The following is a 117507-nucleotide window of genomic DNA, read 5'->3' as shown; positions in this document are numbered from 1 at the left end:
ACTGAGATTTCAGAAATTCTTTGCAGCTATTGCCACTGATACATTATTAAGGCACAATGTGTTCCAGGAGTGTTTTGTTAAGCCACGTTGTTAATATTGTAGATGGATTAAAGGATGCATCTGATGTCATTTCATTTTTTTGCCTTGATTATTTGTGAACATCCTGACGGTTTAGTAATAGAAAGTCTAGTCTAGACAGCAGCTGCAAAACGCACACACACACACGCACACGCACACGCACACACGCGGCCTGATTGAGGAAGTAGTCAATGCTCATCAGAATTCATCACCCACTTAGCACGGTGACATATCCCAGGAAGGCAGGAATTCTATAGCCTGCTTTCTCCATATCCATTTTTCCAGAGACTTCTTACTAAACACATCAACTGAAGAAATATTACAGTAGTGTGGAAGGTCATGCTCTGTCTACTCATAGCATCAGGCTAGAAAATTCCCTGATGGCGGTAAAAGAAACATAAATAAAGACGAGAGGTTCATGAATTGTCTCTCTTCTGGAACGTGAGTGCAGCTGTCCCTTGGTGAGGAATTTGACTTCTCTGCTGCTGGGATGCTGCAAACAAAGAAGGATTACTGGGTGTCACTGGGCACTAAGTTTAAAGCAGACAGTAAACATTGATGAACCAGAGACATAAACCCATCCGAATTTTTTATAGCTTATGACTTTGGAAAGAAAAGTGTGGGTCATAAGGAAACCAGATTATTTTCAGATTTATTCAAAAATTTACTGTTCCAGTCATGCCCTGGGGTCAGTGAAGACTTGGCTATATTTCCTATGCATATTCCAGAAGAAACCATGGCAGTGGTCTGGATGTTACGATAGCCTTAGGGCAGTACAATAGCTTCAACCTTCAAAGAAAGATTCCATTTTGTTCAGACGATTGCACTTATTAAGACAGAGGCTGAAACACATTTTGGCAGACTTTACAACCACAAAAATAGGGTGCAGGCTAACCGATTAAGTAATGAGATGATTTTATCAAAACATCTCAGGTCCTCCACCTTCTGCCCACGATTTTCCAACGCAGAGGAAAATAAAATGTCTACCTGGATGAAAGACTAACAGTCCTAGGTGGGCGAGGGTCCTTATTTCTTGAAGACGGGGCTTCTGCTGAGGAAGGCACCCCTGTCTTCCTCCAAGTTACCACAGTGCGTGGGGCTCTGCTACTGGTTTGCAGCCAGTATTGCCGATATCGCTTCGGTAGAACTGTATGGATTATACATCATGCATTTACTTCTTCATTTACAGCAAACAATGTTCGAGCAGCCTTTCTGGAGATATAGCTAAATGAGCAAAATGCAGACAAGCTCAGTCCAAATAGGGATCTAGGTTTACAGCCAGACACACTCTAATTCACTGCGATGGACAAGTACAAAGATGCAGAGAGACTGTGCAGACTAATGGTGCCCTCGGGGCTGGGAAGAGGTGTGATCAGGCAAAGTTTCAGAGAGTCATCTGGGCTGGGTCTTGAACAATGGCGAAAATTCTTTAGACTTCTGGGAGAGCACCACCAGCCCTTACTGCGGCCCCTCCCACCAGGCAAAGCTGCCCCATCTTTGTGTTCTTCTGTTTCTTAATCCCAGGAAGATGGCAACAGGTCATCCAGAGGCATTGTCACCCTTGATACTCATTTTACCTCTTCTCAGTGGAAGTACCCTCTTGGAATGGAGGCACGGATGTGATGACTGCAGATGACGTCACTGAAAGATGCTGAGCGTGCCCACAGCCCCAGGAATGCCCGCCGGCCACAGGTGAGAGCACAGCCGTTGGTGCCGGGGTCTGCCTGGTTCGCACCCCTGTACCTAAAGAGAATCCGAGAGGCTAGCAACCTTTCAGAGACCAAACAGGCCAAATAGCAACTCCTCATTTTTGTACAGGATTTGTGGTTAAGTAGACCTCACAGAATGTTAGAACAGGACCCGCCTAACAGGTCTGTAAGTTTCCCAGGGTTTACTGATAAAACACAGAGCCACCCCCCACAAAACTATCTTCTAGAAAACTCTGCATTTTTAGTTTTTGTGGATTTAAATATTAGTCCCTGTAATTTATTAAGACCCCTACCTTCTGGGTAGTAGGTATGGCTGGCTTTTGTGGGTCACCTAGACTCTTTGGGCCCATGCAGAGGGTTTACCTGATGGAATCTTTGGTCAATTGACATGTATGAAACAAAGTACGGGGGAACTGATGGGAGGCAGGGGAGAGGGCGGGGATGGGACGGGGACTCGGGAACTCGGTCCTCAGGGTTCTGCGTTTACTGTTCCCCCGACCTGCGATGCTCTTCTCCCAGGTCTCTTCAAGGCTGGCTCCTTCCCATCGTTGTCCTCACCTTAGACGCACCTCCTCACAAGAGCCTTCCCTGACCACCAGCACTCTCCTTATATCCAGAAAGTATGCTTTTCCCATCACCCTATTTCAAACATATTATCATTTTATTCTGATCTTGATGTTTCCGGGTTCTGTTACTTTCGGTCTGTGTCTCCCATTAGACTATGGACTCCTCGGGGCAGGCAGATCACGCCTTCACTCCTGGACACACGGTGTCTGGCCCACAGTCGGGACCCAGTGGATCCTTGAGTCATGGCATCACTTCAAGGAAGCAGGCAGGGGGCCTGGGGAGGAGGAGCTTCAGGCCCCCACAGCTCGCCTTGAGGGTAAGGACGTTCCCCATAAATGAATTTCTACCCCAGAGCTAACTCAGTCACTCACTGCTCCTTGCTCTGAAGAAAGATTCCGTAACTAGTAACCACGAGCAGCAAAGTGAGGCTCTGTTCTGACGGTCGGACTCTGCGAAGCGGAAGTGAAGCTGTCTTAGCCCCCATTTCACCTCCGCAGGGTGGCTGCTGCTTGGAGGCCGAGACTTGTATTTTTGCAGAACATTGGAAGGTGACTTGAATTTGCCCAGTGCAGTGTAAATATGAAATTGCTCTCTACCAAATCCAAGAGATGGGAGGATTATTATAATTTAAGAACCACGATAAAGTAAAATGAACATGGCCTTCAAGGGCTGTGACAGAAGTTATTTTAGAGAGAACACCACCGGGAGTGACGAAGGTTAGACGTCAATTCTGTGAGAAGCACAATTTTTGAAACCCCGAAGCCAATACTTATCTATTAACACACACGTTGCCAAAGGGAATGAAATGAGAGTTAAAGGGGTTTCCCTTTAAGAAAACGCAAGTCTCATTTTACTCTGGAACATGAGAGCTTCCACAAAGTTTCTTTTTATCACTCTCCTCTTTGGGGTGAGCACTCAGCTCCTATTCAGATAAATGAGAGTAATATACATCCGTCCAAAGGAGGTATGCATCTCTGCGCATCACCATTCCAGACAACCCGCTTCTAAATGGCGTCTTTTGAATGTTCACTTACGGATGAAATTTGGCATGTGCGGGAGAGGGGAGTACTGTAATGTATTCAGCTGATTCTTCAGCTTGGCAGTGATGAAGTGAACTGAAACTAATTCAGGGCTCTACTTTACATGTTTGGCAAATGAGCTGATATGCAGATTCTTCCCAAACAGATGTGTCTGCCAGTTACCCCCGGCGCAGCTCCAGAAGCTGAGGTTCACTGAGCTGGTGCTCCAATTAGCGAGAGCATCATAACCAGTACGTAATTATTCTGGAACCTGTTGAGTTTTCATCTGCTATCGATGTCATTTCATGTAAGCCCAGTTCAGGCTGAACTTGCCGTGAACTCTATGGTTTAAAATGGAGATCTCAGGTTGTCACAACTTTTGTGTTTGCCACGTGCTTTTGAGGTAGTGGTCAGGAAATTGTCTTTGAGATTGTCACACTCTGTATTCCAATGGTCTCTCTGATTGATTATAAAGCTTTATTGGCAATGCAATCATCATTATGTACAGTCCTCTCCAGTAATGCCGTAGTAAATTGCTTCCAATGAAAAATGTGCATCCTGAAAGAGAAGTGATGGTAGCTTGCACTATCCTCAGTCTATCCAGGCAGCTAGCCAGTCATTTACAGTGCATTAGGCACCAGGCTGGGGGTACAGAGGTGTTAAGATGTGGTTTCTGTGATTGTGGAACTCAGATTGGGAGAGGAAGTTGAGTAATCCAAACAAACTCACAGCCCAGTGCCCCACTGTAGGCATTGGAGTGGAAGGATGGACTGGTTGTTATGAGATCACTGAAGATTTAGCAACCGATTTTGCCTGGAGAAGTCCAGGAAGGCTTCCCAGAGGAAGGGGTATTTGAGCGGAGTCTTGAAAGGTGAAAAAAAGTTTTCCAGGAAAAAGAAGAATGGAGAGAAAGGGGGAACTTCAAGTTAAAGAGACACATGGACTCATGAAAGGGAGGGATATGTCTTAGAAATAATGAGAATTCAATGTAGCGAGGATCAGAAATTAAGGGGAAAAAGGACTAGAGCAAAGAGTCCCAAACTTATTGTTTTATTGCAACCTTTGTTTCTCAGTAATTTTTTTTGGGCACACCTGAAACCAAAAGAAATTTTTAAACATTTCATTTATCGAGTAGTTGGGTTCAAATAACACTTAACATGCAACAAAAGAAGCGCATACTTTTATTTCATTCTTTAATAATCGCAGTTACACATTTGAGGGATGTGTGCATCAGTTGGCCACTCCCTAACTTCTCAAATCTTGGAATCAGATTGAACACAGCCCCCCGCTCCCTGTTCCACAATGATTTTCACGCAGTGCTTTCCTTTTCTCAGAGCTACCGCCAAAATCCCAGCTCCACAGAGATATTACTCCAACAGAATGTGTCACTGTCTACTGTTGAAACTGTAACCTATCTCTAACTAGTAGTACCTAGTTTTGAGTACCCTAAACGTGAAAAGTTCAGAAATTCCTGCAGCGCCCCGCCAATTTTCTTGTGGTACCCAAAGGCATCTCAGCACTGAGTTTGGGAACCACTAGGCTGGTGAAAAGGTTGAAGTCAAACCATGAAAGACCTTATAGAACAGGAAACCTTTCTGAAGTACAAATGTGACACAACCATGAAAATGAAGATGTAATCAACCAACACCTTTGAACTCAGTTTCTAAAGGAGATTTGAAAATAAGTAGATGAGACAGGCAAATAACATTTTCTCTTCACATTCCTGATGCATAATGAAGTAAATAGAGATTCTTTAATTTCTCTCAATTTGAAACAGAGCAGCGCCCTATGGTCCTTCCCCTCCACCCCCCATGTCCTCAGTCTGCCTTTGTCTGTGGAAAAACCTTATATCCACACAGTAGAATATTATTCAGCCATTAAAAGGAGTGAAGGATTGGGACTTCCCTGGTGGTGCAGTGGTTAAGAATCCTCCTGCCAGTGCAGGGGGCACGGGTTCAATCCCTGGTCCGGGAAGATCCCACCTGCCGCAGAGCAACTAAGCCCATGCGCCACAACTACTGAGTCTGCACTCTAGAGCCCGTGAGCCACAACTACTGAGCCCACATGCCACAACTACTGAAGCCCGTGTGCCTAGAGGCCGGGCTCCGCAACAAGAGAAGCCACTGCAGTGAGAAGCCCACGCACTGCAATGAAGAGTAGCTCCCGCTCGCCACAACTAGAGAAAGCCCGGACCCATCAATGAAGACCCAGCGCAGGCAAAAAATAAAAAATAAAATAAAATAAAAATAAAAGGAATGAAGGATTGAGACATGGAAGAACCTTGAGAACACTGTGCTGACTGAAAGAAGCCAAACACAGAAGCTCACATGTTGTGCGATTCTACTTTTTTAAAATGCCCATAAGAGACACATCACACGAGTCCATAGCGACAGAAATGGTTGCCAGGGGCCAAAGGGAGGGAGGAGAGGGGAGTGAGGACCAGTGGGCATGGGGTTTCTTTCTAAGGTGATGACAGTATTCCAGGATCAGATGCAGTAGTGGTGATGACTGCACAACTCTGAGAATATACTAAAAACCACTGAACTGTATACTTTTAAAAGAGTGAATTTTATGGTATGTGAATTATATCTCAAGGGGAAAAAATCAGAGAAGGCATCACTTGCGGAGATCCATCCCTATTCCAGCCCTTCAAAATCAGGATTCCCTCCTGTCTCCTCGGGGCCACGTGGGTGTGATGTTAACTATCCCTCTTGGACAGGACAGCGGCTGCCCCCAAGTTTCCTGGGGCTCGTCTCCTGGGGGCCATCAGGAGGGGCATTTTCTGAATCAGCAAACTGTGTCCCCACTACAGCGCCCTCCCGCTCCTGCCGTGTCCCGCTGCGCCTTCCTGCATCTCCTCCTGGGTGTCGTCACGCTCAGCTCACCTGAGCTCCACGAGGTGAAGGAGTAGCCATACAGCCGTGGAGAATCTCCTCTGTTATTTAGCCGGCAGAGTCCTGACTTTGACATTGCTCTGCAGTTATGTGCGATGTCACACTTGGAGGAACTGGGTGAAGGCGTGGGAGACCCGGCAAGGGCAAACCTGATCGGGCCTGTTTCAAAAGGCAATTCCAGGAAATGTCAAAAGAAGGAGCTTGGTATCCAGCAGAGTTTTAACAAGTCATGCTAAACCACGAGGATGGCGAAAATCCTCCAGCCATGTGCCTCCACTCCCACCTGCAGTCACTATTTACTGTCCAATAACCCGAGAATGAGGACTCTTCCTCTTACTTCCACTTACTTGTAATATTTCAGGAAAGTTCCATGATATGTTTAGGTCTTTACTGCACCATCTGGGGAGAAGAGATAACAAGGTTTTTATTGGGTAGTCTTTGTAAAGCATTTTGTTTTTTCAGCGTAGAGTAAGTATATTGAAGAAAGAAAAACTGAGTAATAACTACAAGGTCAGGGCACATGGAACCCCCGGCCGGTGGCAGTGACTCGTGCAGAAGCAGAATCACGAACAATCTTCACCAGCCTGCTTCCTCTCGCGCATGTGCAGAAGTGCCCACGCTCTAGCTCCCGGGAGGACCCTTCCACGTGGTTTGGGTACCTTTGTACTATGTCCTGTGCAAGATGATCTCCTGGGTTACTGGGGAAAAAACACTACAACTTCGTTTATTTCTTTTTATGCTTCTGTTTATTTTATTTTTTGTTAATGTTTGTTTTACCCTTAAACTTGGGTTTCCATTCCATTTCTGCCATAGAATTTTATTCAAATTTAATATATTTTTATGTTTGAAAGACTTTTTATTGATTACCCTCAAGGAATCAAAGTTACAATTTGGAGTTGGTTGTTTATTTCCTATGAATCTAAAGTTCGAAATGTTTTAAAATGTGTGGATTGAATTATCAGTCAAATGATGAGTAAGACGCCACTGAGTAGATAGAGTATATGGTCAAATATATTATATGAAAAGTAAAAGAAAAATTGGAAATGTTCATCCGAACAGATTTTGCACAGTTTTTTTTTTTTTTCTGATGCATTCCTTTATCCTTAGGTGATGACAAGGTGTTGCTAAAATGACACAGGTCACAGCATTAATTCTACCCTGACTTTTCTCTTTTATTGATGAAAATACTGAAAATTCCTTACTCACCTAAGTAAGTAGATGGGAATGAAGACATTTGGGGATACAATGTCACTCAACTGCTGAATTCTCCCCGAGTTCTATTTCCCCAAGTTAGCATAGTTATGTATCCTCAAAATGTATTTTTAAATGATCTGTCAGCTGACAACCAAGTTCTCCTTCAATTTCGTTGGAAGCCAAGAATTGGAAACCACCTGACTTAAAAAGGAATAGCTACCCACTTGCTAGAGTTGATCAGTTTCTTAGACCCACATCAATATTTCAAAGGATCCCTTTGCATGAAGGTGTTAACACTTCAGAGCAATATGCTGTAAGGGAATTCGCTGGCGGTCCAGTGGTTAGGACTCTTTCTTGCTGAGAGCCCAGGTTCAATCCCTGGTCGGGGAACTAAGATCCCACAAGCTGCATGGTTTGGCCAAAAAAAAGAAAAAGGCTCAGAGCAGTATGCTGTAGTAAGATTTGGGATGGGCGCGAGGTACCCCTTCCTTCTGTTAAGCAGGAAAGGGGTCAGTATGAAAGGGGTGGTGGGAAAGAAGAAGCAGAGAAACACCTGGACCACAGGGGGCTTCTCAGGCACATCAATTGTCCTGCATGTTGACACTCTTAAAGTGGGTTACCTTAAAGCTCTCCATGCTCGAATAACGTGGATGCCTTTTGTACTCCCTTATCTCCAATGCCCACTTCCGGGTTGTGCAGCCACTGGGTGGGGAGAAGGGAGAGGTGCTGAGCCGCGAGCCTGGCACCTGATGGGAAAAGTGGCCACCAAGCAGTGTCCTGAGCAAGGCAACCCAAGGACACGTAGGGGCTGGAGCGCCCAATGACCAGCGCTAAGTGGTTTGAGATTCTGCCCGTAAATAATCTGTCTCCCCACACCTTCCTAGAATCTGCCGCACACAAGTGCATCACAAGAGAGGGCTTGTGGAAATCAGCCAAAGCCACAGACTTCCACTTTGGGTCAGCACAGCACAGACAGAAGTGAGAACAGTCCAAAAGGAGAGACGGTGGAAGTTCCAGAACCCACGAAGCAGGAACTTTGGGCCAGAATAGAGCATGGGAACAAAAGTCTCCAGGAATCCAAGGAGAACTCAGGGAAGACATTGGGTTTTATCCAGGATGTGAGACAAGAGTTTGTATTCATCTTCTTTGAGCTCAGAAAACAGGACCACCTCAGCTGAAAGCTGAGTTAGGCTGAGCAAATTAACACCTGGAGCAAAGTGGCGAGAAGCCAGCCAAAGTCCTGTAACCTCTGGGTTCTCACCGGTACCTGAACCAAGCGTTTGACTATAAGATGTGCTCAACTTCCTGCTCTGCCACTTACCCTCTGGTGACCTGGGGATGTCATCACCCTCTCTGTGGCTCTCTGTCTTTATCTGTAATAGTTATATCGTGCTCCTTCATTCCTTGTGAAGGTTAAGTGACGTCGCGTCTATAGCGTATAGCTCGCAATCGCTGTTTTTGTTACTATTATTACTGACCATTGGTTCTATTCCTGTATCCTCTGCTAAAATAGCTTATGTCCAGATTTTCTTTACAGACCTTCCAGAATTCACTACTCACTCAGCAAATTTTTATGAAATATCTTTTATGTGCAGAGCACTGAAAACAAAAATTTAATTTATTATTGAATTTATATCTTCATTCCTAAAGAATTTAAAGAATCAAAAAATATATTGCACAATTAAAAGATTTTGCCCCAAAGATTAAAAAATCTTGGTGAAGGAAGAATTGGTGTCACATAATGAGATTAAAGACAAGAAAAGTTAACAATTATATGTGTCATAATGGCCTGCAATTAGTTATTAAAAGTGGGCCACACACTTAATGCTGAATTGCCTAGTTACCAAAGCAAAACCAAAAACATAAGCAGTTAGGGAATTCCCTGGCGGTCCAGTGGTTAGGACTCCGTGCTTTCACTGCGAGGGCCCGGGTTCAATCCCTGGTCAGGGAACCAAAATCCCACATGCTGCATGGCTTGGCCAAAAAAAAAAAAAGAGCAGTTACAGCACTGACATTGCCCGTGAAATGGACTGAATGTTATGTACGTAAGAGGCTACAGCTGTCAGTAGCAGCAAGACCTAAGGAAAATGACCCTGGGTGACACTGAGCGACCTCCTATGCATTGAGGACACAGAAGACACATCCTGAGGAACATTCCTACAAAAGCCACAGCAATATTGCATTTCTATCTGATGATTAAAATTAAAAAGAAGCTGAGACTTCTGAGACCCAATGGCATATAAGAGGTGGGTGAATGCTGACCAAAGAGGGGAATTACAAGTTCCAGTGGCTCCCTCTCCAGTCAGGGGCCCGTCCACACAGACGCCGGAGACCAGAGAGGGGCCGCTATACAGCTGTGGCTTCTCAGAAAATTGGATTCTTTCTCTACACGACTGCTTCTTCCAAGGTCTCTGAGGGCCTAACACCACAGCACCATGTCGTATAAAGATTCTGTGGTCTGGCTTGGTCTGGGTAGATTAGAACGTGGAGAGGATGGGTCCACCCAGAGCATAGCCCTGCTCAGTTCATTGCAGGGGACTGTGTCGCAGGCCAGAGGTTCGGACTGCAGAAGATCACGGGGGCCAGGCCTCAGTGATTCTCTGCTGCTGGCCCATGGACCAGACTTTGTGAAACACAAATCTACGTGGGATGGATGAAATATACATCCTTCAGAGATTCCCTCTTTCTGCCCGAAACGAAGCTACAAAGAGAAGTAGGTTGTGATCAAGGGTATATCTTCTAACAAGAGTCCAGGACACACATTCTTGCTGCAAGATTTTAAAAGAGCTATATCTTTTTAATAGACTTGAATCATCTTATAAAAATTAAGAACATAATCAGACTTATGTCAGACTAGAAGACGGGCAAGGAGGAATATTCCCCAGTTAGGGCCAACATGTCTTCAAAACAGAATTCTGTGTCTGCTTCCAGGATGGGTGCCAAAATTCCACACTGGAGGACGTTATTAATGTCATTTTGGTCTGGAAAAAATATAAGGCACTTATAAACTTCTCACCTTTGCCATTTACATTAAACAAACAAACCCTCAATGAGGCACCTGTGAAATAATTAATTTTAAACAGTGTCTTAGAAAACCTCCAGGGCAAAATTGGTTGGAAAATGTACCCTGAGCATCTAAGTGAGTTGATCCAGCTACGCAAAATTTTGACAATTAAATTTTGAGGGCATTTCCCATAAATGTTGATCGAAAAGATTTTAGAGTAGTTGGTTTTAAACCATTCTTCCTCACTACTTATAGAGCAAAACCACTCCTGAGACTACTTCTACTTGTGACTATAAACCGGTATCTTCAGCAAATAGGACCAGAGGGGTACAATCATAATGCATCTGAAACCAGCTCAAATCGCGAATGTACATTTTTTTATAAGGGGTGTAAAAGGAAAGCAAAATATATCCCTCTTTTAAACTATTCATACTCATCTAACTTCTCAGCAGACTGTCTTTGCTGTTGATTTTGAATCTCACCATAGTATTAATTACAAGTTATGTGTACGCGTCAGTGACCAGGATACATGGTCAGGTCACATGACTTATTCTGACTAGTTCCTGTCCAAAGTCAAAGGCAGCAGAGATTGTGAACCATCTAGTCCCTCACCTATTTCTCCATAACAGCAGTCAACAGTGAAATAAGGGCTTCCCTGGTGGCGCAGTGGTTGAGAGTCCGCCTGCCGATGCAGGGGACACGGGTTCATGCCCCGGTCCAGGAAGATCCCACGTGCCGCGGAGCGGCTGGGCCCGTGAGCCATGGCCGCTGAGTCTGCACGTCCGGAGCCTGTGCTCCGCAACGGGAGAGGCCACAACAGTGAGAGGCCCGCGTACCGCAAAAAAAACAACAACAAAAAAAACCAGTGAAATTAGTTCTCAAAGGCCACTTACTAGCCTGAGAAAAGAAACTAGCCATTGTCAGGAACCGCTGCTATCATTAGCTGGAATGTTCCAAGTGGGTCAGTAATTTGGGGGAGTAAAGACTTTTCCTGCTTAAACACGGGACAGACCAGTGCATTCTTAAGTGGAATCACCTGAAAGAGAAGGGCCAGAAAGTTGGGGTCCTGGATCCTCTCCACTGCTCCGGCCACAATAGCTCTTATCGTTCCTGTTTTCTTTGGCTAGTCTTCCACAGATTCGTCTAGGGAAAGAAGTTGTAAAGGTTTTAAAGAAAACAGAAGAATTCTCCTGAGTCCAACCAGAGAGGAAATTCCAACAGAGCTATTATGAATAAACAAAATAACCAGCAATTATAATAGACCTTGAGGAATTCAGGTGGCAGGAAGTATGCATCAGGTGTTTAATTAACTTTGGTGTCTAATTAACTATACAAATGAGGAAGTCTTATCAGACCAAACAAAGGAGGTGTAGGCAAAGTTCAGCGCACTTTGTGCTGTGGGTTATAGAACTAGAACAAGGAAGGCCCGCTAAGTGTCAATAAAAGTCACTCACAAAATTTATAAACAGTTATCGTTGTCCATCATTTTGCCATCAATCCGTTTCAGATGCCCAAACATAGAGCCTCTCACATGGAAATGATTATGCATGGTTTGGGAGAAGTGACAGATTTAAAAAGAATCTGTGATTGGCCTCTTCCAAATTCTATTTATTAGGACAACTCAAAACCTGGTCAGTTTGGGGCTTTGATGTGTTTATATATTTTCCAGTTAACAGAGTCCTTGTCAATCCAAAAGTGTGGACGGGGGAGATTGACAGTTTCCCCCACCATTAAATTGATAAAGCCAATTTAATTTGTCCACAATTTGTTTAAAAGAAAGAAGAGAAACTTAGAGTAGCAGAGGCTTTGATTCAAGATCTTCAAACAGGAAGAACTCAGCAATAAAATTGGAAAGTCTTACTTCACCTCCCTCTCCTCAAGCCCTAATCTCACTGCTTACATTTACGGAACAGAGAGCTAGCTGATGGGACAAAATCGACCACTGAGGCCAAGCCAGAGGTCCCAGAGCTGGGAATAAGTAGGAAGAGGCTGACCATTCCATCTTCGACACTAGTTTCAGGGTGGAAATCAGATTTACCCTGTGCAATCATACAGATTCACACTCCTTTTTCCAAAGAACTATTGAAGAAAAATAATCTAGTCACTTGAAATAGTTTTATATTTTTATAATAAAAGGAATCATGATAGACTAATAAAACCCTATAAGGTGTATACTATCTTACCTATGAGAAAACTTAGGCCCCAAAAAGGATTAAAAATTGGCTTTGGGGCTTCCCTGGTGGTGCAGTGGTTGAGAGTCCGCCTGCCGATGCAGGGGACACGGGTTCGTGCCCCGGTCCGGGAAGATCCCACATGCCGCGGAGCGGCTGGGCCCGTGAGCCATGGCTGCTGAGCCTGCACGTCCGGAGCCTATGCTCCGCAACGGGAGAGGCCACAACGGTGAGAGGCCCGCGTATTGCAAAAAAAAAAAAAAAAAAAAAAATTGGCTGTGAATTTTAGAGTGAGGAAGTATCTTTGAAATGAGTGTGTCTGCTTAATTCAGAAATTTCAGCTACAGCATCACCAACTGATGATTATTTATTCTGTTTGAATACTTTCTGTGATTCAGGAAAATTCACTCCACTTTTGAACAACGCTCATTATTAAAAAGAGCTTCCTCGTTTAAAGGTAAAATCCACTTCTCCAAGAATTTCTCAGTGGGTGTTAGTTCTGTGCCTGTGTCTGCACAGAATAAATTCAGCTCTTTTGCTACAGAACCCTGAACATTTTGCAGGGGTTGGTTTCGGATGAGGGCTTCTACCCCATTCTAATTCTGGTCGTCCTTTTACAGATATACTCCAATGCATAAGGAGCTCTCTCAAAAGGTAATGACGCCGATGGACATGTAAGTGTACGGTGATACAAAAGTGTACAGTGTGGAACTATCACATCCTTTGACTTGGACACTAACACTGATTGTCCTGAACCCTATATTTATGTTGTACCATGTTACATCCTACAATCTCTTTTTTATATGAACCATATTAGAGCTATCAACATGCAATTTACTTCTAATAGAGTTCATTTCATTTATTCGATTCAACTTTCTCTTGTTTGTATTAGTGTAAATGTTAAGTGTCAAGATATTTTTAAAACATAATATTACCATCTAACACATAAGTGTGTCCGAACTACACCATGCCTGCGGCCGTCACTTCACCATCAATCTGAGATTTTCCTCCTTGTCAAAAATGCAGATTTCTAAGTAAGACACACTGCAGATCTTCTGAGGCTCAGAACCTACAGGGAAGCAGGGAGGGAAAAGTGCAGGACTCAGCCATGGGCAATAAAGGATGGAGTTCAAACTGTCTCCTTTTCCATCTCTTCTGAGTAACTTCCCTAAAATTTGGAAAAGTGGAAAATGATAGCCGGAATAACCACCGTGATCATCCTCACTTTAGACCCTACCCCTTATGCTACTGGGCATCGTCAGAGAGAAACGTAGGGCTGGACCACATGCTCATTGAAAGAGCATGACGTCCGGGGCAGCCTCTGGTATTTCTTGTCTGACTCCATCACCTCCCACCTAAAATCCTGGAGGCACTGAGACTCCAGTGAATATGCTGTCAATATTTATTTTTCTTCCTAAACGGATAAACCCAGAGATCTGGGGTGAGGGATGCTCATTGGAAAGTCCTCACAAGTTTCCCCTTCCCTCCCTGCTACGTCAAGTCCACGAGACCGAACTGGCAGCAGGATGATTCAAATTGTGAAAGTTATTGAGATGCTCTCCCACGATTTTGAGGAGGGGTGGGGCAGAGAAGATAAAGGGTGTAAATGTATTTTTTCTCTTTCTTTTTAAATTGAAGTAGAGTTGATTTACAAGATTGTGTACGTTTCAGGTGTACAGCAAAGTGATTCAGTTTTATATGCATATATAAAATATAAATGTATATTATATACATATATATTCGTACTATTTTCCATTAGAGGTTATTACAAGATATTGACGTAAATGCATTTTTACTAAGTCAACTTCTTTGCTTTTTCAGAGCCAAGGTAGGTGTCACACCAGGAACCGACGTTGCATCTTTGCACGGCAGCTAAGCATACAGCTTTGCACTCACACAGGCTGGATTCGGATTCCACCCTGTCCACTAGTTGTGCAACCTCGGGGCAAGCTACTCGTCTCTTGGCATCTCCATTTCCATATCTGAGGAGCTGGAACAACTATTGTACCCTCCTCAGAGGGCAATGTGAGGGCTCCATGAACTCAGGTGTCTTAAAGCACTTAGCAAAGTGTCCGGCATACAAAGTGTCCCCGCACCTTGGAAGGGGTGAAGAAGACCTCCGCGGCCTGCCCTGGGGGCACCGAGGGCACAGAATGCTCTCTGTTCAGGTGCATGAGGGCCAGGAAGCCACAATGATATGGCCCTCTGCCACCTCTCTTTCATGGCCCGATCCCCAAAAACTTCTTGTGAGAATAATGGCTACCTTGAGATCTGCAGTAAAAGAAATTCGAGAGGTTCGTGAGCTCTGTCAGCTGTGCTCCACAACACACGTGATCCGGTGTTCAGTGTAGCAGGTGCTCAAAATGTCACCAGCCAGGGGGCATAACTTCATGCTGGTCTATTAACCATGTCTTTTGTTTTCTGTATTCTGATGCTTTGGGGACCTTGCCTACCTGGACAGATGACCCCTCCCAGGGTAGCTAGTTCCTAGAGTTAACAAACCACTTGCCTGCCAGTGTACTTGAGAAAGAGAATTTGCAGGTCTTTATCCAGCACCACGTAACACAGACATAGGACCTGTGGACACAAATCTCTCTGTCACACGAGAGCTCTGCTCTCAAGCCAGAAAAGAGGCTTGAATGTTGCCAGGGATTATGACCTTCAAAAAGATGTTTCAATTCTCTGACTTTCAGCTCCTTCAGCTGCAAAATAAGAATGATAATGTCTTCTCTGCAAGATTGTTGTGAAAATTAACAAAAAGGAATATAAAACACTTGGCCATAGCAGGTGTTTTATTGTTATTTTTATCCTAATTGTTGTTCATCTCTCTTTGCCCCGTTTCCGTATCAGGAAACAACACGTGGATTATTAATTTAGCACCGATAGATACAGTGGTTAGAGCACCCTGCACATCGGACACGGATACTCTGGTCTCTCTTGCAGATTAGCATATCGGCCTGCACACCGGACTTGTGAGTTTGGTTAGTTAAGACAGTCTCGTCTGTTCTGAAACACTAGTAAAACTGAGCTTTACATATATGTAAAATTGAGGATGGGGCGCTGGGACACCAGCCTATGGTACTGCCTCTGGGGACGCATTTCCTAAGTGGTGGCCACTAGGCCACCCATCACACTGCCCTATCCTAGTCCTCCAACTGCGGTCAAGGGTTGGAGCTAAAGCCATGTGTTCTCATCCCCCACTGAATCCAGAGATTGGAATGGCTTTAAAGCAGCTATGAAGACTGTGCGCTAGGATACAAAACAAAATATGCTCATAATTAATGCAAAGAGAAAAAAATCTCAGCAGAAAAATAGAAACCATTAAAAAGAACAAAATCAAAATTCTATGACTGAAAAGTTTAATATTTGAAATTAAAAATTCATTGGATGAGCTTAAGAGCAGACTGGGAATGTCAGAATTTTTAAAAAAGATAAAAATAGAAAATTTCCAGTATGAAAAACAGAGGGAAAAAAATGTATATTTTTAAAAGTGAACAGAACCTCAGGGAACTATGAGATCCCCAGGTGAAAGCAGGTCATCAATACTAGTTGTCAATCAGTTAACCAACTGTCCCAAAGATTAAATTATCCCTCATTCACTTATATACAAAAACTCTGAATAACTTTATTAAATATAACACATACAGCCCACAAATTTCCAATAAGACTAAGAAATTGGGTTCTAACGGCAAAATGAGCTTGATAATGCTTTAACTTTTCCATGGGAAAAGTTAAATTCTTTAACTTTTCCATGGGAAAGTTAAAGAATATATCATTTCCTGGAAATACGTGAAGCTTAAGAACTAAAACCTCCTAAAAGAAAAGGACTTAAAATTCCCCTTGATGTAAAAGAAAAATTGAATTAGAAAAACAGACTTGACCTTTTGATAGAGGCCCACATTTAAAAGTCTTGGACACCACAGTGGATTCTGGGTCCTGACCAAGCATCAGTTGCTTGACAACCAAATCCTGCAGCCTCAGCTAGTCTGAGGAGGTAGTCTTTTCCTCTCAGGGCTCATAAATCTCTCTACAACTCTAGGAAGGCAACTCCGGAAAAATATGTGAAATCAATCGATCAATCCATGACGTAACCACATTTGCAGCTGGTATTAGCAAGTATCATCAGTTTGGTAATTATCACTATTCTTCTGTGCATTTTTTTTTTCTGCTTCTTAAGGTATTTGAAGCATTGGATGGGTGAAATCCATGATTTTATTGAATGTTTAGAAGAGTATAATTAAATGTTTGCAATCAATGCTTAAGCATTTGGATAATTTAATTTGTTAAATGTGTAAGTTTTGATTTATTCATCTTAAGCAGCATGTAAATACTTAGAAGAATATCAATCATTTATGTTTAATGTTTGAAGGACGCTTCAATAAATCATAATGTTAATAAAATGGACATTAAATAAAATATAAATAGGTGTTAGCGTTATTTACTGTTTGAAGTGCTTTTCATTCATTGAGAAGAATCCAGCCAACAATTTTTTATCAAGTTCTGTAGCAAATGTGAATAAAACCTAGAAGGAAATAGATATTTTATGCATATTTCCATGATATTGTATTGCATGCTACTCAAATTCCAACTTAAGAGATTTCTAGCTTTAGTATCGTAAGTTCCAGTTTCAACGGATCAGATTCAATCCCGTTCTGACAAAAGAATAATACGCTGTTATCTCAACAGCAAGAAGAACAGCTCAAGGAAGAAGGTCATTTCTGCATTCCTGGCTGAGATTCATGCCCCACAAGAAACACGTGTGACGTTCTATCGCTTTACTTTTGAGTGCCGGTGTCTAAGCGTCCCTGCCAGGCCGGCAAGGGGCTCCCACACAAGGGAATGGGGAGCGACTGCTTCAAGGGGCACAGGGTTTCCTTTTGGGGTAATGAAATGTTCTCGGAACTAGATAGAGGTGATGGCTGTACAACACTGTGAACGTACTAAAGGCCGTTTAATTGGACACTTTGAAAGAGCTAATAGTTCCATTTGTGTTATGAGAACATTCAATTAAGACAAAAGAACAGTGGAATGGGGGAAAAAGGAATAAGTCACTGCTGGATGAGAAAGAGAGGTTTTGAGAGGACAAAAAGAAAAGTGATGTGGTTACAGGGGTAAACTGAAGGGTCAGGCCTGCTGCATGCTGTCTCACACTGAGCTGAGGGGATGTAAGAGTCACATATAACTTCAAGATCCTCCCAAATGCTTCTCAATTTAATTTTGGACGCTTGGACACCACTGTGGTGTCCAAGACTTTGAAATGTGAGCCTCTGTCAAACGGCCAAGTCTGTTCTTATAATTCAAGTTTTCTTTTACATCAAGGGGATTTTAAGTCCATGTCGTTTAGGAGGTTTTAGTTCTTAAGCTTCACGTATTTCCAGGAAATGATATACTCTTCAACTTCCCCATGGTCTGCGTTATCAAGCTCATTTTGCCATTATGACCCACTTGCTTAGTATTATTGGAAACTCATGGGTTGTATGCATTATATTTTAAAAAGTTATTCAGAAAATCAAAGCAGCCAATAACTTAGCGTGTATCAACGTCAAGGGTAGACTGTTAAAAAATTGTAGTCAGCAGGACGTCACCTTAGCCTTTATCAGAGGCAGGTCACTGGTTACTTCCTCAACATGGGACCGAAACCTAGTGGCATCCAACGCTAAAGTGAAATTTTCTAGCTCAGAATTTGATCAGTGCTTCCCCTATAGAGTAATCAAAGTGACTAAACAAGAAGTAGAACTTTTACCTAACAGATGGGCAAAATTTTAAGATTACTAAGAGCTGGTATTGGTAACGTGTGGAGGAACATAGTCTCACGCCAAGGTCCCAGGAGTGTAAATGAGATCAGCTTCCCTAGGGGGTAATTTGGCAATATGTAATCAGATTTTTAATATGCACACCCTTTACCCAGGCATCTTACCTCTGTGAATTTATCCTAAGGAAAGAGCTAGAGAGGCATACAAAGTTATATGCAGAAATATGTTCATCATGGTGTTATTCGTAAGAGTGAAACAATGAAAGCATGCTTTCTCAGTTCTCAACAGGGAACTTGTTAAATAAATTATGGTCTAGCCACTCAATGGCTGTTGCCATGGCAGATTTAAAAATAATCTTGAGGATCAATATTCTTTATGAAGGAAAATACGATATGTTACGCTTAATAAGAAAGATTACAAAACATTGTGATATAATCACATTTTTATATGCATAGAAAAAATATGGAAAGGCACACATCAAAATGTTAACAAGATTTCTCTCTGGGTGGTGGTAACTGTCATTTTTACTTTACACCTTTTTGTATTTTCTGGATTTATTTCTATTAATGTGCTATTTTCATTATAAGAAAAAATAAAGTTATGTTGATTTTGAGCAGCAGTCTAGTAAAGGAAAACTAAAAGTGAAAAATTTTAGAAACAAACAAGAAAAATCTCCAGGGCAAAGATACCGATTGGCTCGGCTAACATTGGAGTCCAAGCTTAACCAATGGGCTTAGGTTCCCACCTGTGAATCAGGACTCTTCTTGATTCATCCTGAGCCAGCCGGCCACCCAGTTCTTGTATAATTATGCAAGTTCAGTGAGTTTATCAACACCCTGAAGGCAATTCTTAGGCCTCTAGGTTTAGACCAGGAGTTCTAATCGTGGCTACACACTGGAAACACTTAGATTAACAGGGTGGGTCTGTTGGGAGATGCACAACATCTCAGACCTTGGAATCAAACTGGACACTGCTGTCCTCATTTCCTGTTCACAGGAAAACCACTGGGTCTTGTGTGGTATTTGCTTTCTATTTCAACCACTCTGGAAAACACCTTTGCAAAGGTAGAATGCCATAGAAGGTAAGTGGTGTGATCCAATGTTGAAATTGTGAACCATTTTAAGCTAGTGATTCATGCGGTGTCTGAAAGATGTCCAGTGTCTCTGTGCCTTGAGCGTGGTACCCGTGCGTCTGCTGTAGCATCTCAGCACGTGGAGCAGTTGGGGGAGGGTGTCTTAGCTGAGGCGACTTCTTTAACTTCACCTCCACCTTCAGCCGACTCTTCCCATGACCACACTTGTCCTTGTCATAGCCTGGAATATCTTTACCTTTTACCCTCACGTTCCACTCTTTCATACCCTGATCTGCTTTTATCCATCACACACTCTCTCTCCTAATTCCTACTTTTACTTCATGAAGCTCTCAGAGTTCTTCACTTTTCTGTTTTCTACCTGTCTATCAACCTCTTTCTGCTTAAGCATTTCCCTGTTTAGCCTATCATTCCACTTCTCTGCTTAAGACCCCACCCTGCCGAACATGAAAAGCTCCACGTACCACACACTACTAGATATAAGATAGATAACCAAAAAAGGACCTGCCGTACAGCACAGAGAACTCTACTCAATATTCTGTGATAACCTATATGAGAAAAAGAATCTGAAAAAGAACGAATATATGCATATGTATAACTGAATCACTTGGCTGTACACCTGAAACTAACACAACCTTGTAAATCAACTATACTCCAATAAAATTAGAAAACAAAACAAAACTCCATGTAAGTTGGGATCTGTGGTCTCCAACATCATCAAGATTCTAAACCTGAAGACCCTTTGCATAATCTTAGTGGCTATCCCAAAATGCTTCCAAACTTTCCCCTCATTTTTGGAAAGTCCCACTACGTTGCCTTCTGTCTTGTAATTAGCAGCTCCATGAACTTTACCAAGAAAATAAGAATCATAACCCTCATGCTAGAACTCACCCAGCTTCCTACCACACTCCCACAAATATCCCCCGTTGACCCAGGCATCTCCTCTGATGGTCAGGAGCTTCCCTTCCTCCTGTCAAGGCGAATCCCCCCACCTCTGCCCAGGTCCTCCTCCGTTTGTCCCTGCAGATACGCTCTCCCCTCTTCCCCAGCTGCACTCCGCTACTGGGCGGCGGCGGGGGGAACCACTCCCCTGCCCTCCGGCTTCTCCTGGAGTTTTGGCCAACAGGCCTGTGCAGAAGGCTGGAGAGGGAGAGGAGGGGAAGGTCGGCTGATACAGCCCCCTGGGCCCCTCCAGGCTGAGCCCTGAGTTGACAGTGGCCGTCTGTGTCTGTCAAGCCACAGCTGCTCCTGGGCGGCCCTGGCTTAGAGCTGGGACAGGTGGTCTCTAGCCACAGGTGGTCTCCAGCCCAGGAGTGCTCTCCTGGTCTCCCTTACCCCTCCCCCACCACGGTAACTAGGCCCTTCGTTCGTCTCACTTGCATCACCACTTTTGACAGTGTCATCTGTTTCCTGTTGGGTCCCTGGTGGGATACAGATGCAACTTTTATACATCTTTACGGCAACTCTTTCTAGAAAATGTCATTCTCTGGCTAGTGATAATGCTGATAACAAACTAATAATAATATAGCAACAACTACGGCTTACTGAGCGGTCGTGACGCTCTCGACACCACGGCAACAGTGAGACACATGCGATCTTATTCAGTCCTCACACTGAAACTGCTGCTGTCTGTTCCCAATCCCCTTTCACGGTGTAGAGAGCTGAGGTTTACAGGGGATAAGCAACCCTCCCACGGTCACACAGGGAAGGGGCAGGCTGGAACTGAGCCCAGGGCCATGAGGGACTCACCTGCACACATTCCTCACCATCAGTCCAGACGGGCTGGACTTGACCTCCCCCAAGCTGGAAGAGACCAGGAGAAGGTCCCATGTGGTTTGTGATGTCGCGCTGATGATTTCTATGATTTTCAGGTTTTAAATTTGCTTCTTGAATCCCGTGGCTTAAGAGGAATGCAAGCCAGCTGGCTCTGGAGTTGCAGCTTGTTCCTGCAGAGCTGGAGGGCAGTGGGGACGAAAGCTTTGTGGCTGTGAGCAGGGATGAGCCAAAGGACGAAGCCCATGAAATAAGTGTGCACACACGCCTCTCGCTTCTCGTTCCATCCGGAGAAGGACATTTGCACGTCACCGAGGACTTGCTTTTAGTTTAAGCCCTGCTCTGCCCCAGCATGAAAAAACTCCCGGCACTTTCTGTGAGGTGTTTCCCTAATGAAGGGACTGAGTTCCTCTCAGTTGGCAGCAGTGTCCGCTTTGATTCCAAGGTTTGAGATGTTGTGCATCACCCAACAGACCCAGAAACTCCACGAGTAAGTAATTGTGTTATTTAAGAATACGTTAAAATTGTTTTTTTTTCTTTCAAATTTATGTGTAGTACTTTTTTCAAATGGCTAAATTGTTCAGGTTTGAACACCTATGAAGTTGTTTAGATCTAACAATTTAGTGAGTGGAATTGTTAGGTACTACTCTTGGCCTGGGTGCCCCATACAAGATTTACTGGGATGCTAGGAATCTGTGACCTGAGAAAGTTTGCAAACCTCAATGCTAATATGTTTTCAGCTACATCTAAAAGAAAATCCTGTTCTTTTCCAAACTCCACGTGCAAAAGAATAACGTTGGACCTGCATCTTACACCATGTGCAAAAATGGATGAACTCAAGTTGGATTAAAGACCTAAAGGTAAGAACTAAAACTATAAAACCTTTAGAAGAAAACATAGGAGAAAACTTCATTTGGACATGGATTTGGCAATGATTTCTTGGATATGACACCAAAAGTACAGGCAACAAAAGAAAAAAAGTAAATTGAACTTTTTCAAAATTAAAACTTTTGTCCATTAAAGGCCACTGTCAAAAGAGTGAAAAGGCAGCCCACAGAAAGGAGAAAATATTTGCAAATCATACATCTGATAAAGGATTCATATCTAGAATGTATAAAGAACTCCTAAACCTGAACAACAAAAAAATTCAATTCAAAAATGAGCAAAGGGGGCTTCCCTGGTGGCGCAGTGGTTGAGAGTCCGCCTGCCGATGCAGGGGACACGGGTTCGTGCCCCGGTCCGGGAAGATCCCATGTGCCGTGGAGCGGCTGGGCCCGTGAGCCATGGCCGCTGAGCCTGCGCGTCCGGAGCCTGTGCTCTGCAACGGGAGAGGCCACAACAGTGAGAGGCCCGCGTACCGCAAAAAAAAAAAAAAAAAAAAAAAAAAAAAATGAGCAAAGGACTTGGCAGATGTTTCTCCAAAGAAGACAGGCAAAAGGCCAATAAGCACATGACAAGACGCTCAGCATCACTAACCATTCAGGAAATGAAAATCAAAACCACAACGGGACACCACTTCACACCCATTAAATGCCCACTATCAAAAAACCAGACACAATTATTGGCAAGGATTTGGAAACACTGGAGCCCTTGGGCACAGCCAGTGAGGATGTAAAATGGTGCAACTGCTATGGGAAACTGTAGCAGCTCCTCAAAAAATGAAGTCCAAAGCGCGTCACGTACCAACCCCTGAACAAATTTCTGGCAGAGGGAAGGGGCTTCGCTAGACTGATCAGCAACTTTTAGGTGCCTTGTGGGGAAGGTGGTCACCCAAACCAAAGTGTGGCCCTTCAGCAAGGAAGAAACAGGAATGCTGTTTCAGATGGACAGTGGACCTCCAGCGTCAAAGCCAGTGCAACGTAGAATGCTGAATGATCCATTCAAACGGATGTCGCAGGGGATCCAGGGGCACAGTGGGGTAGTGTGGGGAGATGGTTGATTACATCAGGAGGTTAGTAGGTGGCAGCAGCAGAGACACGTGAATGCTGCTGAAGCAGAAGATTATGAAAAGATGCTTCTGTTTTTGTTTATGTTTGGTTAAAATGGGCAAATAGTGGTCTCCAAGTGGTAACAGGCATGACAATGCAAAGTGCATAAAGAATCTTGTCACCCACCTTTTTCATAAAAACTAACATCACCCATGTTAGTAAGAAAGAAAGATGAGAGAATGAATACATGCTCAAATGTGACCCGAGTGGAGGAGGGAAAGGAAAGTTCTTTCAGGAGAAAATGGATGGAATGTGTCTTTTATGTAGTATTATCTTAAAAAAAAAAAATCTCTCTGGGCTTCACTACCTCCCTGTCCAGCCTATTATAGTACCTCATCACCTCGAGGCTCAAGAAACTTAATCAATACCACACTCGCCTAAATTTAACGCCAATTATTCTTTTTCAGTCTTTAACGCACACAAAATACACTGTTCTTTTCCAAAAGTTATCCCACACAGGTCTCACAAAATCCATTTAATTGTATCCTGGAACACTTAAAAGAAACCTCTTTGTAGCATTTCATGATGGTAGTACCAATCGATGAAAATGAACAATTCCTAGATTCGATTTGCAGGAAACTCAATGCAATACATTTCACAGAGAGGACTTGTTTGCTGTCTCCATTCTAGGGTTAGTGCAGTCCTGAACATTGATCTTTAGGGTATCAAGTTATTTTGATTAATCAATAGAGCTAACTATTTTTGAACTGATTCTAATATTCTAGCTAGTAGAACTTGGGATGTCAATACAATGGTGAGTTTTTACAAATCGATTAAATTGCTTTTTTATGTGAAGTCAGTCACATGACTTCTTTTATCCCAAGAAAATATTTTAGTCTTCTCATACACTTTGTTCATTTATTCAGTAACTGTTTATAATGTGGTAAGTATTCTTCAAGGAACCGAGGGCACAGCTCTCAGTGCTATGACTCTTAATTTGCTGATTCTTAATATTAACAATATATGACTCCTGGTCAGGGGTGGGGGTGGGGGGCGCCGGGGGTGGCTAAAGAGCTTCAGGGTGGGAGCTGGTTACCAGAAAAACTAACTGTGTGATTAGAGGGTTACAACTTTCAGCCCCATGCTCAACGTCCAGGGAACAGAGACGGGTTAGAGATGTAGTTCAACCACCACTGGTGATCACTGCAAGGTTTGCGAAGGCTTCTGGGTTGGTGAACACTTGGACATGCTGGGCAGGCAGTGCACCCAGAGGGGGCGTGGAAGCTCTGCGCCCCACACCCTGTAGCTTGCCCTCTTCCATTTGGCTGTTCCTGGGTTGAATCTTTGATAATAAAATTTTTAGTACAGCATTTTCCTGAGTTCTGAGTTGTTCTATGGAATTATGCCACCTGAGGGGATGTCATGGGAACCTCCAACTCTGTAGTAGGCCAGGCGGAAGTGGGAGTGGCCTGGGGGCCCCACTGGCAGCTGGCATCTGAAGTAGGAGCAGTCTTGTGGGACTGAGCCCTTAGCCTATAGGGTCTGTGTTGACTCCAGTACTGTCAGACTTGAATGGAATTGGAGGACACCCAGCTGACGTCAGAGAACTGGCGTTGGAACTATGTCATTTGGTGTCAGGAAAGAGCTCAGATATTTATGTTAAGTGAAATAAGCCAGACACAAAAAGACAGATACTGTGATTCCATTTATATAAGGTACTTAGAGTGGGCAAATTCATAGAAACAGGAAGTCGAATAGAGTTTACCAGGAAACGAGGGAGAGGTGAATGGACAGTTATTGTTTAATGGGTGCAGAGTTTCTGCTTGGGATGGTGAAAAAGCTCTGCAAATGGACAGTGGTGATGGCTCCACCATATTGTGAATGTACTTAATGCCAGCGAATTGTACACTTAAAAAGGGTTAAGATTGTAAATCGTGGTATGTACATCTGCCCAATAAAAAAGTAACAAAAATATATTTTAAAAATAGGAATCATATACATAAATACAAAAACACACGCAAGTTAACCCTGTAAATGTCTGTTATTTCAATGGTTCATAAAATGTCAAAGGGTCTCATATTTAAATCACTTAAGAGTATATATGCATTATCCTTTAAACAAAATATGAACCTCAGATGACAGGTTGAGTGTTTGGGGTGTGTGTGTGGGGGGGTGGAAATTGGGAAGTTTCTTCTTACAATAGGATGCCAACTCATAAACGTAGAATAATAGAATAATAATAATAGGGTTTCACACGTTGAAACCCTCAGAGTAAGAATTTATCCCGGCAATACTCAGTTCAAAGATGCTAAAACTAGTGGGTGAAAGTTTGATGAGGAACAGATATTTACATATTATCTCCATAAACGTATTCATTACGAAGGAAATAATAACTTTACAGGGAAGAAACCTGGTGGGAGCCACTTTAACCAAGTGATCAAGTTACTATGATTACTAATGACACAAACCAACATTCTATGCCTCCTGATATGACTCACTGGAAAGAGCACAGCATCATTTATGTAGCATTTCTGGAATAATGCATAACCTGAATCAAATCATGACGGAACATCAGGGAAAAACAGATTGAAGAGATGGCTACAGAACAGATAGTCTGTCTTCTCCAAAAATGTCAGTATCATTAAAGACAAAGTAGGGCTGGGGAATCCTCCCAGATGAAAGGTGATTAAACACGTAGGAAAACTAAATGCAGTGTGTGGTCCTGCTATGAACCGTGCATCAGGAGGAGAAATTGATGCAAAGGATGTTATTGAGACAACTGGTGAAATTTGAATCCGGTCATTAGATCAGATAATACTATTATCTCAATGACAAATTTCCTGATTTTGATCATTGCTCTGTGGTTCCGTAAATGGACGGCCACATAGGAAGGGGCACGGTATCTGCATTTACCATCAGACAATTCAGGAGAAAACTTTATAGATATATATGTGGGGAGGGAGGAAAGAGAGGACAGAGAGAAAGAGAGAGAGAGAGAGAGAGAGAGAGAGAGAGAACGTATGAAGATAATAAAACAAATGTGCCATAACAGTTGGGGAATCTGGGTGAAAGTATATGGAGTACTGTGCACAATAATTGCAACTTTTTGGTAGATTTGTAATTGTTTCAAAATGAAAGTTTTTTTGAAAGGGTATGAAAGATTTCCCATAAAAGTGGACCAAGTTCATGCTTCTGGAGGGAGTCCCTGGCTTTCATCAGGTTCTGACTTGAGGACTCATGTTTCAAAAAGCATGAAAAACACCCCCTCCTTGAAAACCACAATTTGAAAAGATATGCACTTCCCAGTGTTCACTATTTACAATAAGAAATGGAAGCGACCTAAGTGTCCATCAGCAGATGAATGGATAAAGAAGATGTGGTACCTATACACAATGGAATATTACTCAGCCATAAAAAAGGATGAAATAATGCCACTTGTGCAACATGGATGGACCTAGAAGTTACCATACTAAGTGAAGTAAGTCAGACAGAGAAAGACAAATATCATATAATACCACTTATATGTGGAATCTAAAAAACTGATACAAATGAATTTATTTACAAAACAGAAACAGACTCACAGACATAGAAAACAAATGTATGGTTACCAAAGGGGAAATGTTGGGGGGCAGGGATAAATTAGGAGGTTGGGATTAAAATATGCACACTACAATATGTAAAACAGATAATCAACAAGGACCTACTGTATAGCACAGGGAACTCTACTCAGTACTCTGTAATGACCTGTATGGGAAAAGCATCTAAAAAACAGTGGCTATATGTATATGTATAACTGATTCACTTTGCTGTATACCTGAAACTAACACAACATTGTAAATCAACTATACTCCAATATAAAACAAAAAAATTTTTAAGTGTAAGACAAAATGGTAAACTAAAAACAAAACAAAAACAAAGAAAAACCCCAACACCTCCTCCTTTCTATTATTACTTATGTCTCTATATTTAGTCACATTCCCTCATTCTTCTAAATGGCATTTAAATTCAAATAGCAAAGATAGAGATCTTGCATCAAACAAGACAGAAAGCCTTCCTGTTAATCTGAGTATCAAAGAAGAAAAAAAGGTTTTAAGTAATGCAGTAAAACTTAAATACTGTAAAAAATAATGGCTTTTGCTACATTAGCAATGAATGTTTCTTTCTACAGTTTTTAAAACTCAATAGTTTCCAAAAAATATTATTCTCGTTCATAGTATGATCATTTATTTCTTCGTTCCGGAAATATTTATCAATTTTAAACAAACACTGCTCACTGCTAGAGAGGGAAAAAAAGCTGCAAATATCATTGGTTGACTCTTTTCGTTGAAACTGGAATTAAAAGATATTTAATACATTGGAAAGTCAGGTTTATTCATTGTGGCTGAGATTGATGAATATGATTGTAGGTGAGGAATACATAAATAGTAAAACAAAAAAATCAGTTTAAACTAAGAAAATGTCACATATGTAATCTCACAAGAATACGAACTTCAGTTCAGCTTCTTTTATTTTTATGCTGCTTAATTTTATATACATTACACGTATCATACATACATACTTGTTATACAAAAATTTATACAAAAATCCAAGTAATTTAATATCTTAAAAAGGGAGAGGGACATACTGCTTTTGATTCCTGGTACTATCGTGTTTAAATACTTTTAAATTCAGATTTCAAGGAGACAACAAATCGAAAGCCATTAATTTTTCAGAAAGACATGTTCACATAAATTCATTATTCAAGTATATTTTTATTGAAACAATAAACCATCTGACTGGTTGCAAAGTCAAGCTGAATAAGCCATGATGTTGAGCAAAAGCAGAGCTTTCTCTCTGTGCTTTCATCAGCCTAGAATCAGCGTCTAACATATGAGATGCAGGGCACAACCGTGATTTCTATCCTGACAGTATTAAATGCCATATCATAGGGCTGAGAATGCACACCCTGTACGGCTTGTCTACAGTCTCATTAAAAATATAATACTACAGGGAGCTTCCCTGGTGGCGCAGCGGCTGAGAGTCTGCCTGCCTATGCAGGGGACACAGGTTCGTGCCCGGGTCCGGGAGGATCCCACATGTCACGGAGCGGCTGGGCCCGTGAGCCATGGCCGCTGAGCCTGCACGTCCGGAGCCTGTGCTCCACAACGGGAGAGGCCACAGCAGTGAGAGGCCCACGTACCGCAAAAAAAAAAAAAAAAAAAAAAAAAAAAAAAAAAAATATATATATATATATATATATATATAATACTAGAAAGAATAATAACAATAATTAGAAATTTTACTTTCCCTAATTTCTTTTTTACTCAACTTGAAAAACAGTACATCATGTTCATTGTCCTTGGCAACTTGACATCATACCTGAAGGAGTAATTTAAACATCCTATGGACAAAATACATAAACTTCTAAAAGATGTTGGTATTGTTTAATTCAGTTATAATTTTGTTCTACAGTTATCAATCACAGCAAATATAAAGAATTTAAAACAATATTCCTCACCAAAGTATTAACATGTTTTTAAAAATTGAATTGTTGAGGCATAAAAACATTATGTGATTTGCCCAAGGTCATGAGAGGAATGAGGGGCAGAGGAAAGAGCATTTTTTTCCCTAACTGAAGTGTCTGTACTAAACCCTAGGTTATGCCACCTTGCAAAACTAGCTCAGTGCAAGAGATACAGAAACTAGATGCATTATTTAGGAATGTTTGTTTAACCTCCATTGCTGTTATTAATAAACTTAACTTTAAGAATCTATGTTTATGATACATTATTAGGAAATTATAAAAAGAACCATGATCAGTTTCTGAATAATTAGGCATGTAACGAGTTACTGTTTAAATCTGACACAATGGATTGCAGAAACAAAATTGACAATACAATGTTAAACGAGTTCAGTGAAAGATGCTTATTAACATGATTTTTTAAAAAATACTAATTACAGAACCCACAAAATTTTGAAGACAGTCCTACAGACATAGACGTATTGATATAAATGTATTAAAGAGTCTTCTAGTTGATCTTTTGTTTGTTATGAAAACGTTCTAGCAAAGCACTCATAATGTTTCCGGGTATTCTTTGGTGCTTATCAATCAAAGCTTGAACAGCATCCTTCGTCTATCAAGAAAACAAAAGAAAGGCCGTTATTCTTTTAGTTCTCAATGTAGATATGTAGTTAGGAAGGATTTTAATATACTATTACTTATGAGAAGTCTTCCCTAACTTAGCACCCATCACTACTCAGAATAAATGATTTCCTTCTCAGCATGCCCACAGCATATTTCTTTTTTTTTTAAGGTAATACTGTTTATTTAACTTCAAAACCCTTTCAGCATTCTAAACATACAAAAAAGTAACAGAACGTTGCAAATTGTGTTTAGTACAGAAGGTTCTTGAACTTTCACTGATGCAGTGGTTCTTCCCTGTGCATAGCATATTTCTTATACTTACTTTATTACACTTGAATTACAGATACTGTCTGCATGGCAACTTTCTACACCAGGTTGTAAGCTCCTTAAAATACATCTTAGCATTTCTCCAGCACTGAGCACAGCAATGCCTTGCACATAATAAACACTAAAAAGAACTGAAGGGAAAAAAATCAGAAGAAAAATGTAGTAGGAAATTTTCTGGTAGGCAAACGGAAGTTTTCACTCCTTTTCACCCATTAATAAACTTTTATGTATTTGTCTTTCATGACCATACACACCAATCACATCAGGCAATGCGACAGGAAAAAGTGAGGAAAACTATGAACGAGCAGATGTGCTTTAGTCCTTTACCCCAATTTCTAGAAAATTTAACAGGAATTTAAATTAAGTCATAGCAATGGAAAAGTCAATTAGGATATATCATGAAATCTAAAACTATTTGTTCCCATTAAATTCATGACAAATTTCAACAATTTTTAATTTATTGTTTTAAATTTATTTTATTGAAGTATAGTTGATTTACAATAACAATTTTTACTTTAAATCAGCTTGTGGCTCTCTAAAAAAACTTTTTCTGCGTGCACATAGTACAGGTAGGCACACCCGTACACACTTCTTTTCAGATGCTAAGCTTTATTAAGCCTTCTTTTTACAAATCTGGGACCTTCATTTATTTTTAAATATAATTAAGAAACCCTAGCCCAAAGATGTCTTTTAAAAATATGCCTCTCTAATGCACAAGTTTTCACATCTGCGAGATGAGAACAATTTCATACGCTTACGATAAGGATTACATGAAACTGAAGCCATGTCTTCAGGCACTGAGCACAGCGACTGACACACAGGTTGTGTTCTGTGCCGTATATTTTTAAAATTTTATTCATTCACTCAGAAAATACTAGATGCTTTGGAAGCTATAACGTTAGTGAAACAAGTCTCTAATCTCAAGGAGCTCACAATAAGCATAATCAAGGACAAAGTAGTTAGAATGTAAGCTCATTTGTGAGCTGTATCATCTGAGACGTGAAAAGAACACATCTGAAGTTCATCGGTGGCCGGTGACCAGGGAAGTTTGCGTGGACGGGGTACTGTTTGGTCTCGGTCTCCCCCGGCCTGTGAGATTTCAATAGCAGTGAAGAAAGCAGCAAGAGCGAAAAGACCACAAGAAAACAGTTAAGCGACGGAGAGCTGGCATTTCGGGTATGTGTTCATTTGCTGGGCAGTATAAGGCTTTACAGGTAGGTTTCAATTAAATCACGAAGGGAGTTAAATACCAAGTGAAAAAGTAGAGACTTTGTTTGGTATGAATTGATGTATCAAGGAAGAACTTCTGGGTGGAGAAGTATGAGGTCTGTGCATTAAGAAAATGCAGCTCTCGCAAAGATCACTAATGACCCCCCTGTGTCACTAAATCCCACGGACATTCTTTTCATCTGACGTGACCATTGATCCTGCTTCTGGAACTCACACCCCTGGAGGAAAAGCTGGGTTTTCAGGACGCTCCCTTTGCAGATTTACACTCCCCAAAGCAAGCACTGACTATTCCCCCAGGGCTCAGGAAGCTTTCCACAGCGTAAATTACCATCCATTTGCTGCCGACTCCCAGATGTATATCTCCAGCCGCCCAGCCTCAGATAGGAGTGTTCAATATGACTTCCCTTGAATGTTTTAAAGGCACCTCAAACTCAACACGCTTCAGCAAACGGCCATGAATCCAGCCCAGTAACCCAAACCTGGGAATCATCCTTAACAATTCCTGCTTCTCATTCACTGAGAGTAAGAATCCGTCGGTGGCATCCGTTAGCTCACCTCCCAGTACCACTCAAATCTACACACTTCTCCCCAAGTTCCTTCCACCTTAATAGGACACGTATGTTATATATACCTGTACATATAAATAAATCTGTACTTAACGTATGTGTGGATGTGTGTATGCAGAATGCAGAGAGAGACAGAGACAGATGGAAACAACAGATTTCTTTAAGACTGAGAGAACTTTAAGGCCGTATCCCAAGTGCCCTCTTCAGCATGAGTACAGGTATTTTAATTTAGATTTAGTGTCTACAAAATGAATCATCTCCACAATCAAATGCCTGAACAGTCTAGCTCCCATTTCTTAAATGAGGTTTCATTTCTACCTTAATTTAGATGTTGGTAATTTTGAATTTGCGATAATCCAGGGATCATTATGCTACAGTTTATGCTTATATTGTAAACAATGGAGATTGGAAATTCATGCAACGTATCCACAAAAGGAAAATTTCAAGTATTCTTTATTTCGAGTTTACTTCAGTTCAGCAATGACAACTTACCATCAGAAATACGGATATGACAACTATATATTTAAGGAAATTCCCTCAAGAAATTTTACTAAACTATGCTTTCGTAGACAACTTCTGTTACTTTAAATACTGATAACAAAGTACATAAAGTAACTGGAGACAGTGACTGAGGTATTTCAATGATTCAGGAAGGCCTCTTCTTTTTACCAGTTTGAATTGGTAAATATATATTTTAACGTCTAAAATATCTAACTCTACCAGTGCCATGAATATATTTCTCACTCATGAAAAATCAAGTCCCAGGAATTTAATGATCAGTAATATATTCTCCTTAACTGAGAAAAATAAGGGAACAGGATTCACTTAATTTTAGACCTGGACGAAACCTCTGAGATATCCATTTTAATCTCCCCATTCTACAGTTGAGGACTCTGAGACTCAGGGAGGAACATACCATTTACCCAACCTGACTCTGCTGCCTGGTGGGAGAGTTAGGGTTAGGACTCAGATCCCTAAACTTCCAGGCCAGTTTCTCTTCCCTCTCTCTCCATTACCTTGTATCTTAACCATAAAAATGGACGGTATTTGTAAAAAAGTATTCCTAACTTGCTCTGACCCAATTAAATCCTAATAGTTAGGCGGGAAAAACCTTTTTAAAGAACAAAACAGAGTTCAGCTCTGTGCTAAAGGAGAATGCATTTGTCAGGGAGCTGCGGAGATGTGGTACAGGAACAATAAAGTGTGTGGGCAGAAGCAACATGACAGGGTGAGGGCTGAGCCCTGGTGTCATCTGAAGTCACCACCGTGAGGCATCACCTGGGGATGGGAGAAGTGCTGTGCACAGAGCCTGCCCGGACTGGGAAACCAGTGTGGGAGGGGTTTCCTTTCAGGAAAAGGATTGCTACACTCTCTGAGTTAACTCACCTAACCAGTTAGTAGAACACCTAGCAGGAGGTACGTTTTCTCAGAATGAAGCTCACAGACAAGGAACATAAGGTATCATCAATGTTACCTTTGTCAAGCTTCCTACATACCCGCTGCTTGATGTGAACAGTCTCATCTGATGTGACATTCTAGCTGCCGCGGCTGGGCATCCTTTCCTAAGTGCCAGACCTTGCTGAGCCCTGGGCATTACAGGTGCTCGTCTGCTCGGCCTCTTCTGGGCCATCCCTGTGGAAAGGATCCTGTCCCGCCCCGTTAACGCCCAGTGTGGCTGTGTGCCTGCCTTGGCCAGTGTCACTGCGGGTGAACGGCTACTTCCAATGGCCTCTCCTAAACAAAATCCCTAGTCTGCTATTCACGGGCCGAAAAATAGAGTTTCCACTTACTTTTCCAGTTTCCTCTCAACCAAATGCTCGCTACCCACTCAGCTAGTGATTCCCCCAGTTTATTCCAGAGCTGTTATTAGCTGCTATTCCAGGAAAAACCAGGAGCTGGTTTTGGTCAGATGAGACTGGGCAAAGCTCTTTGAAACAAAGTTCAATAGACCTCTTTATCGCGGGGCTTCTTAGAACCTTCACAGTGTTCACGTGCTTTGCGAAATTCCCGAAGGCGAATTTATTAGGCACCCTTCCCAACCTCACTCTCCTAGTCCTATCAGGCTGCTCTACACTGTTGGTGTGTGCAGTCAACTTTCCTACCACTGTTCCTCTGTTGGAACTCTTCCCTCCTGCCCCAAGTCCGCATGTCCAAGTCCCGTCCGTCTTTCAAGACCTACCACAAATGCCCTCAATTCTAGGAAGCGTCTCCTATTTTTTCCCTCACAAAGCAGTCTCCTTCCCTTTTGAGCTTCTCCTGGTCTCACTCAGACTCGGCCTCCCTACTGCTTCTAGTGATCTTTCTAAAAGCAAACCTACTACATCAGTCATCTGCTTTCAGTAGCTACCCCTGGCTTTCAAGAAACAAAATCAAGGATGTGCCTTCGTGGTCCAGACACTCCTATGTTTCCAGCCTCATTGTCTATACTCTCTATCCCTTTAGCTACCCCAGACCACCCTCAACTCCCTGAAGACTTTACGCCAGTTCGTGCTGCCATCCTTTCATACGCTGTTTCCTCTACCTCTCTACTCTTCACCCAGCGAATCCCTTTTCGCCTTTCAAAACTGAATTCAAGCATCACTTCCTTCAAGGAGGCATCCCTGGTTTAATTTAGATGTTTTTCCTTTGTGTTTCCATAATACCCTAAAACAGCAGGTCTCAACCAGGGGAGATTTTGTCTCCCTGGGGATAATGGCAACGTCTAGAGATGTTTTTTTATTGTCACAGTGAGTGAGGGATAGCAATGAGATGCTACCAGTATCTAGTGAGTAAACACCCTACGGTGCACAGAACAACCGCACAACAAAATACCAATAGTGCCCAGGTTGAGAAATCGTGCCGCAAGCACACCATTGTGCTAACGCGTCACCTTAAAAGCATCGATTTAGTTATTTACCTGCCACACTGGGCCACAGGTTCCTAGAGTAACAGCAGTAGCCAGCAGTCATGGAACACCTGCTAGAGGGCAGACACTGCTCTCAATGATGGATGTCCTCAATCGCATGTGACCCCCAGGGGTAACTCTGTGAGTGGGCTCTGTTCTCTCCCCTGCTCCCCTGCCCGAGCAAACACACAGTGGCACTAGAACAATCTGACTTCACAACCCACACTCTTAAACACGATTCCATGTTCCTCCCGAGGTATTTCTACCAGACAAAAGCAATTTCTTTTCATGGAGGTCAAAGCTTTCTTCTTCTGAATATCACTTAACGAAACCTTTTAATTAACGGTGCCAAGAACTTTAACCTCAACACAATTGGCATTTTAGAAAGAACGGTTCTTTGCTGGGGGCGGGGCGGGTGTCCTGTGCACTATAGAATGTTTACCAGCCTCCCTGGCCTCTACCCACTGGACGCCAACAGCGTGACCTCCTCCCAAGTCTCATCCGTGGTGACAATAAAAATGTCTCCAGACGTTGCCAGATGTCCCCTGGGGGGAACATCACCACTGATCCAGGACATGCTTGTAGAATTATTTAATTTTTAAAATAAAACCTGAAAGTACAAATGTGTCCTAAAACTAAGAAAGAAAGAATAATTTACCTTTTCAGCTAGTTCTTCTGCCGTGATCTTTGGATCGTACGGAATAGGGTCACCTAAATAGGTGCGTAACTTCACTGGAAAACCTCCATACATTGGGGCAAACGGATAACGGAACTTCTCATACAGCCACCTAAATAACCCTGTTGTAAAGAAAACAAAATCATTTTAATTGGCTAAATATTCTGAGCATGTAACTGTAAACTTTCAAATTAATTATGTAAGACTTAGAGGATGGAGGCAAACAGGATCACCTCCTGGCAATTAATACAATACTTTTTTAAAAGATGAGCTTTTCATTGATCGTAGCAAATGTACCACACTAATGCAAGATGTGAATAACGGAAGAAACTGGGGAGTGGTGAGGTTTATGGCTACTCTCTATGCCTTCTGCTCAATTTTTCTGTAAACCTAAAAATGCTCAAAAAAATAAGGTCTATTAATTAGGGGGGAAAGATGAGCTTTTAAAAGTGTAAGAATTTAAAAAGGCAAACTAATTACTATTATTGAAAAACACAGCATAAAGATTGCAACAAAAAGCTAGAAGCTAAAAAGTCCAAAGACTCACAAATACGTGACTTACACAAACAAAAGAAAAAATGAAAGCATAAAATAAATTCAAGTAAACGTGAGACTAAAATGCACCAATAATCTAAGTAAAGGCTAAAAACATTACTGTAAACTAGGAAAAAGAATTGTTAATGCTAATGACCAACCATGAAATTTAGCAAGATTAAAAGTGGTAATAATGTAACATAAACTGACAGACTAAGACTAAGTTTAAAAAAAAAGAATCCAAAACATGACAAGCAACATGGAATACATAGTTAAGAATTGCACTGAGGGCCTCCCTGGCAGCGCAGTGGTTGAGAGTCCGCCTGCCGATGCAGGGGACGCGGGTTCGTGCCCCGGTCTGGGAAGATCCCACGTGCCGCAGAGCGGCTGGGCCCGTGAGCCATGGCCACTGAGCCTGCACGTCCGGAGCCTGTGCTCCACAGCAGGAGAGGCCACAGCAGTGAGAGGCCCGCGTACCGCAAAAAAAAAAAAAAAAAAAAAGAATTGTACTGAAAGTTTAAAACACTTTATATATGGAAACACAGAATATACCATAAGACCCAAAGTAATACTCAAAAAGATATACCACTACACACCAACTTTTGAGATATTCAACTTTTAAAGTAAAAAAAGCAGTCAAAAAGAACTTTTTTTTTTTTTTTGCGGTACGCGGGTCTCTCACTGCTGTGGCCTCCTCTGTTGCAGAGCACAGGCTCCGGACGCGCAGGCGCAGCGGCCATGGCTCACGGGCCCAGCCGCTCCGCGGCATGTGGGATCCTCCCGGACCGGGGCACGAACCCGCGTCCCCTGCATCAGCAGGCGGACTCTCAACCACTGCGCCACCAGGGAAACCCAGTCAAAAACAATTTTAAAACCACTTTACAATTAAAGAAACAAAATTAGGAATAATTTCTGGTATGCAACTTAAATTCTAAAGAAATGATCTGAGAGAAAATTAGAAGGATTAATTACACAACAAAAGTTAAACATCACATCAATTTGCCTTTCCATTCCAAATTTGAAGAAAAAGAACTAAAAAAACCCATAATGGAATATCAAGAATATACCAACACAGACATAAAAGGAACAACAGAAGTTTAAGGTTTTCAGGATGGGATTTGTATGTGGGTGGGAACACTAACAATATAGCACTAGGGATAAAACATAATCAATCAAATATAATATATAAACCATAGGGTACAAAGCAAACTATAAAACTAAAAAAAAAAAAAGAGAGACTTTGCAAAGAGAAAGCACATTGAATTGTTATCACTCTTATAACTAGGTTCAAAGCTTACTTTGTTATCAATACATTAAAAGTAGGCAAAAAGAACTTTTCAATGTAAATCTATCATGGTTCAAAAAAAAACAAGAGGTAACCGAAATAAATTAAAGCAAATGATATCTCCTTAGGTTGTTAATCTTAATTCAATATTTTCTTGTCTAAGAAACTACTGTATAGCACAGGGAACTCTACTTAACACTCTGTAATGACCTATATGGGAAAAGAATCTAAAACAGAGTGGCTATGTGTATATGTATAACTGATTCACTTTGCTGTACACCTGAAACTAACACAACATTGTAAAATCAACTATACTCCAATAGAAATTAATTTCTTAAAATTTAAGGATTTATGCAAACATATATATATATACTTTTTTCAAGATAAATAGACTTTCAAATTCCGCCCCCCCCCAATTTTTTTTATTGCCATCCATTTTTACAGCTGTCACTTCTTCAGGAATGAGTTAGGAAGATAGTCTTTATTTACAAATAAGTACATTTGTTTTAAACCTCAACAACATGGTTTAACACAGTAAATTAGAAAATTCACTCTGTAATTTTAAAAAGCCCATGATAAATAAGCTTCAGTATATACGTGAGACTCTTAACAAAAATCTAACATCTAGAACCACCATTACTTAGAACCAGTTATCATTTAGAGTTTAAAGAGAAAAACATCTAAATAGTACATGCATTTTCTAAAGCAATAATTCAAAAAGTTTTCCTGTAGTGTTCAAAAGCCCAAATATTTAAAATATTACATTCTAAATATTACATTACAATTAGCAAAAACATATGAATCAGAACTTACTTGTTCCTCCGAGGGATCTAAATCCTTCTCGAATATTTTGTGTAAACATAGGAATAATGGGCTAAAGAGAGAATTTGAATTAAAAAGTAAATACGTTAATCCATTTGATGTCTCTAATGCAAACTTTTGAGGGCCTGTTTAAGTCACAAAACCAAGGCATTTTAAAAATAAAGGTATACTGTTATCACCAGTGTGATTTATCAGACTAAAATTAACATGATCATTTGTAGAAAAATATAAATTGAAAACACTACCTTCTAGTGGTAATACATAATATTTCATTTACCGACTTTCCTATCATTCCACATGAACTCTTGAAACTCAAAATTAAGATTAAAGTGATCATTAATTTCATTAAGTAAAATGAGTGTGATAATTAAACTGGTTTCAGTGGGCTACTGAAGAAAAAGTTTCAAAACAAATTCTCTCTATGGAGAAACTTACATATGTTCAAATGACAAGTTTTAGCAAGATGCTGTCATGGAATTAGTGAAACACCATGTTTTTGTGAGCTTATTAAATCTAATAATGTTCAACATCAATGAAAAGTAAGTATAATACTCAACACCAAAAAAAAGTAAAAAAAAGGAAAAACATATACATAAAAGAATCCTTTCTATCATTATTTTGGAGGATGTCTGCTCAAAAGTTCATGGTTTTTATTTTTCCATGAACATTATTGGTTAAATATGATTTTTTAAAAATGGAGAGCTTATCTAAATGTCATGAAACAACGGATAAAGTAGCAAAGGATCATGCAAGGAAGTTACGCCACGGCGAAACTGAAGTAGATAAAAAATTGAATAAAACACTTTAAAAGGTACACAAAATATACTGAATTAAATGATGTTTTAGAATAGATAAAACTGGAAGGGGGGGCGAGGATCATTTTACTTACAGTCTACTATCAGCATTTGTTAATACAGAATTACTTGCCTGAGTGGGCAGGGTTTGAAACATTTAAATAAGCTGACATTTAAAAAGCCGTTCCTTTTCAGCTTTGGAAACCAGTGAAATCTGGTGGACCAAAGGGAAGAGCCTACAGACACAGCTTTCTTCATAAAACATACTCCCTTTCAATCACCTAACTGACCATTTAGTTTTTATCACTCTCCCCTCCCTAGAAGCAAGACCCCCCATAGCAGAGACTTGGTTTCGTTCACTGCTGGAAACACCTAGAACAGTGCCTGGAATAAAGCAGGTACTAAAAGACAGTGTGACAGGTGAACTAAAGAAGGAATGAATCAACAGGACAGAGAGAAAATGCTTCTAAGGAATTAGCTTGTATTCTCTGAATACAAAGGGTAGGAAACAGGCAGCAGCAATTTTAAAACCAGAAAAGCCGGGTAAAGAAGCAGCAGTCCGATGAATAATTTAAAATCTGATGGAGTTAATTCATAAAGCTAACACCTAAGACAAAGTAGACTGACTCTTTTGTAAAAAAATTCAGATTATGATTTTCCTAAAACCACCACTAGTTTTGTAGAATAAAGTGATGGTTGGAATCCTAATGTTTTAAATACTTCTACTATGTCTTTAGAGTTGAGAACTTAAGATGCCCAGGAAGGAACAGAAAGCTTTCAGCTCATATATACACCACTTTGCCTTCTCTGATCAGTGCTGCTAGGTTTTTGTCTACTGACTGGCATGAACCCCGAAGTTAGTATTGAAGGCTGCACTTTATAAAGACTCTTCAGGTATATATATATCATCCTTTAAATGGCTAACTCTCCAGAAGCTGGGCATTTCTAGAAGATACTAAACCGGAGAAGGCTTACCCTACAAACTCAGTATTCCAGGCTATACCCTGGTTTCTAAATTTACATTCAAGCTTGCAGCCTTACAGCTGCAAGCATTACCTTATTACAACTTCACACTGTAGTTCGTTCCTTTGTTTGCGCACACTTTGTATAACAAGGTAGTTGCATAAGTAACCTAGAATCACATTGATCACATGTATACATGTATCTCTGTACGTGTATGTACACGTGTGTGAAGAGGTAGAGAATGTGTATTTTGTTAAAACTATTCTTGGGGAATAGAGCGTGGCCTTGGAGTCTTAACTTTGCCACAAAAATTTAAGTGGGAACCACTGGACAGGTCACTAAACCTGTTTCTTCATGTATGAAATGACAATAATAATAATGATCCCATCTCAAGGTTTTTATAGATTGAGATAATACATATAAACAATTTTATTGAAACGAATGCTATTTTCTTTTACATCTGTTATTTGTTTTCCAATTAGAGTAAATGGGCTCATTTTTTTTCCCCAAATTATTTAGCTACGAAATTACCTAAAAATTCTTAGCAGTCAGAATTCTCAGGAATTCACAAAATAAGAGTGATTTAGATTATATCAAAAAGCCTGTAACTTGCAGACGAGCCTTAAATATTTTCTGCCAATATTTTGTGAATTTCTGTTGATGACCTAGATTTTCACTTGAATTTCCATTCCTTTGTTTCAATTTAAATGTGGTTAGTCTTGTAACAACAGTCGTAGCTTTTTATTCAAAGTTTATGATAATTCTGTGAGACCTAAGAAGGGCTTTTTCAAATAAGCTGCTGGTACCATTTACAACTGTATCCTCATGTGACTGAAAGGCTTCCCTCGCGGATCTGCAAGGCCCTCTAATCTTGGGGTTGGCGGACTCACTGTGCAGTGTACCAGCTGCCTGCAGTCCTGAACTGTAAGCTCTGCTTCTGACTTGCTGTGTGACAGCGTCCCTCCATCCCTTCATCTCTGTGTGCCTGAGTTTCCTCATCTGTAACACTGGAATAATTACATATGTCACCTACTTACTGTACAGGGGTACCAACATAAAGCCTTTAAAAGTGCTAAGAAAGGTTAGGGTGGTACAAGATTTATCAGTGATGCAGTGCTATTTTGTAAATCAGCAACGTTAAAGATTTTTGTTTATTAACTTGTAAAAGGCTGTTTATTAAATTTTCTCAAGTTTTGTATGAAAAACCTTAAATTATCTAGGTTATCGGGGGGGTTTTTTTGGCTGTGTTGGGTCTTCGTTGCTGCACATGGGCTTTCTCTAGTTGCAGCGAGCGGGGGCTACTCTTCGTTGTGGTGCGTGGGCTTCTCATTGCAGGTTTTCTCTTGTGGAACACGGGCTCTAGGCACATGGGCTTCAGTAGTTGTGGCACGTGGGCCCAGCAGTTATGGCTCACGGGCTCTACAGCGCAGGCTCAGTAGTTGTGGCACATGGGCTTAGTTGTTCAGCGGCATGTGGGATCTTCCTGGACCAGGGCTAGAACCCGTGTCCCCTTTATTGGCAGGTGGATTCTTAACCACTCTGCTACCAGGGAAGCTCTATCTAGGTTATCTTAATTAATTATCTAGAAACTCAGGGATTGATAAACGGGCTTCTTTCTCTATATAATTTTTTCTTTCAAGACTTCTTCCAGGCAATGGTCCTTAAAACTGTAACTTAAGGATGAGGAATTAGAATTCCATGATCAATCTGTGTGATTCCAAATCTATTTTTGTCACTTTTACCTTAAACCTTGGAAGAAATAATTCTCTCAAAATACAAACCTGAAGATTGAACTATCTTTAAGTTTTTAGCTGTTATCATTGCTTTAATGTACATTTACACTGATTATCCTTAATTTCGGAACAACTGTGCATATATCATCTTATATTCTACGTTATTCATAAAGTCTAAGGTTTTGTTTTCTACCTTAGTACATAAGACTTTCTGGAAAATAAAATGGGCTATAAATTAATTTTCTGTATCATTAATACTATTAACATAGACTTAAATTCAAAAGACTCCTTTCTTGTAGTATTTAAAAAATCAATTCAACAAATGCAGAGAGCCTACTAAGTGCTAGTCATTGTACTAGGAATTCAGAATATAAAAAGTGGCTTTGTCCTAAGGGAGTTTATAATCTACTATAGGACAGTAGTGTTTAAATTTTTATGTTGTCCATCATTAAACACTTGGACAAGTACATTAACTTATACCAAGATCACATTGTTAAAGCACTATAACTTACTTCTAGGAATTACATATACAAATATGTACAGAGAATAGAGCTCAATGTATATTATTTTATTGTAACTCTGCAATTAAAAAATAAAGGGAAAATGTCCATTCTTCTTCAAATGTTGCTTTTGGGTTAGAAGGAGTCATCCATAATCCTTTCCTTTTTAATCAAAAGCCTGTATCTGCAAGATGGACAGGCAAGCTAAGGGTGCAGACTGGTGTCTATATGACAGCAGTGGAAACACACACACAAAACAGAAATGTGAAAGCATTAGCAGCAGTCCCTAACTAATTGGCCTGGAAAAAGAAAACCACCTTGTCAAGTGCTATGATTTCTTTTTCTGATAGACAATCTATAATGAAAACAAACAGAAAACAAAGAAGAAACATTCCATAAGTAATAAATGTTTCATAGGATAAAGTACAATACAGAGACCAAAAAGCTTAGATATACTTTCCAAAGCAAAAAACCAAGATGACATTCAGATTTTCCAGTTTACTAAGTAGAATAATTACAGTGAATCCCAGAGGAACACTTAATTTTATTGACAAATTCGTTCTTTTAAAAAGATCTAAATTACACCAATATCTCTTTCTCATCTTTATTCATACTATTAGAGAGCTGATCACATTTACTGATGAAAAATGGTAGGAACCATATATTATTTGGGCTCTCTTGTTATACAAATTGGTCACAAATGCAAGAATTACAATGAAACCAACCAACAGCCATCACTGAAACGTGCCAACTCAGTTGAACCAAAGGATTAAAATACACAGAGTTGGATTGATAATACTTATGAAAAAAAGTATAAGTGAAGGAATACAAAAAATTTCATAAATCTGATTAAAAGAAGCTGGATTTTGAAGCATAAAATAAAGCTTTGCTAGATATTTGCAAATTTCCAGATTGAATTTTTTTATAAAGATGGCTTCCCATGCACAAGGAATATTTCTCTATTGTTATCTTAGAGTTACAGACACTAATTTTTAAAGCAGTTCAATGACAGTATCTAAATTCTGATATACTCTTAAGCTATTTAAGCATTTATTTTAAAGACACAGCTTTCCTTTAATAATCAGTTTTATACAACTCACCACTTTTGCATCAATTGCAACCTGAGCGAAGCCTTTACGATTACCCCACACGATGTTGTAGGTCTCATCGCTAATCAGGGCTTCTCGAACACCACCTGGTGAGATAGCTAACAAGTGACCACTCCGCAGAATTTCAACACATTTTTCTCTTGGTCCATGTATAGCACAAAATACATCAAGTAATAAACTAAACCCTGTAAGAAACATTAGCATGAAGATATATCTTAAGTACTTCTTGTCCAATTCTTCAAGAGCAAAAATCTTCACAACCTACATAATGTACTATCTATACTTAAATCAGTAAATTCTTTTTTTTTACTTTTTTTTAAACCAACAACAACTCTTAAGGTTAACATAAGATTAATATTGCTGGTAAATTAATAGCTATGTCTCACTGATTACTTTCTCAGTGATCACCTACTACTCTGGCTACATATTCAAATTCTTAATTAAAACTCATGGGACTTCCCTGGTGGTCCAGTGGTTAAGACTCCATGCTTCCACTGCAGGGGGCACAGGTTCGATCCCTTGTTGGGGAACTAAGATCCCACATGCCGTGCTGTGTGGCGGCCAAAAAAAAAAAAAACACCTGGGAAAATAGGGATTCTTATTCCCATTTTACAAATGAGGAAAGTTGACTCAGAGAGTTAAGAAGCTTGCTCCAAGTCACACACCTAGCAAAGGGCAGGGCAGAGATTCCGGTCCAGGTATGTCTAGTCCAAAGCTCCTTCCACTGCATCTCATGGCCAAACACTGTCTACAGTATTTATTAGAGCAATCAGAAAGGACATCCCATCATCAATCACACATCTAATCTTCCATTAACCCTATAAGAAAGAGAATCACTCAAGAGAATGTGAGTCTGACTGCTCTAGCTCTACCAAAATTGGCAAGTCACAGTTAAAGCTATTGAAATTAAAAGTTAGATACTGCTAATTCCACCATAAAATTTTTTTTAAATCAACAATAACAGCAATATCATTAAGAGTTTTTAATAAAGTGAGTGGTTGGCTCAGAAACAATTAATTCCAGTCTTAATATTATACAGTTTTTCAAATTATAGCTATTTATGGATGAAAGAAATAATCCTATCAGTAATTAAATATTTTAACCAAATCCTAAACTGGAAATTTAGAGGACTGGTGTTTGTATACATTATCCCTTGAGACTGGGAAATATGGGGATGGAGAGTGAAAACTGTGCAGAATAACCCAACTTCTCACAGGTTTAAGGATCTGAAGCAAGATTATCAATATTATTGAGAAGAAATAATTCTCATCCTATACTATGTTAAAAGTTCACTGATTTCACTAGATGTATTCTCATGATAAATGAATAAACAGGGGAGGTTTAATAAATTACAAGATCATAAAGGGGGAAATTTTTAAGTCAAATGCTAAATAAAAATATTCACATTTATTACTTATAAAAAGAAAAAAAAGTAAGCAACATAATGTTCCATAAGAGAAAACTAGTTAAGTAAATATTTTAGTCATATATTTAAAATGTTATTTATAAAACATGGGAAAATGTTAATGCTACATTAAGTTTTTTAAAAAAGAACAAAACAGTTTGCATAACGTGAAGATGTGCAAATTAAAAATGAAGCAAAATAGGGCTTCCCTGGTGGCGCAGTGGTTGAGAATCTGCCTGCCAATGCAGGGGACACGGGTTCGAGCCCCAGTCCGGGAAGATTCCACATGCCGCGGAGCAACTAGGCCCGTGAGCCACAACTACTGAGCCTGCGCGTCTGGAGCTTGTGCTCCGCAACAAGAGAGGCTGCGATAGTGAGAGGCCCGCGCACCGCGATGAAGACTGGCCCCCGCTCGCCGCAACTAGAGAAAGTCCTCGCACAGAAACGAAGACCCAACACAGCCAAAAATACATGAATGAATTAATTTTTTAAAAAATGAACAAAATAAATCAAAATGATAACTGGATATATGTTAGGAGGGTAAGACCATATAATGATGTTTTTCTTTCCTGTAGTTTCCAAGCTTATTATAAAGTGATCATATTACTGTCCAAAGAAATACATTTTATAGCCAATTTAGTTTATACACAAAGTACAAATGGCTTTTTAGTGGCCCAAGGATGCTGGAAACATTAACCATGTCTATGAAAGGCACTAAGAGAACTGTTATTTCATTCACTGTCTGGTGTTTATCTGGTTGACGGTTGGCTTTTGCTTTTACAATTCCAGAGAACATACCATAAACTTTCTTGGCTTGTTTCTGCTGACTTCCTGACAGAAGAAAATAAGATTTAATCTTAATGAGTTTACTTTAGAATGATATTTTTTAAAACTCTTATCATGTTTGAAACCATTCAGTTTATTAATCTTTTTAAAGAGGTACGAAGCCTTTATGAATATGAATATTTAAAAAAAAGTGGTCCTCAGTCTTAAGAGTTATAATTCTACCAAGCAAGTCAAGTATGATAAAAGACATAATAGGCTCTTTAGGTTAGGATTTCTGAGGCAATATTATATGATTATATAAAGACAAAATATATCCTGGCTAATTTTTTTTAACTTTGATTTGCTATCAAACTGACAGTAATCAAACACTAATTACTATAAAATTAAACTCCCAGATCAATATCTCATAGAAAAATTCACCATATGAAAAATCAACTACCTTCTATACCAAAATACAAATTAATTGTTTGGAAAAAGTTACAATTTCTTTTATGATTTAACTTCAAAAAATAATGACTACCTGTTAATAGAGAAAGAAATTAGATAACATTTTTGGCCATAATGTTTTTATATTTAGGTATATTACCTAAAACAGATACTAAACTCAAAGACATACAGACTGTCACATAGTTTGATCATGTTAATTAAACATTTTTATATCACCAGCTACAGTGAAAGTTTACCTGGAATTTTAAAAACAAAGTGATCAGCTACTACTCGGCAAGTTCTGCCTTTATGGATAAAAATTTTAGCCATGAAGTAGTAAAAATCGATGGGAATAGCTCCATGATAAAAAATGATCAGTGCTGGCCCTTCTGGTATTTTTTCCATCCCATGAACTTCATAACCTGTTAGAAAGACAAAATACAGATACTTAAAATGTATTTAATATTAGTTTATTTATACTAAAGGATGGTTACTAACTCAGACACTCAGTCTTTCTTTCGGGAGCACAAGCCCCCCTGTTTCCATCCACTTTCCCCTTCCCTCCCTCCCTGAATATATCGGTCCTACAGTGGTTGGGTGGGCCGGCGTGCAGTAGGTGCCTAGGTGGAGGGTGGCCTGCGGTGGGTGCTGGAGCCCAGGCAGGGCGAGGAGGGCATCCGTACAGGGTGGCCCGGGATGGCGAGTCAAAACCCAAACGGTCACGAGAGCCCACACACAGGAGAAGAGTCTAGAAAGGGTGCTGGGGCCTGGGCGGGCAAAGGAGGGGAGCCATGTGGCATGAGGATGGGGGTCAGAGCCCGAGTGGAGCAGGGTGGTGTCCCTGAGTGGCAGGGGACGGTGGCAGTGATGGGAGACTGATTACATCCAGGGGGACTGATCAAATCAGTTTACATATTAAGGATAATGTCAGCCTGGTTTCTCACTGTTGGAGAAGGTTAACAGTCGCAAATACAGAAAAGGAGAAAACTAAAATCAACTCTGCAGCCGTAAGAGAACCTCACTCCCACCCTAAGGAGAAGCAGCAGCACGTTAGAAAGCTGAAGTCGCTCTCTCAGCCGCGTGGGAGGGAGGGCGGGCAGGTGCCACAAAGTGGGAGAGAAGAAAACAACCAAAATGTTAACAAACACTTAAAGACCGAATGTGGGCGAGCGCTAGGTGTTGGATCCCCGGCAACCCAGAGACAAACAAGAGTCTGCACCCACTCCCCAGCCTCACGCAGGCCTCAGCGCATATGCACGAGAAAACCAGGGGCAGGGCAGGCCAGAGACTCACGGGAGACCCTGCTAAAGATTCAGAGAACAAAATCCCCCTCGCTTCCCGGAAGCTTCTCTTGTAAAAGCAAAACCTGGCCCAGGGAGAAGCGCAGGAAAGCCTTCCACCGCTTCTAAGAACAGGTACTTGCCAAAGGTACCTGACGCGGGCAGGGACAGAGTTCCACTCCCCCCCTCCCACTACTGAAGGAATAAACTACTTGGTAATATTTCAAATGGGCTCAAGAGAATGTTTTTAAAAACTAAATTTAATGATATTTCAAGATTCTGTATGTGTCTATACTTTTAACATTTCTTCCCAATTACCGAATTCTAATTCAAATAATTCAATTTACTTAGAACAGTCACTGAAGTTGTCTGACGTTATCCAAAGGATCGATTGTCCCATCAGATAAATTTTCCAAGAAATAAAGAATACTTCTTTCAGGGATTCTATACAGCATATTCCTGAGGTTCTCTCGTGTTTTCCAGAATACTTTTTTTTTTAAAAAAAAGAATTGAGAAATAATTGTTACTTAATACCAGGTCACCTGATTGAAAGTAGAAAAATTCAATGAATCAATTCATTATTGACAAAAACTAGAGTTTACCATCGTGCCACTAAACATTAAGCCCCAATATTCAACTGTGTCACTCGTAAAGCGTGGATGTGGTCATACAGCCCCTCGCTATAAAAGCACCGGCAGATAATCACTCTGGTCAATGTCAAGGCCTTTTAGGTCCCAATTACCGATCAAGTGATGTCAGATTCTTTCGGTGTCACGTGGACTCAGGGCGCCTCCCTCCTCTGTGCTGCTCACGTGACCGTCTCTAAAGGAGCACTTCCTGTCCCATGTTTCCCTGTCGAGCAAAAGCAGAAATCCTGGGGCACGTTACCTGCTCCTCGCTCAGACTCTGTATTCCCCTGGTCACCAGCTTCTGTGCGTTTTACCTCCAAAAACTCTTAAATCTATCACTCCCTCTTCCCAGTGTTGGTTTTGAAGTGTGGCCCCGTCCTCTCCTGCCTACAGAACCCCAGTCCTGGGGATCTGAGAACGCAATCGGGACCGCAGCTATCGCCACCGTCCGTCCATCCGCTGTCCAGGGACGGGGAGCCTCCGTGTGCACACTTTATGCACATTTCGAGCGGTCTCGGCCCCTTCAATGTAAACAGCCCTACCCTTGTGGCGATTGCGGTTCTCTTATTGGATGCCAAGAGATGCGCATTTATTTACCTCCCCTGCTCTGTCCCCTGAGCCTCTCCAGATTCTTTGGCGAGGATCTGAAGGTCAGGGGAGCTCAGGTAGCCTCATCTATCTCCATAGCAATTCTTTATTATGTAAATGAGTTACTGCCCACTGGCTTTAGACATCAGCATCTTGAATCCAGATAAGGATGATCTTCTCCTAAGAGAGAGATCCTTTCTAAATTTGTCACCAATAATCCATTTTCAAGGCTATACGCCTACACACTACGGTAAAATAACAATACCATCCTTTTGAGTCTTCCTCCGGAAAGCACACAGAGGCAAACTACCTACAAAATAAAGTCAAACTCCTGAGCATAGCATTCAAGAGCCTTGAAAGCCTAATTTGTCTACTTCTCCAGGTTCATCCTTCCGCATACATCTCACCCATGAATGATTCATCTTCTGGTCCTGAATACACCCTGCCTTTTATTCAGTACTGAGGTGTGTGCATGTTTTAACCTAGGTAGTTTCCTATTAGGACTATAGCAATGAATCTCAGTTTTTCCATTCAACAACATATCTTGGACATCTATTTGATATACACATGTAGCGATTTTTTTTAATGATTTTTTTAATGGCTGTAAAGGATTCCATAATGAATTCCTATCACAGTTCATTTAGCCATTTTCCTATTTAGGGACCACTGGATTGTTTCCAATTTTTCAAATATTGGTTGCAATGAACCTTCATTTATATGCATCCTTGTGCACTGAATGTGTGAATTTATCACTAGACTGGATGCTAAGACAGGTAACTGTTGATCATATGGTACACGCCCATTTTAAATGATAACAGAAACTACCAAATCATCCTCCTGACTCGCTACACTACGGTACTTTCTCACATGCACCGAGTGAGAGTTCCCATCTCCACATTCTCATCCTTTAATGTCAACAAACTTTAATTATTTGCCAATCCTCTGAGTAAAAACGCTATCTCAGTGCAGTTTTAATGTGCACTTTCCGAATTACTAGTGGGCTTATGAATCTGTTATAATTATTGGCATTTATATTTAGACCATTTTTAGACCACATGCTTAGACCACTTTTAAGTTGGATTTCTTTTCTTACTAATTTATTATTTTCTAAGCCATGTTGTAAATGACTTGTGGTGATCTGCCCCATCTTTTGATGTGTCTTTTAGTTCTGTCTTTTTTGAACAGTTTTTGTTTTTTTGCATCTTCTTTAAGACCTTCCGTAGTTGGAGATCATCAAATATTTTCCTATATCTTTTCCTGCTGATCTGGAATACCACTTTTATCATTTACTAAATTCACATTTCTGACTTTTTAATCTGTTTGATCTGTTTGTGATGATCCTTTCCCTGTACCAACGCTGTAATTTTAATCATTATAAATGTTAATGGTTTTGATATGCTAGGGGAAAACTTCCTCTTTTGTTTTTTCAAATTTGTCTTGGTTATTCTTGTTTGCCCTTTTATATGAATTTTAGACGTTTGATGAAAACGTGTTAGAAGTCTACTGAATTGGTGAAGGAACTGGGAGTGTGGGCTGTAGAGCAACATCTCTACTACGCTGAGACTCTCTATCCACTTCACCTTTTCTGAATTCCATTTGTTTCTCCAGTTTCTCCATAAAGTTTTTACGTGTTTTTTGGTTAGATCTAGTCTCAAGTAGCATTTTTCCTTTCCATTTTAAAAATGATTATTGGTGGTATATGAGTAGTTACTAATTTTGTGTTTATCACACGCCCATTTCCCTTGCTAACTGATCTTATTAGTACTGATAGGTGGATTCACTTGGCTTTCAGGCATCTCTTCTCTTCTCGTCTCTGTACTTATTTCTAGGAGCTCCAGGACAATGTTAAATAGCAGTGGTGAGAGCCTCCTTGTTCTGGTCCCTACTTATGGGACTCGCTTTAATACTTCTCCACTTCTCCAATGTGGATCATCTTTGTTGAAGATTCCTGGTACATTCCCTTTATTGAAGTAGTACCTTTTAGTCTTCGCTTCCTAGGATTTTTTTTATTATAACTATTGAATTTTATAAAATTACATTCTATGAGACTGACGTGCAAATCTCCTTTTTGTGTTCTCCTTCGTTTCAATAGCAAAGTTCTGCTAGCTTTGCAAAATAAACTGTGTAGCTCCACATTTTTCCCTACACTCTCAAACACAGATGGGCATTATCTGTTCCTTAAAAGTTCAGTATAACTTGCTCTCGGCCCTTTGTGAAGGGAGGAGGATACAGACTTTGACCACTGTTCCAATTTATTTCATGATTACTGGTCTGTTCTGTTTCTCTCTCCTTCTTGAACCAATTTTGATCATTTCTCTTTTCCTGCAAAACTGTCTATTTAATTTTTAAACAAAATGGTGTGAAATAGTTACTCAATTTCTTTCCCACTCATTCTTCAAAGCCTTGTTCAAAAGTTACTTTCTCCATGAATAGTGCTTTCACTTTTGTCCCATAGAAACAAGAATGAACATTTATTGAGCATTCACCTGACAGGCACTGTATTGGATCCATGATAACTATCTCATTTGGTCCTCACAGAATCCCTGCACTGATGAGAAAACCTAAGTAAGAAAAGCCCATGTAACTTACTCGAGGTCACACAGTGGTACGGCCAGGACGCAAGCCCACATGCGTCTGACTCCACGACCTGTGCCCTTCCCCACACCACACCTCCTACTAGAGGTGTGCCCGTGCTAACCTGCACCTGTGATTTTCAAATGCTGGTTGCCATCACTCATTGAGTTATGCAATCACTTTAGTCAGTTATAGTCAGCATTTTTCTTTTTAAATAAGAGAGAGTAGAATAGAAAATAGAGCAGATCGCATGAAGACAGTATATACACTTTTGATGAAATAGTATATACCTGTATGTATATACTGGGTGGCAAAATGCATTTCTTCCTAGCAATAAGAATCAAAACTCTGATAGCCTAAAAATATACCTTGAAAATACTAGGAATCTTGAACATAGTAGGTGTGTGAAGTTGAACTTAATAGTGACCAAGAAACAAGTGATGTATTTTAGTGCTTTCCAAATTATTGGAGAAAGATGCTCTGTAATGGTGATAGCTAACATTTGTTGAACTTTTATTATGTAATAAAAATTATTCTAAGTACTTTACATCAAGGCCCAGTGAATCCTTCCAACAACCCATTTTACAGAAGAGGGAAATGAAGTCCAGAAAAGTTAAGTATCTTGTTTGAAGAGAAGGGTTATTTACATAGTCTTAAAGGAGTTCTCCCAAGACATCTATCAATTACAAAGTAAAAAATAGCAACTTTGTGGTGGAGAAACCTAACAGACACCTCCTTAACCACGTGATCAAAGTCACCATCACCAATAATAAAACATGTCAACATCATGAACCTCGGATACAATGTGCTGAGAAGGACCCACCATCAGAGGGATTCTTATCAAAAATGCACAACTTCAATCAATTTACGGAAAACATCAGCTCTAAATTAAGAGACAGTCTACAAAATCACTGAGCAGTACTCTTCAGAAGTCTGAAGGTCATAAAAGACTAAAAAACCCTCAGAGATTGGAGGAGACGTGACAACCAAATGCAGGATGGGATCCTGGTAAAAGGACACTGGCAGGGAAACTGGTAAGATGTGAATAAAATCTGCAGTTTGGTTGATAGTATTATACCACTGTTAATCTGATAACTATACAAACGGTTACGTAAGACGTTAACATCAGGGGAAGCTGAGTGAAAAACAGGAACTCTGCACTATGTTTGCAACTTTTCTGTAATTCTAAATTTTTTTAAAATGAAGTTTAAAAAAATCCTAATTGTTGCAAAAGGAAGGGAGGAGGAGGAAGAGGGAGAAGGGAGGGGAGAAGAAATCAGGTAACCTGTCCAAGGTCCCCCCGCGGTGACTGGCAGGGCCTCGTTCGAACTCAGGAGTCGGACCCCGGAGTCCTTCCCTGGGGGAAAGACAGAGGAGGGGAAAGGAAACTCTTACCCAACTGAAGGACAGCGGGGATGTTCTCCTGAAATCCCAATTTAATTTTCCCATAAAAAACTCTACTACATATGGTTTAATTTATAGGACGCTTTTACTGAATAAAATATGTCCATTTCTTTAAAAATTAATAGTAAAATGTGAAGTAAAAAAGTCGAAGTTTTTATAGTTTAAAGGCTGTGAGCAACTTGAGGGCAGGGGCTTCACCGACAGACTACCTAAAATGCAGGTATCTAAGAAATACCAAACTCATGTTTCTTGATGTAGGAGAATCAGATTTTTTTGAAAAATGATAAAGCACTTACATAATATACACTAGAGGGTAAAATTTAACTTCAAAACAGGAAACACTGGATAGATTCTTATACAAAGATACTTACAGTAAACCAGTTATAAACAAACAACAGCTCAATAGGTAAGTCAATTAGTTATAGGATTTACAGAGTCCATATAGTCATTATAAGTCATGTAAGGAGGCTCAGTGACATGAAAATACTAGTCTGCCACACACATAAAAAACAATAAACACACAGAATTCAACTGCATGGTAAATTTTAGGTGACTATTATTTTCTTCTTTATTTTTACTCGCCACATTTTCTAAAATGAACATTTTTATTAGTTAAAAAATTCCTCTGAAGACTCTTTACAAAGCATAAATTAAAACTGATTTGACATCAATACGAAATCCAAATACGCACACAGACGCCTCTGTGCGTCACCAAGGAGCAGAGTGAGGAAAATCATTTTAGAGAGCATCACTTATCTTACTAAAATACGTTAAATTATTATAAATAAAACACTAAAACATGGTAAGAACTATATATTTTACTTCCTCTGAGCCATAGGTGCATATTTTTAAATACCTCAGGAAAATAAATAATAAATACCTCAAAATTATATATGCTCCTACAAAATAAGTTTAACACTTGAATTTATCCACATTAAATCCTGTCTCCCGAAACAGAAAAAAATTCAAATTCCTTACAACATATATTACCCTGAAGTATAGAGGGTTATAAGTGGGAGGGGGACATCGTTTCCCGAGTACTGTAAACGAGGCCACTGAATTTCTGTCTCACTGCTTTAAAGACAGTGAACGAGAGCAGTCCACATAGGCACGGTCTCTGGTCACGGAATGCTGAAACAGCATCCCACCTCCGGTGAACAACCACGAGCAGGTGTGAGAGTTGTACGGACTGGCAAGGGCATTCGTATTCATGGGTAAATACTAAGAATTCAACACATCGACGGCATGTGGTTCCTGTTTGCAAAGCTGCTGTCTGTCGACCGCTACACTCTGACCCTGAGCCCAACCAGGGACGAGCCTGCGGCACAGCACAGATCAGAGGAGCACAGGCCTGGAACCAGGAGTCAGAGGCTGCATCCTGGCCCTTCTCCCTGGTGTCCTGGCGTGCCTCGGGCACCTAACAACCTCGCTGTTCTTCAGTTTCCTTATGGGAAAACTGTAAAATGGAGATAACACGTGGACTCTCTCTACAGCATTATAAGAATTATAAGAACTGATGCACGTTAAGCATTTGACTGTAATGGACAGTCAAGTGCTCAAAAAGATTTGCAGGCATATGTAGGATTAAAATGACAACATGTCAGCTGAATAAGTCACACAGCAAACGGAAAACGGGTACATTTTGGTATATATATTATATCTAATTTAATGTTATTACTATTTAATATTATTTTTCATTTTTTAAAAATCTCTACACTGGGGAAGTCAAACTAATTTTGAACAAAATGGAAGTAAACGCAAAATAAAGCAATTTCAAAACAGTTTTCTATAGTTTTAATTCATCTCTTACTCTCTTAGATTCTTAACTATTAATTTTTTATTTGAGCTTAGAGTAATAGTCTACATTATTACGTGGTTCTTTGTTTAATGGAAACTAGTGTGCTCAGAAAAGATCATTTTAAGAAAGACATATATATGCACAATGCATGCAAACAGGTAACAGGAAATAGTAACTATCCCTTCCATTATATTTTTCAATATTTCCTCAATCAACAAAATGAAAGGGTAACACGGTTTCAGCGCCACCCACACGAAAAGGAGCCCAAAACTCAAAGTAATCTCGCTTACCGTGCCAGACGGCCGCATGTCCATCCCACAGCGTTGCCACCGTCTTCCTGGCACCGTCCCATAAATTATGAGAGTAAGCTTCTTTTAATACATTCTTCCTCTTATAAATGTGTAAGAAAATAATAGTAAGGTAGAGAAGAAAGATAGTAAAGTAAGGAAGTATTAAAAGTATGAGTGGTGTAAAAACCCACAAGAGATAGTTTGCAAAATTCCAGTAGTCCTCCAGTTGCTCCACACCAAACCATTCTTCAAGTACGTGGATCAGACAAGTCATGGAGGGCATGGAATCCTGTCCTGTCCCACAGGTTTGATTTTTGTCTATCATTTTTCTTTAGGTGAAAATGACAAATTCAGTCTCTTTCTTCGACATCATGGCAGGTCTTTAATTTAGCCACTAAAAGGGAAAAAATAATCCAAAGTTATTCTCTTCACAGCTGAAATGTTAAATGTTTTAGCCTACATGAATACTGTGTAGTCCTTTCTTAATACCAAAAATGAGTAGATTGTTAACAAGTTAACTTTGTTGCAGATTTAAATGTGAAAATGGGTTTCATTTGTGAAGTGTTGGGTTTAGCTATTGAAATAACTCACAAGCTACAATTACAAGAGGAAAATAAAGCTGATGAATGAAATTTCAGATTGATCTTAATAATTTGACTTATATCTTAATGGATCATACTGAACGTTTGTATCTTAAACTAGGTTATGTTGAGATAACTATTCTTCATAGAAGAAAACATCAATATCTGATTCAATAAAAGTAACCTAATTCTTAGGAAATGATGACATACATTTTTAGATATTACCTTTTCCAAGCAAGTTTATAGAAAAGCTCTCTGTTCCTCTGACATTATACAATAATACAAATTTGTCAGTGTCATTTTTATCTTATAGTCACTAAAATTTCTCTTGTATCTTAAATGATTGAAAGAATACAGCATGGGGCTTCCCTGGTGGCGCAGTGGTTGAGAGTCCGCCTGCCGATGCAGGGGACACGGGTTCGTGCCCCGGTCCGGGAAGATCCCACATGCCGCGGAGCGGCTGGGCCCGTGAGCCATGGCCGCTGAGCCTGCGCATCCGGAGCCTGTGCTCCGCAACGGGAGAGGCCACAACTGTAAGAGGCCCACGTAGCGCAAAAAAAAAAAAAAAAAAAAAAATACAGCATGCAATTATTCTATGTCATTCTCTAAACCATTCACTTAACTTACCAGAAATTAGATAAATATCTTGTCCCAAGCTTCAATGTCTGTATTCTGGAAAACACAGTATATAAAAGGAAGAAAAATGATTTAAAAAAAGATAATCATTAATACCCAGAGATAGAATTTCCATAAAATAAATGGCAAGACACTTTCACCAATGTGTGACAATTATGCTTACAGCCCTATACTAGTGTATCACAATTAAAAATTATACTCACACTACCAGTGCTTTTAGTGAGGACACCTCTATACGCTGTTTTAGTTCCACACTATAAAGCCCCACCTGAGACACTTTTTAAATTCACAGCTCTAGAAACTTCGCTTCTTCAGAGAAAAAGTATGAAGTTAAGATGTGTAACAGACTCTGTCTCTTTTTAGTCATTGCCAGATAACGAGCTGATGGGCAGACGTGATATTCGATGGTGCGGTTGCATCAGCCTCATGATCATGTCCTCCTACAGAAGATTTCCTGCTTCCATCACTATTTTCTCTGCTTCTGGTTCTACCCTTAGAGATATTTTATCATTATTCCATACCATATAAACTTAATGAAAATCATCTCAAGTCCTTTGAGGATGAGGCAGGAAATGAAAAAATGAAAGAAAGGGATAGAGGGAGAGGGAGAGACAGATGTACAAGAGCAATTACATGTTGTCTTGAAGCCAAGATTATCTTGCTGATAACTAGCATGTTAGCAGGGCACAGAATTGACTTGTTCTTCCAGCGTTAGAGGATTTAGTCCAGTTTCCTTGTAACCAATAGCATTTATCTGTGAGAAACCTGGGCCTGTTACGGTAACAGAAGGTGGACACAGCACACATTAAGCCCACAAGCTGTGTTTTATTTACATCACATTTTAATCAATCCATCTAAAGAGGCAAACTGCTAAAATTTACCAGTGTTTGATCATTTAGCGTGCAACAGAGCAAAACTTACTACTTTTTAAAATGAGAGCTTTCCTCACAAGGATGGTTATATTCAAAAAAAAAAAAAGGAAAATAACAAGTGTTGTTGATAATATGGAGAAATTAGAACCTTCATACATTGCTGGTGGGAATATAAAATGGTGCAGTCACCATGGAAATCAGTCCTCAAAAAGCTAAACACAGAGTTACCATTTGACCCAGTAATTCTAGTCCTAGGTATACACCCAAGAGAACTGAAAACATATATTCACACAGATATCTGCATACAAGTGTTGACAGCAGCATTATTCATAATAGCCAAGAAATGGACAACCCAAATGCCCATCCACGGATGGATAAAAATATGCTATACCCAGAAAACAGAATATTATTCAGGCACAAAAAGAAATGAGGTACTAGTTCATACTGCAATATGCATGAACCCTGAAAACATTATACTAAGTAAAAAAAAGTCAGATACTGAAGGCCACACCTTGTATGATTCCATTTACATGAAATACCAGCACAGGCTAATCCACACAGACAGAAAGGTTAGTGGCTGCCAGAGGCTGGGGCAGGGGGCAATGAGAAGTGACTCCCAATGGAAACAGAGGTGCCTTCTGGGGATAATGAAAATGTTCCGGAATTGGATGGTAGTGATGGTTGTACGACCTTGTGAATATACTAAAAACCACTGAGTTGCACATTTTTAAATGGTGAATATTACGATGAATTACATATCAACAGAAAGAGCTTTCAAATAGTAATACATTAAAATTTATGATAGCCTCTCAAATATGTTAAAAGAAGCTCTTCCCAGGCCTGAAAACCAATCATTTTGGTGATTTGACCCTTACTGCTTAATACAATTGTCCCAATAATCTAGTCTCAGGACTTCCCTGGCGGTCCAGTGGTTAAGACTTCGCCTTCTAAAGCAGGGGGTGCAGGTTCAATCCCTGGTCAGGGAGCTAAGATCCCACATGCCTGGCAGCCAAAACACCAAAACATAAAACAGAAGCAATATTGTTACAAATTCAATAAAGACTTTAAAAATGGTCCACGTCAAAAAAATCTTAAAAAAAAAATCTAGTTTCATTTCCAATTTTTAATAGGATTGTAAAATCTTGTGATTTTAAAACCTTCTTTAGTACCTCGCCCCACCCAAATTGGTAAAAGAACTATACCTCTTGTCCATAGTTATGTTCTGATTTATTACACACACTTAACACACACAGTAGAGGGGAGAGGGACAGTGCGAAGGCAGACACCCAGGGACAGGGGCTATGCGGACCACTCACAAGATCCTGCCGTCTGCTAACAGCGTCCAAGTGCTGCACGCAAGGACCTCCTCCAAAAATGATCAACCCAGATTTTGATTTAAAACCTTCCAGAACAGAAAACTCAAAAGGTGCCCTTTCCACCATCAGAACCGTTCATCGAAATGCTAAAAAGACCTTCCTTACACTTACTTCCCTGGAATTTTCCCCATAGACCTAGTTCTGTACCATTGAAACTCTTCCATTAGACAACCTCTTAAGTTTTAGGACAGCTATCACAAAGCTACAAAATCCTCTTTTCTAGTCAGAATCCTTATTAGTCCTTTCATCCACTCCTGGGACCTGGTTCCGTAACCTTTCACCACTCGGGTCACGCCCTGTGACTGACTCTGCTTATCCAATATGGAGCGGAGCAGGTAGAGTAACCCACCTGGGCCTGGGTTTGCTAAGATCTATAAAACTGGGATAACAGTAGAACTTAGATATACTACATTAGCTGATGGAGACGCCATGGAGACAACATCCCGCACGCAAGGGGGTAAGGAGAAGGCTGCTACGTTATACAGCGTGGTCTCGGAAGGTTTCTCTAAAAGGATGTTTGAGCAAAGACCTGAGGACGTGAGGAAGCAAACCGTGCGGGCATTTGGAAGAGAATTCCAGCTGAAAGAACGGTGAGTACAAAGGATGTGCACTTGGAGGGGTCAGCAAAGCAGTTGGGTTGAGGAAGAGGGATGGGGCGGGGCGGGGGGTGGGGCAGTCAGAAGTGGGGAGCACTGCAGAACTCTGTGGGCCAGCTTTCACCTAAGTGAGATGGAAAAGGCACCAGAAGGGTGGGTTCTAAATGACTGCTGTGTTGAGAATACATTGCACAGGGAGCAAACAGGAAGTTATTGCAGTCACTGAGATGAGTGATGAACAGGTGTGCCAGCGTGCGGGCTGTAAGACATGATCAGCTTCTGGATGTATTTTGAGGATAAAGCCAACAGGATATGCTGGTGAATGCATGTAGAACGTGAGCGAGAGAAGTCCGGTATGGCCTCACGGTGTCCAGGCAACATGGGTTTGTATCCTGGGAGGCTCTGCCACTTACTGTGTGACCCAGACAAGTTACGTAACATCAGTTTCTCCCTCTATAAAATGAGAATAACAACAGTACCTTCCTAATGAGACTGTCGTGAAAAAAGCTCAGAAGAGTGCCTCCCACCATAAAGGCACTAAACAAGTGTTACTCTCATCATCATCATCATCGTTAGCCTGCTTGTGAGAGGATGGACTTGCCAGAGAACAGGTTTAGACACCCCAGGAATTCCTGGCCATCAGGAATTCAGGTCTGAACACGTTAAGATTCTACTGGACATCCACGTGGAGATGGTCAGAAGGCAGCTGGACACAAGCAGAGTTTAGCAGGAAGGTCAGGGCTAAAGAAATATACCCGAGATTCGGTGACATATAGACCAGTATTGAAAACCGTACAACTAAAGAAGGTCCCTTTAGGGAGTGAATATAAAATAAAAAAGTTTCCAAGACTGAGCCTTGGGGCATTCAACATTTTAGAAGCTGGGAAGCCAATGAGGAACCAGCATTCTCCTTCCAGGCGTGGCATCTTGGATGTCAAGGTAAGAAAGTGTTTCAGGAAAGGAGTCCTCAGCTGTTTCATGTGACACTTGGAGGTCTAGTAAGATAAAGATCATTGATCCTTGGATTTTACAACACAGAGGCACTGACAAGCCCTGATAAGACCGGTTTTGATAGAGTGGGGATAAAAGTCAGGTGGAGAAAGTTCAAGAAAGAATGGGAGGGAATGAATTGGAAATAGCAAATATGGACAACTCTTCAGAGAATTACTGTTGCAAAAAGGAACAGAAAAACAGGTGGGTATCCAGAAAGGAATGTGGATCAAGTTTGTTGTCTTACGATGAACAAAAATACGGCAGCTTTTAACACCAGTGATGATGTATCGATGAGAGAACAAGGAATGGATGACGCAAGGGAGATTACTGTTGAGGCCTAGGCCAGAGGGGATAGAATACAGTGGATAAAAAAGAAGATGCCCCAAAAAGACTTACATCACTCGGTTTTTAATTCATTTACTCAATAAATATTTATCAAACAAGTATGTAGTTTGTGTTCGGCACTATTCTAAACACGGGGGATATGTCACTAAATAGATGGTTATGAGAAAACATATGTAAAAGCAGTTAGAATACTATGCCTAGCACACACTAGCCACCTAACCAATGCTGGCTAACTAAATACAGATGGATGTAAACTATTTTCATCCAAATTTTGGACAAAAATGTGGACCAAGACAGTGTCCTAAAATCTGTCACTAGAGAACTATCAAAGGAATTTAAATAACAAGCTTTTGAATTGATAAAATACTTACTTATGATAAAATGGGAAAATGGTCTTAGAACTCAATGAATACAACCTCTTAATTTTGTGGAAAAGTTAAAAATAGAAAGCCAAGTTGACTTACCCAGTTACTAAATTAATTCAGTGAAAAACCAAGAGCCAAAATTAAAACCCAGTCCTCCTACTTCCTACTCTGATTTTCATTATACTTCAAGTCTCTCTCTCTCTCTCTAACAGAAAGGCTGAAAATATTAAGATTGCAATTTCTATCTTCCCTCTACTTCTGCCTGGCTCTTCTTCCCCTCCAATTTACCATAGGCTGTATGTGACTCTCTACCACTGTATTTTAATCCAATAAAAACTATAATTCTTAAAAGATGTTTTGGGGGAGATATAATATTTTAGTTACCAAAATTCTAGGTTATTTCCTAACCCCTCCCCCCCAAAAAATCTCCAGTGAAACAGTCCTATGCATCACATATTTTCCCATCTGGAATTCACGTAACTTGTAAGAAAAAGTTGACAAGCTGAAATATCAGCATGTTGATATTGATGGCAAGGAACATTTACAATAACTAACTTTATAGATGTTTAAAATCAGAATATTTCAAAAACTAATAAAACAGGATTTTTTTGTTTTGTTTTCTACAAAAACTTAAGGAAATAAATCTATTCCTTTTTTTTTTTAACCATTACTGGTACTTTTAGCACCATGTATGGCAGCAGATTCATTTCTTACTTTTAGTATTTGAGCCACATTGAGGATGTGCTGAAAATGCCAATTACAAGAAATACTCACTGAAATCCAAATTAATTTTCCATTTTCCTTTGTGCAGATTTAATAATGGTTCAACAGGGCTTTTGTACTCCGTTTTAGTGAGTACACTCTACTTCAAACCATCAATAAAAATGAAGTTTAATATTTCAGTTATGATATCTGGCAAACTCAACCATTTTATCTCTAAAGCAGTATCTTTTGGATTTCAAGCTTCGAACTCTAGGTTCTGAGATGAATTACCTTTCAAGGTGGTTTTTTATGTTGTTGTTGTTTTTTTTTTTCAATCCTAGAATGTCCTTCGACTCCTAGCTAGAATCTTCCACTCTGTTTCATAATTATTGTTCCACCCTTATTTTCTTAACTATCCTCATCCCCAAATGTTAACACAACCATACTGGTGTAACTGTGCAGCAGTCTTATCTTTCTGAGTCACTAACATGAGTAAGGCAGCAGCAAGGATGCGGGAATAAACATTTCATTTGAACATGAACCTTCTACTTCCACTCACCAGTAAATGCGGCCAAAATATTAGGGGCCATTCTAAACGTCTGGATTTTATCTTAGCTCTTACATATTCTAAAGGAATGCCAAACCAACTCCAGCATCCATCGCACAAGCAAAGTCCTAAGTGCCCCGACAACCTTCAAGTTTGAACGTGCTTCAAGAGGAAACTGCCTGGGCGATCTCAACCAATGCCACGCACCAAACACTGATTGCTGTTTTCAAATCCAGCAGCGCTGCTCCCGTTTTCGACATCCTGGTTTGTGCACATGTATCCTTCGTATATCATCAGCAGCTGGAGGGCTGAGCCCTGTTTCACAGGCTGCAGACTCCGGAGACCGAAACAGTGCCAGGCGCCTCCAGAGTATGGACCTACCCGGACTATGACCAGCACAGGTGAGAGGTTGGATACCCACTTCGGTCCTTCCAGCAGTCCGAGGAAGCAGGTCCTACGAATCATCCCTATTTACAGATGCTCACAGCGAGGCCCAGGAGGGTTCCGTGGCCCGCCCGGGTCACACAGGTGGTATAAAGGGGCATCGACCAGGACCCCCGCCGGGACTGAAGGGTGTGGACGCGACCCCCTCCCCACGACCACCTTCGGCTTCACACAGTGGGCTCCATTCGCCTCCCTATCAGAGCGGCCCCGGGAAGCCCAGGGACCTGCAGGGACGGGGGAAGGCACCTGGCCCCGACCCAAGTGCAGGCCGCACCCGCCGAACTGCAGTGTTTGGGGCTCGAGGGGAGATGCGGGCCGAGGTGAATGGGCTCGCTGTGACCCAGGCAGGGCCTTCCCTCCCGGCCACTCTGGGGCCCCAGCCGAAGCCCGAGTCCTGCGGGAGGCCGGGGACTCCGCGCGGCCGCGGCGCCCCGGCCCCCGAGGCTGGCAGGGCGCCGAGGAGCGCGGGGAGGCCCAGGCGGGGACGACGCACCTCGGGCAGCAAGCAGAGGGGGCTCGGCTCGCCCTCACCCTGCAGCAGCGGCGGGAGCTCCTCGGTGGCTCACTCGGGGAAGCAGAGGCACTCGAACAGCCGTTCTCCCCGAGAGACCCGGAAGGAAAAAGCCAAGCGCCGGCTGCAGCCCGAGCAGCGTTGAATGTGACACCGCCCGTCGCCCCGTCCCTTCCTGTGTCCCCACCCCCGGAACCACTTCCGTCTGCGGCTTCTCTCGTGCTCCGGGGTGGACTGCTCGTGGGTCCGTCCCTCCTCTGCAGCCGGGCGCGCCTCCAGTCCTCCCCTCGGTCCCCAGCAGCCGAACAGCGGCCGGGAGGCCTTCCCGCGCAATCTGCCGCGTGGCCGCCTCCTCTGAGGCGCTACGATGTACTGCGAGAAGTGGAGCTCCGTGGCGGAGATGTGTCTCTTCCTTGAAGACCTGCGGGAGGACTCCTGCATCCTCTGCCTCTGCTCCAGGGCGTTTGTGGAGTAAGTCGCACGCGGGCCTCTCGGTTTCCTGACCTGTAGGGGTTGGGGTGGCGATTGATCCCCGGGATCGGGGCCAGAGTGTCCGACCGTCGGGTACAGTGGTGCCTGAGAGAAAGGAAGAACCGTCCTCGGGCTTTACGGCGTGCTCGCCCACGGCCCTGAAGTGATGGAGTAAGTCTGCTCTGCGGGCTGTTAGGAGAGAATGTGGTGGCCCGTGTTTGTCATTTTACACTCGTCAACTGAGGGGACGGTCACAAGCTGCGGGGAAGTGAAATGAAAGCGATCTGGGATGTGATAGCACAGGGCGGAGGTTTGAAGATGAGTAACGGTTCTAGTTAACATCTTTTTTTAAACCTTAAGGTTTATTAAAGCACAAATGCACATAAATAGAACTTCTCATTACCCGGGAGAAAAGATTTAACTATAATCACATCAGTTTTTGAGCCGTGCTTATTTTTGGAAAATACTTGTTTCGGCCACAAATTGCGCTGCGTGGCAGACAGTTAGTGGGTAGGAAAGCACTGACTCAAGAATTGGATTTTAGGGATTTCTTAAAAAATATATATACATATATTAGGTGTGTGAGTTCCACCACTTAATCCTTTTTTTTTTTAATCTCTGAAACGGGTATATCTACCCTAATCCTCTCACTGGCTTATTGTTAGATCCAACTTGTGGAACTGAATTTTATGTGGTACTTTTAACATAGTTTATTTAGAATTATAGAATTAAGACAGAATTTAAGTTGGAAGGAATTCTTACTATTCGCCATGTGTTTTTGTGGAGTAATCGGCAAATTAATCCGGAAAAAAAATTAAGCGCTGTATTAAATTTAATGAAAAAATATTGTCGTCTGGGGACTTCCCTGGCCGTCCAGGAGTTAGGACTCTGCGCTTCCACTGCAGGGGGTTCGATCCCCGGTCAGGGAACTAAGATCTCGCAAGACACGGGGCTCAGCCAAAAAACAAAGCAACATACTGTCGTCTCTGTATTCATGCAGGCGTGTGTTCATTCAGCGAATTTTCTTTGTGCTCCGTCATGGTAGGTACTGGTTAGCACTGGGGTATCTGGCACAGCCCATCCCTACTTCCTTAGTTTACTTTCTAGCAAAGGTGATCAATATTAAGACAGCCAGGTACATAATTATTTGGTTAATTATAGTTGTAAGTACAAGATGGGAGAGAAGTGCCAGGTGCTCTTATAGCAAAAACCCAACCTTTTGCCATGGATCACAGAGATTTCTTAGAGAAAGTAGCATTTGAAAAGTGGCCCAAAAGGTGAGTAGAAATAAACCGGGATATGTTTGAGTGGGCGGAAGCATTCCCATCCAAGCAGAACTCTGTAAAAAGCCTCAAGGGAGCAAAAGAAAGCCTGTGAAAGGGAAACAAAATGGGAAAGAAAAATAGAAGATAGGGTTGGTGAGATACGCAGGGTCTAGACATGCAGGACTTTGTAGAGGACAAGTTCAGATTTGCATCTCTGAAGATGCCTCTGGTAGCAGTGATGTGCGGGCCTAGAACGAATCTTGTGTACATACCAGCCAAGGCACATCCTTAGTTCTTAGCCTGCAGCCCATTTGAGTCTTGGTGCCGTCTTCATGAAGTCTCCTTCCCAAAAAAGAAAACGGGAGGGAATATAAGTTATAAAAAGTTGAGAAAAATACCTTACCTGTGGAAAACAATATGCAACTGGATTTCAATTAAAGCCGCTTTATTTAAAACACAATTGGGAGTTCCCTGACAGTCCAGTGGAACTCAGACTCAACACTTCCACTGCCGGCGCTGGGTTCAATCCCTGGTCGGGGAACTAAGATGGCGCAGCCAAAAACAACAACAACAAAGATAATTCAATTACCATATAAATCACCAGTTACGTTGCATTTAGTCTTTTTGAGCTAAAATGTGCATTCTTTTCATCACAGATAATTTCATACCTTTCTTAAAACTTGGAAGCTCTACTTCACTTTTTTAAACTACCTTCTAAGTTCAAAATAGATAAAGAGAAAAGAATGGCTTGGTCTTTTCCTTTAGATCAGTTACTGCTCAAAGTATAACCCTTTAGAACAAAAAGATCTTGGAGATACAGTCGTAGAATTGTCACCAGTAGTCACTGAAAAGTCCTTGGGAGTGGGAGACATGCTGGAAGCTCAGAGACTCGTGAGTATAACCCTGATTTTCTAGGTAGGGAAAAAGTCTGTTTCCAAACTCTAAGAACAATACATTTGATTGTTGGCCAACTTCAAATAGATTATTAAACTGAAAGTTCAGTACCATGTAGCAGAAAACAGAAAGTGAGCTTTAGCATAGGTGCCAAATAACTGCTCAGTAATTAAGAGATTATTTTCATACCTCCCCTCAAAGGCAGGAAATAGAACATAATATTGTAACTAATTTTTATTTTCTGAGGACATTACATTAACATACTGCCTTATGAGTTCAATAATTGGAGTAATAATTCTGTCTCATCTACACACTTAATTTTCTATACACTGTCTATATGAAGTGGACATATAATTACAGTGTTATAGGGCTGTTAAAAATAACCATTACAGGGCTTCCCTGGTGGCGCAGTGGTTGGGAGTCCGCCTGCCGATGCAGGGGACACAGGTTCTTGCCCCGGTCCGGGAAGATCCCACATGCCGTGGAGCGGCTGGGCCCATGAGCCATGGCCGCTGAGCCTGCGCGTCCGGAGCCTATGCTCCGCAACAGGAGAGGCCACAACAGTGAGAGGCCCGCGTACCGCAAAAAAGAAAAAAATAAATAATAACCATTACAGGACTTCCCTGGGGGCGCAGTGGTTGAGAGTCCGCCTGCCAATGCAGGGGACACGGGTTCGAGCCCTGGTCTGGGAAGATCCCACATGCCGCGGAGCAGCTAAGCCCGTGTGCCACAACTACTGAGCCTGCGCTCTAGAGCCCGTGAGCCACAACTCATGAAGCCCGCGCGCCTAGAGCCCGTGCTCCGCAACAAGAGAAGCCACCGCAATGAGAAGCCCACGCACTGCAACGAAGAGTAGCCCGGTTCCTGTCTGAGCCAGCTACCTCGGAGGTTCCCAAAGAGCAGTTCAGTGTGTCCGTCACTCCTACGTTTGTCAGTTAGCGTTCTCTGTGGAGCACTTTCCCTTCTCTCCCCGTTGTTTGTTCACTCCCCTATTTCTATTAACATGGACTCTGGACTGTTAATTTATTAATGGATATATTGTTACTATCATCATTTATTTTGGTGTTCCTTTCGTCTCAGATGGCTGGTGGGAGCCCCTTGAACTGACTCCTGAATCCTTTCGATGGGTCCCTGGCATTCTTTGAGCCCTTCCTAACCTTCCGGCACAATAATATAATTTTACAGCCTGCGCTCCAGCATGGACGTGCCATTTCTCCAAGGTGCCCTGGTCCCTTTGAGTGGAGAGCAGTGTTTAGAAACTAAGACTTGGGTCATCGTTGTGCTCATTGCTGCTGGGTGTTCAGTGCTTCTCCACCCTGGGCAGACACAGCTAGGCAGGCTACAAGTGCATTTCACGTACATACACAAAGGTGTGTGTTGGAGAATCTTGGCTGTCGTTATCCTCAGTGCATTTACTTATTTGCTCGGTGTAACCAATCTTGCAACCATATTGACCCTCTTCTCCATCTGACACCTTCATGCCCATACCCTTGGGCACTAGCGGGCACACCGTCGATGCCCTTCTGTGGCTGCCCCCGCGCCCCAGGCTTCAAGTTGCTGGGGGTCCGTGGGCATGCTGCCAGAGCACATCTGCACTTCATCCCCTCCCCCGTTCATGTCCTGCTAAGTCACCACCTATGTTACGTTTTATAAAGTGTCAAAAGATAAATAGATGGGGGATATGAGATATATCAAGTACACAAGAATTTTGTTTTGTTGAATTTGTTGTTGCTCCCATTAGAAGAGTGGTAGTAGCTATTACTTGCAGATGGCCTTGTTATGGCAGTTATGGTGGAGTTTATTACAGCTTAATTTACCGGTAGGAAGATAATAGCAAAATTCCCCCCCTTCCCTTTATTTTAAGTGTTCTGTTAGGTTTATTTTGCTTATGAAATTCTTATCTTAGTAAAGAAAAAATTTAGAAGTAGATACGTAAAGAAAAGTTCAACTATTCACTTTTTAAAACTCTGAGACTGAATTGTTTTATTTCGATTTATGTTTCGGTTTAATAAAATAAGAACTTAATTTTATGTTAGTCCCCAAAACAACCTTAGCTCAGACCATGAATATCTTATCTACTAGGCAGTGGATAATTTGGCCTATTTGCAAATGGACTAGGGTCTGCGTGTCTAAAGGTGTAAGATAAATCTTTTCACGTTTATGCTCACTTTCTACAGCAAATTGAGAGAATATTTCACTGTTTGTATATCACAAGGAGGATCAGATTCTTTCCCCAGTATCCAGAGCTGCCACTTAATTTTAATAAATTAGTAGTTATCATTATTGCGTGCTTTGCATGTGATATGTACCCAATGCTTTATGTGTGCAGTCAGTCCTTATTAGAACCCTGTGAGGTATGTATCATTACCTCTATATTACAGATAAGAAGAATGTATTAGCAGATAGCTTTTCTGTTTTTTAACCTTTTTATTAATCTATGCTGCCTTAAGCTTGTTTTTTCACTAAGTTTATAGTTTAATTTTTTTCAATATTGACCGTTTAATTTGCTTCACAGAGATCGGAAATTGTACAATTTGGGATTAAAAGGCTACTACGTTAAAGACGATGGCAACAGTTCAGGTAATACAGTATGAAGCTACATAGCCCTTTTTTTGCTAAAACTAACCATGGTACTGTACAGAGGAGAGGCGGGAGCAAAGCAAGGAAATCACTTGTCTGGCCGTAGTTTGTGCAGCTGCCTTACTTGGGAGAGCTTTCTGGGCTGCTCGTGTGTGGCGGTTAAGCCCCGTCTCCTCAGGTCGGAGTTCCCTGGCCCTGGCTTAGGTTTTGGCTTGTTCGGGGAGGCCACCGAGGTATCAGAGCCACCCCGCGCTAACGGCCTCCTCGCTTAAATACTTCAACAGTTTTATATGTAAACCATTCAGGATAAACTCCAAGTGAACAGCCACAGCCTTTTGGCTGAAGTAAAGAGGCCACAATCTGGATTAACTTTCCCAAATAACAAATAGAATTTGTTCTATGCTTTGAGCCTCACCTAGTTACCTGAAAACCATCTTGGTCTCTGTCAGACTTCCCTCTCCGGGCCCCATTTGTCCTTTCCACACAGATCTTTCATGTTTCTCCGGACACGGGGAAAACTGTGGCCCGAGGTGTAGGCTAAAATCAGCACAAGTACCGTGTCACGTTACCCCTGAAGACCCCCGCCTCTCACAATGGTGGAGCAAATCTCTACGTCTTCACTTACACACTGGATGAAACGTTTGGTTGCATTTCAGTGTTACATTGTACAAATAAGATTTCTCTAGACCCTGGGGCCCCACCTAACATAGGAACACATGCACACCACGAGAGGGGCACCAAGGTGAGCCGATTCATATTCCCTGCTCTGCTCTCTGCTGAGCTTTCCCAAGTTCATTCAGTGGAATCGCCTTCATTATTTAGATAGGTGTCTTTTTCCCCTCTTTCTTTTAATAGAATTTGTGCACTTAAGATCTCTTTTTCTCAGTCTCCATCTTTGCAGTGGGAAGATTCCCTGTTCTGTTGCCTAAGATCATGTAGCTGGAGTGCAGCTCAGCCCTAGTTGAGTATGCTAATATATAAAGTGTTCGTCTCCCATTTTAAAATAGAGCATTTGGATGGCATTTGGCCAATTAGTGGTATGATCTACTTTTAGATACCACATTAGGATAAAGTAAAACTTGTTTTGTTATGATAAAGCAGGTTTTCTCTAAGACCTACAATCAGAGAGCTTGAAAGGATCTTCCAGTTCAGTGGATTTCAGACTTTTAACAGCAGAACGTTTTCATTAAATGAACTTCCCCACAGAGTCCCAGGGTGTAAATCCAGTCATGACTGAAGTACCTGTGGAGGGCCTGAAGACCTACCTCTCATCTCCCGTGTTAATAGCTCCTAAAATAACTCCACGGGTCATCATTTTAAATCCACTGATCGAGTGCAGCAGTGCTGCAGATGGGGAATGCGGAAATGTAGACATTTTCCCCGGGGCTGCCCTGCTGTGTTCCCTCGTGCGTCCTCAGTACTGTGCCCAGTACCCAGTGAGAGGAGGTGCTCCGCGGAGGGAGCTGAGGGAGCAGTTGGGTGGACAGCGGCCAGCAGAGCCAGACTAGGGCTTGTTCTTGGTTCTTAGTTGGCTGTTTTCTCACAAGTCCATATTCCCATCAGTTCCTTTGTTTTTCCTTTTATTTTTCTTCCCCTTAAAAACTCACATTGACACACCTTTACTTCGTGCAAGTCATGTAATAACTTTGGGTCTCAGGTTCCTTTTCATTAAGATGAGGGTGATGAAAGCTGCGTCTAAATTTTCTCTGAAACTAAGCTAAAGTAACAGTGCTGTGTGTAGGAGAGCAAGCTGCAGAAGAGGAAGAGGGCGGTCGTTCCCAGGGCGCTGCAGAGTCCTGTGACAGCAAAGACGTAGGCCCAGATGAAAGTGAACTTGATTCTGAGGCTGAACTCATGAGAAGCATGGGACTGCCACTTCAGTTTGGTAGTGTGTCTGCACATAAGAATTTTGAGGTAAGTATTAGTTTACTTTGCTTGTTTCTGTTTCTTAGTTTTCTTCGTAAAATATCACGTGGAATCTTTTTATCCCAAATCTAGTGCATTCATGAATCAGGGCACTTCACCTCTTCTTAAATGTACGTACATATTTATAAGTTAACGAAAACTGCAAGTTGTGATATGTCCCATGTGTGGTTGTTCCTCCTCTTGGAAACGTAGATAGTAAGATTCACTTGTTGGTGTAACTGAAACCCAGGTTGGGGGGTTGAGGGTATTCTGTTTAATTTAATGTCAAAATAGATTTAGATTCTCCCTCTTATAGTTTCCGAAGTGTAATTTATATTCAAGTTATTGACCTTTGTAGGCATCTATGAATACTAGAAACAAAGTTAAAAGAAAAAAGAAAAAGAAAAAGCATCAGAAGAAGTACTTGGATGAAATTAAGAGAGAATCTTGGAGACGAGAATGTGAGGAAGGTGACATTTTGGCCTCAGATGATCCATCTTCATCTGAGAATGAGAACACCAGAAGGTATGAACTTCAAACCAAAAAAGACATTGACGGTGAGCATCTTCCTGCTGAAAATACATTACCTCCAAAGCTGGAAATTACAGAGCTCTGGGAGAAGTACTGGAAGGAATACGGGGGGGAACTGCTGTGGCAAAGCTGGCAAGAAAAGCATGCAGGTCAGACGCCGTGCTCAGAGCCCTGGAACGTCCCTAATACAAAGGCAGAATGGGAGCAGCATTATAGCCAGCTGTACTGGTATTATTTGGAACAGTTTCAGTATTGGGAAGCTCAGGGTTGGACTTTTGAAGCTTCACAAAGCTGTGATACAGATACTTGTGGGTCTAAAACAGAAGTTGACAACAAGAAAGACGAAAATCGCACGACAGCAGATGAACTTTCTTCTGCATCTTCATCAGTGGGTAGCGAAAGCTCTAGTTCAGGTGATAAAGACCATAATGAAATTCTTGATGGACTTAGTAATATAAGCCTGAATTCAGAGGAAGTAGAACAGAGCCGATCAGATCCCTCTGTGAGTTGTGACGGACGTCAGCGTGAAGTGAACAGCAGAAGAGAATGCCCTGCTTCGGGCCAAAGTGAACCATGTCATGGAGGAACCAAGGAAAGCAGCTTGTCTGGGAACAGAAGCACAAGCCAACCAGCTCAGGGTAAGATTGGCCAAGATTTATCCTGCTGAGTAATGGTTACCAAAATTAGTCTATTTAGCAAAATAGCTAACACTAATCCTTTATGGTAGAGTTAAATAATGCCAGCTACATTTTATGGTGTAATAGTGAAATGATCTAATCCATCTTACTTTTATGTCACAAGTTATTATCCTTTTATGTAAATAAAAAGACTATTTGCATAGGGTTCTCAAAAGTATCACTCGTTCCTCTTGCACCTTGGTGGCCAGTGAATTACAACTTGGAACTCCATTAAGAAATCTAGTTTTAGAGTGAGCTTGGAATGTCCAAGTTTCTCTGGAGCAACCAAGTTTATAGGAGACGTGCTAAGGAGTAGCTGTGAGCGTACATTTGCTGTTAGGCAAATCTGAATGGGGGTTGTGTCTGGAATTCGTTCGGGACAAGTGAGGTCTTGCTCTATAGAGAGTCTCAACAGGGCATAAGATTATTTTGTAACTGAATGGATTGATTTCAGGATTCTCATCAAATATCCAGGATAAGGAACTTGGTTGACTCCTGCCTGAGTGATTAAGAAATAATTGTTGAGCAGACTGGTGCCACTGTTGGGACTAAAGAAAGCCAGTGAGAGGTGTGCTAGGAGAAGCTAGAGTAGGCAGATAAGAAGGCTTTTGTGAGGAGAAGGGGACCATCAACTGGTGCAGCAGAAAAGTGGGAGAGGAGGACGTTTTTATAACCTGAACTCCTACAGCCCACTGACTTGTTGTCTTGGCATCCTTGATGTTTGGTGCTGGAAAAGTCTGGTTCATAGCAACTTTCTTCTCAGCCTCATTCATATATGTAAAGCAAAAGGTTTTGGCTTTTTACTTAACAAGTGGGTTTGCTTTGCTCCTCTCAGGTCACTGACCTTACTTCATCCTACAGTTTCCTTTAGAGAGTTACTAATGAGCTTCTCTGTCCTCTTACAATGGAACTTACTTCAGTATGGTGTTCTCATTCCTTTCTATTTTGCTGTTATTTTCATCCTTTTTTAATGTGGGTATTTTATGTTAGTCTTTTGATAAGTCCTGTTCTTATTTTGACCAGAAACCTTGGAGTGTGTATGTTGGTCAGTAAGTGCTTCCTGTCCCTCCTGTTGATCACGTCCCTTAGCTTCCTTTGTTAGACACAGTAAACCTCACAGTCTCTGCCTTCGTGTTGCCTGTTTTCTCAGGCGTGTGTGTAGACTGCTCCCGTTGCATGTTCCCGTAGTGAGGTGTGTAATTAGACGTTTCTGCAGTTGGCTCCAGTGTGACTGCCCTCGGGATCAATTTGAGAATTCCAGGCTTTCATTTGTTTTGGATCCTCCTTGAGACCAAAACGTAAGGCATACACTGCATCTCCCCATATGTACGTGTTCCACTGTTTGTGGCTGGGGTCTCCTGAAATAGCCTGTCCTCGCAACACTAGAGCTCCCGCTGTCTCCAGGGTAGACCCCTCTCCACTTCTGGTCCCACCCAGCCACCTGGCTCCAGTCCGAAGGAATACAGAACACAGACACGTGCCTCAGCGGAGCCACCGCAGGTTATAATCACTCTTTGTAAATGGTGGTGTTTGTCTTTCTGTTACTTCCATTATTACTTTAAGAGCTATATTAGAGGCAGTTAGATGTATTTGCTTCTTAATAAAGAGAAGTTATTTTTAATCAAATGTGATCATGCCATTTTTAGAGTCATTTAGATTAGAATCCCATCAAAATGTGGTAGCTAACAGCTATCACAGAGGTAACTTTGTGGATTAATTTGTACAGATTTAGACAGCTGTGAGGAAAAAGTAGTTTTACCGTTCACTTTTTTTTTTTTTTTTTTTTTTTTTGCCGCACCTCAATGCTTGAGGGATCTTAATTCCCCAACCAGGGATCGAACCTGGACCACAGCAGTGAAGGCATGAAAGCTCCGAGTCTTAACCACTAGACCGCCAGGGAATTCCCTGTAGTCCACTTTCTAAGTAGTTAGGTCATGGAAACTTTTAGACCTGAATAGACCGAGCTGCACACTCTGCACGTGGATGCGTGGAATAGATAGATGTGGTCTAGCATCAGTTCATTGCAGGAGAGGCCCCGGCGTACTTTGATTGCCTTTGCAAATGACAAGAGTTGTCAAACCAAGGGCGGAAATCAACTGCAGTACCTCTACCTCTTTAGATTCACAAGAGTCATCAGAAGCAAACACAGTCAAAGACAGCCCACGCCTCATCGGCACTGATGGGGATGAGAGTGGCGAAGATCCGCCTGAGCAGAAGCCAAGCAAACTCAAGCGGAGGCAAGTCTCACACTGCGTCTCTGTGCAGAACGTGTCAGCAAGCGTTAGAGGCTCAGTAGCTTAGTACATAAAAGCGGGCCTCTGCCGTGTGCCTTCCAAACGGTATATGTTGCTTGTTAACGCCTCTGGTTCCTACTAGTCCCTAGAGGCAGAGGCTCTGTGTGCACTGATATTCTTGGGCCCTTGTATGTTCTTGTGGGTCCTCCATAAACGTTCAGTGAGCTTAACGTAATTTGCAAGAGTTATTTCTCATCGTTTGCATTTGTTGCTGTTGCCCAGGTAGTAGGGATCACTAGAAGTTATCCCCCAAAGGTGGGGATTACTGAGTTACTTATATCACAACCTTCTTAACAATATTTTCTCTTTTGTAATTTTCTTGGTTGGGTTGATACTTCTCAAATGTTTCCTTGTTTGTTTTTAAGGAAAACCTCTAGAGATATCACCTAGGAGATTAGTTAAGGCTGCAGGTTAACTGGTGTTTTCCCGAAAGAAAAGGGGGAAATTTATATTTGTTCAGGAATAGAGATACTACTTGACGTGGTTTAAGATTTGAGCGCTTATTACTGTGTCCCGGACACTGCTAGGGAATTTATCTCATTTGCAAAATCCTGATTCAAGTACTCTTCTTCCTGTCTTCCTGGGTTGTGACCTGTGGTTGATTGTTGTGGTGGGAAAGTCTGCATGGGTTGACTGTATGTACCTTTTAATACTTGCCTGAACTGGTGGGCTCTGGAGATAATGACTTACCACTGTTGGCTTTGTTTATCTGTTTAGCCATGAACTGGACATCGATGAAAACCCAGATTCAGACTTTGATGTCGACGGTTCCCTTCTAGGATTCAAGCACGGCTCAGGACAAAAGTAATTTTCCATAAATGCCGTTGTCGTCCAGAAATCTTAACCACTTCAGCTATCCTAAAGCTCTCTGATATTCAGATAGCGAATAATGGTGATGTATTTCATAACATTTGAGGTGTTACAATTAAAACACTAACCCCTCTTGCTAGTAAGAATTGTAGAGCTATCACTGTACATTTGATATATTCACATGTATTAGCTCAGTTGCACTTCATAGCAATCTGATGTTTTTATTCTACAAAATTGTAATCATTTCTGTGTACTTCAGCCATATAGTCATTTAAGGCTAGAGTTCATAAAAGTTAATAATATAAAGGGTTTTCCTGATAACTGCCACATTTAAATCCCTGGCAGAATTTATTTCTACCCACACATAATTTTATTGAGAAATTACTTAGGTAGCTCTTGCTGGTATATACTCATAGAGATTTATTCTGTTACCTGGAATTTAACTATTCTTCTATTTTAGAGCACCCAATTTCACTTAAAAGAGAAGGATAAGATACACTTTTTATAAAGAAGTTTATAATATAGGTAGAAGATAACAACTGACATTTAAAACCATACTGTTCAGAGTTTGTTTATAAGTGCTAAATTATATATTACACTGTTGGTCCCTAATAGTCCATAAGAGAGGCAATTAGTGAGGCTTAATAGAGTCAGCGAAGGCTTCATAGCAGACATATATCTTTTAGGACTGGAAAAATTCAGATGGTTAGATCAGCAGGTTCTCTAATTATTTTAGTAATGGGGGGTTTGCTTCTTAGGTTAGTTCATATTGATTTAAGAATCTAGTGGCCACTTTTAAGACAATTTGAACATATCCAGATACGTGTTAAAAGAGCTTTGGCATCACCTCACTGTGAGAAAAAATTATATTTCCCCAACATGCATTGGGGTTATAGTTTCCTGCTGTTTTTTTTAATTACATTTTACAATGTAATTTCTCCTTTCTGTTATCTGTAAGATATGTTGATATTCCCACCTTTGGTGTTTCACATTTACTTGGGAATTAACATACAAGCTAGACCTTAAAAAGTCCTCTGCATTTTTCACTTTATTTCATAATTTCCATAATTTAAAAAAATGAAATTAAAATAGTGGCTGCTAATAGGAAAATAGTGAAAACTGTTAGTTTTCTTGTCTTTTCATATGAGGAAGCAGATTCTTAGACCCTGAGGTTTGAGTCCACTTCTTTTGCTTTGGTCACAGATATGGTGGAATTTCAAATGTCAGTCACCGGAGGGTCAGGTATCTGCATGTGAAGTACAAGGCAAAGTACTTGGACATGAGAAGACAGATCGATATGAAACACAAACACATCTTCTTCACTGAGGAGCCAGGAAAAACTCTTCTCAAGAAAAGCAAAACTCTGAGTAAGGTGTGTATAAGCTTTGCTTTGTATTTACAAATAGAGTCTCATTTTTGTGACCTTTGACTCCTTAAAGTTTCTGTTTGCAAACAGGAACCCTGTTTCTACCCAGATATAAAGGTACCTAAAATTCTTTTCCATTTGCTTCCTAAAGGCTTATCCTGTGTGAACTAAATTTGAAAAAGGGGTAATTGGGGCTGATATGAGAGGGGGATGTTTTGAAAGCTACACAGGAGTAGTGTATGGAACAATGAATAGGTGGAATCGCCCTGTGTGTAGTAACAGCTCGTCTGTTTCAGGCTAAGGGGGATCCCGGAAGTCCAATTTCTGATGCAGCGTTTATTGAAAGGCTTAATCTTGAGGTCTTCTAGAGTTGATCGATCAGACTTTGCACTATCGAGTTCATCCAAATGGCACGAGCCTCAAGGCTAGTTTAGTGATTCACATTGTTAACTGGGGTATTTATATCCCCTCTCTTAGACTTCGTTGTACCTGCCTTCTGTGTACCTGGAAAACAAAAGTAATTTGAATTACTTTTGTTCGGTTTGATGAGCGATCCTTCTTCATTATAGGAAAACAGCCCCATCCAGTGAGCAGAATTTTCTATCTGTCACCTGTCCAGCAGCTCTATAGAGCAATGGAACAAAGTCTCAGGTCCCGTGATGACTTTGTTTTACCCTTAGCGTACGTTATCCTTCCTTAACGTCACCGTTTTTCCAAAACATGCTACAAATTTATAGCTGGTCTTATTTTTATCATATTTCAGATTGGTTGGTTACTGGTCATATTTTAATATTTTAGTGGCCCTGGTTATATCTGGAACAAATTTCCCAGTATCAGTTCAGTCAGTCCGACGGGCCTTTTTATAATGTGTTGGATGTGATAATTCCCATACATTCATCTGTAGCTGAAGAGCAGAAACATAACTGCCGCGTAATTGCCGAGGAAGAAAGTTAAAGTGACTGTTGTGTTCTTAGGCGTCCCATTGATACACAGGCACAGTCCCCTCAAAGGAAGATTCTGAGCCGTGGTCCATGTCCATCTTCTGTTACTCTTGTTCTCACTTCCTGACTCTTAGGAAGGTCATGAAGATCTATTATGAAGCATATTCTTGTCACAGAAGGTTGCAAGGAAGTATGTATCATCTGATCTTGAGCCTTGTTAACATTTCAGAGAAGAAACTTAGTTCTTGGAATCATTTTACTGGCTCTACTGCTTCACTAGAAGGCAGCTCGCATTCTTTTCAAGATAGCACTGCTTTTACAGATTGGCACTAAATCTTCGTAGAGTTCATCTTCGATGCTGAGTACCATGCAACATAGATTGTATAGCTGGGGCCATTACAGAAAATTCTGTATAATTTGAAAAGCTAAAAGCAATGGCTCAACAACAGGTAAGTACATTTGTAATGGTAATATATATTACGGTTATATCGTTAGAAGACTTAATGGAAAGTTACTGGCACAGTAGAGCTTTATCCTCTTAGTGTTAATTGCTAACAGGAAGGTCATAGTCTTGTGTTTAAGCTGATGTGTTTTTTTTCCTTTTAAAGAGCTCTTTAATAAGGTCATGGTACATCCAGACAACAAAGTGTAATTAGGTTGGAATTACTTATTCACATTAGCTTGTGTGATACAGTGTACTTATCAGAGCTAATACTGTGACACAGCTTGTCAAGTCACAAATGGTAAAGCAGGTGGAAATATTCTGTGTAATTGCCAATTAATTCATGCTTGTAACATCTTAAAATTTCAGGTAGAAAAATTCCTAAAATGGGTTAATGAACCAATGGACGAGGAAGCATCGCAGGAGGCAGTTTCTCATAACAATGTGCAAGATACGTGCACAAGCAGTGGTTCAGAGGAACAAGAAGTGTCTGTTGAAAAAGGGGATGGCCCACCGGAGACGAGTGAGCCGGAGCCTGGAAAGCGTCGTGCCATGTCCCCAGCTGGGGAAGTGGGAACAGAGAAAACTGACAGGGACAGCACAGCAGCAGCAGTGCCAGATGAGGGGAACTGCCCCGCCCAGGCTGCACCAGACCGTCTTCAGGAAGAAGCCGAAGGTGAGGCTAGATGTGCTCCCGCTCGCTAACGGACTTCAATTCCTTGTTTTAAGTATGTTTTTCCCTCGTTATCACTTACGAATCATCTATACCTAAGGATTCACTGCTGTTTATTCGTAAGTTGAAGGAAGGCGTATTTAGTGTAAATGTGCTGATGGCCGTGGTTTCGCACCCAGAGCATCCTTGGCTGAGCAAGCATGATAAAAGAAAAGACCAAAGAGTAGGGGGAGCTGTTTGAGCACCTCCGTCTGTGCCATTAAGACTGGTCTCTGCCGCCACCACTCTGTTCCCTGGGCTAAAGGTGCCAGTCCCTTTGATTCCTGTTGAAATCTAGTATTGCCCTGATTTTCTTTTGGATAATTGTTTTGTTCTTGTTGTTTTTTTGTGGTGATGGTGGTTGGTAGTGATGTTTGTTTTTTAGATGGTACATTGACATAAAAAAGTATTTACAGTAGTTGGCTATGATGAATGAAGAACAGTGTAGCATTTTCACTTTATGCCCTTTTGTAGTATTTGAATTTATTTTATAATAGTTATACTCAGTGGAACATTATGGCTTTTATAAGGCAGAAATTTTCATTTGACATAGTATTCATTTTTACTGATGAATTATTTCAGACTGGCCCTAATGAAACAATTATACTTGTGATGCTTTCTTATTTAGTATTGAGCAAAATACCTTATTTGAGTCTTGATTTTTTTTTTCCATGTGTGTGTGTAAACCTGTGATCTTTGTATTATATATTTCTTTGCCTTTCTAAACAGCATACTTAAGGTAGTTTAATATTTTTATTGCCATTGTACAACTGATGTTCACGTGGCACTTGGAGAGTTCTGAAATGAGAATCCTTATTCTCCTTTAATCTGTAAAGTAGCCCATTGAGATAGGTGAAATCATCCCTGTTCTATAAATAAGTAAAGCTTAGAGAAAATAAGAAATTCGCCCGACATCACCCAGCCAGTAAGTGGCAAAGCTAGAACTTGGTACCAAGTTGTGTGATTTCTAAATCGCATTTTTCCACCCTACCCTAGCTCCCTAAGCACCACTTGTCACGAGGCTGGTGTTCTCACCTGGGGTGATACCACCATCTCGGGTATTTGGAAGATGGGTTAGGTCGATCTGGGGGGTTCTGGCATTTCGTACTTTAGATTACTTAATGTTAAGTCCTGTACAGGATGGTCTTGCACAACAAGGAGTTTTTGACTCAAAATCTTAGTGTCTCCTCTCTTGAGGAGCTCACTGCACTTGGCTATTGACGGCACCTTTTGCTGTTTGCACTGATCAGATGACCGTATTAGGACACAGTCCTTTGTTTGAGGACCGTTTCAATGTTTACTTTAATGTTTATTATTTGTCAGCATCAATTCTTGTCATCATACTTGGGTATGACAGCACTCCTGTCTTTCTAAGTTGCTGCATCTAATCTGCTCAGAACTGAAGCCAAATAACCAAACAAATAAAAATCATTTATCTAAGAAAAAGTCAATGTGAATGAATGAGATCCTTTTCCATTGAATGGAGCTAGTGACCCCGGTTTCAATTTCTCAGAGCCTGTAGGACTCGTAGGTCATGGCTAGGTTCAGAGGATTGATGTGTCTGAGAGTTAGAGCTTAATCAGTCCTTGGGAGCTTTTGTGTTAAAGAAGGGAAATGCTTGAATTTCCCTAATTCACCCACTAAAGCAACTTTATCTAAGAAACACTTACGTAATAACTTTTATCCCTATAATAGTACCTCTCCACATCTCCTAACAATCCTGTGAAGTAAGTAGCTAAAATGCTACCCATTCATTCATTCTTTTTGAGGAATTAAAAATTGGAACTTAGAGAGCCTGGGTTACTTTTCCAAGCTCAAGGAGCCAAGAAGTGGCAAAGTGGAGGCTATAACCTGAAGCCAGTGCTGTTTCCAGGTGCCCTCCACCCTCCGGCGTGTGGCTGCATACGTGTGCTGGAGTGCAGTCCCAAACTGTAGCTATTTGCCGTGGCCACACTTTAGATAAATTCACCTGTGACTTCCTCTTTCTATAGTGAGCATCTGTATTATTTCTATTTTTTTATTGTAGCTGAAAATAAAAAGAAGAAGAAGAAGAAGAAAAGCAAGAACAGAAAGGGGATTGATCTGCCTCCTGAGATCACTGCTGTGCCCGAGCTGGCCAAGTACTGGGCCCAGAGATACAGGCTCTTCTCTCGCTTCGACGACGGGATTAAATTAGACAGAGGTAAGGTGTATATGTAATTTTTAACTTCATTTTGAAATAATTTCAAACTTATAGAAAAGTTGCAAGAATAGGAAGAAATTTTCATATCCCCTTTATTCAGATTGAGCTGTTTTTAACATTTTGCCACATTTGCTTTGTCATTCTCTGTATGCATGTATGTAGGTATGTTTTCTGATCCAGTTGCCCCTACCCCTTAGTACTTTGGTGTGCATTTTCTAAGAACAGTGATATTTTTATGTCACAGTGATAAAGTTACAAATTTCACATTGGTACAATATCATAATCAACAAGTCAGTACTCTAGTTTCATCAATTATACTAATCATGTCCTTTATAGCATTCTTTTTCTTCCAGTATAGGGTCAGGTATCACATTTATTTTCATGTTCCTTTAGTTTCCCTTAATCTGGGATAGTTCCTGAGCTGCTTTGTCTTTCATGACTTCGACATTTTCCAGAGAGCAGCTGCCGGTTATTTTCTACAGTGTCTCTCAATTTGGGTACATATGTGTTTTTTAAACTTCAGACTCGGGTTTAATCTGTATTTTTTGCATCTTAGGATAGATAGCAAAAGCAATTGATAGATTATTAAACAGAACATCTGATGTGCAGAAAGATGTAAGTAAATGAATTAACACTGGAAAATTTGAATTCTTTTTCAAGTTTTCCTACCATGACCTTGAAGAGCTAACTTAAACTCAGTTGCGCAGACTGAGGCTTGCTTTCATGCTGGGGCTATACCTAAACATTGGTCTTTATTAACTGTCCAAATCAGGAGGTATTGATCTGTGTGGAGTTTCAGGGCTTCTCTGAGCCTCTTAAAATTACTTGTAAAATGTTTTGTATCAGGGAGAGTACATAAGAGTTTGTTGGGGAAATAAGACTGGAGAAAAGCTTTTAATTCTATAAAAGGAGTTTATGTTTTTATTCTTCCAGCAATGAGGAGCCATTTAAAGTTTTGATGAAGAAAGGGAACAGGAAAATCGGTGCATCATTTTGTTCAGAGAAATATCTTTCTGAAAAACGTAAATTCCTTCTCTTGGGAAAGAAGGAGGGCAGTGTCATTTTTTTTCTGTGGAGCGGACATGGGACCTCATTTCTGAAAGTGATGAAGGCTCTGCTGAGCCTGCAGCTCTGCAGTCTTGCTGTCACTTCCTTGCTTTTCTGACCCTTCAGACACGTGCAGATTTTGCTAAGTGTCCCATACAGATGCAGTTCACTGCTTCCCCTCCAGGAATTAAATAATTAGGAACCTCGGTGACGTTTGGGCAGTTGGTCAATTAAAATAGCTAACTTTCCATTTTCCATGATAGGTAGTCAGTTGTTAATACTTCAGACAGAAAAATCAGAATTGCATTCAGTTGTTGGAGGGATATTGCAAAAGAATCAGGCAAGAATTGAGGTGGTTGTTTCTGTGGAAATTGGGTCTGGGAATGATACTGCCCCTTTTATAACAAGATCCTTAGACCTTTTCCTTCAAACTAGATAATACATAATTTTTTGAAAAGAGAAACTGAGTATTTTCTCTTAAGCATTTAGTGTATGATCATGTTTGCTGTGTTTGTGTTTGGCTTGGCTTCTTGCCACCGAATGTCATAACAGAAACCCCCTCCCTTCGCAGAGGGCTGGTTTTCAGTTACACCCGAGAAGATCGCTGAGCACATCGCCGGCAGGGTCAGCCAGTCCTTCCAGTGTGACACCGTAGTCGACGCATTTTGTGGAGTTGGAGGAAATACCATTCAGTTTGCCTTAACAGGAAAGAGAGGTAAGTGGTCATCAGCAGTTTATTCATTAATTAATTTCCCTTTATTCAGTAAAGGCTTCATTTTGCTTCAGCCTATCTCTACTGAGATTTAATCATTGATAATTTAATGCCAAATATTTAACAATAATAGTTAACATATATTAAGCATATACTTTGTATACTGGTTTAAGTGCTTAATATGTATTTATTTAGTCAGCGATCTTGTGATATGTCTCTTTTACTACTATCTGTGTTTCACAAATAAACCAAGAAATAAAAGATGAAGCAACTTGCCCAAGATCACACAGACACAGCTTGGCGGAGCCAAGATTATAGCATATTATATAAAACTAAAAATATGAAAATGGGAGACTGTTCTTTGGAAGAAGAGAAGAGTAGGCAGGGACTTCCAGCTCTGCCCCTCACCATCTGGCTGACCTTGGACATCCTTTAGCCTTAACTGAAAGGAGACATTAAATTGAGAGAACCTCTGTGATACCTTTCAGCTCTGACATCCTAAGACACTAAGAACCTTTTAAATATTGGACTGTCCTCATGGTTGTTTGACTTCAGAATCACAAGAAAGAAAACCTCTGTTAAACTACTGATGTATCAGTATATATCTGCTAAGAGCTGTGTCAAGTAGGCGGAACATGTGCTGTTCCCAGGGGAAAGAAGGCTTTATGAAACTGGACAGTCTGTCCAAATTGACTTAGCGGAGTCGGGAAGCCAGGGCTTTTACTTGGCTTTCTCTGTATCTGATATCCCCTTTCTTTCTCAGTTCTTTTTGAAATGTAGTATAATGTGATATTTTAGAGATAGCAGCTGTTAAGTCATACTCTGAAGATGCTTTTTTTCACCAATGTCTTTATATATAAAGCTCCCATTTCAGTAGATTTCAGTTGTCTTATTGATTTATATAAAGTCCTTTATGTTAACTAGGAAAACATACGATTCTGGAAAGCATAATATAGGAGCTAGGAAATGATGAAAGGCAGCTCCACATTGATTTTAAGACCAGTGCTGATGGACTGTGGCCTCATGCAGTCACTCCGGTGCTCCGGAGCATCTTGACCTTTGCTGTCTGTGTGTGGTCTCCTGAGAGACTGGATGAAAGCTGTTTTCACATTTACTGGAATAGTAGTTACTTTCTTGTTTTTCCTGAATTTACTACTTTCTCTTAAAGTTCTTCTCTGCCTTTGCCAGATAAGCCATTCCTGTGAGCTCAAATCAGTGTTTATTGCATGGAAATGATTTTTTCCTCAAAAGTTGTAAAATCTGTCTTCATTTGGCATTGTACTGTAACATGAATTAAAATATCTACCCTCTGATAAAACAGCAGATAGATCTGGAAATTGTTTCAGAATATTACAGAAACAGTCCATATTGTAGTTTTGTATTTCTACGAATACAGATCTGTTGCCAAGGCCCTCTGTAGCTTAGTGCACATTTGGTAAAGGAAAATGTCTAATGTGGGTCCCACGCTAAAGAAGACCGCTTCTGCCCGACTCCATCACAGCCCCATCACTCACACCTGCAGATCTCCAGCCTCTGGGAAGAAAAGGAGGCACACCCAGACTCCACCCCTGCCGGGTGCAGCCTGTGAGCCGGAAGCTCAGGAGTCCTCAGTGTGCTCACAGCGTGCTGTCCCGGGACCTTCTACCCGAAGCAGTAGGAGCTCACAGATGCTCTGACAGTCGTGGTGGGTGCTGCCCTAGTGTGGGCGAGCTGACTCCACTGGGGCAGGGAGTTCAAAGTACAGTTGTGTGTGTGTGTGTGTGTGTGTACACACATATGCATGTAATCAATTACTCTTTACACACACACACACACACACACTTGACCCTTGAACAATGCAGGGCTTAGGGGCACTGACGCTGCACGCCCCCACGTCAGAGATCCGAGCGTAACATGGTCGGCTCTCTGTACCTGACGTTCTGCATCCGCAGATTCAACCCCCCGCAGATCACGTGGTCCTGTCCTACACGTCTAGTAAGAGCAACCCACCTATAAGTGGACCTGTGCAGTTGCAACCCGTGTTGTTCAAGGGTCAGCTGTACACATGCGCGCATGTGCATACACATGAGAAAATGGCGTGTGCAGTCGGCACGATCCCTTTGTGTCAGACCGATTTCCACCCACATAGGTGCTGTCTATGCAGGTTCTCAACTGAATGGTTAGAGAATTCCCAGAGTTTGCATTTTGCTGTTAAATTTTTTTTTCCCCCTTTATATGAATTCCAGTGGCTCTGTATCAGGTCTGCCCATTAGGACTTCTGTAATGATGGGAATGTATCTGCACTGCCCAGCATGGTAGCCACTAGCCACATGTGGCCATCGAGCAATTGAAATTTGGCTGCGTGACTCAGGAGCTAAATTCTTAATAGTATTTAATTGGCATCGATTTAAAGGTAATATCCACATGTGGCTAGTGGCCACCATTATCGGACAGCACAGTTCTACGTAGTATCTACCAACATCTGTCAGCACTTCCTTCACGTGCTAGATTGAGTTGCTTGCACTCTCTTAGGCCTGACAACAAAGACGGCCTCCGAGGGGAGCGCAGATGAAAACTTGACAACTAACTGAATACATTTGGTGTTGAAAGTCATTTTTTTCTGTTGAATTTTTGCTATTGTCAGTATATCTTTGCATCTGTCTCTATACTATAAATGTAGCAGATTAAGCAGCTTAAAAAGGACATTTTTCTCTTTTATAAATATGAATTTTTTTTTAGAACAGAAAAAAGTGTTGCAGATGCATGATTTTGCAACATGACTGGTGCTTATATTCACTGTTCAAGTGATTTATTTAGTGCATTATTTCTCAAAAGCATTAACAAATTTTGAAACCAGTATTTTCTGGAATGCAGTTGTTTCCTTGACAACCATGGTGTATGTATCAGGATTCCACTTAGCCCTTGCAGGTATAAAATATTGCCACTAACATCCTGGTGCACGTACAGGTGCACCTGAGTAATTTACTGCAAGACACGAGTGCGCCAGAATTAACTTAGGTTTGTGTTGCTAATTACGAAATTGCAATAAATTAAATGAAAGCCCGTGTGGTGAAAACATAACATCTGTTCCCTCTACCTAAAATGTCTCATTACACGTCACCAGCAGATGTTTTTACATCTCTTCTTCATAAGTTGGCTATATCGGTTTGTCAGAATGTGTTTTATTTTGCCTTTCAGTAGAAGTTGTCAAGTTTGGCTTCCTTTGGAAGTTGCCTCATTTTGAGGAAATTGGTCTTATCTGAAATCTTTTATAGGCTTTCCATGCAGCCATCGCCTTCCCAAGGGTTTGCCGCTCGGCTGTCCACAGCACAGAGCACGGTGTTGACCACAGACCGGGTTCAGTGGGTGCTGGGTGGCCACCGTCACTACTTGCCTCGGCCCAGTGGGCTGACTGACTGAGGCAGCTCTGAAGGCCACACCCTTCAGTCACATTTTCTTGGTACCACACAAGTGAATCTTTCTAGTTGTGATCAAAGTGTTTAATTCTTTCTCTCATATATATGGCCTAACCTCCCTTTAAAAAGTCTTTTAAAAAGGGTCTTGCACAGAAAATAAACCGACTGCTCAGAAGATGAACTAGTCTATATAACCAATAATCAGCATCATTTAACTCATCTTTCTTGTTCCCACTTTAGTGATCGCCGTTGATATTGATCCTGTTAAGATCGATCTCGCTCGCCATAATGCAGAAATTTACGGGGTAGCGGACAAGATTGAGTTCATCTGTGGAGACTTCCTGCAGCTGGCTTCTCATTTAAAGGCTGACGTCGTGTTTCTCAGCCCGCCTTGGGGAGGACCAGACTACGCCACCGCCGAGATCTTTGACATCAGCACCATGATGTCCCCTGATGGATATCCTTCGGAAGCCCTTAGAGTTTCCTCAAGCAGTGGTTGTGGAGAGGAAGGGTGTGTGTGTGTGTGTGTGTGTGTAAGACATTAGTGAAGAGGAGAGCTAGCAGCTAATAGCACTTGATAGATTCCAGTTTGTTTTGCATAAAAATTAACTGGTGAGTGATCTCCAAAAGTTACGTTGTATTTATGTAACTGCGAGGTTATGTTTCCATTGGTTGCTCTCCAGTTGTACCATTACAAAACAAGAACTAAAAGGCATTAATTGCGTGGAATTATTGTCTGGAAATGGGGGTTTCCTCAAGACCTGTCCCTAGAGTCTGGGTGACTATCCCCTAACTTTTCTTCAGCTCACACTGACTTGAATCCTCTGTGTCTCCAAAGTTTCCCTGTTACTCTTCCAGGACGCTGAAGCAAACCCTTGTTTCATAAAGAATACCATTTCTTATTTGTCCCTTTCTCTGTCTCTACTCCCCAGAGGAGTCAGGTATGACTCTAACAGGAATTGTGTTTTAAATTGCTAAGTAAAATTTAGAAAAATACAGTGGACAGAGTTACTTGTCTTTACTCTTTACTAGAAAGGGGGGTATTGTGCTTTCCTATTCTTCCTGTTGTCACAAAACCCAGGAAATGGCCAAAAGAAAGAATGTGTGTCTCCGGCTCTTGGTTTCCTACCACTAGGATAATTGAATAAATAGATTTAACCTCTAATTCCTGACCCATCAGGGACAGTATGCTACTTCATTCTCTTTTAGGTCCCATTAGAGGGTATTGTTACATATCGGAGTACATTTGGGTTATGATGTAGTAAGTGAAGAATATATCTCTGATCAGAAATTAACTACTGTTTTTGTTACTTTTCCTTAACTACTGTCCACCTTTGAAATTTTCAGACTTTCCCAGAAGATCACAAATAATATCATTTATTTTCTTCCAAGAAATGCTAATATCGACCAGGTAAGCCATTACTGAAGAACTTCTATGAGCCTCTTGTGTGACTGTTACAGAGATTGGACCGAAAAAGATACAGGGTCTTTCTTTACTTGAGAACATGTTTATGAGAGGTCCCTGACTTTTTGACTATTATTAGAAAACTGGAAGTGCTTAGCAGTTAAGTCCATGCCTGTTTCATCCTGTTCGTCTCCACGGCTCCTGGCCTGCATAAACATAAACAGAGCACTCTGGGCTTTTCATTCCGTGTCCTGAAAGGATGAATGTGTTGTGTTTCACATGTGCACGCCTAGCCTAGCCGAGATCTCTTTACTGCAGCCTACCTTGAGAACAGGTTTTAGGTATTCCTCAGAATGGCAGCCTAGATAGAAATCCACAGACAAATAAAACCTCCATGTGTCCAGGAACAGTTTTAACCATAGGACACTTGACTAACATTCAGATGTCCTTGTTGCGTTCTTATCATAAACATTTATTTTAAACATGTTGGGTTTTTTCCCTAGAATAATAACTGCCTCACAAAGATTTGTTGATGTCTTTATTTCATGCTTTTGTTGGTGTTTTTTATAAGCGCTCATTACATGTCTGCCTTGTGCGAAGCATTCTACTGAAAACCTTTTGTCTTTGATATTTCAATTTACTCCGGTGCTGCTGGGCGCCGGTTTCTCCTTTCTCTCCCGTTTGGTACTTGAGAGCCAGCTCTGTCACTGAGCTTTGTTCATGCTTTGTTCTGGAGACATTATCTCCATTATCTGTTCAACTATGTTCTCACCATCTTTTTTCCTTTTTCGGGACATCTGTTACGTGGATCTTAGTCTCCCATAACTGTATTTTCTGGTGTTTTGTCTCCTTTTTCCTTCTGGGAGATTACCTCAGTCTGGTCTTCATTGCTCACATATATAAATTCTCTCTATCCCATCTATTGTGTTTTTTATATTCTTTACACCTAATGTTTCTGCATTGTGTTCTGTTTTCTTCTTTTGCACTCGAATATTTTTATTATTGTAAGAAGTTTAAATCATGAATCTTTTTTATCCTTTCTGCGTTTGATATAATTTCTAGGCCTGTTTGCTTTTCTTCCATGAAGTACTCGTGGTCCTCAGATGTCTTGTTTTAGTGCCTATTGGCTATTCTCGAGTAATGCAGAAGGAGAAAGGCCAGGCCAGAATCCAGTGAGTGTCAGACCTCGCTGCCCTTTAGAATCATTGGGCATTTGTAAAAAACTGACTCTCCGAGCCCCATCCCCGAAATCGATCTAACCAGTTTCTTAAGCTTCCTGGGTCATTCTGATGTGCATCCTGGGTTGCGAACCGCCATCTAAGGCTGTGTGGACCCCAGTGGCCACCTGCAGGGGTGGCGGTGGGTGAGCTCTGGGGTTGCTAACCCGCCAGCTCAGGACTGCAGTTGGGGAGGAGGCTGGGCAAAAGCAGCGATTGAAGGCTGTACTCCTTCACCACAGAGTGTCCGGCATCAGCCCGAGGATGTCTGGAGAGCAGGGTGGGAGGGGGCAGCTGCCAGGGCCGGGTCCCCACCTGCTTCTCGCAGCTTCTCACGTCAGAGCTTCTCTTCAGCCACCCTCGCTTTCCAGCTATAGCTCTGCAGGCACGGCACAGACGCTGTTGAGCTGAGGCCAGGGCGATGGGCGGGGAAGAGCGAGAGCAGAATTTCACGTTCCTTGTGTTCCTTCCTCCTGTTTTCAATTCCCACAGCCACTGCCTCCTGCCCCCGGCCAGAGGCACTGCCCTCCGTCCTACGCAAGTTCTCGTTCTCTCTCTCTCTCTCTCTCTCTCTCTCTCCCCCTCTCTCCCCCTCCCTCCCTCCCTCTCTCTCTCGAGCCACCCCAGGTCTCTCCATAGGTTTCTTTTGTTTGGTGGTTTCCCTCTGTTGTGTCTCCAGACCTGTCTTACAAGAGCCAGCAGGCGCGCTAGTTCAGCACCTTCTCCGGATTACAAGCTAGTGATAGCGCAACCTTCTTCTAAGCAAGGCAGAGATTAAAACGCTGGCTTTCTGCCGGATGACTTCAGGAAAGGCCCGGGATGATACATACAGTGGATAAACCAGACTTTAAGCTAAAGCAGACTTGGCTGGAGGAGTGGAGGAGAAGGTGTGGCCAGAACATCAGTGACGCGGAAGTGGGAGTATGTGGCTAATGTTCCGGTGATGGGCTGGAAAAAGAGGCGCTGAGAGTCAGACCCGAGTTTCGTCTCAGCCCTGCCACTTGTTGGTGGTGGTTTTGAAGAACAAATGAAATAAGGGATAAAGCATTTTTCACAGTGCGTCTAGCCCATAAACCCTCAAAAAGTCGTGTGTCTGTTACTTAGAAGATCCTGTCATAAAGTTATCGTGGAAAGAATGTAAACATTACTAAGATTCTGAAGAGGACCAATAGGTAAAGATGTCATGCTTTCTCTAGAGGAGAGAATAGACAGCTTTGATATTTGTAAAATGGGGGCTTCCCTGGCGGTCCGCTGGTTAGGGCTCTGCGCTTCCAATGCAGGGGGCGCGGGTTCGATCCCTGGTCGGGGAGCTAAGGTCCCGCAAGCTGTGCGGCACGGCCCCCACAAAAAAAAGTGTGGTTTTTTTTGGTAAAATGACAGGATTTAATTTATAAACACACATCCCAGATTATAGATTTTTTTTCTCTTCCTCCTCTCAGAAAGCAGTAATACTTGTATTGGATGTACTCTTATTTTAATGTGTTACACTTTCCCGTCTTTGGTTCATCTGCTTAGTCTTTGGAACACTGGGTCTCTCTCAGATCTGGCTGCAAATTAAATCACCTGAGCGGCTTTTTTGTTTTTTTAATTGTGGTAAAATATACATGACAAAATTTACCGTAAGTCATTTTTTTTTTTTTGCGGTACGCGGGCCTCTCACTGCTGTGGCCTCTCCCGTTGCGGAGCACAGGCTCCGGACGCGCAGGCCCAGCGGCCATGGTTCACGGGCCCAGCCGCTCCGCGGCATGTGGGATCTTCCCGGACCGGGGCACGAACCCGCGTTTCCTGCATCGGCAGGCGGACTCTCAACCACTGCGCCACCAGGGAAGCCCTACCGTAAGTCATTTTTAAGCACACAGTCCATGGTGTTAAATACATTCATGTTGTTGTACAGCCATCACCACCGTCCGTCTCAGGACCTTTTCATCTGCTGAAACTGCAACTCTGCACCCATTGTACTCTAACTGCCCATCCCTCCACTACCTGCCCCTGACACCCACCATTCTACTCTGAGTCTGTAAATTTGACTACTCATGCATACCTCATGCTTACATAGCTCATGTGTGTGGAATCGTACAATATCTGTCCTTTTGTGTCTGGCTTACTTCACTCAGTGTAATGTCCTTAAGGTTCATCCATGTTATAACACGTGTCAGAATTTCCTTTATTTTTAAGGCTAAGTAGCATTCTGTTGTCAGCGTACACTGCATTTCGTTTAGCCATTCATCCGTCCACGGACGTTTAGGGTCCGTGGTCCACCTTTTGACTGTGGATAAGGCTGCTGTGAACATGGGTGTAGAGATATCTAGTCAAGTCCCTGCACTCAGTTCACTTGGTTATAGATTCAGAAGTGGAATTGCTGGATCACATGGTAATTCTAGTTTTAGGTTTTTGAGGAATCGCCTTACCGTTCTCCACAGCAGCTGAACGATTTTACATTCCCACCAGCAGTTCCCAAGAGTTCTGATTTCTCCACAATCTCAGTAACATTTGTTACTTTCTGTTTGTTGTTGTTGTTCGGTAATAGCCATCCTAATGGGCGTGAAGTGGTATCTCTTTGTGCTTTTGACTTGCATTTTCCTAAGGACAAGTGATGTTGACCATCTTTTCATGTGCGTATCTTCTGAGTATTAATCCATTATCGGCTATATGCTTCACCAGTATTTTCTCTCATCCCATGGGTTGCCTCTTTAGTTTTTTTTTGGCCACGCCGAGCAGCTTGTGGGATCTTAGTTCCCCGACCAGGGATCGAACCCCGACCCTCGGCAGTGAAAGTGCGGAGTCCTAACCACTGGACCGCCAGGGAACTCCCTCTTTGCTCCCTTAATAGTGCTCTCTGCTGCACGAAAGTTTTTAATTTTGATGAAGTTCAGCTTATCTGATTTTTTTGTGTGTTGCCTGTGCTTTTGATGTCATATCCAAGAAATTATTGCCAAATGCAATGTCTTGAAGATTTTCCCCTGTGTTTTCTTCTAAGAGTTTTACAGTCACAGCAGAGTAGCTTTTTTAAACTACTGAGACTCAGGTCTACTGAGAAAGGTTGTCTCTAATTTATTTTCTGGGATGAGACCCAAGCATAATTTTTTAAACCCCCCACGTGATTGTCATGTGCTGCCAGAGTTGAGATTCTCTGGGTTAAAAGAAAAGGAAATAGAATTAACGAGTCTGAGCCCCTGCTCTGAGTTAGCAGGGGCTGCTCTTAGATCTTACCCATGAGCCATTGCATCTAAACGTTAGGTCTCTCAAATACTTTGTGCTGCTACAAGACAAAAGAAAAAGCACTATCCCCTTGCTTTTTGCATTTTTATATCAAATTGAATATTAAACCTAATATCTGCTACTCATATGACTCAGATCTGCGTTCTAGATTCCCAGATAAGGCTGAGCCTATTCCATAATTCTCTTTTTCTCGTATGTAAATATTATGCATCAAGAAAAGAACAAAAAATGTAAAAAGAAAAAAGATATCATGCATCATAACTAGTCTCATGAAAGGCTAGATGATCCTTATATTAAACATTAGACGGGCATATTTGGGTACTTGAATGAAAATAGGAAATTCACTATTTTTTGCGAAAGTTCAAGCGAGCACATTTTTTTCTAGTTAAATTAACACTTGCCCAAGGAGAAAGTTAACTTTTTTCCGTTCGTTTTGGTTTACTTCGCACCCCCGCCAGAATTCTGGCTTGTAGTGCATTCACATTTTCTGCCTCTAGAGGGAGTAACGACACTAGAGAATAATGAAAGTCAAAAAGAAAACTTAAGATTTCAAGCACATTATATTGGTATTGAATTTAGATCAAATTACAGTGGGAGATCACCTTTTCTTTTTATAATAAAATGAAGACAACCTATCCATATGTAGGATTTCTTAAATGAGAGAAGAGACGGTGTTCCAAGATTTAGAAAGAGCAGAGGAGCAGAGGAGCGTTTAGAAGATCACAGCCACCTGAACTGACAAATGGGTTGTTGGGTTCTAAAAGTTTACGAATCTCTGCTGTTTGAGACTCAGCCTACATTCTTCTCATAGAAATGCCTATAGAGAACAGTTAAGTTCCCATCCAGGGAGATCTGTACTCTGGATAACATTTATGTTTAGGGTAGTTAAGCTGACTGTGGACTCAGTACAAATATAAGTTATCTTATAATCTTTCCATATAAGTAACAAGTCTCATTGTTTTCAGGATCTAGTAAAATATTTTTCCAGGTCGCCTTTTTCCTCAATCTCTTATTCCCTTCCTCTGTTTGGGGTTCATTCCAGGACATGTGTGTCCCTTGTTATGCAGACTCTCACTGTCAAACTCAGGCTCTTTGGAGGCAAGGTATATCTCACTCATTGAAATCACTGTCGATGGAGTGCGGGATTATTGTATATTTTCTGCTTGACGCCTGTATCTTGCTGTGTTTTCCTTCATTTCTTTCCTTTGACAGCCATAGATTTGCAGCCGGTACTAGCTTTGGGTTTACCATGCTTTCCAAACATGAGAATCTTCTCTTTTAAGTGGTAAATGTATACAATGTGGATAGAGGTTTGAGCAGAGTAGAATGCTTAGTCTCCACAAAGAAGCCACACGGCAACGATTGTCAGACACCGTGTTTGTATGAAAGCCCTGCGGGTGGAACGTCTAACAGGAGGTGTCCTGTCTCCCAGACAGACCTGGGAACAGAGAGAGGAGTGGCTCCTGGTCAGTTTGTTATAGTGCCTCCTTATCCTTGTTTTTTTTGTTTTTTGTTTTTTTCATCCTTATCTTTGTTTGACTTCGTAACTCTTAAAATGTGATGACTCAGAAAAGTGAGAGCCTTTGTACTTTTCAAGTCAAGTTAATTTAAGTTACTTTTCCCTATAACTTGTTCATACCAGTACAGAGGGCAGGGCAACACTCAGCATCATCCCTAAGGGCTGTGTTGAGAAAATTAACCAGGGCCTTCCTGGCACCTGTCTAGTAGGCATGCTCCACCCTTCCATGACTTCCCCGATACGCTTCATGATAACAGGCCAGACCACACCTATTTCATTGCCTGATAGAGCAGGAAAATATTTACAAATTAACCCAACACTGTAGGTAAAACTTATCCTGCGATTATTTAAGTTGTATCTTTAAGTGTGGAAATTGACATTAGATTTCATCCAGAGACATTTCTAGTCAGCAGAATTCTTGAGGCTCCCATCAGAGCCAACACACAGTGTCTAGGAAGTGTCACAGTCATCGCACTTCTAATGGTTTATTTTGTGAGATAGGGAGGGAGGACTTATTTATAGGGAACATTTCTAAAACTTACCATATAAAAGAGTACAATTAGATGCATTTGAATAGTTAAAACTATTTATAGTTATGGAAACTATTAGGTAATTTTGTTATTTGGGGAAACACTTTAAATATAACAAAATTCGGTTCATTAGCATTTTTAGTGTTTGATTTTTGGCTGAATACAATAAAAGTTTACCACTAATTTCTTTGCAAATATTAGTTCTAAGCTATTATAGCAATCTGCTTATTCAATAAAAGGAAAATTGGGGCCTGACCAGTTTCTAAATATTAAGCTTGATAAGAAATTGGGTCAAATTGCTCTAAATGAAATTTCCATAGTAGAAATCTGGTCTGATGGCAGCACGTTCATGTAGCCAAAACTATATCCATATGGTAAATGTGATAAAATCACCCCAACAGTTGGAGGTCCCTTAAACTCCAGGTGTGGACCCCAGAAGCAGGAGACAACAGAAAGAGGGCTGAGAGCTAGACTGCGCTTCTGGTACATGTGGGAGTAGTAACTCTGAAACTGCTTTCCCTGAAAATGCCCAGCCTTTAAAGCTCAGGGCACTCACCCTACAGAACTACATTCATCCTGCAAAGGACTGTCCCCTGCACTTAGATACAACATAGGAGCCTCGTCGTAGTGGCATGCGTACTTAGAGTTTGCAGCGTGCCCTGCGCGTTCCACTGGATCCTCGTGACAGCTCTGCAGCGAGCAAGCCAGGTCATCGGCCTGCCCGCACTGATGCGTGAACGAGGCACGTGAGGCATTTGCTGGTCTTTCTCGTGGCGCAGTTAGTGCCTTCGTGTCTCCTGCTGACAAGGTCCTCGTTACCAGTCACAGAGTTGGCCACCATGAGAGCGGGAGCCGAAGTTGAGGTGACAAGAGAAGCGAAGGGCATTAGAATTTTTGCGGAATCGGTTGTTTCACTTCTGACTGGTGAGACGGACGACAGGGGGCCAACACTTCACCTCAGAATGACAGCTTGCTGCCGACCTTTATCTGCCACAAGGATCCTCTCCTCTCTTCCAGCCACCGGCACCCAGGTTTCTAGACCAGCTCTGTTCTTAGTGAAATTCACTGCTGAATCCTATGTTGCAATTCAGGATACAGCTGTTCAGCTTGTAACGTTTATCAGCCAGGCTTTCCCTTGGAAAGTTTGCCGCTGGACAGTCAGAGCAGTATTATTCATTCTTGTACGGCATGTACATTCTGTTTCTTGGGGGGGGCCTGTGAAGCTGGCCTCCTAAGGCTAATTGAGAAGGTTCAAATGCTTCTGAACCTAAGCTTATATTTCCTTCCCTCCTCCGGATAAGTTTTTCAATAAAGGATGCCACACACAGAGCTGTATACAAGTCCTGTGCTGTTAACCAGGGGCTTCCTTGTTCTCTAGTCTGTTGTGCTTTAGAGAACTTGTTGAATTTAAGAACAGTCTTCCTGTTTCCAGTACCTGTTCTGGTAACGGGTGAGGGACGAAGCTTAGTGAACTCTGGTTATTATATCCTTCTCCTGAGAGATGCGTGTAGGTGAGCTTTTGATGCCAAGGAGAATTTTTTTGACATGCCACCAGTGTGCTCCTGTTGACAGTGATGGCTTTTCAAAATCTTATTTGTCTTAATCAACAAATAAATATTTGAAGGAAGAGAGAAACAGAGAGGAAATAATGTCTTTGAGAACCTGAGGTAGCATTCGAGTTATATGAAAAACAGCAAAAAATAAAAAATAAGATTTATTCACTTAAGCATAGAAATCTCACTTCTATTTACCATGTGCAGAGATATGGAACTAATTTCAATAAATATGCGTAAGTTTGAGTATTGCCTGGTTTTCCATTGATAAAAAAATACTTTTATTTCCCAGAGAACTGTTCATCAGAAATATTTTTGCCCAACCTCTATTTTTGTGAAGTTATTAGTTGGATGTAACGAAAGAAACTTAAGGACAAAAGGGAATTGTGGGTGAGACACTTGTCTGTTGGACATTAGGTTTCTTTTTTTTTTAATTAATATTTATTGGAGTAGAGTTGATTTACAATGTTGTGTTAGTTTCAGGTGTACAGCAAAGTGAATCAGTTATACATATACATATATCCACTCTTTTTTAGATTCTTTTCCCACACAGGTCATTATAGAGTGAGCACTGAGTAGAGTTCCCTGTGCTATACAGTAGTCATTAGGTTTCTAGTCAGAGCCAATATTTCAGATGCTTTTTGCTTATGTCACTGTAATTGACAGAGATCTATAGGCCCCATAAAAAGTACTCTTCCTATTCACTTGGTGTAATTTGCTTCTAAGCAAGATTTTACATGTTGCAGAAATAATCACTTCTCCAGTGTAGTAATAGGACATTTTTTTCAGTGTTCTAATTGGTCTGTATCTTTCTTATAATAAAGTATTTATTATATATTTTTCCATGAGGATCCAGTTTAGAAATTATTTTCTCTACTTCAGTTACCATATATTTTTACTTTAAATCAGTTTGCTTTTTTTAAAAAGTGCAATTTTGAATCTTTATTGAACTCTTAAATCTTCTACACGGTACCTTTTATTTCACTAGTTATCACCTGTATTGTGACCTTTACCCATTTCTCTTTTCCCCATCCCCAAAGAACAGCCTTATTGCCTGACATGAAATCTAGTTGATGAGAGTTCATTCCTTAGTTCTAGTTCCAGCCCAAGCAAACTGTAATTTCTTTTGGTACATCTAGTATATTTAAGTACAATAGCAAAAATGTAGCGTGTCGTCCAGAGTTGCTGGCTTCCCTCCCTCCTTCCTCTTCCTCTCCCTCTCCTCCTTTCCCCTTTCCTCTCTCTCTCTCTCTCTCTCTCTCTCTCTCTCTCAATTTATTAAACTTTAAGAAAGGGGAAGAAACCAGATGACATTTTGTCAGTTAAACCTGCTAGTGAAAAATAAAGACAGCTGGAAATTGATGGCATTAAGTTTGCTTGAAACAAAATATTTAATGGCTTGAACTACATAATTTTTAGTCTTTCAACTCTAGAATTCTAACCTTGAAAATATATGTACTTGTGAAAATATTAGAAAAACGCAAAAAGGCTAAGGTTAGAAATTATTTTTAATTAGAACACTTGAAGTAACATATTAAGTTTGTTGTTTTTTTTAAGTTTCTTTCTAAACACTAGATAGGCATTTTCAATACTTGTTTTAATTGTCCATCATCTGAGTCTCCCGGCTAGAATGTACGATTCAGGAAGGCAACATTCTTTGGGTTTTTTTGTTGTTTTTGTTTTGTTTCGTTTTGTTTTGCTACACTCCACTGCCCAGAACCAAAACCTTTAAGCTATTTATTCAGTAGTTGTTGAATAAGATATTTTATTTTATATAATAATTTATAAATAACTGTTTTATAATAGACCTCAAAAACTCCCAGGTAAGACGTCTTCATTCCTTTTTCTATCCAAAGCACCCAAGTCCAGGCAACCCTACCTTCTCAGAGATTCGTTTTACTGTAATTCTATTTATGGCTTACAGGGTGCTCTTTTTACAGAGATGGGTAGCATTCCTGCTTTTTAGGTGTAGGAAGCCAAACCCTGTCTTAACGGCTTTCTATACTGATGAGCAAATTATTGGTAGAACTGGTATGTAACTTTGCCTCTGATTGCTTTTCTCTGCCCTCCCTGTCCTGGCAGATTTTCGCTGCTGCTTCAGCTCTGCTGTGCTTCTCTTCACCCGGCCTCTTCTCTCCTCCTTTCCTTCCTCTTCCTCTCTCGTTCCCTAACGCCACCCCCAGAGAAAACTTCTGCTTGCCAGTCTCACTTTCTTTAAATAAATCACTATTTAAAGGAATGGGAGAAATACTGCACTTAAGTTATATCTTAACTCATAGAAAAATTACTGTGAAACAATTATATTTTAAATATACTAGTCAAAACGCCTTTTATTGGTTAAAGACAGATTCTTCATTTTGCCCTTCCTTGTGAAAAATCAGACTGACATAAAGATATCAAAATAGAAAATAAAACACTTCTTCCTAAGAATTGCTGCTCTAGTTCTACTTGAATAATTATATGCCTCATTAGTAAACAGTGGGATGTATGTGAGCTTCTCATCCTTGTAACAGATACTGTGTTTCACTTCTGCTGTCATCTGTTCCTATTGGTGAAAACACAGCTGTCTCTTTTGCATCTCTTTGTGGGCCGGGTTGAAATTGACATTGTTACTGCCTTAGTGGGACAGCCTCTTTTTTTTTTTCTTTTAGTGTGTAGTATAGAATGAGCTTTGCTTCTTCCCTATTTCTGTATCTGTGACGTTTTTCTAAGAGGAAGTTGAAATGCTTTAAAATACATACTCATTGGTGATGTACAATAAATCTTACCTTCCACTCGATGCTGGTGGAGCATGTGTAATACCACCGAGATTAGATCTCTCACCTCCAAACCAAACTAGACCAACAACACCTCTCTTTGCAAACTACGCAGCTACAGTTTTGGCTGTTACAGTGACATAATTACAGAGGTGGTGTCTCTGTCATTGGTGCCGGTCCCTGGTACCTGGGGAGCCCTCTCTCCAACACCCCGTGTCTTCAGTTCTCTGAGTCCCCGGCTTCCATGTGTTCCCTTCCACTTCATCCTCACTGCTGCCCTGGCAAACTGGTCTCTGGTGATGTAATCATGGGCAAGGAGAGAGTATATTTGCTAGTAACAGATCTGAGAGGTTGGATGAAGAAATGGTGGACCAGAACAAAACTTTTCTGTCTAAGAACTTCGGGCAAAGCATTGCTAATTTGAAGCATCCTTTTGAGGTTAAGTCTGTGGGGGTGGAGAGGGACGGTGCTTTCAGCTTCCAAATAACCGTGTTAGTCGCCGTCTACGGTAGACCTCAAAAAGAACGATGTATTTAACCACAGTAAAAACGGGGGAGTGGGAGACTTAGAACTACACACACACACAAAAGAGCAACAGGCGGAGGAGGTGCTACAAGCTGGGAGAACAGCACCAGAACCCACCTGGAGAAGTAAAAGGTGGAGGTGGTGGAGGCTGGAGCTCCCATGAAAGTCGGGTGGGGTCTGTCTTGCTCTCTGATGTATTCCATCTTAATAAATAAACCTGGTATTTGGGAACGATATGTTGATTTTCTGTTCCTCTAAGTTCTGTCACTTCTGGCATTGGAGAGATTAGGTCTTATACAATGACATAGCACTGTGGTCATACCCGTAATGTCAAAAGTGTCTGAAACGAGTATTTCTGCCACCAAGTACTGCATTAATACCCACCTGGAAAGTAACAGTGAACGTTTGGGATGCCTCCTTATTTGAAAGACTTAAATAAAAAGCCAGAGCTGTATTATTTGATAAAGCATCTGAAGGAAAGATTTCTTTTGAAACCATGCTTATGTATGTGTGACTTTCTTCTGTTCCCTTTTTAGGTGGCGTCCTTGGCCGGGCCTGGAGGGCAAGTGGAAATAGAACAAAACTTTCTTAATAATAGGTTGAAGACAATCACTGCTTATTTTGGGAAACTGATCCGCAGATCAGCCTCTGAATCATAAGTGAGGTGACCAAAAGATCATAGCGGTCAGAACACTATTCACTTGGAATTTCTTCTCTGTATTCACTGATACTTTGTACCCATAGTCAAATGGGTATTTGTACCCCAATACACTTTTTCCCCACGTTGATGCAGTACCATCCGGAATTTACTTTTAAACATCCATTTATTTTATAAAGTTAGTGTTTCTTAAGTTTCTATTGAAAAAAATGTGAAATATATTTTGTAATATAGAAGTTTATATTCTTTTTCTATTAAAATGGCAGTGAAAGGAAGAAGAATATGTGTTGCGTAACTGTTCATCCAAAAGGTGTGTTCAGTCATTTTTAAAGTAGGTCAGAATTCAGGGACAGGGGACTCTTTCGCCACAGGGGATCTGGGATCTTTATCTTGTAATAATATGGGCATATTAAGCATGGTTTTGGCTGGGATAGAGCTGGTGGATTGAAATAAACTGGAAATTTTCCAGTAAGTATTAGAAAAAAATAACTGTTAAATAAAAAACAACTTTGTTGGAGAATGGAGCAGTGCTAACTTTAGTCTCTTGAAACTTTACAAAGTTTGCCTGATTGCCCTGCAATACCGCAGCAATTGAACTGATCATTAAGGATGGAAGTAATTTCTTATTATTTAATTTGCAACATCAAAATCTGTCGATGTTCTAGGTTTTTATACTTTTTCATCAGGTAGGATTAGTGTCTAACCCGTAAACTTGTCACCACTTTTTAAATAATGGCAGTGTTGGTCATTAACAGCTCTATACGTGGCCCTCAGCACTAGAATATGCTCACTTAGCCCCTTGGGGTGGGAGATGGAAGGGTAAAAGCAGATTTCCAAAATCACCAATTATTTTTTAGTTTTTGTCATTTAACTTTCATGCATATGCTTTTTTCCACAATACATTTTCTTGTATATTGTTAACATTAAAACTAATTTGTCTTCCTGAACATATGTGACCGTGTATAAGTAGAACAGGAAGCCTAACCAAGGTTAAAATATTCCTGCCCTCTAATGGCACAGATATAGCTGACTTGTAAAATGACTCATTTACAGATTAGTAGTGCTCAAAAGAACTTTATCTACTAAGCAACCCCCGTGTCCAAATAAAATCTTCCCGAGAAGCCAAATCCTGTTCTAGTCCAACTCGGTTTTATTTTCTTGTTAAATTATAAAACTTTTTAAAGACATTTTTATAAAAGTGAATATGTATTCCAACAGTTTAAATACAAAGTGAACACAGCACCCTCACCTTACCATCCGCCCCTGCCTTGAGCCCTTCCTCTCCATCCCCATCTCCCACACTTGCACTCCTTTTCCCAAAGGCAACCGCTATTGACACTTTGGTGTATATCCTTTAAGACACTTCTCTGCAGTATAAGCTTGTGCATACACAGTGGGATGGGGTGGGATTGGATTATATTATTTTGGCATTTGAGTTTTGTTTTTAATTTAATGTCTTACAAATTTTTCCACATCAATACGTATACATCTTCTAACAATCACATAATATAAATCTATGAGAATTTCTTTAACCGTTACCCAACTCTGAACACTTACATTGTTCCCAGTTTTTGCAATTGCAGATAGTACTATGGTGTATATTTTTAAGTAGAGTAGATTCCTAGAAGTGGAGTTTTCAAGTCAAAGTTCATGCTTATTTTTTTCTTTAATGTATATCATGTCACGTTGTCCTCCAAAAATGTATATTCTCACTAGCTATGCATGAAAGGGGCCGGTTTTCCCCACAGCCTCAAAAACATATCATATTTTTTCACTTCTTACTGTTACCAATCTGAACAAACAATAAACTTATTTTAATTTGCATGTCCTTATTACGAGTAAGGTGTGAGCAATTTTTCATATATTACCCAAATTGCACGTGTTAGGCATCTCATGTTGTCACCAAATGAATAGCTAACTGCTACATCATTTTCTATCAAGTGAACTAACACTTCTCCATTAATTTGTTTTATGTCTTTCAATAAAACTTCATCATTTTAATTGTATAAATCTTACATTTTTTTGCCAAGTATTTCACACCTTTTGTTTGATTTTTAATGGGGTCTTTTTTGTTGTTACATTTTCTAACAGGTGTATTGTATGTATGTAACAGTGCTTTTAATTTCTTCCTTGCATGCAGTCACCTTACAGAACTCTTTTTAATGGTTCTAATAGCTTTTCAGTTACTTCACTTTGATTTTCTAAATAGGCAGTCCCGACATCTGCCTGAGTCGTTCTCTTTGCCAATGTGTATACCTCTTCATTCTTATTCTCTTCCTATTGCATTGGTTAGGACGCCAGGAATGTTATGATAATGGCATTTTTTTACTTGCTTTTTATCTTACAATGAAAGATTAGAAGCATTTCTTTTGAATGTTATTGCAGCTTGCATTAAAATTAAAGATGCTGCTTTTCTTTCCTAGAGTTTTTTGGTCATATTTAATCTAATAAAGTACTAAATTACTTTTGAAATTTCCAGTTATTCAACCATATCTGCATTTTATCTTTAAATCCTGCTCTATCATAATGTATTATTTTAGTTCACTACTGGATTTCACTTGAAGAGTTTACTTTGTTTTGTCTTGTTTATGTTTGTTTTTTGTGCACCTTGCTTGGTTTTGGTGTCAGAGTTAGACTATTCAGGCAGAATGCTCTGGAAAGGGTTTTATTTTTTGTGTGTGCTAAATAACATTAATCTTTTCATTCGGGTTTTTAAAAAATGTCTTGATAAGTTTTTTTTTTTAACTTATAATTCCCTGGAAAACATCCATTTACTTAGATGTTTGTTCATGGTTTATTGATATAAAGTTAGTACATTTTCTCATATTTGCTTTCATTCCTTTTTTTTTTTTTAATGTTTATTTATTTGGTTGCATCGGGTCTCAGTTGTGGCAGGCGGGCTCCTTAGTTGCATTGCTTTCATTCTTTAACTTTTCATTCTTTAGTAATTACTGTCATAAAAAGGTTGAAAAACTAGCCCCAAAAATTTTCATACACTGTTTACTCTTCTTCCCAAATGTGAATATCTTATCTCAGACTCTTCATAAATGGACCCAGACAATTCTGGAGGAAATAGCAGAGGGATCTAAGGCAACATGAAATGCTCCCGTAGCCCTAGGGGTTAGGTCACATCCTAACCAGCCAGAGGCAAGACTTTAGCCCGGCCAATGCTTCCCAACCTGCAGACAGTTGTCTGCTACCATGATGCTGCTGCCACATCTGTGTCAGTATGTGCTGTTAGTTCTTTATTAACTCAGCTAATTTTTTAAAACAAAATTTATTTGAAAAAGAATTTCAAATACCGCCATAAATGAAAGATCACCATGCCTTTATGTATTAATATTTTCAAAGTTCATCCACTTACTTTCTAAATGCTACGTACCTGAGAAGCAGTGGACTGGATCGTGAGCGTAAGGATGACGAAGAGCCATTCCGTCCCTCAGGGAGCTGGCAAGTGTGACGTGGCCTGCTTGCTGTGCCGTGAAAGGCCGCCCTCTGGACAGCAGGGGGACACACAGGAGTTTTCCAGGTTAACCAGTTGGGACAAGACATTCCAAGAAAGGAAACAGCATCTAGAAGGCGCGAAGGCAAAAGAATGACGAGTATGTTTAGGCTTCGGCGAATGTCAGACTCCTGGAGAAGCTGCTGAAGAGTGAGCCAGCGTCCTGTGCCGAGTGAGGGCGCGCAGGCTGCTCTCCGAAAACAGCGCGGGCCTCGATTCTTGACACGCTGGGTACCAGCGACCGCAGCTTCCGAGCAGTGATGCATGTAAACGGCCTCTCAAGAAGCGGCAGCAACTGGAATGGTGCATGAAAACAGCTAAGTTTCTATCGGCGGCAGAGCACAGGCACTGCCAGAAGCGTGCTCTTGTGCGATGTTTGCCGTGCGCGTTCACAGGCCGCCTGAGTGCGCTCCGTGGTCCCGGGGAGGAGGCTTCTCCCACAGTCAGTGATGTGCACCCGGGCCGTGAGTGAGGGCCGCGGGGAGAGGCAGACCTGAGAGGTGTAGGAAGCAGAGCCCGCAGGGCGTCACCGCTCACTCGCTCCTCCCGATGGGCGCTCAGCTCCCAGAGTCCCCGTAAGACACACCCGTCTTTTTTCTGCACCAGAGAAGTGGGTTAATTCCCCAGCTTTGAATGGGGAAGGCGTTCTGTGACCAAGCAAGGTGCCTAGTGGAAATGCTGGAGAATATCGGTGGGAATCATCTAGAGGCACATGTGGATAGATACATGCTCAGTAGAAATATACGAGCCACAAGTGTAACTGTAAACTTTCTAGCAGCCACGTTGAGAAGAAGAAACAAAAGCGGGGTGGGGTGGATTGGGAGATTGGGGTTGACATACACGCACCACTATGTGTAAAATAGACAACTAATGAGAACCTGCTGTAGAGCACAGGGAGCTTTACGCAGTGTCTGTGATGACCTCAATGGGGAGGAAATCCAGGGAAGAGGGGATATATGTATACATATAGCTGATTCACTTTGCTGCACAGTAGGAACGGACACAACATTATAAAGCGATTATACTCCAGGGCTTCCCCAGTGGCGCGGTGGTTAAGAATCCGCCTGCCAATGCAGGGGATGCGGGTTCGAGCCCTGGTCCGGGAAGATCCCACATGCCGTGGAGCAACTAAGCCCGTGCGCCACAACTACTGAGCCCGTGTGCCACAACTACTGAAGCCCGCACGCCTGGAGCCCGTGCTCCGCAACAAGAGAAGCCGCCGCAATGAGAAGCCCACACACCGCAACCAAGAGTAGCCCGCGCTGGCCGCAACTGGAGAAAGCCCGTGCGCAGCAACGAAGACCCAACACAGCCAAAAATAAATTAATTTTTTTAAAAGCAATTATACTCCAAAAAAACCTAGATTACAAAGTCCTCAAAAAACAAAAATAAATAAAGGTAGAAACAAACAGGTGAAGTTAACTTTAATAGTATGTTTAACTATATTGAAAATATTATTTGAACTTGTAAATGATATAAAAAATTAATGAGACAGTTTACCTTTTTTCTTACTAAGTTTTCAACATCCAGCGTGTATTTTAAACTTAGAGTCCATCTCAGTCTGTACCAGCTACACTTCAAGCATTCGGTAGCCACATGTGGCTGGTTGCTAGTGGCGCCTGCCTCAACAGTGCAGATGTAGATTTCTGGAGAACAAAAAGAACACTTCTTTTCCATTGTGAGGCTTCTGGCAACTTATAATTCATTCTAAAATGCTTAGGAATTTATAGATTTCATCCTTAGGTGACAGGGAGCCAGAGGACTTTAAGCTGGAAAGTGAAATGACTAGACTTGCATTTGTCAGCACAGGACATGACACTGTGAAAGTCTTCCTCCTTCCAACTAGAAACACAGAGATCAGTCTTTTACAGTATTTCAGATAAGCAAGTACTCAGCAAGTCCTAAATTAACATTGTTCTTGTTTGATTGGCCCAACTGAAGTATATTCAAGACTTTTTTAATCCTTTAGATAATTAAGAATTATATAACTGAGATTAAAAATAGTAAATGTATGCACTGAAGGTTTTTGTTGTAACTGTGTCAGCCACTTGTTCCTGAGCCTAGACTGCCTGTGGATCTTGGATGAATTTGAATTCTTTCATGCCTGATAGCCTCTCCCTGGGAGGTAATGATTCCAAGAGATGTGGACCTGCATTCTGGGAAACCCCTTCTAAGGGACAGGAGAACCATTAACTCTCTTTTAAGACATATGCTTTCTTCATTCAAATTCATTTCTTTAAATGATTTTTCTAATAAATAAATAGAAAAAAAGCATCTGCACGTTAATTTACATGAGGAAATGCAGATAGTATGCAAACACAAAAAACAGATTTATTCCCTAATTATCATTTATTAAACAAATAAGAGTGCCAGGGACTGCTAGACTTTGGGGCTTCATAGCACCAATCAGTGCAGGCTTAAGATGACAGTTTACAGCTCATCAGTTAGCAGTTTAAAAATAGTAATAGCCAATGCTAGGCTGTGAGGATAAAATAGTTCCCTCATCCACTGGCTGTTCAACTTTAGCGCCTTCTGCAGAAGCAGGGGAATGGAATCTGAGGAACTCCAATCTGGGTCTTTTAAACCCAGAACCAACACTCAGTTCCTGAAGTGGAGTCAAGGGTCTCAGGTCAGCACCTGAATTAAAAATCCCTACACAAGTCAGTCCATGATAAGGGCAAGGTGGACTTGGAGTGTTTTAATTTAAGCTCTGCCTTGAAATTCCCTAAATTGCTCTGTGAAGTACAGTGTCCATGGCTTTGTGTCAATAACCCATGCGCTATCACAGAGGATATTATTAGTGGCTACCAACCTACCGGTCATTCCTAACGGGTCCTGAATTTCCCTGCCATGGTTTGTGTTGACGGCCCCTCGGCCCTGTTCTCAGGGTGGGCCCTGCGTAGCCAGAGCTAATCAGTATAGTCCCATCTGCCCTGTCACAGCAACTGGATCAGAAGTGTACACACAATCTAAGTCACTTCAATCAGCAGGAACGTAGGGCTTGCTGTATATCAGTGAGAAGATGTCAATAAACAAGAAGCTCTAGCCCTCGGGGTAGAGCAGCCATCTCACTGCCAGGGCTAAACCACGGCCAAGCATCTCTGGGCCCAGAGGCACCTGAAACCACATGGCCGATGAGCTCTACCTTAGTACTGAGTTCCACTGCATCAGCTTTGTTTCCTTGCAACTGAAAGCATCCTAACACAGAGTGGCCGTCGAGACTTGATCCATGAGACTGTGCCTGTCGGCAGCGAAGACCAAAAAACAACTAGCTGGAGCGACTCTACTGCTTCTGCCGTCAGCTGGAAAGAGTCCAGAAAAACATGATTAAAACAATAAATGAGGGCTTCCCTCGTGGCGCAGTGGTTGAGAGCCCGCCTGCCGATGCAGGGGACGCGGGTTCGTGCCCCGGTCCGGGAGGATCCCACGTGCCGCGGAGCGGCTGGGCCTGTGAGCCATGGCCGCTGAGCCTGCGCGTCTGGAGCCTGTGCTCCGCAACGAGAGAGGCCATGACAGTGAGAGGCCCGCGTACCGCAAACAAACAAACAAACAAAAAACAATAAATAAATAAATGAGAAAATGGAGGGGCCCACCAAAGGGGAAGGGGCTTCTGCCTTCTTCTCCTGACTACTCTTTCTTTAGAGGGGTGACTGCTATGCTGTAATGACCTCCCATTCTCCCTCTCTTAGGACAGTCATCCCTCTCCTTTGCCACTGTTTCCCTGTTCCAGAGTACCCTACCCTACTCCCCACGTGAAAAAACAAAGATGGTGTATTTTTAAAATGAAAAGGAAGAAAAGGGAGAAACGAAGAAGAGGTAGTGGAGCATGTGGGCACTCCTCACTCACGTGCAGAGTTCCTGGTGCCCCAGCTGCATTTCTAAATGTAAAACTGTGTATGATTTCACCTATGAGAGGTCCCTACAGTGGGCAGATTCATAGAGACAGAGTAGAAGGGTGGGTGCCAGGGGCTGGGAGGGGGCAGGAATGGGGAGTTATCGTTCAGTGGGAATGGAGTTTATGTTGGGGATAATGAGAAAGTTCTAGAGAAGGAGAGTGGCGTTGACTGCACAGCATGTGAAAACACTTAATGCCACTGAACTATACATTTTTTAAAACGGTAAACTGTATGTATCTTTTAGCACAATACAAAAGTATATATATATATAAATATACATTGTCACAGGTATGTAGTATTTATTACATAATTATACAGCTATAATTTTTTTTTTATTGCGGTACACGCGGGCCTCTCACTGTTGTGGCCTCTCTCGTTGCGGAGCACAGGCTCCGGATGCGCAGGCTCAGCGGCCATGGCTCACGGGCCCAGCCGCTCCGCGGCATGTGGAATCTTCCCGGACCGGGGCACGAACCCGCGTCCCCTGCATGGGCAGGCGGACTCTCACCCACTGCGCCACCAGGGAAGCCCCTACAGCTATAATTTTTACTGTGGCCTTACCTGTGTCACTTCCTCATCAAGCCATTTGCCAGCCCAGCCCTGGATTATCACGGGGAACCGACTAGAGGAAGTGCCTGCCGTCAGCATGAGGCATCCTCGGGGCGGGGACACATCCCCACAGGATTCACTCCAGCTGTGGTAAAACAAAGTAATGCAGGGCTCACAGTGGGCGGAAATGGTTCCAAATGCTCTGTGTGGATGAACTCATCCAACACAACAGCTCTGTGATTTTTGCAAAGCAAGAGGGCGAATTACTGGAAGACTGCAATTCACCAGTTTGAATCAGGTCAGAGGGCTTGGGGCCAGGGCCAGCCCTGGCTGTCTGGTACTTGGCCCTGGTGATCAGGGCAGGTGGCGACGGGCCCTGACTGTGAGCGGTGGGGTGTAGACTCTGGGTTGGTTGGTCTGCATTGAAAAGCCCCTCCTCGCATGGTGTTATCTCTCGGGACTGGCTATCTGGGCGGGGCAGACGCTCCAGGGTCAGCAAGGCCCCGGATGTCCAAGCATCCAAATACAGAAATAAATAAAAGAAAAAGGGTTATTACAGATGGGACAACAGGTCAGCAACCTGGCTTAAACCGATTGAAGGAAAAACATCTTTTTATAGTACCTGCAACTCTTCTGTAACTTTATTTTGAAATTTAAACAAAACAAGAGAGAATGATTTACAGGTGCGCCCACTTTCATTGCACTGGACTTCTGGGGGGCCAGGGGTGTCTTACGCTGCATCCCCCAAGGTGTCCAGAACATTCTAGCCTCTGGCATGTGTTGAACAAAAGAGCGTATGTAGTCATGAGCACACAGAAAGGTCTTGCTGGTTGCGTTTGGCAGGTGACCTCATCTGATGCTTCTGATGAGAGTTTCAGCAGGGGGTGCTCTGGCGTGGTCCACGGCCGGGCTCGAGTTCCGCCTAATTTGATGTGTTCTCCACGTGTGCCCGTCTGAAGCCCCTCCCAGACCCTTAGCAGATGGTTTGCTCTGTGCTGTGTTCCGGAAATGACACTTTTGACCACTTGGAAAAGAGATGGTCAGTTATCAGGAGCCACATCTGTATTAGGGTGTTGCTGCCTATTTCCTTGTGACTCTAGGATCAGGAACTGCCCCCAGACTGCACTGCACCATCCGTAGCTGGTGTAAATCTAGTAACCCACAGCCTTTCCCGATACCTACACACCACTTTCATAAATCTAGAGCTGTCTTTATGCCAGACCCAAGCATTTGAGTGAAGAGTTAAAACATTTCATCTGTTATTCAGATTTTTTTTTTTGGTGTAAATGAAATTGACCATTTGGATGTCCCCAGGACCCAGCTGTTGAGTATCATGCAGGCCGATCTTATGATCTTGGTATTCCTCTCTCATCACTTACCAGGATTCTAACCCCTAAAAGGAGGGAAAATCTTATCCCTCGGGCAAGTCATAGCACAAGCATTATCTTTATAGGCACTGTAAGAATGTGAAGTTAATTTTCCTCCTTTATAGGCACCAAAAGAATGTGAATTCGATAGAAATCTAGATGAGATTAGGCCCAGATGCCCGGCTCCTGGATCAGCGTTGCTTTCTCTGAGCTCTGCGGCAATGGGGAAGCCACAGCCTCCATCTGTTAGTGAGACAGCTGTCCCACGTGACCTGCGATGCTGTCATGTAGACACGGCCAAATGCTTAGCCTGTGTCGGTAGGATGGGGCTCTTAACTGCTCAGCCCCGTATGCCACATTCTCCTTGGGGAAGACCTGCGATGGATGTGTGGTTATAGTGGGGCAGATATTAGAATTCTCGTAATAGGGCCTGGGGATGCTGAATGGTCGAGTCGGCCTGGAGGTGACAAAGCCATTCCTCCCGTGTGTCAAGATGGTATCCTGTCTGAAGGGTCCCATCGTGATGGTCCGTTTGGTTACCTGTGCTTGAGGTGACTGTCTCCGACTGAAGATGAGAATTGAGCAGGAAGGCAGTGGGAGGCAGGGGACACAGTTAGAGAACTTTTGTCCCTGACGGCTGCAGAGGAGTAGGCCCGTCTCCTGGAGGGGCTCCTGGCGGGCTGGCGATAAGGCCATTGTTCGGCCATGGTGCTGAATGGAAATATAATGCCAGCCACATATATCACAACGTTCTAACGTTAACTTAGGTGAAAAGAAGGTGAAATTCAGCCTAACCGTATATTTATTTACCCCCCAGTATCCAAAATATTATCATTAAACACGTAATTGATACAAAAATTATTAAATGTATTTTGTACCTCTTTTTTGGTACTAAGGCTTTGAAACCACATGTGTGCGTTGCACAGAGAGCACATCTCAATTCGGACCTGCCCGTGTTTCTAGTTCTCTGTAGCCACGTCTCCGGGCTGCCCACTGGACAGCGACGCCCTGCAGACTCGCAGGGAGCTGAGTGGGTGGTCCCGGACCCCAGCTCGTCCTCTGCAAGCCGAGGTCCCTCAGCAGCACTGTCAGAAACCTGTTTCTTTCGGACCCTGACTGCAGATACTCTCTAAGTAGTTCCTTCTTTGGTTGCTCATCCCTTTGATTTATAAACGCCAGGCTGCTGTGTCACGTAGGCTAACTAAATCCTGGGGGTTCACTTGTTTGAACCCCTCATCCATCGGTATACTTAGAATAATGTAAAGAGAAGTGGCCTCGAGCTGAGGACAGAACGGTGGGTGACAGGGAATCACAGAGAGATGCTGGAGGAGGAGGCTGCCTGGAGGGTCCCGGCTGCCTGGCCCACTCCATGCCCTGCCTTCCAGCACTTTCTGTGCTGTGGCCAGGACAGCAGCAGAGCCAGGGCCCTAACAGGGGCTTGTATATGTGCGGCCTGCAGATCGATGGGAATGGAGGGAAGAGGGAATGAAATAAAAGGTGATAGAAGGTATAGATTAGAAACGTCAAGCTGCTGTTTGTAACTCAGCGCCTACAGAAGCCACTTGCCGTGATTGCCCTCCACGTGGTCCAAACGATAGAGTGTGTTGCAAACCTTTGGAAAGAAAAGAGACGAGTAGATCAATAATTGCTATAGAAGACACACACACACACACACACACACACCCGGCCGCGCAGGCCCACGCGGTGGGTGGCGGGATCCGGTGGCCTCTCAGTGGAAACACCCAGGATTATTATCATCGCCAGTAATGAAGGAAATAATTACACCCATCCGTTGGTTTGGGCAAAACTTTTGACACCCCTCTGGGAATCAAAAATAGTGTCATAGGTAACTGCACGTGTAAAAACAGAACATTGACAAAGTATGATCCTGTTGAGAAAGAAGAGCCTTTAGTCCACACTCGGCTGCAGATCAGGCACTCGACAGGGCGTCTTACTGCGTAAACGGTATGTAAAGGGCCCTGGGGAGCAGGCGTTGGGATTAGAGCGTTTCCCAGAGCACCTGCCGCGCAGAGCCAGCTCCTGGGCAGCCGCCTGCGCCCCGCCGGCCGGGGGCTCCCCGGGAGGAGGTTTCTCCAGCCTTGGGTTCCAGGGAACTCTCCGCCGTTTCCCTTCTGCCAGGAGCAGCAGGGCCTTCGCCCAGCGGGTCACAGTGGGGAGCTGGTAGGGGCGACCGGGAGACCCTGATGGGGGTTCCCTTGGGAGTCGTCCTGGGGCCTGAGGCCGCTGGCTGCGAGCAGGGGGTGCGGCGCAAAGGCACCCGGAGCCCGGCCTGTCTGGCTGCACGCCGGCCCTGGAGCCGCCGAGGCTCGGGGAGAGGAACCCGTGGGGGGCAGCTGGAGCTGCTACCGCACCCTCTCTACCTCTCCAGCCCTGCCCTGGATTCCTCCCCACTCGGCCCGGGCTGCTCCACGAGGGACCCTTCCTGAAGGTGCATTTCTGCCCAGTTCAGATGGGTGTGCCCCTCCAGATTGACGAACTAGCTTCCACCTCTCTCGGTGTAGAGCAGTCGGCACCCAGCGGGCATCAGCCCTCCCAGCCCTCCCACAGACCACCTGCTCCGGGGGCTCTGTTCACCCCCGGACGTTGGGGACCCAAAGACCATGCACCCTTCCCCACCTAGCTCGGCCTTGAAGGAACCAGCTCTTCATCAAAATAAGGTCTCCACGAGTTACAGGGTTCAGTGTGCCCAGAAAGTAAACAAATCGGGTTGGAGAGCCAGCCGCGTGGCACATTCCCGTGTGCAGCGTAGCTTTGGTGAGCGCCGCCTTAGACGATCAGGTTCGAGCTCTGATTAGGGAATATGGTGGACGCTTTCAGTGAGATGCTGGAGAGCAGTTGGGGAGTTTTGTTTTTTGTGTTTTCTTTTTGGGGTACGCGGGCCTCTCACTGCTGTGGCCTCTCCCGTTGCGGAGCACAGGTCCCGGACGCGCAGACTCAGCGGCCGTGGCTCACGGGCCCAGCCGCTCCGCGGCATGTGGAATCTTCCCGGACCGGGGCACGAACCCGCGTCCCCTGCATCGGCAGGCGGACTCTCAACCACTGCGCCACCAGGGAAGCCCGGGAGTTTTGTTTTTAAGAAACTTGCAAGGTCCTTCATATCGGGTCCTAGAGGTTGAAGCTTGGAATCTAGAAGGTAATTTAATAATAACCTAAATGGCTTTGTTCAGATTAGGAAGGAAACCCAGCCATACTGGGGCAGGGGCAACCACCTTGCTATTCCCTGCACGCAGGGAAGCGGGAGCAGCCCGGTGCTGGCTCGTCCAGCACTGCTTTCACTTTGCATCACCCCCCACCCGACCCCAGCAGGGAGGCGGTGTGTCACTAGGTCGTCCCTGTGCCCTGGGGGGTCCTGTGCTCTCATTCCAGGACCTGCCCCAAGGATGTCATTTTCATTCATTTTCCCAGACAGTTAACTAATTTATTGGAGAGTAGAAAAATCCCTTCCTTTAGCATATAAATCCTTCCTTGCTCTAGGTGTTTAGCAGCTCATGTGTTTAGCAGCTATTACTGTATTTACCGAGTTTTTTTTTAACATCTTTATTGGAGTATAATTGCTTTACAATGGTGTGTTAGTTTCTGCTGTATAACAAAGTGAATCAGCTATACATATACATACATCCCCATATCTCCTCCCTCTTGCGTCTCCCTCCCTCCCACCCTCCCTATCCCACCCCTCTAAGTGGTCACAAAGCACCGAGCTGATCTCCCTGTGCTATGCGGCTGCTTCCCACTAGCTATCTATTTTACATTTGGTAGTGTATATATGTCCATGCCACTCTCTCACTTTGTCACAGCTTACCCTTCCCCTTCTCCGTGTCCTCAAGTCCGTGCTCTAGTAGGTCTATGTCTTTATTCCCGTCTACCATATGACCCAGCAATCCCACTACTGGGCTTATACCCTGAGAAAACCATAATTCAAAAAGAGTCATGTACCAAAATGTTCATTGCAGCTCTATTTACAATAGCCAGGACATGGAAGCAACCTAAGTGTCCATCGACAGATGAATGCATAAAGAAGATGTGGCACATATACACAATGGAATATTACTCAGCCATAAAAAGAAATGAAATTGAGTTATTTGTAGTGAGGTGGATGGACCTAGAGTCTGTCATACAGAGTGAAGTAAGTCAGAAAGAGAAAAACAAATACCATATACTAACAAATATATATAGAATCTAAGGGAAAAAAAAAAAGGTCATGAAGAACCTAGGGGTAAGATGGGAATATTTACCGAGTTTTTGAGGAGGGGGAAGAGGGCTTTGCAGCCTCAAATAAAGACTGGCCGGACCCGGGAGAGCCGGCCTAGGTGCCCTCTGGGCTCCCCATAGATGGAGCAGAGTTAAGTCGGGAAACAGCCCTCCTGGCCGGGGTGCCTTGTCAGGTCTACAAAGAAGGGCCAGCTGGTCAGCCAGGAGGAAGACCAGGAAATGGAGAAGTGAGACCGTTTCAGCATCGTAGCTAAGTGCACAGCCTCCCTGACCCTGGCCGGAAAACCGCAAATGGAAAAAAAAAACAAAACTGCTCAGAGAAACCTTTGAGAGCTTGCAGTAAGTGCACTGTATTGGCACCACGTCTGGGTTCCCTCACCCGAATTCAAACAAACAAACAAAAACACTTTTCTTTTTCATTGCACAGCCCCTCTCCCAGGCTGGTCCAACGTTCTGTATCTCGCAAAGGGCTGAGTTGAAAAAAGCAAGAGTTGCAGATCCTCTTGGTTTCCAAAGAGGGTGAGTTTGGTGAATGCAGTCTAGCCACGCAGGGGACTGGGACCCCTCAGTCCATCAGCCTGGGCCCTGGAGCCGGACTGCTGCTCTGGTTCTGTGGGACCCAAGATGCGTGCTGGCTCTGAGCACCATGTTCTCGTCTGCACGAGGAGCCAATGGTGGCATTTCTCTCCCAGTCATCGTGAAGAGCAAATGAGATTAGGTCCAAGAAAACCACTTGGTAAAGCCTTCAAGCACTAGTTCAATCTTTGCTTAATTATTAACTAAAAGAATCACTCACATAGAAATGTCATATCTCCCCTGTACTAACTTTCCCCCTCTCGTTTCTCACTTCTTCTTTTTTCATAGAATCAAGTTACACATTTTGTTATTAGGTTAAGTCAATAAACATCTGGTGAGTTCTACAAGGACACTGAACTAAATAGGTTTGGGTTGAAGTGTCCTCAAGAACCATCTAGATGGGAAAAAACCCAAAAAACATAAACACAAGCTTTTCAATGGTACTCATGTCAAATTACAAAAGAACTTGGAAGAGGTCTCTCTCCCTAGTGCATGATTAATTACTGTGTTAGTTTGCTAAGGCTGTCATAAAGTACCACAGACTAGGGGCCTTAAACAGCAGAAATTCATTTTCTCACCGTTCCGGAGGCTGAAGGTCCAAGATCAAGGTGTTGGCCGTTTCTCCTGAGACCTCTCTCCTTGGCAAGTAGGTGGCTGTTTTCTCCCTGTGTCCTCACATGGTCTTTCCTCCATGTGTGTCTGTGTCCTAATCTCTTCTCATAAGGACACTAGTCCCTTTGGATTCAGACCCACTCTCATAATCTCATTTTACCGTAATCACCTCTTTAAGGACCCTGTCTCCAAATACAGTCATATCCTGAGGTTCTGAGAACTAGGGCTTCAACATATGAATTTTGGGGAACACAATTCAGCCCATAACGATGACCAAATAAAAGGCATACAATTACTAAATAAACAGCAAAGACTAGGGGTTCAAACGCTGCAGGGGATGAGCCACAAAGGGATTTCTTACAAAATCTCAGACCGATCCCAACATGCAGCTCTTTCTTTGGTTCTTTTGATGATGAGCTGCATGAAAATGTGTGCTATTTAAATCATTTATTATCTTCCAGTTAAATAAGTTCAGTAATTCCTCGTTTATTTTTCTTTTTTTCTTTTTTTTTTTTTAAGATTAATTTATTTTTGGCTGTGTTGGGTCTTTGTTGCTGCACGTAGGCTTTCTCGAGTTGTGGTGAGTGGGAGCTACTCTTCCTTGTGGTGCACAGGCTTCTCATTGCGGTGACTTCTCATGTTGCGGAGCACGGGCTCTAGGTGCGTGGGCTTCAGTAGTTGTGGCTCATGGGCTTAAGTAGTTGTGGCACGTGGGCTCAGTAGTTGTGGCTCACGGGCTCTAGAGCGCAGGTTCAGTAGTTGTGGTGCACGGGCCTAGTTGCTCCGCAGCATGTGGGATCTTCCCGGAGCAGGGCTCGAACCCATGTCCCTGCATAGGCAGGCGGATTCTTAACTGCTGAGCCACCAGGGAAGCCCCTCGTTTATTTTTCTGTCTACAGGATATTGTATCAAACATTCAAATCAAATTTAAAAGTTCAAATAATCATTTGAATAAATGACTACCTGTGAAAAAGAGTAAATAAGTTTATTGCAATTTAATTATTTTTATCTCTCCCCTCTCTCCCTTCCTTATTCCTTTGGAATGGGGAGGATCCAGCCTGTGGAGACTTTTGAAAGTCAGGAGGCCAAGGTAACACGGAGGTGGATGGTCAGTGCTGAGCCCAGGGGCAGGAGACATGGACAGAGACGTGGGGACATGAAGTCTCTTTATAGAGGGGATGGCCCTTAAACTGGGACCCTGTGTGGATCAGTAGATCAATAGCTCCAGGTCTACCTGGCTGTTGTAACAGCCCTTCTCCACTGAGCTTCACATAGTGTGTCTACACTACTTCTACGGAGTTTTTTGTAGTATTTCTCTAAGTGTATGTACCACAGTTGGTTTAACGATTCACTGTTTTTGGATATCTAGGCCATTTTCAGTCGTTACTCAAAAGAGCACTGCCGTGAATGTTTACGTTGTGAGTTGTATTTTGCCTTTAAATTCTTTCTCTCCTGAAGCCTGGCTCTTTTTAGTGTTACACGATCCGGACCTGAGATGGCATTGCTGCTTGCTTCTGGTGTTTAGTCTTCAGAGCTGGGTGGTTCATAACACTCTCTCTTTCTCTCCCAAGTCACACACACCAATGACTCGTTTCCTCCTAAGGGGATGCAAGGCAGAAGGAAGGAGCAATAAAATTAAAGGCTAACGCATCGCTGGAACCTGGAGCGGTTCAGGAAGCATCCAGAGACTTGTGAAGAAAAGCCTTTGGGAGTCCAGGCAGGATTTAAGCTTGTCACCGTGATCTCACCTGCTTTGCCACCAAAGTAAAACAGAGAATTGTGAGGAATTATTTCAACAACTCCTGCTACAATCTTGACTAATTTAGCTGGAGGCTTTAATTCCATTTTTCTAGTATCAATTTCAGCTTAGGGCTTATCCTAGAACAATTGTTTCTTCCCTTTTTGAATAAATATTTCAGAGACCGTTACGGGTTAGGGAGTGCCCATTAGGCACTTGGTTTACAGAAAAAAGATTATTTTTGTCATGGTTTTCCCCTTCGTTTGTATCAGTTCCTAAATATTTACAGATTAAATTCTGACTTATGGTACCGCTGGAAGATCAGAATTTGTCATATCAAAATGAAAGGATCTCTTGTTTTGTTTATTCATTTATGTTTGCTAAACTGAATGGAAGGGGAACCTCCCACTAATAGTGAAGCCCTGCCTCCCAGCCCCAAAGCGGCCAGAGGAAGTGTGCCAATGCACTGTGTTCTAACAGAACTTTATTTATAGACACAAGAACTTGAATTTCATTTTCATGTGTTATAAAATAAAATGCTTTTCTTCTTTTTAAAAACTATATTAAAATGTAATTTATAAATGTAAAAGCCACTCTTATCTGACAGGCCTTCCAGAAAAGATGTTGAGCCCTATTTGGCCTTGTGGGCCATAGTTTGCTGGCTTCCAACCCAGAATAACTGAGACATTTCCAACAGTCACCACGCCCTTTGGTTAGTCATGAGGAATTGAAGGCCAGTTGGTACCAGGTAAGTAAGATAAGGTATAGGGCCAGGGAATGGACCTTTCTCACTTTAAATATTTCTCAAAACTGGTCTGGCCGTCTGGAGATTCTCTGGATCAGCCACTCCCCAGCCCCACACCGAGTCCCTCCTACCCACCTCCCTGGCCCCGACCCCACTGCACTGGCTGCTTGCGGCAGGATGGCTTCCACCAAGGGCCACAACATGTTTTGAATGAAAAAACACCTGCTTACGATGCAAACCAGACTCAGAGGCAGAAAGCGTAGCAAATGAAATCTTTCCATCCAAGCAGGCTTTTCCGGTAGTGAAACTAAAAACGCAGCGGCACGTACTGATGAATCTGTTCTCACCCTTGTACCTGAGGGCACGCCGTGGTGAGCACACCTGGGAACCCCTCCACTGCGAGATGCCTGCTGCACAGGAGAAACCGGCAGACAGGTAGCTGTCCCGTGGATGTCTCACCAGTGCCCCCAGAAGTACCTTTAATGTCGAAGCTTAGGACTGTAAATCCTTTTCTAAAGAGTTGTTCAGGAAGGAGCAGCAGCCGTAGCCTGAATTTTCTTAGCACTTTCATAGCACTACGGCATCCTCATACTCGTTCTCATGTGTTGAGGCGATGCAGTGTCTGGAACAATGCCAGGTGCTCTCAGCCCTGTAACAACCCTCATATGTGCTCACATCCATTTTACAGTCAAAGCAAAGGAGGTTCAGCAAGACACTGGGCTATAAACACAGGTGTGAGTGACCTTATCTAAGACCTTATATATTAACCACTATACGCCACTGTCTCTTAATTTATCCTCCTGATTATTTTGTGAAGCCAGAATTGTTATTTCTATTTTAATGAGCACAGAGTCAGAGACGCTGAATGATTTGCCCAAACCTCATTAAGTTACCATCTTATGACCTCAAGCCCAAGATCAACACTTCTATGTGGTTAAAACAAAGTGATCGGGAAGGTGAGGATTTTAGGTTTAAAAACGAGAAGACAAAAACTCTAATATTCACGCCTCTAACTTCACTTATTTGCAAAATAAAAAAAACAAACCCCACAAAATTCTTAAGAAGGCAGTTTGAAAGCCTAAAATAAAAGGCTTCTCATTAACACCCTGACAAACACCTTTTTAAAAAAAGTTGATTAACTGAAATCTAACATTGTCTTAGTTTTAGGTGTACAACGTGATGGTCTGCTACATGTATATATTGTGAAATGATTACTGCACTAAGTTCCATCACCTCACAGAGATACAAACTTCTTTTCCTTGTGATGAGAACTTTTAAGCTCTTCTCTCTTAGCAACTTTCAAACGTGCAATACAGGATTATTACTGTAGTCACCGTGCTGTACAGGACTTATTTATCCCATAATTGCAAGGTTGTACCTTTTCACCATCTTCACCCACTTCACCTACCTCCACTAATTTTTTTAATTGGATTGTTTTTGTTTTCTATGGAGTTGTGTGTGTTCTTTATATCTATGGATATTAACTCCTTGTCAGATATATTATTTGCAAATATTTTCTCCCATTCTATAGATTTCCTTTTCGTTTTGTTGGTGATTTCCTTTGCTGTACAGAAGCTTATTAGTTTGATATAGTCCCACTGGTTTATTTTTGCTTTTGGTGTCAAATCCAAAGAAATCATTGCTAAGATCAATATCAAGGAGCTTACCCTGTGTTTTCTCCTAAGAGTATTATGGTTTCAGGTCTTATGTTTAAGTCTTTAATCCACTTTAGGTAACTTTTGTGTATGCTGTAAGATAGGGGTCCAGTTTTATTCAATGCACATGTGCAAAAATGTGGTTGCCCAGTTTTCCCAACACCATTTATTGAAGAGACTGTCCTTTTCACACTGTATATTCTTGACTCCTTTGTCATAAGTTAGTTGACCATATATGTGTGGTTTTATTCCTGGGTTCTTATTGTGTTCCATTGATCTGTGTGTCTGTGTTTATGCCAGTACCATACTGTTTTAATTACTGTAGCTCTGTAAACTGTTTGAAATCAGGAAGTGTGATACCTCCAGCTTTGTTTTTCTTTCTCAAGAAAGAAATCCCTTTGTTTACTTGGGGTCTTTTGTGGTTCCATACAAATTTTAGGATTGCTTGTTCTATTTCTGTGAAAAATGGCACTGGAATTTTGTTAGGGACTGCACTGAATCTTCAGATTGCTTTGGGTAGTATGGACATTTTAACAATGCCATTTCTTCCAATCATTAGCACAGAATATCTTTCCATTTATTTGTTTCTTCTTCAATTTCTTTTATCCATGTCTTATAGTTTTCAGTATACAGGTTTTTCACCTCCTTGGTTAAAGTTATTTCTAGGCATTTCATTCTTTTTGATGGAATTGTGAATGGGATTGTTTCCTTGATTTCTCTTTCTGATAGTTGTTATTCATGTATAGAGATGCAACAGATTTTTGCGTATTGATTTTGTATCCTGTAACTTTACTGAATTCACTTATTAGTTCTAACACTTTTCTTGGTGGAGTCTTCAGGGTTTTCTATATATAATACCAAGACATCTACAAATAGAGACAGTTTCACTTCTTCCTTCCTGATTTTATTTCTTCTTGCCTAGTTTCTCTGGCTAATACTTCCAGTACTATGTCAAATAAAAGTGGAGAGAGTGGGCATTCTTGTCTTGTTCTTGATCTTAGAGGAAAGGCGTTCAGCTTTTCATTGTTGAGTACTACGTTACCTGTGGCCTTGTCATTTATGGACTTTATTTTGTTGAGGTACATTTCTTCTATGCCCAGTTTGTTGACAGTTTTTATTGTGACAACCGTCTTTGATTCCTCATTTTTCCTCAAGA

At 41.8% G+C, this 117507-nt stretch overlaps 2 protein-coding genes across 2 annotated transcripts; one reads left to right on the top strand and one right to left on the bottom strand.

Moving 5' to 3' along the window:
• Positions 1-27704: 27704 nt before the first annotated feature.
• Positions 27705-61967, bottom strand: TMEM68 (transmembrane protein 68). The gene is made up of 9 exons (XM_082674797.1): positions 61858-61967; positions 55116-55160; positions 54099-54301; positions 53908-54007; positions 45602-45766; positions 42719-42912; positions 37620-37680; positions 34970-35109; positions 27705-29293 (listed from the first exon to the last, which is right to left on the bottom strand). The coding sequence occupies exons 3-9, from the start codon at positions 54150-54152 to the stop codon at positions 29189-29191; spliced, it is 819 nt and encodes a 272-aa protein (XP_082530923.1). The 5' UTR covers positions 54153-54301; positions 55116-55160; positions 61858-61967; the 3' UTR covers positions 27705-29188.
• A 148-nt stretch (positions 61968-62115) lies between these two features.
• Positions 62116-99230, top strand: TGS1 (trimethylguanosine synthase 1). The gene is made up of 13 exons (XM_082674799.1): positions 62116-62346; positions 67021-67085; positions 68827-68999; positions 69349-70159; positions 72318-72435; positions 73210-73296; positions 74506-74674; positions 76421-76727; positions 78790-78945; positions 80564-80707; positions 84340-84556; positions 85432-85510; positions 97360-99230. The coding sequence occupies exons 1-13, from the start codon at positions 62243-62245 to the stop codon at positions 97480-97482; spliced, it is 2553 nt and encodes an 850-aa protein (XP_082530925.1). The 5' UTR covers positions 62116-62242; the 3' UTR covers positions 97483-99230.
• Positions 99231-117507: the final 18277 nt, after the last annotated feature.

Source organism: Grampus griseus (assembly GCF_964374135.1).
Source record: "Grampus griseus genome assembly, chromosome: 17".
Classification (NCBI taxonomy): Eukaryota; Metazoa; Chordata; class Mammalia; order Artiodactyla; family Delphinidae; genus Grampus; species Grampus griseus.
Note: the sequence above shows the minus strand (reverse complement) of the source record. Positions and strands in the feature narration are given on the sequence as shown.

Bases quoted from the DNA above. Each gene is read 5' to 3' on its own strand.
- TMEM68 (XM_082674797.1), bottom strand. From the start codon at position 54,152: ATGGTTTGGTGTGGAGCAACTGGAGGACTACTGGAATTTTGCAAACTA. The intron at 54,008-54,098 runs GTGGGTTTTTAC...CACATTTATAAG, and splicing joins AATTTTGCAAACTATCTCTT to AGGAAGAATGTATTAAAAGA. The intron at 35,110-37,619 runs GTAAGTTCTGAT...TCTTTACAACAG, and splicing joins TAGATCCCTCGGAGGAACAA to GGTTATTTAGGTGGCTGTAT.
- TGS1 (XM_082674799.1), top strand. From the start codon at position 62,243: ATGTACTGCGAGAAGTGGAGCTCCGTGGCGGAGATGTGTCTCTTCCTT. The intron at 80,708-84,339 runs GTAAGTGGTCAT...TTCCCACTTTAG, and splicing joins TGCCTTAACAGGAAAGAGAG to TGATCGCCGTTGATATTGAT. The intron at 85,511-97,359 runs GTAAGCCATTAC...TTCCCTTTTTAG, and splicing joins GAAATGCTAATATCGACCAG to GTGGCGTCCTTGGCCGGGCC.